At 41.0% G+C, this 144179-nt stretch overlaps 4 protein-coding genes across 5 annotated transcripts; 2 read left to right on the top strand and 2 right to left on the bottom strand.

Moving 5' to 3' along the window:
* Nucleotides 1–14338: 14338 nt before the first annotated feature.
* Nucleotides 14339–31832, bottom strand: dbh.S (dopamine beta-hydroxylase (dopamine beta-monooxygenase) S homeolog). Its single transcript, XM_018232566.2, has 12 exons — nt 31497–31832; nt 30776–30922; nt 30308–30568; nt 26830–27006; nt 26431–26533; nt 24860–25026; nt 22989–23132; nt 22385–22423; nt 21979–22038; nt 21043–21170; nt 20301–20460; nt 14339–14850 (listed from the first exon to the last, which is right to left on the bottom strand). The coding sequence occupies exons 1-12, from the start codon at nt 31830–31832 to the stop codon at nt 14710–14712; spliced, it is 1863 nt and encodes a 620-aa protein (XP_018088055.1). The 3' UTR covers nt 14339–14709.
* Nucleotides 31833–41814: 9982 nt separating this feature from the next.
* On the top strand, nt 41815–69508 carry fam163b.S (family with sequence similarity 163 member B S homeolog). Of its 2 annotated transcripts, none has more exons than XM_018232565.2 (3): nt 41815–42058; nt 67284–67399; nt 68106–69508. In XM_018232565.2, exons 2-3 carry the CDS (start codon nt 67307–67309, stop codon nt 68487–68489), a joined length of 477 nt encoding a protein of 158 aa, XP_018088054.1. In that variant the 5' UTR covers nt 41815–42058; nt 67284–67306; the 3' UTR covers nt 68490–69508. The 2 variants fall into 2 exon arrangements, with proteins under 2 accessions (XP_018088054.1, XP_041430802.1); XM_041574868.1 differs by lacking the exon at nt 41815–42058 and adding an exon at nt 43869–43935.
* Nucleotides 69509–76632: 7124 nt separating this feature from the next.
* Nucleotides 76633–115234, bottom strand: LOC108699897 (ADAMTS-like protein 2). The gene is made up of 20 exons (XM_041574835.1): nt 114279–115234; nt 113103–113191; nt 107730–107852; nt 107262–107404; nt 107044–107119; nt 105509–105611; nt 104409–104554; nt 104175–104298; nt 103752–103832; nt 102707–102882; nt 101751–102078; nt 100840–101221; nt 94015–94118; nt 87982–88108; nt 87012–87225; nt 83277–83432; nt 80612–80782; nt 79473–79649; nt 78828–78972; nt 76633–78570 (listed from the first exon to the last, which is right to left on the bottom strand). The coding sequence occupies exons 3-20, from the start codon at nt 107838–107840 to the stop codon at nt 78452–78454; spliced, it is 2883 nt and encodes a 960-aa protein (XP_041430769.1). The 5' UTR covers nt 107841–107852; nt 113103–113191; nt 114279–115234; the 3' UTR covers nt 76633–78451.
* A 13765-nt stretch (nt 115235–128999) lies between these two features.
* mymk.S (myomaker, myoblast fusion factor S homeolog) lies at nt 129000–135810 on the top strand. Its single transcript, XM_018233826.2, has 5 exons — nt 129000–129227; nt 130667–130781; nt 131976–132124; nt 133040–133156; nt 135243–135810. The coding sequence occupies exons 1-5, from the start codon at nt 129093–129095 to the stop codon at nt 135387–135389; spliced, it is 663 nt and encodes a 220-aa protein (XP_018089315.1). The 5' UTR covers nt 129000–129092; the 3' UTR covers nt 135390–135810.
* The last annotated feature ends 8369 nt before the right edge of the window (nt 135811–144179 follow it).

Genomic DNA, 144179 nt, shown 5'->3' with positions numbered 1-144179 from the left:
TTGACGCCTCTGAGGTGGGAGCTGGGGCAGTCCTTTCTCAAAGGCACCCGACTACCAACAAGTTACATCCCTGTGCTTTCTTCTCCAGGAAGTTTTCACCCGCAGAGGTGAATTATGATATAGGTAACAGGGAATTGTTGGCAGTCAAATGGGCCTTTGAGGAATTGTATGCATCTCCTGGAGGGTGCAAAACATCTGGTGACGGTCTACACTGACCACAAAAATCTATTATATATAGAGTCTGCTAAACGCCTTAATCCTAGGCAGGCTAGGTGGGTTCTATTTTTCACAAGGTTTAATTTTTCTTTGACTTTCAGGCCTGGGACTAAAAACACCAAGGCGGATGCACTCTCTAGGAGTTTCGAATCCATCTCTTCTGACTCTTGTGAGTGTACTCCCATTATTCCCAGAGAAATGATCATAGCAACCCTTGAATCTGACCTTTCTTCTTTGTTGCTCCCTCTTCAGACATCTGCTCCTGCAGATACCCCTTCGGGGAGATGGTTTGTACCACAGGAGTTAAGTGAGCAAGTATTGAGGGAGGTGCATGATCATGGGTGTCCGCAGAAAATTTTCCAGGGTGGGGCAAGGAGGCATCTGTGGGCGGGCCTGTGAGATAGGTGGGTGTGTCACTGCCAGCAGGGGGTGGAGCTATGCCACGGCGATCAGCCGATCGCCGGGTCAATCAAGGGAATCCTGCACAGTTTCCCTAATTTGAAAAACCATCCAGGAAGTTTTGACCCGGGCAACCCTTCAAAATACCGGTTGTCTGACAAGTGGCAACCCTAGTTCACACAAAGATGGCAAAGTGGCAAGTACATGTATAAATACCCCCAGAACTCACAAACAGATGGCATAGGGGCAAGTACATGTATAAATACCCCCAGAACTCACAAACAGATGGCACAGGGGCAAGTACATGTATAAATACCCCCAGAACTCACAAACAGATGGCACAGGGGCAAGTACATGTATAAATACCAGCAGAACTCACAAACAGATGGCACAGGGGCAAGTACATGTATAAATACCCCCAGAACTCACAAACAGATGGCACAGGGGCAAGATCATGTATAAATACCCCCAGAACTCACAAACAGATGGTACAGGGGCAAGTACATGTATAAATACCCTCAGAACTCACAAACAGATGGCACAGGGGCAAGTACATACATAAATACCAGCAGAACACACAAACAGATGGCACAGGGGCAAGTAATTGTATAAATACCCCCAGAACTCACAAGTACAAGGCTGCAGACTGCAATAGATAGGGCTTTCCTTCCTTCGTTTTCTCCCGCGCTGCAATCTGTGCTACTGGCCAATCAGATGCTCCCTGGCTGCTCTCTCTCTCTGTCACAGCTGAAATAATACGATCCGGCAGCACCGTGACAAGGGAGGGGGGAGCGAGCAGCTAGGGAAGGAGCTAAAAGAAAACTCTGCTGCACAGAAGAAAAATCTGCGAGGGATCGCGACAGAAACCACAGTAAGCTGGGGCCAATGCGCAGGGCCGGACTGGGAGTAAAAAGCAGCCCTGGCAAAAAAAATCAAAGCAGCCCACATAGAAATGCATGCTGGTCTTTTATTTACACACGATTATATATATATATATATATATATATATATATATATATATATATATATATATATATATATATATATATATATATATATATATATATATATGACGGCTTAAGTGAATAGCCGAATCGTTGAAATAAGCATCATTTTTGATTTTGCACCTTCATAAAGTCCTGTGAGTGCGGTTTGTTTGCTCTACTATTGATTTATTATAACCAGCGCCTAGGCAGTTGCGCTTGTTTTGTGTGCACCAGAATTTGGACTATATATATATATTTTTTTTTTTTTATATTATATTATGTCATAAACAAATGCAAAAGGAGTACATTTTAGTTTCTGGGCTTGCGCTAAAGGAGAACTAATAATGCATCCTATAAGATACATACAAATGGGCATTTCAATTTATATTTGCTTATCATTTACAGTAGGGGGTACATTATCCCTTATAATACATGAGTGATACTCAGAGTTCCCTGTATAACTCAGCCTGCAGCCTTGTGTCTTTATATAGTCACAGAACAACCCCTCAGTGACTTCTAATATCCTTATCATTTACAGTAGGGGTACATTATCCCTTATAATACATGAGTGATACTCAGAGTTCCCTGTATAACTCAGCCTGCAGCCTTGTGTCTTTATATGGTCACAGAAGAACCACTCAGTGACTTCTAATATCCTTACCATTTACAGTAGGGGGTACATTATCCCTTATAATACATGAGTGATACTCAGAGTTCCCTGTATAACTCAGCCTGCAGCCTTGTGTCTTTATATGGTCACAGAACAACCCCTCAGTGACTTCTAATATCCTTATCATTTACAGTAGGGGGTACATTATCCCTTATAATACATGAGTGATACTGAGAGTTCCCTGTATAACTCAGCCAGCAGCAGTACTAGACATATGCAAGTGAAGTGCGCAGCACAGGGCTGAGGGGCTATTTCGGTGGGGCCCCTTAGACTGAGTTGCCAACTGACATACCACAGGGACTGCAGTCTCTGTTTCTCTCCTGCTAACTGTATACCTCTCTTCCTTGTTCCATTATCCCCCTAGCATTTCATGGATAGTGGCCCACAACTATCTCATACTATCACAGCCCACTTCCGCAAGAATAACAGAAAGTGGAGGGATCCTTTCTGCTTTACTTTTTTCACTCATATAACCCTTCATTTTTCCACCTTCACCATTAAGCTTTACTTTTTTCAGCTTTCCCTCCTCTTCATTGCTTATTCTGCTTCCCCATCTTCACTCCCATTTATTCTTTATTACATCAGCCTAAGCTATTCTTTTTCAATGGTTTTGTGTGCACATTGCAACAACAACAAAAAAGGATAACTGCATCTTACTGTGGCAGGGAGGATTATGTTCAGCTCAGTACAGGAATGGCAACAGTCAGCATAAAAAACGATCCACCTCTCCACAGCCGCAGTAACTACAGGGCAGACGTGGGACCTGCTGGCTGCTGCTGTATTGTAGTGAGCTGCAGAGTGTGCGGGCTGCTAAAACAGGGGACTGAGAGGCCCTGCTGGAGGCCCTGTTGATCCGGCTTCCAGCGTGAAAGGTAGGGACAGCAGCAGCAGAGAATGGAGAGGCATGTAAGGGGCGGAGCCAGAGTGGGAGCTAGGACGGAGGAGCGGTCCTAGAGCCCTCCAGATGCCCTGAAAGGTGCAGTAGCTTATAATTAGTATCGCTCGGCCTCTGAGAATTGCCCGACCCAATACATTGTCAGTCCGGGCCTGGCAGGTGGAAACTTATGTGCACAGTCCCAGGGGGGGGCACTGCCCCCTCTTGCCCCCCTCTGTGGACGCCCATGTGCATGATTCTAAAATGGCAGGGCATCCAGGCATTTCTAAGACGGTGTCCCTGTTATCCCGTCATGTTTGGTGGCCATCATTCAAACTGGATGCTAAAGCCTTCGTTAATTCCTGCCCAGTCTGCCAAAGATCAAAGTCTTCTCGAAATTCTTCCCAGGGTCTGTTAATCCCCTTACCCATTCCAGTAAAACCTTGGTCCCATTTGTAAATGGACTTCATTGTTGATTTACCCCCTTCTCAGGGGAAAACGGTGATCTGGGTGGTGGTGGATAGGTTTAGCAAGATGAGCCATTTTGTTCCCCTTCCACACCTCCCTTCTGCTAAGACTTTGGCTGACCTATTTGTTACCCACATTTTTAAATTTCATGGTTTTCCTGAAAATATTGTTTCTGACAGGGGGGTTCAATTTGTTTTGAAGTTTTGGCCTGCCTTCTGTTCTTTGGTTGGGATTGAGTTATCATTTTCCTCTGCTTATCACCCCCAAACAAATGGTCAAACTGAGAGGGTAAACCAGTCCCTAGAACAGTACCTCAGGTGTTATGTATCTGACAACCAGTCCACGTGGGCGGAACTGTTACCCTGGGCAGAATTTGCATACAATAATGCTACCCATTCTTCCTCTGGGGAGTCCCCTTTCTTTACTGTAAATGGGTTGCATCCCAAAGCTTTTTCTTTTTCTGGGTCTGGTTCCCCTGTACCTTCTGCCAATTCTTCTGTCGAACAATTCTCTAAGGTTTGGTCTCAAGTGCATGAATCTCTGTCAGCAGCTACTGCTGCTCAAAAAAAAGCTGCTGACAGATCACGTAGAGAGGCACCCCAGTATAAAGTGGGGGATCAGGTCTGGTTGTCTACCAAAAATATCAAGTTAAAGGTGCCCTCTCTCAAACTAGGACCCATTGGTTTATTGGTCCATATCCCATTTCCGAAATCATTAACCCATCTTCAGTTCGCCTTCAATTACCTGTTAATTTTAAGATTTCATGTATCCCTCCTGAAACCTGCCTCTGATATTCGTTCTTTGTCTGTAGGTCAGCCTGAGTTTGAGATCCAAGAGTTCCTCGATTCCTGCCTCGTACGAGGTAAGCTACAATACCTTATTAAGTGGAAGGGCTATGGCCCTGAGGAGAACTCTTGGGTCTCATTAGAGGACATCAAGGCTGACAAACTCAGGAAGCAATTCCACCAAAAGTTTCCCGGGAAGCCTGGGGGTCCGGTGGCATCCAAGATTCTGATATCCGCCTGCCTCGACCCAGCCTGTCTGACCATCCTTCTGCCTAATCCTTTTGTACCGTGACCTTCGGCCCAAAAGACTTTGCTAACAGCCGTGCCCCTTCGCCAGCCAGAACATCTCGCCTTGCACCCCTCGTAAAGTCCAGGTGGCACCCAAGTAAGCTGAGGGCTACTCCCGAAGCCCAACGGTGGTCACACTACTGGTGAAGCCGAGCCGAGACCAGGGTGCTTGGCATTTGTTCTGGTATCGGGTGCCGGCCTTGACATGTGTGCTGAGAACTGGAGAACCCAGTAATAGAGAGATACAGCAATTGTGTGGGCCCAGAACTGGAGAACTCAGTAGAAGAGATATAGTTTTGTGTGCTGAGAGCTGGAGAACCCAGTAGTAAAGAGATACTTGTATGTGCCAATAACTGGAGAACCCAGTAGTGGAGATATGCTTGGATGTTCTGAGAACTGGAGAATTCAGTAGGGTGATATTTGCACTGAAATGTTTAAATAGCAGGTACCGCTAGCCTGGACCAGGGTCCAGGGTGATACTTGCGTTGTATTTAGAACTGGAGTTGTGTGTGTTGAGAACTGGAGAACTAGTTTTAGAGAGATACTTGTATGTGCTGAGAACTAGAGAACTCAGTAGTAGAGAGATACTTGTATGTGCCAAGAACTGGAGAACCCAGTAGTAGAGAGATAGTTGTGTGTGCTGAGAACTGGAGAACCCAGTAGTAGAACCCAGCCTGATATTTTGCCTCTTGTGTCTCATACCCCATTCTCCTTTAGGAATGTTACCTCCTGTATTGGCCAGTCCTTGTATGTAACTTGTATGTTTGATGCATACACTCTTCTTTTGTACAGTGCCTCAGACCATGGCAGCTCTCTATATACCTGTTACTATCAGCTTTGGCTTCTCAATGGGATTTATGCTACAGGAAGACATTTATCTCCTCATGTTCCCTTCCTGCTTCATTTTCACCTTTCCCTGACGGGCCAATGTTATATATGCTGTGATATGAAACCCCTAAATTTAAAATCCATGCATGATATCTCATCCCATTGATAAGGCAGGGGATTTATTCACAAACACTTCAAAGTGACAAAAGGTTGACAGGATTTCCTTCATCAGTCTCAGTAAAATCCCAGCGATTAACATCTTGATAAACCACAGACTCGTCTCTCGCCTGGAAGTGATCCAATCATTCACTTGTCTGCGCCGCAGCTTTTCCCAAACAGCTGATTTACAAACACCCCCATCGATTTGCTTCTTTTATTCATGGGAGATCTTTTAATAATGGTTCTTATTTGGAACTGGTTCAGCCTCCGACGTTCATACAAATCTGATCTTTAAAGGGGAAGTCTTACAGAAATGTCCCCATCCTCTTTGTATTTGAGGGTCTCTGCCAGCAGGGATATGGGGGCATGATATTATTATCCTATTAAAATTCAGTTAAGTTTTGGCACAGAAGCAGCCATTGGCTCTTGTTTAGGTAATTGGAGCAGCTGTGGGACCACATAATGAAGAGGAAAAGAGATTGATTTTAATGATCCTTGTCTGGCTGTCAGTTTATGCACTGAAATAAATGGGTAAAATGAAGCAACTCGGACAGTTCTCCTCTTGTAGTTTTTGATAGAGCTACTCCACAACACAAAGCTTTTTAGTGATGTATCTAGTGCCAATTATATAAATATAGAAAGCTGACCTCTCCACATTGCCCTGCCCTTATAAAACTCAGCAGGTCCTCACTTCACTTTATCACTGGCGGCTTATGAGCCACATCCACTTGACCTCATCATCTGCATCAACTGCACGAAGGGCCACAAGATGAACCTCATTATTACAAGAGGTTAACTGTCCTGTCACACCGGTGTCTCAGCCTCTCCAGTTCTGAGACATAAATATTTCAGTGGCACAATCAGAGTGATCTGCCTGGTGCTTCACATGGAATTATTCTGCTTCCTCGCACTTTAGAGGCTACTGCTTGCGACAGTCCGATTTCACGGCAACACAGACAAATACCATTGTATCACTCCATTGGGTTTTTTTTTTTGCTCTGAACATCCAGGGGTATCTGTATGGCTTGGGAATAGAAACACATCAAGCCTGGCACTTCTTGCCCAGACCCACATCTCTAGGAAGACCTATATTGACATGATTTAGGGGGCTGCATGTTGTGATGCAAGTGACTTGGGTGGATGTGTGAGTTGGTGGTGGCTTTGACCACACTGAAATATACCCCTGCTTTTACCCCCCAGTGCTCTTTCTCTAACTGCATCACTGTCCTCAAGTTAAGGTATCATGCACTGTAAGATAAACATGTTTGGGGAGGCCCTAAAACAATGGATCTCTGCCCAATTTGGCCACCCATTTGTTTGGCCAAATGGGGTTGATCCAATTATTGGCCCAGGGACCAACAATGGGCATATACAGCAGGACCTATGGAGACCCAAGGGGCAAGGGCCACATCAACATTCTTATGCTATAAATCCTGGAGGAACCAAATTGGAAACATTTATTGGCCTTTGTATTGCCAGCCTTACTGCTGTTCCCTGGATCCACAGGGGCATTTGTCCCCATGGATCATGAACTAAAAGCTAACCATGGTCCTGACCCAGAGAAACCAGGACTAAGCAAGTGATGCTGTTGTAGAGGATTGGGCCCGGGGAAACTATTTACTAGTGCTGAATAGAGGGGGGTTATTTTTGACCTTTTTAAGGCCAGGCCTCCTCTTTTATCCTCCCTTCATCCTATAGCTGTTTGCCTTTTCTACTGATTTCTGGTTTTTAGGCTTGCTGACCTAGAAACCACACATAACCTAAATGCCAGAATGAAGGACAAGTGTTGGTCATCTTGAACAGAAAGCAGAAGAAGAAAAACTAGTTTGAACATTCTAGTTATTTCCATCCACTCTGTTACTAAAGCTAAAAGAATATATATTTTTTATTTTAACGTCAAAATCCGCTTTCCCGTATACCCCCCCCAACCCAGTATGAGGGGACTGCAGCCCCCGGCAGGTGAATCAGCACCGCGGAATTGGAACTTGAATATTCCAGGTGTCATATTTAGCAGTGGAGAATGTGATGGCAGATAAAGTATAATTGGCCCATCTTGTCTATTTTCTCTTCTCCCTATTTCCGTTTGTGACTATAAATATTTTATTGGGCGGCTGCACTGCGGATCCCGTCTCTCAATTTTAGAGAATGTGCTTCAAAAGGATTAGTCATGGGTAATCTAGAATAGGCTGTCAGGTGGTGCTGTTATTTATATATTTCCATGAGAACCTGGAAACTTTGTGTCTCCCTTCCCTGTATTCTGCTACATGGTGGGTCTATGGAGAGCAGACTACATAGATCCTAGATAGGCAGTCTTCAGTGTTGAAGATCTAATCTGGCACAGCCTTACCAAGCATAAGTGGGAGGAATGCATATTTAGTCAGACTCTCTCTTCCGGTTAATCACATGTATTCCTTATTTTTCAGTATAACCTCTATATGTCTGGCTTGTGTTGAACATAGGTGTCGAGGAGAAGGAGATGGAACTCATATTCTGGTTTAATCACTATATAATGAGTGTTAGCTGCTGATTAGTATTCAAGGCAAGGGCACAGCCATCCAGGATCTGTAGATATTACACAGGGGCATAGCTGCATAGCAGCTGGGACCCGTTGTGGCATTCAGTACATGCGCACATGGAGTGTTTGTGCCAAAAAATGCCCAGAAGGGAAGCCATGACCCGTAACTTCACTACAAGTTGGGTTAAAACATATTAGCCCCAGGCTGCCCCTTTGGGCAGAGCACTTCCGGAGCTGCCTCTAATGCAGGAACCACTTTGCCTTATTTCTGCAATGATTGAGTTTTCCTTCAATTAACTCCATCTCGGCTCGACTTTCAATAGACGTGAGCACCCAGTACACATCTAACTGGACTGTTAACCCCTTGGGCATGTGACTGGTTTTAAAGGGTTAAAGGGTATGTAAACTCCAAAATAAAATTTTGCCTAATGAAAGAATATGTCATTCTAAGCAACTCTGCATTTATTAGATATCCTCACTGGTTTTAAAGTTATTTGTAAATGTAATTACTATTGTAAGCAGTGTGTGTGTGTCTCCATTGCCCTTGTGTGGTTCTCTATGGAAACAATGTTGCTGCCTTTTCCAGTCAGTTCTCAACCCTGGAACATTTGATACAATGTAGTTGATTAACAGACCCATAAGGAATCTCTCTGCTACATTGTTTCAAGAGACTGAGAAAAGTGACGCACATGCACTGCAGCCAATGGCAAAGACGTTTCCACATAACTATAAACCCTGTGAGAATGAGGAATGAATGGATATTGGGAAGTTGTATCAGGAGTCAGAGGCAGAAGTGCAGAGAAAGGGACAGACACAATGACAGTTACACAGAACTATAAACCCAGTGAGAATGAGGAATGAATGGATATTGGGAAGTTGTATCAGGAGTCAGAGGCAGCAGTGCAGAGAAGAGAAAGGTACAGACACAATGACAGTTACACTGAACTATAAACCCAGTGAGAATGAGGAATGAATTGATATTGGGAATTTGTATCAGGAGCCAGAGGCAGCAGTGCAGAGAAGAGAATGAGGAATGAATGGATATTGAGAAGTCGCTTAGAGTGACATTTTCTTTCATTTGGCAAAGTTTTTGTTTTAAGGTTAATATCCCCTTTAAAGGAGAAGGAAAGTTGTTTCTCTCTTGGGGGTGCCAAATTTTATGCACCCCCAAGTGAATGCATTTACTTACCTGAAACCAGACCGCTGCTCCTATCAGCAGAAATAGGAGCTATGTCATGGAACTACCAGAGAGAATGTTACTACTTGGAGTCTCCATATTGTTTTCCCTAAGCACTATAGTACAAGAGCTTAAGGTGAGCACAGCATATTCCTTTTCTTTATATTTAGGGTTAACCAGGTTAAGAGAAGAAAAAGGATCCAATATTAAAAGACAAGTGCAGTTCGACAACCTCAATTGAAATTTCTGTTCTCGCTCTGTTCTTAACCTAAAGGCAACTGACACCAGCAGAATTCTATTTGAAAAAATAATATATATATATATATATATATATATATATATATATATATATATATATTTATTACCAGGCTGCAAAATATTCCTTTATTCCTCCTGCGTTTTGGAGAAGTTAAGGCTTCATCAACCAATGACTGTTAATACTGCTTCATTTTCTATCTATTTGAATGGCTTTTTTTAATATAACTGAATCAGTGAAGGCTAGAACTGTCCACTTAACTGTCATTTTATTTGTATGTGTTATCTGTCATGACTGAAGTGAAGGCTAAGCCTACTAAGATATGAGGAACCTCATAAGAAGTACTTGATACAGGTCCCATCCACTTAATTATCACATGGTATGACTGAATCAGTGAAGGCAAGATGGAGACAGTAGGACAAGATGGAGACAATAGGACAACATGGAGACAGTAGGACAAGATGAAAACAGTACAGAAAGATGTTGATCGTCTGGCAAAATGTAGACTGTAGGACAAGATGGAGACAGTAAGGCAAGATGGAGATAGTAGGGTCAGATGGAGACAGTAGTACAAGATGGAGACAGTAGGACAAGATGGAGACAATAGAGCATGGTGGAGACTTTAGGAATAAATGGAGGCAGTAGGAGCAGATGAGGACAATAGGGCAAGATGGAAGCAGTAGGGCAAGAGGAGACAGTATGACAAGATTGAGACAGTAGAGCAAGATGGAGACAGTAGGACAAGATGGAGATCATAGAGCATGATGGAGACAGTAGCAATAGATGGAGGCAGTAGGAGCAGATGAGGACAATAGGGCAAGATGGAAGCACTAGGGCAAGATAGAGACCGTATGATGAGATTGAGGCAGTAGAGCAAGATGAGACAGTAGGAAAGATGGAGATAGCAGGGCGAGATGGAGATGATAGAGCATGATGGAGACAGTAGGAAAAGATGGAGGCAGTAGGAGAGGGTGAGGACAATAGGGCAAGATGCTAAAGCAGAGCAAGATGGTGACATTGAGACAAGATGGCAATAAAAGTTTGTATAATTGGTTCTAAACCTGTAACCTTCCAGTTGTTGAATTCAATTTCCTTGAAAGGAGCTCTAGTCTATCAAGAGCAGAGGGTCATAGGCTGGACAGTACTATTTTATATCAATAATGGGGACTGGTTTGCCTCTGCCCCTGCCCTTATGCCACTGCTGTGCACTGCCCAGCAAAGTAACTTCTGGCTGCCCTATTAAAGCTTCTCTCCTTAAATCTACAAGAAGAGAAACCATTTGAGCAGATACAGGGAAAATAATGTGTATCTGTCACACTGAATTAGGATGAGCACGGACTGAGGCTTTGCCTGGAAGAACCGCTCTCTTGTCAGATTTAACCATTCCCTTGCCAGGCATATAAACCTCCTTGGTGTAAGACAACAGGGGCTTATGTAGTTAATGAGACAAAGTTTATGCTGGTTTAGTAACCCATAGCAACCAGGAAGATAATTGCTTTCAGTATTATAATTTTATTAGACAAGTTAAAGGGCCGCCATACATTTATTTTTGTCCTGTGTTTGTGTCACTGTGTCTCTGACAGGCTGACCATAAGCTAGCAAGGGGTGAGGCCATATGACCCTAAGGGTGTGGTCTTGAATCAATAGGGGAGTGGGAAAATCGGGCTGATAATTGATTACTTCAAGAAAATTCACAGGCCAATGTAGGGGGAACACATGATGACGCTCAGTTGTTGCTTTGTGGCTACAGGTTTGTCCTGAGTGGAGAGAACAAGCTGGAGAGGATGGGCATCACATATTTAGCACAAGCCCACTTGAAGTCATTGTTTGACCCAAACAACATGGGAGTTAATGGATTTTACTGAAATAGGATCATTAGATGAATAATATAAAATCTCAGAGTGGACTGTGGAATCCAATTTACCCTGCTAACCCCCCCCCCCCAGTAATTCAGATAATTAACCCAGTCTCTAGTTCTGACCCTGTGTAAAACCTATCTACCAAAATGGGTATGGGCCCAACCACTATGTGCTAATGACAGGGAGAAATAATGTAGGGAGGGGAGGTCTAAAACATCGAAGTGAAGAGCATATTTGTAAAGGGCCTTTTTGCCTCCTTATATACAAAAGTCACCCTTCCTATGAGAGTCTCATCTGTACATATTCTTGTGGGGAAACGAAAATAAACATTAAAATGTTTGTGAAGCCTTAAAAGAAGGTGCCTTCTTTCTGTGATCTTGCTATGGTCCTTTTGTGGTCTTGCTATGATGTAGTTATGATCATGCTATGGTCTTGTATTGGTCTTTCTATGGTCTTGCATTGGTCTTTCTATGGTCTTGCCATGATCTCGCTATGGTCTTGCTATGATCCTGCTATGGTCTTTCTATTGTCTTTCTATGGTTTTGCTATGTTATTGCTATGTTCTTGCTATAATCTTGCTATGAGGTTCACATATCAGTGTGTGTATGAAATCTTACAACAGTTACGCAGAGAAGCACAGCTTCTGGGGGAAGAAAACTCCACCAACCTTAATAGCAAAGAAAATAGTGTTTTGACTTTTTTTTACTGTTTTGACTGTTTATCTGGGGAACATGACTGCTGCAGAATATTGGAAGCGAGCGATTGCCTGCATTAAACTACCTCGCTGTGCCCAGCTGCAGAAGGGGAGACTACTGTTTAAGTAATCTGTACCTGAAGGCAGTTGTAAATCTATTATCACAAAGTAACTGCTTAACGTTGGGGGGAATCTTCCTGGGTTGTAGCAACTTCTTAAAGATCCCCTATCCCCACATTCTTCTTGTCTATTACTCCTTTTCTTTTCCCACCCAATGTTTTGTTTCTTGCTCCCACCTGTTACCCCACTCACAAAATTCTGGACAGTGGGGCGAGTCCCACGGTTTGGAAACATCAGTTTGGAACATGGTCAATACAGTTCTAGGAATATCAACTGCCTGGCCAACCCCATAGTTTGGAGAACTCTGCTGTGGGAAGTTGGGGCTGAATATGAATGTTATCTCTGGAATAAAATCTGTGGTTTTGGTGTAAACACTTAATTGTTCTTGTGTACTATAAAACACCCCTTTTCCATTAGCTGTACCTTATATTCTGTGACTTTACTAAGCAAACAATGGCATGTACTGCTGCTAGCACATTTGTTCTCCAGATGGAGTCGGAAGGTGTCCCCCTACCTGTTGCACTTTGTGACCTTTGATTAAAGATTCATTGACCATCAAGTAAAGTCCCCAGGCTATCCAGCTGCCAGCTTTTTAATTTCCATTTATTGTTTGCAGGGACAGACAAAGAGATAGAAAGCCTTGTCTGGCTGACACTGCTCTTCCCCTGAAGGAACTTACATCCAAGTCTACTCATGAGCTCGGACATTGAATATCAGGCTGATATTCTACTGAGCACTTCTGTCTATTATTGCAGTTCAGGACTTTTCTGTTCTATTATATATCTTGTATAGCCCTTGGCATTGTCCTCTGGCCTCTAGGGAGGGCATTATAAAATCACAAAGTAAAAGTACACTGTATGGCCAACTGTATGGGGACACCTGTCTGTCCAACATCTCATCCCAACCCAACCCAAGGGCAATAATATAAAGTTCTTTCTGTAACAATTCCTACTCATCTGGGAAGGTTCTCACTATATGTTGGAAAATTGTCGCTGGGAGTTGCTGATATTGGGGATCAGGCTCACAGTCAGGGTTCCTTAAGGTCAAGGCATTATGCAGCCAGGTTCTTTTAGTAAACACATTACTTTTTCATATTGCTGCTCATGGCCCATGTGTTAGGGTTGGATCTACATCAGGGTATTTAGTGCAATTTATTATACAGTGCTAAAAGTGTCCACTTCCTTTTGGATAATAATAATTCCCATGACACTTAGCTTGAAAGCTTTGATTCAGTCTATGTAGGCACAACATGTTTGTGAAAATAACATACATTGGGGCTTCATTGCGTGGCTGCTAGCTGCTGGAAATTAATCTCTATATTGAATCCCTGCTGTTTAAGTACCCAAAGAAAATTTTCAGCAGCAGCTACACATAGAAGCTGCATCATTCCTGCTTCATCATCTCCACTATTCCCCCTTCAGCTGGTTAGTTAGAGAGTGATTGATCCAGTAATAGTCTCAACGTTACACGGCAACAAACCTGCAAATAGGCTCCTTTGGTGATGCTGATGAACTGGGCTTTAAATCAGTCAATACCTTGGCAGGAAGAAATGATTTAATGTCTGTTGATAAATGCTGGGCTAATTTAACACCAACAGCCCTGAAAGGCTCCTCGGTGCATGGGAGATGTATGGATATATGTGTGTATAGAGATAGCAGGCCATGTCAATTAAATAAGAATGAGCTGCAGACAAATAGGGTATATCTTGAGGGTTTTATTAAGGTAAGGAATTTTTGCATTGCTTTGTTTCGCTCAGGGCAGATAATAGACAAAACTACCCATACAAGGACAATGTTGGCCGGTCAATAAAGGTTTTTACAGGACTCTACATTCACAGTGCTGTCTTGGATTCCAGGAATAAATTTAATTACGGTAATACAAAATAATTAATCCAGCATAGGTACCATCATAGGTAATCCCCTGTACTAAGCACAATTCAGCAGGAACAGCCCCCTAAGTTTGCTCATAGCCTGTACAGAGAGATCCCATAAAACTATGGAAGCATAGATATTCCCCTGTACTAAGCACAATTCAGCAGGAACAGCCCCCTAAGTTTGCTCATAGTCTGTACAGAGAGATACCTTAAAATTATGGGAGCATATGTATTCCCCTGTACTAAGCACAATTCAGCAGCAAAGCCCCCTAAGTTTGCTTATAGCCTGTATGGATAGATACCATACAATTATGGCAGCCCCAGGTTTGGCAGGCTTATGATGGGAGACCAAGCACTGGATTTAGGAAAAGATAATGTTTAAAGGTTCTAAAAGGCTTTTCAATGTAATGACCTGCTCACTGAGTCTTTGATGGTTACAGACATAATGCTGGATTGTGGTGGGTTAATAGGTGAATGGCCAGATTTTGAGATATCCCAGAATGCTTTGTAGCAAGGATCTTCTTTATATTGCAACAGTCGTCTTATAATGATCTGTGCTCCTTAATGCGTAACAGGGTTGGCCCTTTACTTTTGGAGGTTGTGCTGTCCTTGGCCGGGCAGTTTATTTCGGGTGGGAGTAACGCTTCACTGATCTGTGGCAGCGGCTGCTTTTCCCATTCCCCCTATGAAGAAACACAAATAACATTAAGTGATAATTACATTTTTGCCATTGCAACAGTCACCTACATAACTCCAATGGTTTGACTCTGGTTCGGTTGAACCCCTAAGATGTGGAGCATGTCCTATGGAGCTCTCTGTCTGGACTCAAGAATTTTGGTCATTACTAGCCAGTTACTCAATCTTCCTATTTGCTAGTGATGAATAGAGATGGCGCAAACTGTTCGCCGGCGAACTTGTTCGCGCGAACATCGGGTGTTCGCGCTCGCCGGAAGTTCGCGAACGTCGCGCGACGTTCGCCATTTTGGGTTCGCCATCACTCTGCCTGTGTGTGCTGAAGAGATAGTGTAGGGAGAGAGCTGCTGCCTGTTAGTGATTTCAGGGACAGTTGAAAGTTTGCTGGCTAGTAATCGTTTTGATACTGCTCTGTTATTGGAGGGACAGAAGTCTGCAGGGGTTTGAGGGACATTTAAGCTTAGGTAGCTTTGCTGGCTAGTAATCTACCTTCTACTGCAGTGCTCTGTATGTAGCTGCAGTGGGCAGCTGTCCTGCTTCTGATCTCATCTGCTGACTGCTGCAATAACAGTAGTCCTTGTAAGGACTGCTTTTATTTATTTTTTTGTTGTTTTACTACTACTACTACTACTATAAGAGCCCAGTGCTATTAGTCTAGCAGTGTTGGGGAGTGGGACTGGTGTGCTAATCTGCTGCTCCTAGTAGTTCAGCAGCACCAACTTTAATTTTTTTTTTTTAATATTCATTTTTTTTTATTTTACTTTTTTTTATTTTACTACCGCTGTAGTAGTGTATAAGTTGACCTTTTAGGCATTATTTGCCCTGTAGGCATTTTTTGCCCAGTGTGTTATTCAACCAACTGCCATCTAGCTGTGTGACCTTGTTCACATTCTGTCTAAATATCCATAATATTACCGTCTCCAGAAAAAACACCGGAGTGACTTTTTTCAAGCAGCCATAATATATTTTACGTAATCCGTATCCATCGCTGTAGTAGTGTATAAGTTGACCTTTTAGGCATTATTTGCCCTGTAGGCATTTTTTGCCCAGTGTGTTATTCAACCAACTGCCATCTAGCTGTGTGACCTTGTTCACATTCTGTCTAAATATCCATAATATTACCGTCTCCAGAAAAAACACCGGAGTGACTTTTTTCAAGCAGCCATAATATATTTTACGTAATCCGTATCCATCGCTGTAGTAGTGTATAAGTTGACCTTTTAGGCATTATTTGCCCTGTAGGCATTTTTTGCCCAGTGTGTTATTCAACCAACTGCCATCTAGCTGTGTGACCTTGTTCACATTCTGTCTAAATATCCATAATATTACCGTCTCCAGAAAAAACACCGGAGTGACTTTTTTCAAGCAGCCATAATATATTTTACGTAATCCGTATCCATCGCTGTAGTAGTGTATAAGTTGACCTTTTAGGCATTATTTGCCCTGTAGGCATTTTTTGCCCAGTGTGTTATTCAACCAACTGCCATCTAGCTGTGTGACCTTGTTCACATTCTGTCTAAATATCCATAATATTACCGTCTCCAGAAAAAACACCGGAGTGACTTTTTTCAAGCAGCCATAATAAATTTTACGAGATCCGTATCCACCGCTGTAGTAGTGTATACGTTGATCTTGTGGGCAGTATTTGCACAGTGTTTTCTTCAAACCGCCATCTAGCTGTGTGAGCTTGTTCACATTTTGTCTAAATATTGATAATATTATCGTCTCTAGAAAAACCACTTGAGTTACTTTTTTTCAAGCAGCATTCATATATTTTACGTAATCCGTATCCACCGCTGTAGTAGTGTATACGTTGATCTTGTAGGCATTATTTGCACACTGTTTTCTTCAAACTGCCATCTAGCTGTGTGTATTATCGTTTCCAGAAAAACCAACTGAGTTTTTGTTGTTGTTGTTTTTTTAAAAATAATGCCAGGCAAAGGCAGGCCGCCACGCAGAGGCCGTGCTAGGGGCCGTGCTGCTATGCAATCCTGTGGCCCTAGCAAATTGCCCAGTTTTAAAAAGCCAATGACCCTGAACTCCCAAAATGCTGAAGAGGTAGTTGACTGGCTTACACAGCACACCCCATCCTCTACCGTTTCTAACTTTACCACAACATCCTCCTCATCCTCCACTGCTATGGCCACCCCACGTAACACTTCCTCCACCACCGGTGCCCCTTCTTCACTGGAGTCAGAGGAGTTATTTTCCCATGAGTTTCTTGAACTGAGTAATGCGCAACCATTATTGCCAGAAGAAGATGAAGGAGATGAGGACGTTACACCAGATTTAATTCTGGCAGAGAACACGACAGAGATGGACATAATGAGTGATGAGGAGGAGGTCCCCGCTGCTGCTTCCTTCTGTGATGTGTCAGAAGAAATTGATGCATCTGAGGAGAATGATGATGAGGAGATTGATGTTTTGTGGGTGCCTAGTAGAAGAGAGCAAGAGGAGGGTAGTTCAGATGGAGAGACGGAGAGTCAGAGAGGCAGTGGGAGAATAAGACTTAGAAGAAGCAGGGAGGACAGCCCGCAGGGATCAGTAGGGCAACAACATGTATCGGCACCTGTGTTCAGCCGGCCAACGCACCCGCCATTGCCGCCAATGCCGCCAACTTCTACTGTTACCGCCAGATCGCACACTTCCAAAAAGTCAGCAGTGTGGGATTTTTTTAATGTGTGTGCCTCTGACAAAAGCATTGTAATTTGCAATGAGTGCAGTCAGAAACTGAGCCTTGGTAAGCCCAACAGCCACACAGGTACAACTTCTATGCGAAGGCACATGAGCGGCAAGCACAAAGCACTTTGGGAGCAACACCTCAAAGGCAACAGGCAAACTAAAAGCCACACTCCTTCTGGTCCAGCATCTTACTGCTCTACCTCTGCTCTCCTTGACCCGTCTGAACCACCCTCCACTCCGCCTTCCACCTTGACCACCTGTTCCCATTCCCAGTCATCTGCCACCAGCCAAGTTTCTGTGAAGGCCATGTTTGAGCGTAAGAAGCCAATGTCTGACTGTCACCCCCTTGCCCGGCGTCTGACAGCTGGCTTGTCTGCACTCTTAGCCCGCCAGCTTTTACCATACCAGCTGGTGGACTCTGAGGCCTTCCGCAAATTTGTAGCAATTGGGACACCGCAGTGGAAGGTACCCAGCCGCAATTTTTTTTCTAAAAAGGGAATACCACACCTGTACCAACATGTGCAGAGCCAAGTTACCGCATCTCTGTCACTTAGTGTTGGGCCAAAGGTCCATATGACTACTGACGCATGGTCCTCCAAGCATGGTCAGGGCAGGTATGTCACCTACACTGCCCACTGGGTGAACTTGGTAATGGCTGGGAAGCAGGGAATGGGTAGCTCAACAACAACAGTGGAATTGGTGTCACCGCCACGGATTGCACGCGGTTCTGCCACCACCTCTACTCCTCCATCGCTCTCTACCTCGTCTTCTTCCTCTTCTTCTTCTTACTCTGCTGCTGGGTCCTCCTTCTCCTCCTCCACACCTGTGCACCCCCAGCTCCCCCTAGGCTATTCGACGTGCCAGGTACGCCGTTGTCACGGGGATGACGTGCCTGGAAAGCAAAAACCATACCGGATCTGTACTCCTGTCATCTCTGCAGTCACAGGCCGATCGGTGGCTGACCCCACACCAACTGCAGATCGGAAAAGTGGTGTGTGACAATGGAAGCAATCTGTTGGCAGCGTTGAGACTGGGCAATTGTAGGCATTGTTTGCCCAGTTTTTTTGGCCGCAGCCACTGAAGCACAGAGGCCAGAAAAAATATGCCATATAAATGCTGAAAATAGTCATTTTTTGCCATACGTTGACTCAACGTATATGGCAAAAAATTACTATTTTCAGCATTTATATGGCATATTTTTTCTGGCAACTGTGCTTCAGTGGCTGCGACCAAAAAAACTGGGCAAACAATGCCTACAAGGTCAACGTATGGCAAAAAATGACTATTTTCAGCATTTATATGGCATATTTTTTCTGGCAACTGTGCTTCAGTGGCTGCAACCAAAAAAACTGGGCAAACAATGTCTACAAGGTCAACGTATGGCGAAAAATTACTATTTTCAGCATTTATATGGCATATTTTTTCTGGCAACTGTGCTTCAGTGGCTGCGACCAAAAAAACTGGGCAAACAATGCCTACAAGGTCAACGTATGGCAAAAAATGACTATTTTCAGCATTTATATGGCATATTTTTTCTGGCAACTGTGCTTCAGTGGCTGCAACCAAAAAAACTGGGCAAACAATGTCTACAAGGTCAACGTATGGCGAAAAATGACTATTTTCAGCATTTATATGGCATATTTTTTCTGGCAACTGTGCTTCAGTGGCTGCGTCCAAAAAAACTGGGCAAACAATGCCTACAAGGTCAACGTATGGCAGTTGTTTAAAGAGAACAGTAGATTACTAGCCAGCAAAGCTACCTAAGCTAAAATGTCCCTCAAATCCCTGCAGACTTCTGTCCCTCCAATACAGAGCAGTATCAAGCAGATTACTAGCCAGCAAACTTACTATCATCTGTCCCTGAAATCACTAACAGCTCTCCCCCTACACTATCTCTTCCAAGCACACACAGGCAGATTTTTCAGATACATTTTTGCCCTTGATCCCCCTCTGGCATGCCACTGTCCAGGTCGTTGCACCCTTTAAACAACTTTAAAATCATTTTTCTGGCCAGAAATGTCTTTTTTAGATGTTAAAGTTCGCCTTCCCATTGAAGTCTATGGGGTTCGCGAACCGTTCGCGAACCGCTCGCATTTTTGCGCAAGTTCGCGAATATGTTCGCGAACTTTTTTTCCGACGTTCGCTACATCCCTAGTGATGAATTCCGTGTATAGCTAAAAGCAAACATTTAAAAGGGAAGGGATGGCTGATATCACACAAAATATTCCCTCCCGCTTTCTTCATAGAATGTGGGAGATACTTCTGTTTATTCTTGTTTGCTTGCAGCAGGGGGCGGATGGAATATTAGCAGTATTTATCCCAAAAAAAAAACTCATTCCTTCCCAGTGGGAAAACATTTTATGCTCCGAGGAGTGAAAACAAAGCAAGATCTTAGAGAGAGACACAGAGAACAACTACGTGGAATTGCAACACAAATACAAATGAGTGATATTTGGGATAGATTGTTACATTAGAATTTTTCCATCTCTCCTACCTCCCACCATCTAATCCATATCAGAAGGGAGGAAAAGGTAGAGGTGGCAAAAATCTAAAACTGCCACCCCTCCAACTCAGTGTGTAAGCACCATGCTACAGAAACTTCATTGGACAACCCTTTTCCTTCTTCTTCTTCTTGTAGAACTAGATGTACACAGTTCAATATAAAAGGCCTTATTGCTGCCCTGTATTTGTAGCATTATACCTTTGTTGGTACAAAGTTGCACACTGAAGCTTTGGCTGCTCTCTTGTTTATACTCACTGGGAATCGCATGGCAGAGGACCTATTGCAGTGCATGGAGATGGGGGCAGAGCTGTACAAGGACTTGAGGACCCCACTGCTGAATGAATTCCATGGGACCTCATGGAACTGCTCTGTAACAGGTGAGTCGGGACAGGTGCAGACCTCATCGCTGTTGAACCTGCAAGGGGGTGAGCAGCTGTTAGTATGCATGTCAGGCTCCATATACCATAACACTGCAAGACTTCCCTTCCAAGGGCAAAGACCCACCCACCACTAGAGAAAGAAATCAGCACCATAGAGGGCCATTGTGTTGACCAAGTGCTGCTCAGTTCAGCTGTCTGTACTATATATTTAGTTGTAAATATGTACAACATTGTAGTTCAACATTTGTTTATGGTCCTCCTTAAGTAATATTAGGGTCACATATCAAGACAATTATCAGTCAATGGGCTATAGTTCCAACAATATCTAGGGTTGCAAATAGGTGTTCCTCCTTGATCTTCAGGCTTGACTTCCACAAATATCTAGAACAGGAATAAACATTCACGCTAAATGAAACCTAGTTTTCTTTTGGGAACCTCTACCCTACGACATAACCCACTGTACGAACATAGAGTGAAAGTGGACAAATCTGGAATAAGCAGATCATTCTTGGGTCTAAGCAAACCGTTTAATAAGTGGCACTTATAAAAATATGTGTTAAATGTAGTGAGTTTTTGTAAAGTAACTCAACACAAATACCGTTAAGAGCCCTACAAACCTGTTGACCATGTGGAAGTATTTTTGCAGGTATCCAGGATCTACCATGCTCTTGCACAACTCCAGGTCTGTCCGTGGGTAATAGTGCATGTAATTTACACACATTTCATCAGTGATGCTGAAACCGCCCTGCAGTACAAAAAAGGTTAATCCTTCCGCTTGCTCCATAGCATGGTCACAACATTGATGTTTGTTTGGGGAAATGAAGATGTGGGCCAAGCTACGTTTCCTGTCTGGAGTAGAAGAAGGCAATCAAGTCCATGGTTTTCTGTACAACCCTACCAGATGCGTAAGAATCAACTAGAGTGTAACAGGGAATCTACTAGGTTTTTTTTTATTTTTTTTTATTTTTTATGCCTTTGAGAAATAACTGGAGAACTGGGTAGCAAATTGGAAAATGAAAATCACAGTTATACACTTGAGTAAAAATAACATATACTGTATGTGGGTTAAACACCTAATTTTAGGGAGCTGGAGGTCTCTTACATTGAGTAGGATTTGGAGGGGTTTTGTGAATAACATACACTGCAACTCTAGGCAGTGTCACTCTTGCTACTAAAGCAAATAAAGTGTTGTGCATAAAAACAAGATTGACTTGATGGAGGAAGGTCTCATTTTGCTTCTTCTTATGTCCCTGGTAAGACCTCACCTTCAGTATGAAGTGCAGTTTTGGGCCCCAGTCCTTAAGAAGGATATTTCTATTATTTCACATAAAAAGAACAAAGAATCAGTCCCCCCCCCCCTTTAGGCTTAAGGAACTGAACTTTCCACTTAAGAAGTGCAATTGTTTCTTTATGATGAGGACAGTGAGACTGTGAAAGGCCCTGATGGTGATGGCAGATCTTTAAGAGGGGCAAAATTCATGGATGCAAGAACTCTTGCCAACTTAAAAACGCTACTCTGGGTGTATTCTAAAGTTACTTGGTACTTAACTTACCACTGTAACATTTCTTCTGTCTTCAGTGTTGTACAAACAGCTGGTTACCATCACATCCCCCTACATAAAAGAAAAAATAAATGAAGAGACTTGAAACAGTAAATACAGGAATAGTGGAGTCGAGAAAGGAGGGACATTGATTGGTAATAACTAAGAACTGCACCACTTTGCTGCCATCTCTAAAGGCCCATCCCATTTGCTGGTAGAGAAATTACCTTCTCCCATCAACGACACTAACAACCCATATTGTTTATTAGTGTACTACCTCAACCCAAAAAGGGATTCACAAACTCTAAGATTTGACTTGGGAATCATCAACCTTATCGCAAAACAATGTCATTCCACCAATAACAATTTAGGCTATAGTTAAATCATATGGGAGAAGAGTCTGGGTAAATAGACTTACCGGTAGAACATGCACGACTTTCTTCAACATTCGGATCTCCTGCAGATGATAATGCAAAATGAGGCAAGAGAAAACAGAAGGATATTCCTGCATAAACACAAGTCTGCTCCAGGTATTGAAGCTGGCCATGTCGGGATCCTGGAGCTACTGCCAGTTTCCAGGTGCCAGTATCTTCAGGGTTTCTTAATGTCAATATGTTCACTTGAATGTGATTCTGAACAGGAGGCAGGATTGAGCCTCAAGAACCAAATTCAACTGTCGTTAATGAAATTCAAAGGACTGTGGTTGAGGTTATAAATGATAAAAATCATTAGAACCAAGCAACAGCAGGGCACCAATTCTTTAAAGCACCTTAAAACAAACTCACAGGGCACAGCTTGATTACAGGTACAATAAGAAGCCCAACTAGGTCCCTGAAACCCAAATCAAGAAGAAAGTTTATGGTCCCCTTGTCCAAACATTGCTTGCAGTGCTATAAGTACAACTGTCTACAGAGACAGCAACCAACTAGCAGTTATCTTTTAATGACTGAATGCAGTACACGATTGGCTACTATGGGTTACACAGTGCCAGGGCTACGTTTCGAGATGCTGTAAACACTTACCTGAAAGTGTGGGCTATAATGGGCATCGGCATTCACAACCTCAGTTTCTTTGCCCTCTCGAACTAAGACGGTGGAGACTGTTCTTCCAGCCAGATGGGTGTGGAGCTGAGATGCAAAGATTTTGATTCCGTTGGGAGGCAGGGCCTGGCAATAAAAATAGTATTTCAATTTGAGCTCAACAGCCGCCTCTAAACAGAGACGTATGCAATTTTTATTAATAATATAAACCTTTCGTTCTCACATGTCAGGCAAATATCATTTTAATTTGTTGTAATAAAGTTAAAAAAAGAAGGCCGCTCAAACAGCTGACTAATTCTGCATCTTTAATGGGAAATAAGGCATGTTTTCCCCCTGACTTGGTAAATAATGAATGCATTCCTGCTTCATTTACATATTTTCTGCTTGAGAGGAGTTAGTGGGATGCTAGGGACGGGGGAAGGAATAATTCCTATGGCTAACAATTCCCAAGCAGATTGTTGCCTGCCAATGAAAATGGAGCTATTTTCCAGTCCTTCAAAAGTGCTTACCTGAGCTCTTCTACCATTTAATTTCTTTGCATGGTTTTAAAGATGTTTCTGTTTTTTTTGCAGCATTCAGTGAGAAACGTCACAAGGATTATGACCTATTCTCCTGAGATGGTGATATCAATGGGACAACTTAGATTCAAGTGCAATCCTGCCCTCCAAAGTAGATAACATTTACGTCACATCATTTCAGTGTCAAGAGCAACATACCAAAACTAGCTGAGCCAGTTTGACCTTTCTATATCAATATTATTTTCTTGTACACGTTTCTCTTCCCTGCAACATAGCTCTTAACCCCCATTTCCAATTATTTACCCAGTCAGACCTTGCTGAGAGACCCAATCATCACTAAATACTGTGCCTTTCCTCTTCAGGATTAAGTGTTTTCACTTGAGTGTTCTGCATTAGAAAACACATGCCTCTTGTCTATGTTATTAATTGCTACAGGGAGAGCCTTCTGTCTCAATAAAGAACACTCCAAAAACCATCACAGAACAAACAAATTGCTGACGCCCCAGCGCGAGTGCATATTAAAAATTCATCACAACTCTTGTTGCCTTAGAAAAATCTGTGATCATCCGTTAAGTGTCCCCTGACAGCTACAATTTGTAGATCCAAGGGTCTTTGAAGAACAGCGATAGGGTTGCAAATTGGTGGAAGGTTTCACTCCTTGTACAAGTCTTAATTTTGTTTAATTTGAATTCTAATAGATAAAAATGCAGTTACCCTTCAAGGTAGAGTTTCTCCTGAAAAGTTGAGGATCTTCTTTGTTGCTTTTAAAGGGTTACCTTACAAAGGAAATATCTACTTTTTGGCCATGCTGGAACACCCAGCACCTTCCCACCCCCATTGCTTGCTTACAAAATGCACCGGTTACTTGCTCACTCACCATTCACTAACTCACTGCCCTCTGCCCCAGAGGTGAGCCACCAAACCCTTTGAATCCTAGGCATACACCTCTTCTTCCTACCCCTACCCTGCAGGCACCCCTATAGACTTCCTATAGGTAGTCCACCTAGGGGTGAAGACAAAACACTGGCTGATCCATCAGGCAAACCTAAAGTTGGTTGCTAGTTGGTGATGAGATGAGATGCCATCTGTCTCAACTACAGTATACCTTCTCTATTCTGACATGAAGCTGTTGCTCTGCAGAGACCCACTATGTAAAAAGATTTGAGCAGTTATCCCTATGTAGACTTCCTAAAAGTAGCTCTGCTCTCTACTAAAGCCAAAACACTGATTGATCTGCGATTGATCTGCCAGTCCAAACCAGTGTTCTGTTCAGAAGAACTCTGGATAATTTCTCGATGCACTTTAGGGCCCTATATTTCCAGACCGTGTACTCACTGTATATGTGCACTTGTCTGTGCAGTAACCAACCAGGCTGAAGTCCTTCTGTCCCGGTGGGATAGCCATCGCTGGTGAATAGACTAAGCCAACTTCCATGATGCCAGCATCATATTTTCTTAGGGTCGATGTGTAATAAAGTCGAATACCGGACGAGTCCCTGAGACCTTTCAGGTACGCAAACAGGTGAATATTTAGAGAGAAGTCATTAGACTGAAGGGAAGTTGAGTAAAAGACATGATTATTGTAACTAGTGAGATATTTGCTTTCATAACTCTGTTGCATGAATAACTAGGGTAGCTTATTGTGGTCACCCACTCCATCTTGCATTATTTGATAATGTGACATAGTTCCACTGGAACATCTGACATGGTAGAAATATGAATTCAAGTACAATTCATGTGGGTTTCAAGTAGGGACCCTTGAGCTTTATAGTCCAGAGTGTAGAGTAAGGAAGGAATAGTGCACTGTCAACCTGTGCCACCAGATTTCAAGTAACCCCTGAAATAAGCTTTCTGCAATTTTGGAGTCTCAACGGAAAAATCTGCTAATGAGCTTCCACCCAGAGGCAACATTAATTACAAGAAATTGGAATCAGGAAAAAATAGAATTTCTCAGTATTAATAAGGAGGGATGGGGGTGTCAGAGAACATTTGTAACTGTTATCTGGTGGCTCTCATTAATGTCAGGTAGGGACCAGATATGTGTCACAAAGACCTGGGCTAGGGACGTACGTCTTTATTTTGGGGGAAGGTGAAAGATGTCCCTACTGTAGGGATATCCAACTGGAGGCGTGCAGGCTCGATGTGCGCCTCCGAGATAGTTTTTGACCCCCCAAACTGTTCTGGAGCTCTACTGACCTCTGCATCATTATTAAATGAGCTTGATGAGGTGGGATTCGGGGACCACAGGACCTGGGAGGTTGCTCTTCAGTTTGGCAAATAAAACTAATACTTGAGCTAATATTTTTTAGGGAACAAGGGCAAAAACAACGGCAGTGCTAATGATATCACAACAAAATTGCCGTTGATTATTGTATTTTAGTTGGTGTTTGGGTGGCTGCAGGGAACTGCACTCTATGCTGATATGTATATAATATATAGCATTAATGAATTTTCCAGCTTTTGATACTGAAGAAGCTTTTCGCAGCAGGACCCAGGCACTTGATAATATCTCAACTTGGCTATTTATAAATCTCACATACTGCTGTTTTACTGCTGCTCACACGCCGACAGCGCTTTACAGGATAACCATGGTAAAAGTACTGCATCATTACATAATAATGTGTTTCCATTTATTTTTACCCTTGATCGGCCCATGGTATTAACATATTCACATGTTCAGATCAAACAGAAGCATGCTGATTATCTAAATAACTAATTAGAGAATACGGGGAGGAAGCACGACAATGGAAACTGCACTCTTGGCTTTACAGAACCGGAGCACAGGAGAGTGAGGGCATCAAAGGACCATAACAGCACTTGCTGAGCAGCTAAGCAACGCAGCATATTCCAATTATAATATGATTCTTTTCTAAAACACTGTTCAAAAGTCAACTAAAAAAATCATACCTGTTAACTCCAGGGGGTTATGATAATGGACCTCAAGCCGAAGGTATCTAGAAGAATCAGGCCCACCAAAGGCCAAGCCAGTTTCTTCTGGGTAGTAAAAAGCCTGCACAAAAGGATTGTATAGTTTAGCATAATGTGTTTCCTCAAATTACAGAGAAATACGTGTTTGATGTATGTTCCATGTTCCATTATAGTTGAAGAAACTCTTTGATAGATGAGTCATTTTCCTAGACTTTTGGGTAAAAACATTGGCCAAACAAAACAAAACAGAACAATTTGCAACATCAGAAAAAAACCTTTGTTTTAACTTTAACTATAAAATAAAACACCTGTAAGGTCACACTTACCCTGAAATGTCCCCTTATTCCCCATTACAAGACAGTCCCCCTTTATACTCACCTTAGCTCCCATTGCCCAGGCAGCCAAGACATGGCGACAAGAGTTTAAGCTTTGTGGTTTCATCTTGGAGTCACATGGTCCATTATATCTGGGAATGCTGTAGTAGCTGGTGGCACATTGGAAGACCTCAATGTGATGGACAATAGCTTCATGTCCCTGGGTAATCACAGGCTCATACTAGAAAACAACAGTTGCATTAAAACAGCAAATCTAATCTATTTCTCCATTACATTTTGTTCTATTCTTTTTTTTTTGTCTAACACGCATGTAGTTATTTGCCTCCCTCTGATCAAGATCACTTCTGGGCAATTCAACCTTACCAGTTACAACATACTGTAGGTTTGGTGCAAGCTTGCAAATAATGGAAAAAGTAGGTGCAAGTTCTACTGTTACTTATTTAGACGCTCATATCTGCATTATTATAGCATGTGGAACAAGAAGTCCAGGGAGTGTTATACTGCAAGTTCTAGATTAACCAGACCTTCAAGTTGCAGATATCCTAGACAACCACCTGTCTATCTAGCTTGCTACTGTATCTGTCTATGGCACAGTTGGCACAGATTGGGTCTTTTAATGTCCACCAGAAAACCTGACAACCAATGCAACTCTTGTGACAATTACTGTAGATGGAGATAGTTCCAAATGGTATAGAGGTTATCAAGACTTATGGTGGAAAGAGCTAATGGCAGTTTTCTAGACTGAGGCCAACAGAGAGATCCTCTTCTACTCCAGCAGGCAAGTCTGACCTGATTTGCCAAATAGGAAATAATGGAAACCCTTGTTATCTGCTAATTTGATCAATTGTATGTGGTCATTGGTCAACTACTCCATCTACCTGACACCTTTTTCGTGTCTTATCCTTACTGGAAGGTAGTTTATAATGTTGCTACAAAGTGTGCGGCATAAAAAAGAATCCTGTCATTTTCCATTTTGCTGCTAATACAGAGCATGATTATCATCGTAATTAGAATTCAGAGTGGGCTGCAGAGCTGGCAACGAGCGATATAACTGTCACCTCTTTTTGTTAGTTCCTTCCTGTGGCAGAGCCTAATTTTAAGCCCAACATGGGGGGATATTTTTTATTGTGCTGGTAGGTTCCACAGGCTATTCCGAGTGCAAAGATTTCTAGTATCCCATTGTATAACTGTGTTAGAAACCCTTCATTTATCTTGGCTACACAGCATTTAAGTGCTCAGTTATTTTACATGTTATCAATCAGATCAATATATATTTTATATCATGTAATTGTTTGAAAAGCCTCAAAGATTACAATTCATTTAGAGGATGAATACATTAGGAAAAGATTAGCCCAGGAGCCTGACATAGATGCTGTGGAAAAACAAATTATCACAGACAGAAAATCTGTTGAGGTCCTTTTTTTAGCCTCAGGCAAATGGAGAATTCTATTAAAATCATAGACGTGCATAGTCGATTTCTTTTGAGCTTTCCACGGGAAAATTATAAAAGAATTTTCAAATGGATCCTGTTGAAATATGAAATGACTAAGTTTGTTCACAAAGAGGAGAAAATCAGGATTTCAAATAAGGGAAATGTACCTGCTAATAGGAGAGGAGCTCTGTAACTTGACCCCCCTTTGTTCCAGTCTGGTAATTGGCTACAAAGGGGGTTTGGTATATTGCAGGCTTAGGACATTTGGGCTGTAGGTCTGAAACTCTACTATATATATATTTATATATATATATATAGTGGGGTTTCAGACCTACAGCCCAAATGTCCTAGGCCTGCAACATACCAAACCCCCTTTGTAGCCAATTACCAGACTGGAACAAAAGGGGGTCAAGTTACAAAGCTCCTCTCCTATTAGCAGGTACATTTCCCTTATTTGAAATCCAGATTTTCTCCTCTTTGTGAAAGAAATTAGTATGGCTTTCTGCTGCTTTGATTCTATGAGCACCCTCTCTTGAGACCTTGAATCTCCATACTTTAGGATGAGATTATAAAAGCTAAAAGTCTAAGGACAAAAAAGTGATAAATGAATTGGACGCTCTTTTTCACCAATGAAAGATCAAGGCGATGTTGTAGATCTACAAAATTGTAAATGGGGGGGCAACCACTTAAAGGTAGGAAAGTAAATTAGTGATCTAACTGAGATAACTAGAAATAGAGGATGAGTTCCTATAATAAATCTTACTTGATGGGTTATCTTTGTAAGTAGGCTAGTGCCGATATAATGAGAAGCAGTGAATGGATGATATATAGGCAGTGGTTAGAAAAACTAAGAGACCACAAAATTGCTGCTGGAAAGCTTGTAAGAGACCGGTAGCATTTGGAAGTTGTTGGGATTTGAATGAGCATGACAGATGGTATAGGACAGGGCTGTCCAACTGGTGACCCGCATTTGACCTGCGACCCCCCCCCCCGCCTTGTGTGGCCCCCCACCTACCTGCTGTGTTTGCTTACCATGTGTAAGATTTAAATGGTATCACTACAGAGATTAACTGGCTCCTGCATTGTTTAAACCTCAGACTAATCAAACTAATCCCCTGTATTGTTCACACCTGTGATCCCCCTGCATTGTTAACACTTGTGACACCTCTATTGTTCACACCCTAAAGCCCTGTACTGTTCACACCTGAGACCCAGACTGAAACTGCCCACATTGTTCACATGTTCACACTTTATATATAACGCTAATGGGGCACCTGTACTGTGTCACTGTATGTAGTACATCTTAGAGTGGTCCTGATGGCTTTCCCTGTCTCCTGCTCTGTTCTGCCTTCCCTATGTTCCCTGTGTGTGCCCTGCTCTGCCTGCATGTGCCCTGCTCTGCCTGTGTGTGCTCTGCTCTGCCTGCGTGTGCCCTACTCTGCCTGCGTGTGCCATACTCTGCCTGCGTGTGCCCTACCCTGCCTGTGTGCCCTGCTCTGCCTGTGTGTGCCCTGCTCTGCCTGTGTGTGACCTGCTCTGCCTGTGTGTGCCCTACTCTGCCTGTGTGTGCCTTACTCTGCCTGTGTGTGTGTCATACTCTGCCTGTGTGTATGCCCTACTCTGCCTGCATGTGCCCTACTCTGCCTGTGTGTGCCCTACTCTGCCTGCGTGTGTGCCCTGCTCTGCCTGTGTGTGCCCTGCTCTGCCTTTGTGTGCCCTGCTCTGCCTTTTGTGCCCTGCTCTGCCTGTGTGTGCCCTGCCTGTGTGTGCCCTGCTCTGCCTGTGTGTACCCTACTCTGCCTGTGTGTGCCATACTCTGCCTGTGTGTGCCCTGTTCTGCCTGAGTATCATTGGTTACAGTTCAGGAGAAAATGGCATGTTAGTCCAATGCATAAATATCACCAACAAGAGTACATTCTCATTGGCCATGATTAGCAAATTTGTACAGCTCAATGGTTTGGCCAAAAATATCAAAGTGGTGTATTAGTAAAAGTGCATAAGATTATCAAGAAAATCACGCAAAGTCATCATCAACCAGTTGAACACATTCATTGTATGCTCTATCACTATCTATCACTTTTCCTCTTACCATGACAATGTGGTGCTTCGCAAGGTCTTTAGGAAGCTCTGTGATATGGCACCAATAGGTGGTTTCTTTGCCTGGAATCAGAACCTCAGGGGCCCTAACTTCCATGCTGAGGACATCTGATGGGAGTCTGGGAATGGGTAGATCTGGCTTAAGGAGTTGCACTCTCTGAAGTCCCCGTTTTTTAATGGCAAAAACATCAATAGCAGAAAGCGTCGAGAAGGGCCTCTCAAGCAGAGCATAGAGTAAGTGTACAGTCCCATCCTAAAAAAGGAAAGAAGAAATGATTACATGCCTTACACAATTCATAAATGTAGTGTGTGCACTCATTGGGTGATTTTAAAGTACTATAATTACCTCTTTGCCCCATTCCCTTTCTACACTGACTGTTTAACTGCCTCCCGCAATAAATGACCCCAACTAGGTTAAAGAGCATCATGGTGAAGGAAACTGATGACTCATAAGTTCTACCTCGATCAGATAATCCTTTGGATCACATGTGGCAAATGGTCTTTTAAAGAGAACATAGAGACCCTCATGAGCTTGTTCGGCATTCAGCAGTTCATAGTCTTGTTGGGAATCCATGTGGAGTCGCCCCTGTTGGTCACTCCAGGCATCCTTAGGTTCACAATGAAAATATATCACAAAAGGAAGCAGAAAAGATTCACATCTATATTACATTAATAAATATAGTCAAACAAACTGGTTTTCATCTGAATCATCTCACTATTGCCCCACCAGTAGGATAATCGGGTGGGGAGGGGTAATATTTGTTTTTTTATTTTATTGCCTCCCAGTGAATTCACTGAAAATATTCAACCCTATAGAAATGGGGCAATAAATAACATCCAGTAACATAATAACATCCAGTGAAATAGTATATCCAAATGTGTTAGTCCCACTAGAGAAGATACCACCATGGAACATAAATAACAAGCCAAAAGCTTTGCAGCAGGAAAGTGTTTTGCGATTACACTGACAGTATATTTTAGATGGCCATAACTTTTGAACGTTTTAAACCAGATAGAGGTCAATATAAAAAATCCGAAATACTCAGGATTTTACACAAAAGTTAATTAATAAGTGTTTTTTTAAGAGGGGTCCTTGATTAGTTATAAAAGGTAACACAGCCATTAACTTTCCCAGTTTACAGTAAAAGATAAAAGGGCTCAAAGAAAAGGTAATGGCTTACTCCAAAGAAAGAGGCCAGCCCATTGGTCCAGAGCACGGCCATGTCGGCGTCTTCAAAGTCTCCTCTGTCTGACATCCCAAATATCATCCCGAATTTCAGGTCCTTAATCAGGATCTGGAAGTACACCATTTTTTCGGTATAACTAACATTCCAGTAGAGTTGGAGAGAACCTTGGGGATCCAGCGGTACATGGTATGGAAAGTATGACTCCTGTCGGGATGGGCCCTGGAGAGATGCCACAAGGAGAATCATAAATACGGCCAACATTGTGAAATAGACAGGGACAACTTCCCTGATCCTGAGATTGGCGAAAGAACAGAAGCTTCTACGTGCCATTTGCGCACCCAAGCAAAGTGGAAAGGAGGGTGGGCTGTGGTCATTTATACCTCTCGCTATGCGCTTTGTGCAGGCAAGAGTCAAATAATTACATTTTGTTCTCTGCAAACCTAATTTGGATTTGGCCCCTCAGGTTATTTACTTCTCATTGGCTGCTTGACCTAATGGGCTGTAATTGCACATGGGCATTGTCAGTCAGGTTGAGAGGCAAGGTCTTAACTGCATTTGTGCTATCTATTAAATCTAAAGTGCTGGCCCTTACAGCTGCTTCTCAGGAAACAAAGCACAATTCCACCTGGCTGGAACTTTCTAGTCTGCTTGTACAACCTAATGTTGGTTAGACACAAGCAGGAAATATTAGATATATCTGCAGTTACCCTGTGCCAGCATGCAGAATGTTTTTTCTACATAATTACTCTTCTGTTATATATGGCCATAGTAGTGAAATGGAAACTTATTCTGAACAGCAATCCATGAATAGCCAAAATAGCCTTCCACAAGTCTGACAATCTGTTTGAATGTACTACAGGATACAAAGTTATTATGGAAATACTCATTTAGATGTGCTGAGCATCTCAAATCAGAGATTACGGGTAAGGCCAGACGAGGAGATTCGGGGAGATTTTGTCGCCTGGCGACCTATCGCCACGTCTTTTGCGCGACTATCTCCCCGAACTGCTTCAGCGTCTTTTCCCCATAGGCTACAGCGCAAAATCGCCTGCGCTAATGCACACGCGGCGATGCATTTTCAATAGAAAAGACGCTGGGGCAGTTCTGGGAGATAATCGTGCAAAAGATGTGGCGATAAGTTGCCAGGCGACAAAATCTCCCCGAATCTCCTCGTCTGGCCTTACCCTTAAGCTTCACCTCATCTATAAAATACCAATGTTTGATATAATACCCTCCCCTTTATTGCCTAATTTTCCAGTGCCCCTTATCTCTCCTAGCAGTTGATTCTTTTATTGACTTGTTATTTACTCTGGGCTTGTGGAGAAGTTGGGGGTTGGAGAAAGTTACCACAGCTTGCTGGTTCTTCAACTTTATAAAAGATAACCCAAGTTTCAGGGTGTAGTTGTCCACTACCCCTATTTTATTGGAGGGATAATAACCCAGCCTTGGGTTTTTGACTACCCTAGTCCATCTTCCCACTAAATCGCTACATGAAATAAGGTCTCAAGAATGGGCAACCCAGATTATTATCACCCTAATTATGGTGTTAATTGACATCTCCAGGTACAGTATACTTTATCTCTACAGCACTAATATTATATGTACCTTACACCAATAAAAGTCATCTCCACCCACCTAGGATTCCCTCCATCCCACCTTTTTTATAAAGTTGCTGCTTATTGTTATGTACAACATAGGTGCTACTACTTCTTATACAGACATGACTAAGCAGACTGGGAGACATACATGACTATTCAAGGACCACAAAGACCCAAACATCTACTCTAGGTTCAGGGGACCTTTTAGAAGTGACCAAAACACAGAAATAATGTACAAAAGAGTTAACTGTATTATGAAAAGGAGCCGCTCTGCTCAGGTAAGTGTATATAGCCACGGGGCACTGCCATTCATATCCGAGATATTACGTTAGAGTGGAGAGGCTGATTGAATCTTGCCTGTTAATCAGTTTACATTGAATCAGCCCAAACATCACATTACCCCTGAGGGTGTTTTAGGTGCAATGAGGGTAGTAAACACAAATACTAAATAAGCAGGTGTGATCCAGGGTAGAGAAGAACAGAACCATGGGGGGGGGGAGAGATAAAGCCTTAAGTGCAATTGTAGAAATAATAGCTTAAGCTCATTAATGGGTTTTATTGGTTTCCTCCAGGCATAATTATGAGGCATGAAGCAGTGATTGGCAGCTGGGCAAGAGGTAATGCAGAAGCCAGCCAGTTATTCCATGTTTCATAGTTTAAGATTCGCCAATAGCAGGATATTTCTCTTTGAAATCTGATTTTGTCCTGAACTACATATTAAAATGTGATCTTTTGTAGGCATCTTGGCTAAGCGTGTTATTGTAGGATAATAAATGAGCTGCAATTGGCAATGCCAGTCAATGCCAGCTATAAACTATATATCTATACGCTTTGTGCATGATCTGGGGAATGCCCTGGAAATCTAGTAATGAGCTTTAGCCTTAAGGGCAGCATTAATTTCATGAGGGCTGGAAGCTGACAGAAAGGAAGAAATGAGAAGTAGAAGCAAGTGCCAGCCAACATGTCACTGAGAAATATTCACTGTCTCAGGAATGAAAGGGAAAGTATAATTATCTTACTTCTAGCTGATTGTAAAACTTCTGAAGTGTGTAAGTTGCCTTTAGATGGAAAGATAAGCTTCTCTGGCCAACTGGAATGGATATACAAGCTGGACACTAAATTTAATTGACCTATTATTTTAGCCCTCAGCCAATGTTTGGGCAACATAATAGGCCAGTGCGAACACACTGACCACACACCTCCACTGTCTCACTTTTTCCACAGCCAAGTAGATTTTCCAGCCATCTTGGCTATCTTGTCTTGATACCACCACCGTGCCCCATTATACCTGCTAACCCCTATTCTACCCAGCTATAGTTTCTGGTCATGGACTTATCATGGTCATGGACTGGAACTGGAAGCATTAAACAACTAACCTGTCCTCCCTCCTGATATGATAAAGCCAAAATATCATGCTAATACCCCTATGTAAGATAGTGGTGGTAAGCTGCCTTCTCACTGGTGGGTTATCTAGAATGCATAATTAAATTTTTGGCCATGTTCTAATAAAAAGAAAGCTTCCCCTAGCTCCCTCACCTGACTGACGGAACATTGAGCAACAATCTTTAAAAAAAAAAAAAAAGACAATTAACCCTGGCAAGCAAGGGGGCATTCTGCCTTTTAGTCAGGGGATTTTCTCATTTTTATCCCCACTGGAATGCCGTTAGTTCTGTTGCTGCACTGGGTTCTGACATAAATCAGACTCCTGCCATTCCCCATTCTGCTGCTAATACAGAGCATGATTATAATTATCATTCGAATTCAGAAAGGGCTGCACGGAGTTGGCAACTGGCGATTCCTCCCATGCCAGGTTTGTTTTCCTTCGTAAAAACTTAGATTAATGCCCTTTATTATGATTATATCAGGCAGCTGCCTGGCTTTAACTACTGCATGTGTGCTGTGATAACAAAGCAATAAACCCTTCTTCACTACAAAACTGCGGTGTTCTGCCCAAAAACCGGCATTTATGTTTCAAATGTTTATTTTGCAAAATGATTTATCCCATTCCAACCAATTACGGTAATGTCGCAGACTGAGATTGAAAAGATTTAGAAGAAGATTAGAAGATCGAGTTGGCATAGCGTTTTGAAAAAAACCTTGTTTGTTTGCAGATTGTTTTCAACCAATAAATGTATTTCAAATAACTATGAGGTTCCTATCGTTTAACAAAAATTCAGGCAGAAAATCTTTGGAGGTTATTTGTTGCCTCCAGCAATCTGACAGAGGCTTTCAGGATTTGAAAACGGTTTGTGTGAGGCCTACTGACTCTTGAAAGAGCCCAAAATATATACAACACCTGTTTTCAATGGGCTTTAAAAATAAGCTTCCACACTTTCTTCTCCAAGATGGAAACTTGTAAATCCATAGGGACTACAGAAAAAATGTCCAAAGTACAAAAAAGGAAGGTTTCTTAGTCCCAGTTGGCTGTTATAGTTCTGAGGCTTTGACATTACTATGGTTAGCAGTTCAGCCTGTGTCATGAAGTAACGTTTGACATGATTTCCATATTTGTTCGGAAAATGCTATTCATCAAACTCTAAACTCAAACTATATAACTATAAAAGAGTCGGTGAAAGGTTGAGATGAAAGAAAAAATATGGAAGCCAGAACCTTTACTGAATATGGATTGCACAGGCTCCTGAGAAAGACTGAATGAAGTCTGAATGCTGTATTGATTAAGGGGAACAAAGGAACGGTCCAGAAGTGACTAAGGGAATTAATGATGTAATCCAGAATAATTTACTGGATACACGGAACGATGGCTCTGATACTAAATCTTAGTGGGAAAGGCTTCTACAATGAAGGCACTATGAAGTCAATTAACAATGAATGAGAATATTATGAATGAGAATGTGTATACGATTTGGAAAAAAAACAGTAAACAAGGTCACTCCTAATTCTCAGATAGAGTGGTCTTCAGGGTGGACCTTGGGCAAAATCTATTGGTCCTTGTATTTTGGAAAGCCTGCTTTCCAGCACATTTGATTCCAGGGCATCATCCCTAATTCCCACAAAGAGTTTTGTTCAGGGTGGATCTTGGGCAAAAATGCAGTCTATAGGTCAATGGATAATACCAAATCCAATCAAATGAGGGCCTGTTTGGGTGGAGCACAGCAGAAGATCATGTTGGCCTAGAACAACAAATTGTTGGCTTAATGATTCGGACAGCATGACTTACTACACTATATCTGTTCACTGCTCATCTAGTGACTTGTAGATCACTAATGTGGTCATAGAAATCTCAATATAAGCAGTTATAAACTGTTAACATACTTATGGCCTATTTATGGAACCTTCACAACGGGGACCCTCTATCTGCTGGAAAACAGCAACTGCAATCTCAAGTTCTGCACACTGCACACTGCAACGGCTGCATGGTTACAAACTGGGCAAAATGCAACAGGATTGATTTGCTGACATAAATATCTGTTATAAACCTAAGTCATTTTCCACAACTTGCTAATGAGCATATTTACTTAATGACATTATTTACACAGAGCTAATGTGTTTAGGTGTAGTCGCACCTCTCCTTGCATGATCTTTGCAAGTGTTTCACACTTGCCCATAGGTGCAATGACGCTCGGATATTATGTTTGATAACAATCTATTAAATGAGATCATTATTCCTCGCACAAGGCTGTGAGCCAGGAGGATTTCAGGCGGCTGGTTAGTTCGCTTTGAGAAGCCAACAAACGCAGAGGGATTAATTCACTCAAATCCAGCAATTAGCTGAACTATAGCAAGTGGAAAATGAGAATATGGTTTGGCATATGACTGCAAAAGGTTTATCTAATTTAAATGACATCATTTGTACCTGCTGACATCACACTGTCACCCACTTCATTGAGTCAAATTCACTTCTCTGGTGGTTCTGTGCTACGTCTGAAAGATGAAATGTCCCCCTATCTGACCCTGATAATATGACAACTGCAGATATGAATATTATATATGCTGTCTGAATGTTGATCAATAGCTTTATTGTGAAGACAGCCTTCCTCTCTGAGGTTCAACTACATGCTTAAATGAGAAGCTCTCCTAGGATCTGCCTGTATGAATGGCTTCGGTGGCATCATTGGAATTAGATGACTATAAACTTGTCCCAAATGGTTATATATTTTCCAGAGTGTTGCATGATTCTCACGATTGCCTATGTGGGAAAGTGAAGGCAAAGTGACCTGAGCACCTGAAGACCAAGAGATATTCCGGTGGGTCTAGGCTTTAGTGGGCACCAATATTGTAGAATTCCCATCAACCCTTTCTGATTTTCACCATAAGCCTATATAACCTCTATAGCATTTAGCATGGTTTCCATCTTATTTAAGTGACAGCGAACCCTGGATGTCAAGTTCTCCAGTGGGCCCTAGGGCCCAACACTACTAGAAGATGTTAAGGGCACACCCTTATGACTTTAAAGTGAGCAGTAAAGGAGACAGTAAAGCCTTTTAAATAGTAGGCTGTAAAGAAAGTAGTGTTTGGAGGCCCAGTCTCCAGAATGATATTCATGAAACAAACTTTCCAGCAGAGGGCAACTAAGATGGTGTGTGTTCTTAAAAACAAAGAATATCTACATGTCAGGAAGGACTTTGGGATTTTAATATGTACAGTTAATAAGACATAATCTATATTCAATATATAACATGGCACTTAACAGAATTGGGAAGGGTAGGGGATCAAAAAATGTTCATAGGGAATAGGCAGAATTGGGCTTGTCTGCTAGAGTACTGGAGGATCTCCTGGTGGCTTCAGCCAAGGACAGTTTCCATCAGCTCTTTCTTATTTCCAAACTATATAAGACCAATTACATTTAGCACAGTCTACATGAAATGGTTATGAAAGTGCACCCTCAATGTTGGGTTCTCTGGTGGGCTGTAGGAGACCAAGCCCGGCACTGGGCGTAGAAGCTAGTTGTGTTGTTCACTAACCTTTTAATAAGAACGACCCTAATAAAGTGTTCTGGAATGTGACAAAAGCTGGTGAAAGCATTATTTGTAACAAAACCATATTTTCTAACTCCTGTCAGCTACTTAATTAATTCATGACGCCCTTCTGATTTTTGGCTGATCATTCTGTACAACTAAGATGCCCCAGTGGGTTTTTTTAGAGCCAAAATGCACCTGTGTGCATGTGTGTCACAAGGGTTTGGGAATTGTTGCACATATTTGTAGCCACTTGGTTCCAGCAATAAATACAATTATATTACCATCTTTTCAGTCAGTCCTTGCTGCCACTGGAAAAGGCATAGAGTATGTCAGATAATTGACCCCCCCCCACCACTTGACTCCTCTGCCACTCATGGGAAATAAGTATTTGAATAGAAAGCACTTACATATCTCTGTAGTGTTTGGAGATACTTGGCTCCCAGTGAAGTCGATCGTACAAATAATGTCTCTTATATGCCTTGTCATTGCTGAAGTTGTGCTTTATCACCAGGCTTTATTGTTGGTAGATGGTTACAAAAAGGATCTTGGATTCCTTTGAAGTTTATATTCATTCTTTTGGAAAAAGAAAAGCAAGAGATACAGGTTGTTGTTATGGACTGAATAATTATAAGAAGTATAAGTATAGAGTGTATGGTTGTAATTATGGTAGATCCACTGATCTGAGATAAACTACCAGGCCCCAAGGACATACCTGTGAACCTCAATAACCAGCCACTAGAGTGGCTTAACCTGCTGGATTCATAACTGGTAGATTACTGAGAAGAGATAGGTCTCAGAGGTCAGTACTTTGGTCCCAGACATGGGCCAATAGTCATTCTAGAGTTCTTGCCTTCTGTGAAGGACAATTCTGAGGCAGACTGGATAGACTGAACTCATCAGCTAGAGCAAATGGTGAGAACCTGTGCTGCACACCATTTATCCTGCTGCATTTATAAGTACAGACCATTCAGAGTACACAACTCCATAGATATGAAGCTGGTCCTGAATGGTAGACTCACCAAGAACATCATGCATTGGTACCACTGTATAGATGCCATTATGATGGGCAACTCCTTTACCGATATTATCCTGCTACATGCTAAAAAGTCCAGACAGGCAAAAGCTCAAGAGGGAGCGCAAAGGAGTGTATTTTCCATACTTAACTTACTGTTTACTAATCTACTGCAAGGACTCATTTTTGTTGGGTCACACGCAAGTGTCACAAACTGTAATAAAGGAACTCTGAAGACTGCTTAAAAACATCTTACTCTTTCATTAAACAGGTGAACCCTGACAGCGATGGTCTTCACCAACACCAATTTTGGGGCCCTGGAACTTTCTGTGGTGGGGCAAGAAGGTGAAGTTATAAAACAGGCACAGCCAATAACCAGGACAATCATAACAATGGGCTTGGGCATGGAATTGTATACACTGGGACAGCTTGGACATGGGGTGAAGAATTAATGGCCAATTTAATAGTAAAAAAGGTGCCAAGATGGGTTGGTTGTCTGCATTGTGATGGCTACATGAGAACATCAAGATGCACACCTCCTAGAGACTAACCAGGGGTCGTGCATGCAAAAGGAGCCAGTCACCAGGTTTTTGAGAGGTAGGATGTTGCTTTGGTCTCCAAGTGTGAGTTTGGGATCCACATCAATTCTGAGTGACCAATGAAGCTCTAGCATGCTGGGAAATTGCTGGAACAAAAACCAATCGCAACAAAGTGAGGATATGGTCATACAAATAGTGTGAAGGAGGGAAAGGGAGCAAGCCATATTTTTTCTCATTCCTTATAGTGCATTCTCCAGGGAGAGAAACATGAATGTATAAGAAACCCTTCAACACTTCATGGATTTTGATAATTAGGTTCATTAGAGAAAGGAGGATAAAAATAAGTGCTGATGCAGATAGAAACCGGCTGCAGAGCCTCTTGTTGGTGCCTATTGTGAGCTGACGGCTGCTGCCACACTGTAGCACAGCAACATGTCAGTGACCTCCGAACTAAGTGGGAAGATTGCTGGAGGCGCAGAGCCGCTCCGCAGTCATGTGCAGATTGGTACTTGCAGTAAGTTCTCCCGTGGGGGTCTCTTGCTCTGATGCAGGAGATATAGAGGCTGCTGGAGCTAAATACTGAGCAGTTCTAATAACCCCTTGTTCATGTCCCTCTCTCCCTGACCATTTACTGCTATGCCCAGAGCTAAAATGTTTATAATAATATTTTCAAGACTAAAATACTAGTAATGTAAGGCTGGTAAATAGGCTTGATTTTAATCCAGTGGGGCAATATAGAGATTTTACATCATTCCCATCAGTCCCTGCCCCAGTGGATTTTACAATCTATAATCCCTATCATACATACACTATTTGCAGTTGATTGAAACCTGGATGAGACCAAAGTCTATGATCAGGTCCATCCTAGTATCAACTGGGCAGAAAATCTGTTTGCCTGAGGACTGCATTAGGCTTTGCATCTGGTCCCCACTGCATAGGTTCTCCATGGGATCCCTTCTTGGGCCAATAGGAAAAACACTGGCTTATCCCAATGTGGGTCTCTTGTTTCCTGTTCTTGATAAGTGTGTGGACCTTTATATGTTACCAGTTGGTGCCCACAATGTAAGGCTATATCCCTAAAGGAATGGATAGGAAGGGAAGCCTGAAGGCCACTTAGTATGAGCCATGGGTTGGGTGGTTACTGATTGCCTTGGATACCCTTAGCAACCCCGATGTGACTGCTGCAAACATGTCTTCATATATTTGTGACCATGCTACGAGGTTAAGGGGCCCATCGAGATATTGGAGCTCCTCGCCTCATAGGGACCTGAAACTTCTGAAGACCTCTGGCCTACTGTTCTGCTGTCAATCAGCTTGCTCTTTGTTCAAAAATGCTCAATCTATCTATTCATCCAACCAACCATCTATATATTATCACATTTCATTTTCATTCACATAAAGGTGGCCACAGACACAACAACTATGTTATTTACTGAACCAATGAAAATTTTCCAACTGGCCCGTCTATGGTCACCGTAAGACTATGTAGACATATTTAATTTGGTTTCTTAACTCAATCACTCCAACAATCCTGAGGTTCTTAGAGCTATGCTGTGTAGTGGCACATCACAATATGAGGCATGTTATCTATCTATCTATCTATCTATCTATCTATCTATCTATCTATCTAACTATCTATCTATCTATCTATCTATCTATCATTGATCCCTATATCTATCCATCCATCCATCCATCCACCCACCCCTCTATCATCTATCCATCTAAATACCTCTTTGTGTATCCATCCATCTACCTACATATCTATCTATCAATCTATCTATCTATCTATCTATCTATCTATCTATCTATCTATCTATCATCTATCTATATCTATCTCTATATATCATCTAATCTATCTATCTATCTATCTATCTATCTATCTATCTATCTATCTAATCTATCTATCTATTATCATCTATCTATCTATCTATCTATCTATCTATCTATCTATCTATCTATCTATCTATCTATCTATCTATCTATCTATCTATCTATCTATTCTATACAATAGTGAGGCTCCTGTTTGCGCTCAGCACGGGTTAAGAATAAGGAATTGCTGCCCCGGGGCAGGTGTCAGGGCTGCGGGAGATACTGGGGGTGTGACGTCACTAACGCAGGTGCCTCCGACCCAGTCCCTCCGGCAGGGAGAACGCGACCCCCCAACTCCTTTCCTCGCGCGTGCGTGTTGAGCCTAGCGTCTGCGCGTGCCCGCTGCTCGTGCCCAGAGCATCACACCAGCAGAAGGGAGAGCGCATCGGGCGCAGTGTATCCGGCAGCACCAGCTGAGCGCAACCTCTTGTCTCCATCCAGCGCTGCTATTCTCCTTCTTCTCCAAACACACTGTACCCCGATTCCATCAGCAGCCCCTCTGCCCCCCAGCCTTGCACCTTCTCTGCTGGAGCTTGTTAGTTCTGAGCAAGAGGCTTCAGACTCAATGGTGTGTCTCCTGGACCTCACCTGACTGCAGGAGGAGCCCCAATGTTTAAAGGTGAGTCCCAGTGAGTTGGATTTGGGGGGCAGATAATCTTAGGGTTTTTTATGCATTAAGTTTCTTTGTTGACTCTGTCCTGAGCTTTGAGTAGACCACTGGCATATTTCTCCTTTCATTAGCGGGGTCCCCCTCAAACCAAATGCTGCCCACCGTCCCATGAGCACAGGGTGCATCTGAGCCCCTTCCATGGATCCCCCTGTGCATACGTTTCTGGAATATACAGGGTTAAAAGTGAATCTTGACTTTGACCGTTGCGTCTTCTCTTGCCCCTGTATATGAGTTGCATGTGGCTAATGTTGTGTTACTGTGTGTTACTGTGTATTTGCAGGGCTTTGTATTACCATGTCCCATAACTGTTGTGTTGGCAGGGCAGCCCTTCTTATTCTGTACCTTTAACCCACTGCTGCTTTCCCTTTAACCCTCTTTTATGTCAGACTGGATGTTGTTTTCAGGTTTATTCCATGTCTGACTCCGTAGATTCATTTTGGAAAGTCAAAATCCCTTTCTCTGCTTTGTGTTGTCTAGTTACAGCTTGGGGGCTGCACTGGGCTGTTTTGGTCTCCCAGTGAAAAAAGTCAGAGCTCTAAAAGAAATAAAAATCCTGCCTGGCTGCAGACTAATCAGTGCCAGGCAGAAAGGGATAATCTGTTGGCAAAATTAAGGCTGAGCCAGGCCATAGTGACGACTAAAACACTTCCCCTTTAAATCCAGATACTTTTCCCTATGTAAACCTTCCTTTATTTTATGCATGCCGTTGGTTCAGTAGGTTACTGGGCTGTGATACGCCTGTTCCTGCTGCTTCCTCGTTATAAAGAACAAAGGTAGTTCCTATGGCCGGTTAGTCTGATCTGACCTCTATATGGAATTTACTTGGGTTCCCTAAAAAAAAACTAGGCTTCAAGGGGAAGTTAGAATGAAGTTAGCCTTAGTTTTTATGGATTCCGAGTCAGTTCTTCCCCAGGTCTGATACATTGTTTCATAAACAAGCACACAGATGCTGGAAGGACCAACTGCAGGGATGTTTAGATTAGCCCCATCTGCAACATTTTCCACCAGGCTCCTTCAGCATGACCTGGTTTGTATGGGACCAGAGTGTTTGTTGGGATTGTCAACACCCCTGTCCTTTTAATTAGCACCCCACCCCCTGGCCTGGGAGTCCATTAAATCACAACTAGAGGAAGAGGAGGGAGATTAATTTCTACATGTAAAGGTCAGTGCACGTTGCAGTAAAATGCATGGCTGCCTCTTGGGATTATTTACGTTCTTCTCTCCCATGAATTATTCTGCTCAGAGGAATAAGAGAGCGGGTGGGGGGCTCGGGTTACATTTTATTCTGTGACCTGGGAAATGGCATTGAGGTCCTCGTTGGATCAATCTGTTTTTTTTTCTTTGCCTCATCAGAATTCCCGTTCTCTCACTTCAGGGCAATAACCTTCAACCTTGATGTTTTTATTCAGCTGTCGGTGACTCTAAAAACATGAGTTAAACACGTAGCCCCGGCTGATGGCAAGGGCATCTCTCAGTGGGGTCCATAAGGTGATGTTCTGAATCTGATGGTTATTGGACCCTGGTTGTTTGCAATTTTCTCTGCAGGGACTGCTTGGGAAATGGATCCAACATAGCTTTTAATTTTAAGGTGAATGATCGTTTACAAAGAATTGCCCCCTGTAGATCTGCTGCACTGCTGTCCAGGCTCAACAGTCACCCGCCCACGTTCTCTCCCTTTTTATTTACGCTTCTGACTCATCATCCCCACAGCTTTGTGTGTCTGGGCCGGAACCACAGCTCTTCACTCCTATTTTGCATTTCACTTTTCTTTGCTTCTGAAATAATGAGACAATTTCCTTGTAGAAGTGGCCCATGGAGCACTCGAGGTATGAAGGGGAAATCTTTATCCAGGCGCTTTTGAGCATAACTCTTGATGATAATGCCTTAATTAGAAAAGGATGCAGAGCGTGGCTCTATTCTGCACTGGGTCGGTGCTGCTTCCTTGGCATTGTGATTCCATTGTTGTTTATGTCGGAGCAGCTCCTGAAACCAGCTTTCTCTCGCAGTCACTGCCACACTCACTGTACCCCTGTAGTGTCGTACCCCAAGGAGGAAGCTCATTTCCATGAATCAATCAATTCATCTGTCCCGTGGCCTGTATCTTACAGAGGTGAAGTGGGGGCCTTTATAAACTCCAGTGGAAAGATCTCCTTGTATGAACGGAGATGGGCAAGTGGATTGTTGTCCGGCCTCACTAACCACAGAATTTCAGTATGCCTTTGTGGTAGTGTTGGAGTTGTTGGTGAATCCTGGGAACAGTAGCATTGGCGATTTCTGACTTTCGACTTACCCCTTCTGGTGTCTAACCAAGACATTTATAAATTCCTCTATGGGTACGAGATAGGTGGGTGGGTAGTTGTCCTGCATCATGAACAGAGTAGAATAGCATGATGTCCTGAAGGAAGCTGACCTTTCATTATTTAATAATGTATCTTCCTGGCTGCTTATGCCCCTCACTAAATTGCTCTTCCATTGTGCCAGTCCCCATGTTGGCTACCATACATGGGTACCATTCAGGGTAATAGCTTGTCCTACTAAACATTCTGAAACTTGGCTTTGTTTCATCTATAACCTTATCTGTGTCTACCCATCTGCTCCATAATGAACGGCAGTTCTCATTACCTCTACCCATGAATGACTGCAAAGTCTGTATTTAGGCATTGTATACTGTGTCTTTAAGTTAAAGTTGTCCCCTGACCTTGTGATGGGCCATACTGGACTACAGTGGCCAAAAGTATTGGAACCCCTGACTGCCGACATCTCATTTCCAAACCAATGGGGTGATATGAAGTTGCCCCTCTCTTTGTTGCTATAACTGCCCTTCGTTTCTGGAAAGGGATAATGGAACATTGTTGCTGGGAGTTGCTTCCATTCTTGCACAACAGGTTGGACACTAATGTTGGGGATAAGGCTCACAGTTGGGGTTCCAATTAATCCCACACAGGGTCAGTTGAGTTGAGGGCTCTTTGCAGTCAGGTTCTTCTCATCTCAGCAAACCCATTCTGTACGGACCTGTCTCTGTGCATGGGGGCATTATTGTGCTCAAACTGTTCCACAAACTGCTCAAACTGTTCCACAAAGTAGGAGGTATGGAAGTATCAGAAATGTCATTGTAACAGTAGCCTTAAGGTTTCTGGGCCAGAACCATGGAAACAACCTCAGTCCATTAGTCAGGTAGAGTTCTCCTGACATCTGCCCAGCCCAGACTTTCCCATCAGACTGGTAGCCGGTGAGATGCCATTTATCCCTTCAGCCGACACCTGGCAGTGCAAATAGTGATATTAGGTTTGTTTCATTAATCACCCATAAAATACGAAGTTAAATACAAGTAGACCATGAATCGGCGGCTAATCACAACTCCAAGACCAGACATTATACGATAGATAAAATGCTTCCCACGGAGATTGAGTTCAGTAATGCTGGTGGACAGCTGGACCACAAAATCACCTAAAATAAGTATCAGGCTGCCATCATGGCTGTGGGTTTGGGAAAAGGAATGCGCCAGATTCTGTGCCAGAGGCCTGGGGCATTTGATATCTGGAGGGTGCCCTTTCATCGAGTAGGGCAGTTGAAAAGAAGCATGAGAGTAATTAGGCTTAAATCCTGTGTACCCTTTGATTCCGCAGAGCAGAGAGACCAGAGGAAAATAATTACATTGCTTAATAACGAGCAGAATAAGTGACAGTGATATACTGCCGCACTCACAATTATTCCTGACTTTGGAAATAACATTTTTGCTTGGGGTAGAACAGAGGGAGTTACAGGAGGGCGATGCCAGTTTTGTTTGTGGCACAAACATGCAGGCACGTGTGCTTGTGTGCCATCTGGGCATGCATGGGATCAGTGCAAGAGTAATGGTCATTATTAACCAAAAATAAAGAATAAGGTGGGGAAGTACCCCAGCAGCAGATTTCTTTCCCCAACTGGCTGGCAAAGACCTGTACTGTAGCCTAACTGTATCCATCCCACTGCCACCAACATGCCTTTACTTTCTATGGGCCTTTACTTTCTTGATGCCAATAGACCCAGGTTCAGTCTATCACTGTTCAACTGCAGGACCATGGTACATGTCTTTTATGGGCCCCATAGGATAGGAAACTTTGTTCCCCATTGGTTTTCTAGGATCTAGGCTGGAATCATCTCACTGCTTGGAAGAAGCCTGGCATGGCCCTTTATTTATTTACATCTTATCATGTAACTCTTCTTATTCTATGAATGAGATGACTCTTCTTTATAAAGATAAAACCTGCTCTATTCTCTGTGCTACAGCAATCTAATGCTATAGACGGTATCGCAGAAGGCCTATGCCGTCTCCAGTAGATTAGGATCAGGTATCACGAAGCAGAGGGATTTGCTTTTATGCCGTTGTTGCAAGGGAAATGAGTCCGGCCGTTTGCTCTGATTATGCCGTAATATATATGTTTTGAGTCCTTTGTGTAATGGATAATTGCAGCTCTGGTGCAGGGGTCCATAGAGTGATAGATGACTTGGTGGCAGATTGGCGCAATCCATCACTGGCTCAACACGGCTCATGTGTTCTCCACCCACCAAATCCCCCCCATCATTCACTAGAATCAATGCTGTCACAATTAAATGTCCGTAGGAATGCAGGAACAGCAGAGCATTCATGGCTTGATATCTGCATTTCCTATATATCCGATTTGCCCCTTCAGAACCTCTTTTTTTTTTTCTTCATTTAAACGAATTTTGCCTTTAATTTCCCAATGTTCCCTTTAATGTCACATTGTGTGAGGTTTTAGTGCTCAGAGGCAATCAGCAGCAGCACTGAGCACAAACACCAATTCGAAAACCATGATCTGTGACGCGAATAGAACAATGATTGGCAGTGATTACTAACCAGTGAATAATCTACTCAGATAATATTAGCAGACTGCAGATAATATTAGCAAACAAGTCCAAATGCTTCGGTTGAACGAGGCTCCCTGGTATCCCCCTGGGCGGGACTTTGGTGCAGGGAATGTCATGGAGCCGACATTCCCAGTAGCAAACTGTACAGTACCATACCCCTGGCCCAAGCATTTTTTTAAAAAGTCACTGGGATCCCTAACCACCCCCCCCAGTGATTTTATGTTTATTAATAGCCTACATATCAGGGGATCCTGAGCAGGACCACAGGACCAAATTCCCAGAGCAATACGCTTTTCACTTCAGCAGGGCCAGAGCTGGGAATCTCATCTCTTGCTTAAAAGCAAGATGTAAATGTGTTTAATCACCCTGTTTAGATATTCCCCGTGCAGTCAACCTGTAATGCATTCCGAGGGCAGGACAGACATTTCCCTGGGGTTCAAAGAATTTTGCGCTTGTAAAAATATTGTCCGCATAATTGATAAGACAAGAGCTCCTCTGTCTGGGTCACTGCGTTCTCTGTGTCCAGCAGGAAAATCCTCGCACTCAGGGCTCCAACGTCCCAGAGGATCGTTTTAATTTTCCAGATTAATGTGCAGAGTTGGCTGGATACAAGCATGTGTGTACGTTTAACCAAGCCCATTTATTATTGACCTTCCAGAAGCTCACTCCCCCAGAACAAATCAGTACAAACCGTGTCAAGGAGTCTCATCCATGGTGGAGAAGTTACACTGTGATCTACAGAGGGTAATGTCATAGAGGCCTAAGGAGATAAAGTTGCCCAATGATATGGGGATATTATTGGCTTCCGGTCATGATTTATGGAAAAAAGTAGAGAATATCATGTAATTTGCATTCTTTGCCCCATGGAGGCCCCTCTCTCGCCGTACATGGTGCTGACACAGTAGGGCAGGAAGATGGGTGTCTACTCGCCAACCCCTAGCATGTGAATCATTGAATATATACAAGGAGCAAGTGCTTCCTGAAGCACAGGAAGTTGAGAGATTGAAACACTAGAACCCAAGATAGGATTGTCTAGTGTTTGAGCCACAGATCCACTCCTTTCCCATGGACACAGCTGGATTATGGAATATGGAATCTCCATCATAGTAGAGCTCACCAGAAATGTCAAGTTCTCATCTAGAAGACAGCTCGGTAACCCAGGATTCAGATTGTAACTAATTAGGAAGGAGGAGAATGTATTACTGTATTACAAGGGATTTTGGAGATCCACCATAAGCTTTACGGAGACACATTTTTGGGGTACAAACCACTGTCAGGAGCATTCTAATATTCTGCAATAATAGTACTAACTAGGAATAATGCCAGGCGCATTGCTACTAGACTCTCCTTTTTCCTTCCATTTATGTAGAAATCCATTGTGCTGGCTGTGCGGTTAATTAAAGTGTTTTATGTTTTCTATGTGTAAGGTGTGCAGGTCTCCATGGCAGATACCATTTATATATAATATAAGAATGCCATATACAAATGGCAGGGGGGAGAAAAACTCATGATGCTGCTGAACTCAATCTGGTGGGGCTGATGCGACGAGTGAGTTCCAGAATCCTGTAGCATTTTTGTGCCGGAAAAGATCTGCCTTTCAGTCATGGATGTGAGGCCTCCAGTAGATTTATGCACACGTACGCATATTGTCTCTAAGTAACAAAGTAACGGTATCATGGACTAAGAGAGAAGTCCTTGCTGGACGGTCTTTCTGTTTACAGAGCAGTTCTTGCTTTGGAACTGGCTGTGCTGCAGTCCAGGAATAATGGGGTCGGCACGGTATTGATCTCAAACGGTGCTGAAGCTCCATCTAAGAATGTAATCAAAAGATGCGGTGCTGGAGCCGTATATTATCTCCATAAAGTCTACTGTAGGTCCTTTGATTTTTATAGGTCTTCCGATTCTCTCTTTTTTTATGTTCTGCTGCTTGAAAACCTGGTTTATATCCTTAGTGCCTCTGGGGTGATTACTTAGGCAGCATCAATATCCTCTTCCTCACAGTATCATACATACAATATGGAAATATAACCTGCATTTTCTTTATTCATGTATAAATGTCAGGATCCAATCCATTGACAGGGGAAGTTCCCCTTTATATTAAGCTTTGGTATGGTATTGATGGACCTATTGAAAGTAACTTTTCTGCTGGGTTTTACTGTATATTTTATATGCTTTTGAATGATTGCCCCCATCCTATTCTGCTTATCTCCAGCTTGAAGTAAAGGTGGCCATACACAGAGACATCACCAAACAAGCGTATCTCTCCCCGATATGCCCACCTCGAGGGGGGGCGGTATCGGGCTGATCCAGTCGTGGGCCCTAGGGCCCAACGATCGGATCATAATGCAAAGAATACGGGCAGTCGGACCACAATCCGACGGGATTTTTACCCCTGGCCGATCAGCACCTGGCCAGCTTTCAGCCAGATATCAGTCGGGGAAGCCCGTCGGAGGGCCCCATGCACGGGCCAATAAACTGCCGACTTAATCTGTCGGCCCCTGTATGGCCACTAGGACATGGTCGTTGAGGTCATTGACCCCGGCAATCAACTGTCTCATTGTAGTCAAACACAGTGGGAAGCAGTACCAGGTTTTGATTGTGCTCAGTTTCCCTGTCCGAAAGATGTCAAGGAATTGTTTGCTTTTTGCTAAACGTTCCAGTCAAGGTAAATCTGCCGTTTTTTGGAAGGCTTCTGTGGTTCGGGAATGAGAGATGCTGGTTAATCAGGATGATTTGTATCGGTGCAGGGAAGCCTCCAGAGAGTGTTAATAAAAATGTTCTCTTCCAGTCTGCTTGGAAATATATCCCAGACGCAGACGGAACATTTCTCTTGAGCGGTGGCAGAAATCTAATTTTCTGCATGTTGTGAGGTTGCTGAGATGAAATGACTGTTTGCAGCGCGGTTCCTCCGGGTCGAATGTAAATGAGAAGGCGGCGGTAGGGGAGGGGGAATGTTTAACAGTTTTGATTGGAAAGTAAAGAAGTTTAAAAATACAATTAATTTGTTTGGATTTCAGTTCTCGCCATCCCTTACTTTTAAAGTGGTTGGGGCTGCTGGATAAGGGCAGAGACACACGCTGCTATTTCGGGAGATTACTCGCCCATCTGCAAACCGCTTCTTCTTCAGGCGACTAATCTCCCCGAACTGCTTTCCCACTGGCTAGAATGTAAATCGCCAGCAGGATGGCACTCGGAAAGCAGGGAAGTTTTGAGCGACTTCAGAAAGCCGAAGAAATCCGAGTGCCACCCGCCGGCGATTTACATTCTAGCCTGCGGGAAGGCAGTTTTGGGAGATTAGTCATCCGATGAAAAATCAATTTGTCGCTGGGCGACTAATCTCCTGAAATAGCTGCGTGTGTCTCTGCCCTAAAGGATAAATATACCCTGAATTCAAGGGTTCAAATTCAGTTTGGTTAAATAGGTTAAAAACACTTACAATTACAAACTAGTGATACACAGGCTGAAGATTTTTCCACCTGCACTGAACCTAACCTGACCCAAACCAAACACAGCACCAACCCAGCCCGCCAAATTGGGGAATGGAAACTTCCCTGAAATATTGGTTATTTGCTTTCTCTTGCCATGTTAGCTCATTGTGCTCACACGTCTCCCCCCTCCCTTGTGTCGTTTGGCTCATAGAAAATGCATGCACATTTTTGTTACTTTCTACATGTCAGATCTTATATCCTTCTTGATATACAGAGCTGGAGCTTGGGTGACCTGTTTACATCTTATCTTGTTCAGGCTGACATGGAAAGTCGGGTAACAAGGCTCCTCTTCCAAACACTTGTATACAGTTTGCAGAGAAGCCACTGTGCATGGCCGCGTTCTCGTGGGTCATCGCATGTCCAGTGCGAATGTTTCCCTTTCAGTGCTCCTTAAATTATATGCATGGGGCTAAATACAAATCCCATCCACTCCTGCCCTTATGCACTAGGATCAGGCTTCCAGTCTAATCAGATGTGTGATCTCAGTTGGATCATTGGACCTGTGGGGATAAAAACTAGCAGTGAAAAAGTGGAAAATCCCTGTATAGTATCTGATCCAGACCCACAGCATGCCAAGGGCCAGTGCTTCTACTCTATATATCTGTAACCTTGTTATGAGCTAAGGGGCCCAGCCTGAAGGCCAGTTAGGGAGAGATTTGGGGTGAGAGCTTATTTGTGCCATGGGAAACCCGGGAACTATAACAGGGACTGTTACCCTAACGGAGCCTGAAAAATGTTGGTCCACTTATTGGGACTTTGCTTTAGCAGGTAATACTTGAGCACTTGAATAACTTTTAGAGTCCAAGACTATAACTGTATATACTGCAGGTTCAGTATTTCAGAATAGTTTTGTTTGGCTTTGATCAAATGATCAATAAAAACACTGAAGTTGTTTGTGTGGCAGTGGAAGGAAATGTGAAATATGTGAGAAGAGATACAAGACAGCATGAGTTATGTGCAATCCCCCTATTCACTAGGCTCTGTTTAATCAATATGTTGACCTGCTGCTAAGGGGCCTATTAGAAATTGGATGTGATAGTGAAAAATTGCTGGTTTTATTCCCCAGGTACACATACACACCTCTTGCTGACAAGTCTCGGAGCTAATGTAGCCTGGTGTATCACAGATTATATCAATAGGATGCAGTCAGGGGTACGTTGAAAAGGCAAGTTGATGCAGTCAGTGGTAAGTTGATGAGGCAAGTTGAAAACCTCACCTCAGGTGGCAGCGTCGAGCAGGTTACTAGGAGCAGCACAAAAACCCGCTCATGGTACCTTTAAAGGCCAAATTTACAGTTTTTAAACTGGAAATTTAGGTTTTATAGTGTGAGAGAGCACACTCTCTGCTGTAGCGATTGCCCCCCTGGATGAAGTCCTAACATCCTAACCCTATTCATTCCCTATATTCTTTGTATTGGAGCCCATAATGAAGTATCTTCTGGTTTGTTGACTTTATATTTCATGGTAACTAAGCCAACATAAATTAATTTTCATGCCAAAGTCATGTTGTGTCCTTTTATTCTAGAAGCTCAGGTTCTTCTCATGTCCTCCCTAGGCGTACCTCTGTGCTCAGACACCCCTTCTCAATCCAGTGATAATGCTCTAGATCTTATATTTACCAGACTCTGTTCAACCACCAATTTTACTATGCTCACAATTCCACTCTCACTAACTCCCTCCTCACCCCCTGCTATTCCCCAAACACGTACTTACCGTGACTTGCAAGCTGTAGACGTGTCGCATCTCTCTTCTTTCTTTGACTCTCTTCACTCTAAAATCTCGGCCATCTCTTGTCCTAATGTGGCTACCTCTGTCTACTACAGCACACTCACCACTGCCCTTATTGAGCTTGCTTCTGCAAAAACTAAACGTGCTAGACCCAAACTTCTTGAACCATAGCATACTACTCATACAGAAGCTCTCCAAAAACACTCACTTGCACTTGAGCATCGCTGGTGCAAATCCCACTTAAAATCTCACTTTTAGAGATACAAATCTGCCCTGTGCTCCTATAACACCAGCCTTTCCCAAGCCAAACAAACATACTTTACTTCACTCATTAACTCTCTTTCTATAAAACAGACACAAATTTTCTCCACCTTCATCTTCATCTACATCAGAAGGGACATTACACTACTAAACCCCCCTAGACTTCCACCCCCCCCTCCACACTACCCAGTCTCTCTTGTGCTCCTTTGTCTCTGTGACTGATGAGGAAGTCTCAAAACTTTTGGTCTCTTCTCACCTTACTACCTGCCCGCTTGATCCCATTCCTTCAAAACCTCTCTGCAATACCCATCCTTGTCTAATCAAAGCCTTAACTCATCTATTTAATCTCTCGCTCTCAAGGAAAGGAAATCTCTCTTTCTTTGTCAACTAAAACATGCTCTTGTCACCCCCATTCTGAAAAAAACATCTCTTGATCCATCAATCTTGATAACCTCCGACCTGTCAATCTGCTACCTTTGCTATCTGCTATCTATAAACTACTTGAGCACCTAGTCTACAACAGACTAACGTCATTCCTCTCTGACAATAACCTGCGGGACCCCCTGCAATCTGGTTTTAAGAAACAACACTCCACTGAAGCTGCCCTAACCCCACTAACTAATGACCTTTTTACAGCTAAAGCCAAGAACCATTTCTCGCTATAAATACTGCTTGATCTCTCCACTGCATTTGACACTGTGGATCACCCTCTCCTCCTCATCGAGTACCTCCATTTGCTCCATCGTGACACGGCCCTGTCCTGGTTCTCTTCTTACCTCACTAATCGTTCCTTCAGTGTTTCCTACAATGGAGAAGCATCTTCTTCCCTATCTTTTTCTGTTGGGGTTCCTCAAGGCTCTGTCCTGGCCACTTATTATTCTCCCTCTATACTTCCTTCCTCTGCAAACTAATCAAATCAACTACCTCCTCTATGCTGGCAATACTTGTTGGTTCCAGGTAGGAAGCAGTTGATATGAGGAAATTGTGATCACTTGTATACTGGAGAGGTTTGGCATAAGTGGGAAATGTTGAAGAACACTCTTGCCTTCAAAATGAAGATGCTTTGTTTGTAAGTCATTGATGATTAAGTCACTTTCAGCTAGTTGCAGTGTCACCTGATCTGTGCCTAAGACTGCAAGGGGAAGAGTGCCACAGTGTGTGACTGATATGTGCTGTGAAAAAAAAGCCGATGACTGAAGAACCTCTCACAAAGAGCAAATCTCTAAATTTATTCAGCTGAGAGAGCTTTACAATATTTTTAATGAAAATTCTTCTAGTTGAATGCAAGTGATAGTTACTCTGTCGGCAGCTACCGTGTCCATGGCAGGTTTATAATGTTTCGTCAGTTTGAGTCTCATAAACTGTCAAGTTGTATGTGCAGCAAAAGCGAAGGAATGAATAATGGAAACATGTACCCCCCAGTAATATATATAAGGATATGGCAAGTGATCAAAGAGTTCCATGACCATATAAAAGGCACAAATCTGCGGGGTTGATCCTGAAATCCAGATGTGACCTTGACTTACATTAGACCTGTTAAGGGACATGCTTGAGGCACAACAGGGTGCATTTAAGGAGTTATTGGGTCATGACATGAGTGTGGCAAAAAATTATTCAGTTCTAGAAGTTCAGTTTAGTTATGTTGTACAAGAGTCACATGATGACAGATGACATCACTATTGTGTATTAATCTTATTCCGGACAGTCAGGGTTAAGCTCCCCATAGACGCAAAGATTTTTCTTGCCGAACGACCGATTTTAGCGAAGTCCGACCAATCCTTCGAAATTATCGTGCGGTTAGTGGGATTCGAACGATTACACATCTTTTAGGCTGACATCTGTCAGAAAATTGATCGGCCAGGTTTAAAAATCTTTATCGGTCCCAGTGCAATCTATCTATGTCTGCAGGGCCAAGCAGGCAGCTACCCTTCAGTTTTGCTGGAAATATCTTCTGAAATGGTCTTTTTAGTTGATGGACACATTGTATATTTAAACGATTGTTTCGAAATATTTGTAGTCTCACGATAATGATTGGATCTTTTAAAAATCTTTAAATCAATGGCGAGTTTTACACATAGATGCAGAAGATGCTGCCGGCAGGGAGTGTTCCAGTTTGGCTCCATCTCTGGCTTCTCTGCCTCTCAGAGTTTTTGCATAGCAATTAATGTGCAAAGATTCCACTGAGCTGCACAGACACTTTCCCTTTTTGTTCCCCTTCATGCTTAACGTATCTGCTGAAAGAGCAACAGCGGCAAATTCTATCCCTCTCCCCTGCCACAAACAACCTGATCTGTGCTGCTCTTTTCAAATTCCAGCACGGAGCCCTTTGATGCCGAGTATTTAAGGGGGATTATGGCTCATCAGCAGCTAGGATGGCTAATAACTTGTGTCTGTGCAGAGTGAAAAATCCATCCATTTCTTGGTAATTACATTCCCTTTGCTTCTCATTTTAATGTTGTCCTTTGCTGCTGCCCCCCCCCCCGGTGATGTTCTGCATCTCATTTTACAGCTTAGAGCTTAGCGCTCCATACAAATCATGTTGTGAATTGTAGCAGTTAGAAGGGCATAATAGGGCAAGTTATGGACCATGTTTAACCTATTCCCACCGAAAAAGTTTTAAAATGATGTTTTTTAAATAGGGATGCACCGAAACCACTATTTTAGAATTCAGACCATCCCTGAATCCTTTTTGAGAGATGCGCCTGAATACTGAACCTAATCTGAACCCTAATTTGCATATGCAAATTATGAATGAGGGGGAAAAAGAACCAAGCTTTCTTGTTTGTGTTACGAAAAGCCATGTGGGTTTTTTTTGGATTTGGTTCAGCCAGGCACTTGCAAATCCGAATCCTGTTGAATAAGGGCCAATTTTGGCCAAATCCTGGATTTGGTGCATCCCTATTTTATAACCACTCAGCTGCCTCAGAATGTATAAACCACAGCCAAGCCACATCGGTGGCTGCATTTCCACTTTCCACATGTTTAGCAGGGCAGCCAGCAAACAAAAGCTTTTGTATCTCTTCTGCTGTACTAGTTGAATAAGCCCCATCTCCAGGCAGCAATGAAGACTTGGCAAAAGTACAGGGACAACTACCTGCCCAACATCTCATTCCAAAGCCAAGGTGATTAATATTAAGTTGCTGCCTCGACCCATCTGCGAAGGTTCCCACTAGATGTTGGAAAACTGTTGGGCGTTCCAATAGATCCCACAAAGATTAAGTTGGGTTGAGATGAAGGCTCTGTGTAGGCAAGTTCCTACTAGATTTTGGAACATTATTGCTGGAAGTTGCTTCCAAACAGTCACACAAACATTAGTGAGGTTGGGCACTGATGTTGGGGATCAGGCTCAGAGTTGAGGTTACAATTCATCCCACAGGAATTCAATTGGAATGAGGGCTCTGCGCACTCAGGTTCTTCCCATCTTAACAAACCCATTCTGTATGTTATGACAACTTTCTTATCAAATGGAGAAATAGAGGACATTGCCCAATATCCAGAGACACAGATGCAGATCAGGAGCTCTGTGGTGAAGGTGACTGGAGAGTCATACATACCCAATTAAATTAGTTTTCAGGCCTTACTAGTAATTTCATTGCCTGCTGGCAATCATAAGCTGCTACAATATATAGACTGCCTGCAATGCTATAGTAAAGGCTGCAATGTACATGGACAACAGTAGAGCCGTTAGCTTCATTCATGCTTATAGATTTGATTTAGTCTGCATGAGGCAAGAAATTAAAGGTATTATGTGAGTAATTCAATTAGCCCCGGGTTTATAGTCTATAATTCAGTGCCTGGCCAGAATAACAAACATCTGCCATGTGTCAAATGTTGAATGTGCTTGGATCAGTTTGATCACATGTGGAAGCGGTCCCCCAGTTACTGCTGTGTGGCCACAAACTGTTGTTAAAGAGATATCAACACTAGAAATGAAAGCTCTTTTTACATTTATAATAACATTGTCTTTGCAGGCTATTTATAATTTTGCCATAAAAGTCTTTGCCCAATGCTTTCACATTACCCATCTGTTCCTCCATGTTCTCTATGAGGGACATGCCATATTTAGTCATGCAACAGTTATCCATTAGCATTAGAAACTATATATATCTCAGCCAGAGAAATGCCTGCACCGTTGCTGCTGCTGATTCGGTTAAGCTTTAGATTTTCTGTGGCTTTTGAATGGCTTCTGACAATTTAGAATAAGAAAGAACCCCCCATGTTAGCACTACCCACAAGACAATATCTTGTAAACAGGGCACCAAGAGTTGGCAACCTCTATAGAGGTCTAGCTAGGATTGAAATGAGGAGGCACAAGAAAATGTTTGGCCTCTAGGCATCAGAAATGTTTTCAGATACCTAGAGATGTTTTCCAGTATTTAAAATATTCCACCTATAGCTAAGACTTTAGTTTGGATTCCCTGCCTGGTACATTAGATACAGCCAAGTAATGGTTGACTATTCATGTAAGCACTCTTGCACCATAAATGTAAACTTTGTGGTCTTTTTCAAATGTCCATTTTTACCAAAAACCTCACAGCTAAAATTCTCATACTGGGTTTGATGGTGTCTACCATAGGAATATCTGATTCCTAACTGCCCTCTTAACTAACCCTCTACCTTTGTCAGGTGGACAATATAGCAATGTAGCTTCCGACACAGAGGTATTACGAAGTGGAAATGTGAAGAGTGGGTAAGACGCTTTGCCTGTTCCACTAGGTTTGAGTAGACTGTATCATAAGTCAGACTGATTATATTATGATGAAATTATGAGATTGAAAGTTCAGCCTCTTTGGTACCATCCTGCCAAGTTATCAATTAGGGCAAACTGAGAGACCAAGAGCTTTAGGAGTGCAACAGGACAACTGATTGTTGAAAAAAAAAAGGAGTCCAAAGGAGCCAATATATTATATTTGACTTTTTCTCTGCCCCTGCCCTTCAAGGTCTCCTATTGCACAGGGGAAAAAAAGAATAAAAATGAAAAGAAATAATTCAGTATTCAAGCAGTGTATGAAGGAATCAGGAGAATATAATTTTTGTTCAAGGAACAGGAGCAATGAAGCAGTACAGGAACTGAGGCTGATGGCACACAACAGATTAATTACTCAAAATGAAAAAAACAATCAATTAGATTAGCTGTAAACTTTGTGTTTCAGGCCAGGAACAAATCAGGACAAATCAAGGGCACAGACATGTCATTAATCATAGTATATTAAAGTACACCAATACATTTCCAAGTAATTTAGTATGGAAAGCCCGAACTCAAAAGGGTTCATTTTTGTTATGTGCCAACTCAGAGAAGTACTTTCTATATGTTGGGTTGTGTTATCTTGATACCAAAGCTGGAGATGCTGATTGATTCAGTGTGAGGTCATCACGACCCAATTAGAAGGAAAAGTCCGGACCAAGGAGAAAGCACTAGGTGCAACGTCCTATACGTGGTAGCCATAGGGTTAAGAAAGGATTGTAGTCAAGATTCAAGGTTTCAAAGGCAGAGCAGCAATTGATCGTGGTCAGGTAAAAGACAGAAGGTCAAAAGTCCAAGAATCAGTAGATTATAAAAACACCCAGGAATGTCAAGAAATGCAGCCTATTTTAAGGCATTGAACCCGCATCTTGGCGTTTTCTTTATTTTGAATTTTCACTCTATCTATCGGTGCAATTACGTCACTGTGTGGTGACTTCAGTGCGCTGCCATGGGTGCTGCCATCTTGGAAATGAACCACAGTGCTCCGCAACAGAGTGTTTCTGACAGACAGAACCATAAGTAGTGTGAAGGTAGTAATGTGTGACACTGGTTTCTCATCCACCGTCCATTTGACTTCATTGGGTTACATCAAGTCTGAGGGGCCTATTACTCTGCAGCGAATAGCAAATACCAGTGGGTAGGTTAGACATATGTCTGATAAATAGTATGTATCTAGTAGAATTAAAGGAAAACTATCCCCCAAAATGAATACTTAAGCAACAGATAGTTTATATCAAATTGAATGACATATTAAAGAATCTTACCAAACTGGAATATATATTTACATAAATATTGCCCATTTACATCTCTTGCCTTGAACCACCATTTCGTGACTCTATATGTGCTGCCTCAGAGATCACCTGACCAGAAATACTACAACACTAACTGTAACAGGAAGAAGTGAGGAAGCAAAAGGCAGAACTCTGTCTGTTAATTGGCTCATGTGACCTTACATGTGGTTTGTATGTGTACACAGTGAATCTTACAATCTCAGGGGGCGGCCCTTATTTTTTAAAATGGCAATTTTCTATTTATGATTACCCAATGGCACATACTACTAAAAAAGTATATTATTATGATAATGGTTCATTTACATGAAGCAGGGTTTTACACATGAGCTGTTTTACTCAGTATCTTTTAATAGAGACCTACATTGTTTGGGGGGTATAGTTTTCCTTTAAGTCAAAGTCAACTGGACATTTAGGGGCAGATTTATCAAGGGTCGAATTAAAAATGTGAATTTTGAATGTAAAAATTCAAATTTCGCGTTTATTTTAGTGTAATTCAACTAGGGAATAGTCCAAAATCGATTGGCGTTTTTAAAAAAATGTACTGTCCCTTTAAGAATTTGAATTCAACTATTTGTCATCTAAAGCCTGCCTAATTGGTGTTTTAGCCTATGGGGGACGTCCTACAATCAATTAGGAGTCGTTTTGTGGACTTTTGAAAATGTAGAAAAAACTTGAATCGAATTTGCAGGTCTATCCTATCCACCCGAATTTAAAAAAATATACATTTTTCAATACATTTCGATTGCTTGCTTTTTTTTCCGAATTTCAAGTTTATGGGAGTTTGTAGAAAATCTCATAATTCTACTAGATACTGTATATCATGACCTGTATAAATGAAAATGTTCATAGAGAGATATATATAGTAGGCCTCTTGATATCTCATACCTACAGCACATTATGCATGGTTTATACTGGGGGTACAGAGGTTGTGTGGTCAGGTCAATAAAAAGCCTTTTTGAATGGCTACTTCTTTGTGTTATTTTTTTTTGCACACAGTACACGGATTTACCACATACTGGCACCGGCAGTCATTTATTTACCTCCATGAAGGCTTGGCGCATGAGCATCTGCTCTGTCTCCCTGCTTGTTTGCAGCTGCTTTCTTCAGAACCGTGACCCACAGCATTCCTGCTGACTTTGGAAGCATCAATAAACCCACACATGATGAGTCACATCTTGATGCCCTACGGTGGCATTCTTCCCACGTTCCATGCATTGTAAAAACGGTTGTCTCTATGAGATCACTTATCTGAATTTCCATGCAGTGAGGTCGGTCAGCGAGAGAGAGATAAATTGATAATAATTGTCTCGCTTACACACCGGAAAAGTCTGCTTGTTTGGAACTGAACAATCCAGCTGCTATAAAGTAGCAGTTCCTGACGGCGTGTTGGGGCATGTTCTGTCTGTTTAGCTAAATGTAACAGTTAATATTAAAGTTAAAGGCTATTGGAAATTAATTGCTCCGATGCGGTTACAGCCTGCACTCTCACGTATTTGTGAAACCAGGACTGGAATGTGATACACATCTGCAATTATAATAATTATTATTAGAGGCATTAAGGTTTGGGATAGCACTTATTAACTACCTATTTCTTTATTAAAGTGCCCATAGATGCACAGATATTATTACAGGTATGGGACCTGTTATCCGGAAACCCCTTATCCAGAAAGTTCCGAATTACAGAAAGGATGTATCCCATTGACTCCCTTATAATCACATAATCCAAATTTTTAAAAATGATTTCCTTTTATTCTGTAATAATAAAAAAGTATCTTGTAGTGGATCAAAACTAAGATATAATTAATCCTTACTGGAAGCAGAACCAGCCTATTGGGTTTATTTAATGTTTGTATGATTTTCTTGTAGACTTAGGGGTAAATTCACTTAAGGTCGAATATCGAGGGTTAATTAACCCTCGATATTCGACTGTCGAAGTTAAATCCTTCCACTTCGAATATCGAAGTCAAAGGATTTAGTGCTATTCGTTCGATTTTTGTTCGACCAAAAAAACATTGCAAAAAACATTGACTTCGGTAGCTTTTAGGTGGCGAACTAGGGGGTCGAAGTTTTTTCTTAAAGAGACAGTACTTCGACTATCGAATAGTCAAACGATTTTTAGTTTGAATCTTTCGAAGTCGTAGTTGAAGGTCGAAGTAGCCCATTCGATGGTCGAAGTAGCCAAAAAAACCATTCGTAAATTCAAAGTTTTTTTTCCTCTGTTCCTTCACTCGAGCTAAGTAAATGGGCCCCTTAAGGTATGAAGATCCAAATTACGGAAAGACCCATTATCCGGAACCCCCAGGTCCCGAGCATTCTGGATAATAGGTCCCATACCTGTATATGATATTTGTTGCTTGTATGGCAGGAGACAAGCCGACCGGTAGGACTTCGAAAACCGATCATCTCTTGATCGCCCAAGTCAGAAAATGTTGAAAGGTGAAAGAACATCGGCTGGAATTTACTGCTGAATCGTCAGACACGTTTCTGTTCTTTCTACCTGTATATCTGACGATTCTGCTCTAAGGGTCTGTACTGAAATTGATCGATCTTCACCTTCACAGGCCACAGGAAAGATCATAATTGTTGCCTCTATGGCCACTTTTAATTATACCCATCTATTTACATTGTTAGCTGTATGATACTTGGTGCAATCATTGATGTTATTAATTTAGGAATCTCTAAAACAGGCACAATTCCTTGGTGTGAAGACTCTGAGGGCTTGTGTGGTTATATAACGCCTGTAGAGCAGCCATATGGACTTGCATTAGAAACACTCTATAAGTGGGTCAGTGATTTTGTTTTTCTGAAACAGCTACTTGGATGATTAGCAGAGCTGCCTTCCAGGGAATTTCTGAACATGGAGATTCCGGCTCTGTAGATTGGGAAAATCTTAGTGCGTGAATTCTGAATACAGTTACATATTCTTCTTTGTGGAGGGAAATTCACATGTTGAAATATTCTAGCACACCAGTGTATATCTGGGGTTCAGGCTGCCCCCAACTTAGCTCCCAACAAGGTTACAATTATATAGAAACAGTGAGGTAACAGTCACCCTGCTATAATTCCAGGGGTAACCAGGGCACAAAAAGGCACTCACCCCAAATCTCCCCCTAACTGGCCTTCAGGCTGGGCCCCCTTAGCTCATAACAAGGTTACAGATATATAGACACATTGGGGAAACAGTCACCCTGCTATAGTTCCAGGGGTACCCAGGGCACAAATAAGCACTCACCCCAAATCTCCCCAACTGGTCTTCAGGCTGGGTTCCCTTAGCTCATAACAAGGTTACAGATATATAGAAACATTGGGGTAACAGTCACCCTGCTATAGTTCCAGGCGTACACAGGGCACAAATAAGCACTCACCCCAAATCTCCCCAACTGGTCTTCAGGCTGGGTTCCCTTAGCTCATAACAAGGTTACAGATATATAGAAACATTGGGGTAACAGTCACCCTGCTATAGTTCCAGGCGTACACAGGGCACAAATAAGCACTCACAACAAATCTCCCCATAACTGCCCATTATGCTGGCCCCCCTTAGCTCATAAGGGTACAGATATATAGAAACATTGGGGTAACAGTCACCCTGCTATAGTTCCAGGGCACTGGTAAAAAAACATACTCCTATATGCCTAACTGGTTTGAGGCTGGGATCCCTGTTTGAGGGCCTCTAAACTAAAGTCTGAACTTCACATGTTCTCCTGAAATGGAAGTCAAGTCAGGGGCAGGGAGAGGGTTACTTTACAGAATCCCTAAGTGGGGCATTCCACGTACCTTTACTATAGCTGCATTTTAAAGTAGTGCACCCAATGAAGCATTAAAAGACAGAGAGTGGGGGTGCATGTACTGTGCTTTAGGTCACAAGATACATTTGTGAGAAGAGAGAGGGAAGGGTGTGAGACTTAAGCCTCACTTCGAATGTTATAAAGCTCTTAAACTGTTTCAGGTCCTTTGGGATGGATTAAGAATTCAGTCGGACCCATGGCAACACATCTGACATGCACAATGTTCTTCTGTGGATTGTAAGATGCTCTGAATGCAAGACTTTCCTCCTTTTATTTTCTCCTTCTTGCAGCTATACAGTAAGTGTGTCCCCCAGATTCTCTTGTTAAGCACCCTCTTTATCATCAGTGGCATCATGCCAGTACCCAGCTTGGTGCTCGTAGAACCACACAAGGTTCCTTTGCATTCTGTTGTACAGGATGGGTATGCCATTTGGGAGAACATTGGGCATGGGAAACTGTACAGCAGCTCTATACACAGAGAATCTCCTGCTCACTATATTATTTATTGATGGGTTCCGGCAGAAAACAGGAGACATATAGCTCATTATAGCCCCTCTATCAGAGCTACACAGATGGACTTCATTGCCTTCTGTATCTAAAGAAAAACCCCATCTGCATTCTGTTTGTCTCACACAAGAGGGAACCAGTGACTTGCTTTTGGGTATCCTCATCATTATTTGGGTGGCATGTAGGCAGACGAGGGGGTTTGCTCATGCTAATATTCCTGCTTATATTGTACTTTTCTTACTAAAGCTCCAAGCTCTGTTTATTTGTACTGCAGTACCATGTTTACACTAGTTGATATGGCCTATGGCTGCATGGGTGTTGGGATGACAGTTGTGCAGAGCTGGTTGTTGTCACGATCGGCTCCCTAAATCCAGAACAGGTGCTAAGCTCCCTGGTCATGGCTCTGCTTCTGCCTGTAGCAGCCACCTTTGGCCTTGGGAGGAGCCCTCAGCTACTCAGATGCTGCCAGGTCTTAATAAGAGAGGAGCAAAGCAAGAGTTCTGGATAGGCAAAGGGGCACGGTCGTTACAGAAGTTATGGACAGTTCAGGGAATAGACAAAAAACGTAGTCAGGCAGGTTGGGGTCGGTACAGGCAGAGTTCAAGCAGGGTCAGATAGGCAGTGGTCGGTGCAAGCAGAGTTCAAGCAAGGTCAGTCAGGCCCGGGGTCTGTACAGGCAGCGTTCAAGGATAGTCAGGCAGGAAAGGGGTCAATACTGGTAGAATCAAAATAGTCAGGCAGGCAAGGGTCAGAATGAGTAGAGTTCAGAATAGTCAGGCAGCCAAGGGTCAGAATTGGTAGAGTTCAGAATAGTCAGGCAGGCAAGGGTCAAAACAGGAATCAAACAAGACTAGAATCCACCCAGGATACTAAAAAGTTAGACCTAACAACGGGCAATGAGTTTGGATTCAAAGCCCCTTTAAATAGTTTGGAATTTCGTGCCACTTGGCATGATGACGACACTAGCATGGCGAGTAAAAAAGTGTGTGCCGTGCACACCCTAGTGATTACTGGCATTTGGAGGAGGAAGAACCACGTGGCTGGCATCCCCGATGGCCCACTAGACCACCAGGATGAGTGACCGTTAAAGTTGTGGTTTCCCACTCATTTAGGTGGGTGCAATCTGTGACTTCCTCTCTTTAGCACCAAACTTTGGGAATAAGTGGACTATCACAAGCCGTGAATGTCTGGAGAATGGGAAGAAACTATAGTTTGTGTGCCAATTGAATAGAAATCCTGAATATCTACTGGCTTTATAGGTCCCACCTTAAGTGACCAGATAAGAACCTACCTATACAAATAGCTAGCTCTTCATCATGTTCCCTTGCATATGACTGTTAGAACCTTCTCTCCGTTGCACATACTGAATGCAGACAATTGAGAATCTCTCAGCTGTTGGTTTTAGTTTCCCAGCGGTCGATATTTTTTGGCGCACTAAGTTGCACTGTCTGCTGGCACTGTTACCGAAATCAGCAAGTCAGCTGCAAGTAGTAAATAGTGGAATTGCTGAAATATTTATTGTTTTGGCTTGTGAAGCTGTTATTTCCCTAAGTCAGTGGGTGTGATCTGGCCACAGAGTGGATAATCTGAAGCATCTTCACCCCCCCCAAAAAATATGTTATACATTCTGGATGAGAAATCTGGTATCACTAGGGAGCAGTGGAGCGCACAAGTGCAGCCATTATGGCACATCTATTGTCTGTCCGGTTTCCCTGAAGGACAGCTGTCAGGCTGAATCTGTCCATCTGGTGGTATCAGTATCAAGTTATGGTGGAAGGTCCCAGCAGGCTGATGTGACTCTCTCACTTTCCTTACCCAGCAAACAAGAGAGAGACACATCTTACTGGATCCTTTTATTCTAGCGTAGACCAAACAAGTCTGATTTATTATTTCCCCCAGGTGCAAGATCATTAAGGGTCACAGAATTATTTCAGTAGTGGAGGCAACCTTTGGAAAATATGTCTATGTGGTTATTGTCCAATTGCTTTATCCATCTAAATTAAGAAGTAACTAACACACCATTTTTACTTACAGAGTTTGTTGCTAGCTCGTCCTTTTCAGTACTGGGCCCTAGAGTGTCTCCATTTGTCTCCCCATGTCCTACAGGAGAGAAAAATATGATTATTAAGCAAAGGACAAACTGGGACTTTTATTGCTGCCAAGGGCAATGAACATGATTTGACTGCCTGCTATGCTTTAATTACCTACTGGAAAAAAATGGACCATTGTACACTAATTACCAATAAATCAGCACAACAAAGATAATTTGTTAGCGTCATTTCTTCCTTTGCCTCTCTGAGGTTTAATTATCTGCACCCAAGTGAATAAGACCTCATTTACAAAAACTCATAACATTTGAAATTGATCTCTTTATCCCCAGTCGTTCGAAATTGTAAGCTCCTGCCAACTCCTGGGGTGTGATCAGATGAGGCAGAGAAGAGCCAGTTAAGGTGGTTTTCTAGGCTTATAGGATATTACCCAGTCTCTGATCAGGGCAGTTGAGGTGGCTATGTGGCATGTAATAAAGCTGTACGTGTGATCTCTCTTCATTAGGTTTTACTAATCAATATTAATATATAACCTTTTGCCCTCTCTTAGCATCTTCAGGCCTTAATGATCTATAGAAAAGTCCTTCGCTAGAATTTCTTGTACTGATTTATTGTCTCTATTGCTCTGTGGGTGTGTATATAAACAAATACATTCTTATATTGGTCAATCTCTGATGGCATAGAAACAAACCTCTTTTCCACATTCAGAATTTTTCAGTTCTTTAAACTGACCTTGAGTTTTAGTTAGCTTGTACGCTAAAGATTCATGTATCAAAATCCTGTGAGAAATTAAGATTCGGCCAAATCTTGTATTCTTGTGAGCTAGCAAGGGGTCATAAAGAATAAGTCCATAAAGTATACTGAAGTCCATAAAGAATATCGAATCCTCCACCAAAGATTGGAAAGATATCAAACTGAATCTGAAACCTAAGCTTATTCAGATTTTAGAAAGTTTAAAAAATTCCATCATGTTTTAATAAAAAAATATGTTCCGTAATCCATAGCCCTAAAGTCAAGGGTACATAATGCTTTATATATAAACTTTGACCATGTCTTAATGTGGATGCAGAATTTAGAAATCTTGTTGCTGGTATGACCTTGGTTAAAGGGTTACTTTATTAATAGTACTCACCCAACATAATTCTTTGTTCAGGAGTGTCTGGATTTTAGCAGCTTATTGGTGTTTATCCATAGAAATATCTCTTGATATACAACACGTCCAGCGGAAGATCTAGACGTTACTGGACAGCCTTTGTTTGGTCCTATTGGCAGCCGAACTGGTAGAATATTTGAAGCTTTTTGGCAAAAACAATATCAAGAGGAACAACGACCGTTAAGCTCAGTGCAATTCATCACTCATATTTTCATCTTGATTCATAATTCCGATCTGCTCTCCACATGTGCACAATATCGATTAGGTTAAAGCAAATTATATTGGCGTTACAGTATATATATTTTGTATCTTTTATTTATGACCTTTGATTTGTTCTTTGGCCTTATGTAATGTAGTGTAAGTGTTTGAGCTATTACAAGTTTTACAGGTTTCATTATTTTTTTTCTTATTTCTTTCTTTTTGATTAAGTCAATTCTCTAAATATTTGCTAAATTAGTTACATTTCTATATTTGGCCATTACCTACAAATTTCTATAAAAGAGCTTCTCACTTGAGATGGTTTGTGCTATCTCATGTGTTGAAGATTCTTTTTTTTCTGTTTCTTTATAGTGTTCCAGTCCAGCCTACTGACTTTCCTAGCTTTTAAGTGGTGGTGGATCTGGGGAGTTGGCGATGGATATAATGACTGTGCTAAAGAATTACTAAACCCTTCCTCCAGTACTCCTTCATCCATCCCTTCACTCACCATCCATTACTGTCAAAAGTGTCTCCTACTTGTGCAATGGGGTTAACAGGTGTCATTTCATCCTCTCCTGTTAAAATTCCCCTAGCTGGAGCATGCGGAGCTGTAGGGAGAGAGCATTAGAGGGGTCCTGAGTTTGGGGGAAGGAGAATGTTCTCCTTTTAGCAAGGTTGGTTGGGACTAGGGTTGACATACATGTGATAATATGAGATATTTCAAGCACCTAAAGCAATAGATGTATTTGTTTGGTTTTTATGCTCTTGGCAATGGAAACACACTTCCTGAATATGAAGAAAAAACCTCAGCATTGGTTGTTTCACATAAAACACATATAAACTAATTCCAAATGGCTTCTGTCAAGGTGATAACACCTTCTTCACATACATATATCTTCAAAATGTGCCTTTATCCAAGAGCAAGTTGTGTTGCGGCTATAGATTTCCTTTAATGCGTTCCAAATCTGTTGCATTGTAGCTCATTTATTTTTCCCATTGGATCAATAGTTTTAGTGTAACAAAGTAGCTATTAAAAGGCCCATACACCCACAACATCTGCTGCTGGCAAATCTCAATTGATAGTCTTTTCTTTGTGTTTCAGGTGGTTAATGGAGAGGAGGTCGAATGACAGCCGGGACTGTGGTCATCACCGGTGGAATATTAGCAACTGTAATCCTTCTCTGTATTATAGCCGTTCTCTGCTACTGTAGACTCCAGGTATGTGCAGGACTGTAAATTAGTGGATAGTAGGCTGACCCACCATTCTTTCTGTTCAGTCTTCCCTCTGTATTTGATATTACATGCCGATGGATTGTTATTCCTTTTGCCCAAGATATATATAATATTCACAGAGCACCAGGAAGACGCTTCTTCTTTAATAATATCTTAACGCGTTTCATGGCCTCAATTGCCAAGTAGCATGAGGCCATGAAACACGTTAAGCATATGGTGTGAGAATGTACTGCATCTTTTTATGTATATGATAAAAGAGAGATTTTATTAAAGACGAAATGTCTTCCTGGTGCTCCGTAAATATTCTATATATGTTGGTGCAATTCAAGTGATCCGGAGGAGTTGGTCAGGTGATAGCACAGAAAGCAGCTGGTTCTGGAGGAATTTGTTTGGGTGAGCATTCTTCATGTAATCATAATCACTTTTGCCCAAGAATACTCTTTATTATCATTCTGACATCACCAAGGGCAAACATGGAGTATAAATGGTAGAACTTGGACAAAACTATAAATTTTTTGTGGTTAAGCCTTTTAATTAATTCTTTGGATGAACATCATCTTTATTCGGGGGTGGCTAGACTTTTATATTTAAGTCAGAAGCTGCTGAAATCTGTAATGGTAAAACCATTGGAAGGGTTTCATAAATGGTGTGATAAAATGATTGAACTGAATGTTGTGTTTTGCTACCACAGTATTACTGCTGCAAGAAGGAAGATTCAGAAGAAGATGAGGAGGAACCTGACTTTGCTGTCCATTCTCGTTTCCCTCCTATGCACAGCAACCGGAATATAGTTCTTGCAAATGGTCCTTCCATCTACTCTTCCCCTTACAACAAGAAACACCAACGCTGCAGGAGCGTCTGCCAGGGTTGCACCCACCATGATCCACCAGCTTTCCTCCTGCATCCCCCCGAGGAGGTCCACAATGGAGGAGAACGTATTGCTTACAAGACGATCAGCCAGGAGGAAATTGAACTTCCGGTTAATGTGAGCAATTTGCAGCTTCTAAATCCCAACCGCTTATCTGCCATGAGAGAAGCTTTTTCCCGCAGTCGTAGTATAAGCACCGACGTGTGAGGCCATGGACCCACCAACTGGACTGACATGATCCCAGCAGCAACTCTGTGCTTTGAAAAGCTTATTGGTACTTTTGTACCACGACAGAAGCCTATTCCCACAGCAACAGTATAAGAACTAATGTGTGAGGCCATAGAACTGCCAACTGGACTGACATGATCCAAGCAACTCTGTTCTTTGGGCAGCCTAACTGTACCAATTATCTTCTGTTTAAATCCATCCCTTAGGCTTGTGGAAAAACTGAAGGAAAATTACATTCCCAAGCCTTTCTAAATTGAGGTGGATAATTCCTCCATTTGTGCAATGAAGCAAAAAGAACAAATAAGAAAGAAAAACAAAAAAAAAAGCACAGTACGATTCCTATAGCAAAAAGCTTTTCAACCAGTGCTTGTACTCCCCCACTCCGTTCATAGTTCTCTGAGCTTTTACATGAAGTCAAATGTGTTTTAAACTGATGAATGTATTTATACAAAAAGTACAGACAAATGTTACAAAATATAATCACAAATATTTGGCAAAAAAAGAAAGAATTGCATTGAGGGTGGGATGTAAGATATTAAGGAACCTTTCATCTGAAATGGGACAATTTGGGAGTTTTTCTAAAGCTATATAAATATCAGAATGCTAGGGGTTTTCCCTATTGTGCAATTTTGTATCTGTAACCACAGGGGGGTGCTCTAATAATGAGTCGGTATTGTTTTGAATGTTGAATTCAATGTTTTTTTTCCCCTTTGGAGAAGTTCTTCAATTGAATTTTTAATACAAGAGTAACAGATTTTGTGTGTGAATGTAGAAGAGAATCACCAGGTTGGGGGTATAAAGGGCAATGGATTTTATGCAGTGGAGGAAGTAAATGAGTTATTTGACATGAAAGAGGTAAGGAAAGTTGGCTCAAAAAAGGGAGATAGGTAGATTTTATAAACAGTTAATGGTTTTTAGAAGTGGTTGAGGCCTAACACAATATATAACGTCAGTTTAACGTATGCTGTAAAATGACATAATAAAAGATTGTGTTAATAGTTGCTTATATTGTTGGATATTCCCACATATTATTTAATGCGATTGGTATTTGTCTTTTCAGTTTGTAGTAACCTGTAGCCCACTCCCATGGTGCATCATAATCTTTGGGCATGGACAAACATTTATGTTTCAGTGACATTGAAAAAGCTCTGGTGGGTTAGTTGCTGTATCTATTGTTCTTCCAATATTCTTATTCTCGAGCACCAAGGACTCCTGTTGGACAATAATATCCACTGAAATGTCTGCCAGGTAGTCGTGTCTCTCTCAGGGATCATGATCAGACAAGGGAATGACTGCTGACACATTATACAGAAGATGATGTTAGAGTCATAAACAAGTACAAGCCATTTACCATGACCAGCTTCTCTTGAATTGAGAGAAAGAAGAGAAAGTGACCCCAGGGGCTCCCCAAAAACTGATCCTCCTAATGTTAGATCTCAGACTAGCACCTATAGGTTTGGCAAATGTAGTGTTGGGTGAAATTTTTTGCCAGCATCCTAAACTAAAAAGACGCCCGTAGACAAAACAGTTATTGCACTTCAAAAAACAAATTTTGCTGCAATTCAAAAAAATTTGTCACCCATTGACAATTGATTTTGCAGATTTCTCGCTGTTTCACGAATTTTTCGACGAAATGGGTCAAATTTGCCCATCACTATAGCCGATTTGTAATTTCAAAATTACGGACAGATCCAACATAAAATCTTCCTAAAGAAATTTGTGTAATGGCATTTTCCCAAATGTCACATTCAGGATGACATATTATTTCCTTTTTTGTCTTTTTGTAACAGTAATTCTTGAAAAGTATTTTTTGCCTACTCTGAGAAACCATAAAAATATGTAGGAAACTTGTAGGGGGCCTATTTACTAACACTCAAATGTCATATTTTTTTCATGAATCTCTGAAAAAAAAAAAAATTCCCTACTTCTATAAAACTGCAAAATTTTATTTAAAATGTATTAAAATTGTTATTTAAAATTATTTTTTAAAATTTTATTTTATTTTAAAGATTTATTAATTGTAAAAACCATCCAAAAACTCGAATACAAGTATTTGCCATTTAAAAGTTGTTCAGGTCCTATAGAAGTCAATGGGAGCTTCTCTGTTCCCATTGGACCATTTTTAATTGATTTGAAGTTTTTTCATTAATAATTGTCTGAAAAAATCCACGTTTCTGTATTAGTATTCAGATCGTTCAGTGTTCAATTTTTTTATTTGTGGATTTAATATTCAGATATAATATTCATTTAATACATTTCATGACATTCGTGGTTTTAGAGAAAAGTCACGTTCACAATAACCACTGAATCCACTAAAATGAAACTGTCCCTGTGTTTTCAAGTATTGTCTCAAAACCTTGATTCAGAATGTCACTGAAAATGTTTTGTTGCCAGTAGAAATTTTCTTGTAATGCATGGGAGCGAAAATATGTTCCCCCCACCATAGGAAAATAAATTAAATAATAGTAAATTATTTTGAAATAATTTTTGAATCATCTCATATAAGAGGCAATCTGGCCCTTTGGGTCTCTTAAGAAAAAGTAAAGTAACAAATTAATTTTCAATGCTTTTTTTTCTCTTTTAAATATCATTCAAATAATGGAGTTGAACTTCAACCAGTTTATTTAAAGCCTTGAGACAATGAAGCAAATAAATCAGATAACGATGAGATATTTCGTGGAGCAGTTCAGTTTGCGTATGAAGAGCTGAAGAGTTTTGTGTAATTTGACATGGCATTTTGGCCTAGATTTTATTTGCAGACTTGTGAAGTACTTCAAAATGACCTCCAGACAATGCAGAGAGATTTATTGTTATCATTCCATTGTGGGCTATTGTGTGAGTTTTGTAATAACTATAAATTATTCTCTGTAATGTCGAGCAGAGTCAGCTTGAGAGGCCTCCTCATACAATGGAACACAGTGGGGCTCATTTATTAACGCAGCGCAGCGCTAAAAAGAGCGCAGTGGCCTGACATTTGCCCAGCGCATGCGAGTATTTAATAATGTAGCGCACGATACCTTAACAGTGCGATTTGTGCGCTAATGTAGACACAGACAGGTGCGACGTGTGAAACTGCGTATCAGCTGTCGCAGTGCTTATAATAAATTGTGCGCACAGGAAGATACCGCAAAGGTAAGGATTAGTTGTGCTCATGTATGAATGCGCTGCTTTAATTAGTTGCGTCACATATTGCGCATATTGCGTTCACTTAGACGCATCTGCATTTGTTTCTGTGCTAATATTTGTTTGGTTGCAAAGGTGTTTAGCCTACCTGATACCCTTAAAGGAACCTTGGTCAATATAAACATGTTGTGTGGAAGGCATAGTTAATATGCACTTTACAGGGGTTGTTCATCTTTGAGTAAACTTTGAGTTAACAAACATCCCCACCAACAGCAGCATTATTGTATTTGCCAGAACCCAGTTTAGCAGTGTGGCTCTGCACATATATATAAAATTCTCTTTTAAGCAACATGAAACGCAAAAATGTGAATATACTAGCGCAGCTGGGCAGGAATGCGCATTTTGAAGAGCGTTACTATTACGCCACGAAGAGGCAGTCGTAAAAATTGTGGTGCTGTTGCCCGGGTGTAGTTTTACACATATACAGACGCAAATCTGCGACGGCCGCAGTGCAAGCGCATTGTAGCCACGCCCACAGCCACGCCCCTAACAACCACGGCATCGTTTGCGACATAAATGCCCAATCTTTTGCGCAATGCGCATAAACAAAACCATCGCAAAAGCTCTGTGTTATGCGCAATATCACGCAAATATATTAGCGATCACGCTCGTGATGGCGCAGACAATCTTTTGCGTCCACTTATGCGCTGCTTTAATAAATGAGCCCCAATGACAACTTCCTTGAAATTCTCCGAAATATGACACGCAGATTAAAAGATTTTCACGTTATTATATAAAAACCTCATTTTCAAAATGTCGGAAAGCATAGTAATTGGAATCTATATCTAGATCAGAATGACAAGTTCCGTGGTGCATATGGAGTTGGTCACTGACCAATAAAATGATGATTTATGTATTTAATTAGTGAAGCTTTAGTAAAAATAGGTCATATAGCAGTCACATTACTTTCTTATCATAGTCCATTTTGGTCAGAAAAGTAATTTAGCCGTGAATTAGCCTTTTCAACTCTGGTACACAGCCACCCCAGACCCATTAAAGGGAAACTGTCGTGACTACCATCACACAACCAGAATGTAGGGGGTTATTTATTATAGTCCAATGCCAAAACTCAAAAATGTCTAGTTTTTTTTTTACTATAAAATCCAAATTTTGAAAATCAAATTTTGTATGATTTTTTCAAGTTTTTTTCCCCACACTGGAATTATTCAGGAAAATGTATTGGGAAATAATCTGTGCAGATTTGGTTGGATTATATTTCAGAAAATAATGAGATAAATTCAGATTTTGATAAATAACCCCCATAGTGTATGTTAAACCATTTCATTTTCAAAAGTATTTTTTTTGTTATTGAGATGTCAATGGCTTTTTACTTTGCTTCATAAACCAAAACCATTTTCCTGCTGAAACAACCCAGCCATGCTGTTTGTCAGTAGCGCATTGACAACATGCTGAAATCAGCTAATAAGAGCAGACAAAATCTGTCAGTGACTCACATGGTAGGTTGAACATCTAAACAACTGTACCACTGTAGTCCTAAAGACCATAGAAGGGAAGTACTGTACCTGCAATTGGACAGCCAATATTTTTTTCTAAGAAAATACATTTTTTTTTTTTTTTGTTTAGCTTGAGTTAGTTTGGTCCGGTTTCTTTTTCCCATGACTGAAAGAAATCCATATATTTAATATGCATACGCAATATACTAATCCAGACCCTTTGTGCATATCACCCTGCTGCCCAGCTCTTTTTCATTGTGCCTACATTAACTCCATGTGGCTAAGAAGCCGCACCTTAATGACATTTTTTCTGTGGGTATTTGCTATATATTTTGTAACAGGGGCCTTGTTTATATGAATATTACCTTTGTATAACATGTGCATGATTCAGATGCAAGATATTAACGTTTGTGCGTCTGATTCTCCCCTGTACTAACAGGGATTTGTTTTGCCAGTGCATAACTAAACAGAGGATCATCGAAGGTGGTTGCTTAGGCACTGTATGCCTGGAGAAAACAAAAAGGGCTATGGCATGTAGGCCGTTGTGATTGGCATAGGGCAATAATCAAAATGCCTGCTTGGAGTCACACCTTCCTGATTATGTTAGCGGGTAACACCACCTTTGGCTGATAGCACACTGAGTGGACCCTTCACCGGTGGATAATCATTCGTGACTGCCTGATAACTGTCCCACCCGTGGCTTGTCCTTGCACACACACACAGATTTCGTTCAGATTTTCCGTCTGAGATCCTGCCAGTTTGCTCATGGACAGTCAGTTGCCATTAAAGTAAATGGAAGGTGCTGAGTATATTATAAGGCGGTCGTGAGAATTGCTCTGCCAAGGGAAAAACATTGGCTTGGGTTCCATTCCATCTTAAGAGACTGGGTGGTTAAATATATTCAGGTAAATAGATACCCTGTGTCAATGAGGAGAAGAGGTAAGGGCTACAATAGATTTCATATTGTTGGTTACGTAGATGATAATCATAATGTGGAAATTAGGCAAATTGTTATATAGAATCACATAGGGCTAGAGCAGTGATCCCCAACCCGTGGATCGTGAGTAACATGTTGCTCACCAACCCCTTGGATGTTGCTTCCAGTGGCCTCAAAGCAGGTGCTTATTTTTGAATTCCTGGCTTGGAGCCAAGTTCTGGTTGTATAAAAAAACAGGTGTACTGCCAAACAGAACCTCCTGTAGGCTGCAGGTGCAAATGGCCAATCACAGCCCTTTGACATCTCCAGGAACTTTTTTCATGCTTGTGTTCCTCCCCAACACTTTTTACATTTGAATTAGGCTTACGCGTAATAAGGTTGGGGACCCCTGCGCTAGAGGGTTGAGGCAATGATATGTCGACCTGGTACATGCGGCTGCTAAGCTAATGAAAAACCTGCACCAGAGACATGAATGTTAAGGGTTATATGAAAGAAATCGCATGCCAAAGGTTTTTTTTTATTATCTTATATATTATGGAGCAAACAGAACTGTAACTTTGCACGGCCCATTTCTGGGCTAAAGATAAAGAGGCAGCACGTTTCTTCTCTGGTGTTTATTCCTCCTGTTTTCATGATACAAACTGAATTTCTATATCACGCAGAAGCGAAGCGTTGCAAGCAGTAGGTGAACTTGGTGTGCGTTGATATAGAAACTGTATGATGATAGAAAGATGGGGGGCTGTATATCGCCTCTATCGTATGTAGCATCAACATGGTTCTGAGTGAGAACATGAAATTATCATTTTAGAGGCAGTTTTAAATGCTTGTGGCTCCTATTTTTTTTCCTTGGGTTGACTTTGTAGTTATAGCAGTCTATGGGAAAAGTTTGCTACTAACTTGGGCAGGAAGCTACAGCGCCAGTGCAAAAGGTAAAAAAACCTTACATAGATCTACAAAATATTTTATATAAATATATATATATGTGTATATAGTAATATATAAGGATTTTAGATGCTACCAAAGAGTTCCTAAATTATATAATGACACAACTCCTTGGTGACTTCTAGAAGCCCATTTATCAAAGGTAGAATTTCATGTTCATGTGAGTTTTTTTAACTCTAATATACTCACAACTCGACTGGGAGATTATTTAAGAAACAATTTTTTATTGCTAATATTCGATCGAATGGTTGCGACCCGAAAATTCGAATCATATTTGATTTGTTTTCTCCCGAAAAAAAACCTTAACATCTCCAAATAGCGGACTTTTGCCATCAACTTATACATGAACATCGTTAGGTTTTAGGTGGTGAATATTAGAATTGGGACTGCTTCCATGGTCGATTTCTAATAAATCTTACATTTGAACAAGGGAATTAAAATTCGAATGAGTGAATTTTTAAACTCGAAAATTCTAATTTGAATTGACTATTCGACCCTTGATAAATCTGCCCCCTAATGTCTTCATATTTTACATCCAGGGCTACTTTATTTTATATTATACAAAGCCGATATCACTAAACATCACTAATAATATATATATTACAGGTTAATCATGGCTTCATATATATATATATATATATATATATATATATATATATGATGCATAGCATGATAGGAGGAAAAATCTCTTATATAACACGCTTAGCAATAAGACGTTATTGTAGACATGGAATCAGAAAAGGGCAACGTCTGGTTTATTTTGCTTGTGTAGTAGCTTTGCTGGGAAAGGGTTCCTCTATCTACAGATGCACCAAATAACAATACAAACCCCCATTTTTTTGGTGTCATCATGACTGGCAATCAGAATCAGAAAATGCAAGGCCCCAAACAATTTGCTTAGAATAATAAACATTCTGACGGGATTATGAGGTGCATGCACCTTTGGAATTGCTTGTATGGCTTCCAGGATACCTGGCAACTGCTGCTGAGCTGTTGGATGGAGATCAGAGGCATTGGTTAAATTCATTGAGCAAGTTAAGGGTATTCTATATTTTAATTTTGCATTGTTGTTGCAAGTCTCACTTTACTCTACAATCGTTTTAGCAATCTAGTAGTTAATGAATTGTTTGCATCTTATCCTTGTTGAAACTGTACCTATAGCTGAGCTCACGTCAGGGGGTGCAGCCCAGCTGCAGTTGTTTGCTCAGGGACTTGGCTCTGTTGGGGGGGAAGGGGTTCTGCTTTTTTGACGTTTTGAATTCGTGAAAATCTTTAAAAAAAATTAAAAAAAACACAGGAAGTGACCTTCCTGGCTTTCGGCATCTACTCGTACAAGTGGTTGCGTTTGCTTTCAATATTTTATTTTTGTCTTTGAAATTCACTATAATGAATAAAATGCACACTTGTTAATCTGTTTTAAAGATTTCTGGACTCACCGAAGGAAAAATAAATGAATATATATATATATAAAATAAAGTTCTATTTGGAAATCTTGTAAAAGTGGCTTTCTTGGTGGGGTTGGGGTCTGAGGCAATATAAAAGGAGCTGACAAAGGAAACGCAATGCGATTGAACCACGTTTAGGATAAAGGCAATAAAACCAAGAATGATATATAAATAGTAATATTTTATTACAATGGTCATAAACATTAAACTGAAAATGGCTGGTTATTAGAGAAGAGTTCAAGTGATTTGAGGAAAAAGTGCCCGTTGAGATACATTGTGCTGAAAATGCTATAAAATATTTCATAGCTTTTCTGTATAAAAGCTTTGTTATATTAAATTTCTTTGGCGTTGCTTAGATTAAGTGTAGTTGCAAGTCCTCCTTGGCATAATGGGCTTTCATCACCATGGCCCCTCTAGACTGACCAGCATCTCTCTGGTTGCAAGAACCTGTCCAGCTAGAGATTATGGGAGTTTTATTCCATAAAAGCAATAATGAAAGGAACATTAAGCTCCTTAACTATCAAAGAGTAATGACCTGTTAGTGACATCACCCTGTACAAAGGATATACCTCTCTCATAGTAGTATACACCTTGATCATAGAGATTAGAATTCAAAGTTTTTGTGATATACTTCTTTCCAGAGATGGAAGGAGTTGGGTGTAGAATAAAATTACAAAGGATAACTTAAATATCAAAAATACACGATTAAAAAACAAAAAAAGCAGCAGCATTTTGTTTATTTTCTAAAGGCGGAAAGCGGAAATATAAACTCTCCCAATGAAGTTCAAGTCCCTTGATTTGGAGACCAGCCTTCTGTTGTTGAGCTACGCTGCCGTTGGCTACTGGGAGCTGCAGTTCTACAACACAAAGACAGACCAAGGGTGGGAAGTCCACATATACAGTATGGACTGTTTGCAGGAAATGTAAAAAAGGCTGCAAAGGATCTCTGCAGATTTCATTGTCTTCTTATTAAAGGTTTGGTTCAGGCCTGATGTTTACAGACTGGCCAACACTAATACCAGTAAGGCCTCATGCTGGTCCAGTTCCTTTCAGTCGGAGGGAAATTGGTTCAAACCAGGACGGTTGTATAAGGCCTGAAGGGTGGTGTAGCAGCAAGGGGTAACTACATGAATATGTTGGGGGCCCTAAAATGTATTTGCTATGGGGCCCAGTAACATCTAGTTATGCCACTGCATAGCAGGCTAAAATCAGAAGGATATTGCTCATGTTCGCTGTGCATGTTGTGTCTGATATAATAGCATGTTAATAACGCTAAACTGAAATGACTGCACTCAACTTAGCCTTACTCTTGTTTAGATAGCACCAATGGGGAGAGCTGTCTAGCTTCAGTACACATTGCAGCATATAGTGAGCTGAAATCTTTATGGTACTTGAATCACCCGCTAACCCAATATTAACGCATGTCCTGACTAACTGCACATGTTTAAAGAGGTAGCATCAAGTTAAATGCGGTATCCAGAATCCTGCCCAATGATGGCCAGTTCTGAGGCTCAGCCTCACTCCAGCAGATGGATCCAAGTCAAACATGCAAACTAGGGGGTCTTTAGGGTCCAATAACTAAACCAGTAATATACAGTATTTTCTAAACAGTATTGTCAGGGTGCAGACACAAGCCCCTAATCTGTGGGAAGACTAACATATTGAATAAACAGTCACAATACTAAGACTGAATTTTCTGGAATATATTAACTATAATGCAGAATAAATATTTTAAGGTCAGTTTCTATAATTGGGGGGAGTTCTTTTTAACTAAGACCGTACATTTGCAAACGTTACGCTAAAAACTTGCGGAAATGGAGGCAATATCCAGATCTTTTGCAAATTGATCGAAAGTAATGATGCCATCATGGTAACTATTTTCCCCCTCCATTTATCCCCACATTTAGCTTGATGCATTCCTAGGGCTTGTTGCCCTAGTTATATAGAAGTTACCCCCTTTTAAATGGCTGTGCTACCCCACTAGGAAGGACTAGAGCGGCAAGATCGGCAGCAGGCTTTGCTGTAATACCAGTGGCTGCACAGATTCACTTTGATTGCCAGAGCGCAGTTAGTCCCAACCTGGTCTTGACAGCTGTCATCTGTGTGAAAGAGAAGAGGCCTTTATTAGTAAGTGGACCCCCTGTAGAACACTGAAATTATCTGAAGGACAAACTGTCATCTAACCCCTCTTAAATAATGTTTTACAAGATACGTATTTAGATTATTCTGCATTTGTCTTCTCTGAGGTTTGCTCTTGGAACTGAACCATGTGCATGCTATAGATAGAGGGGCTGCACCCTCATCAATGTTTCTAGCAGTTTCTTAAGCGCATTATTGAGACTATAAGTAAACATACCTGGTGGATCTGTGGGACACGGCTGCAAGTCACAGGTTTGTTTCCCCACTGGCTTCACAAGAGGATCACAGCCTCGCACAATGTCTGTCCCCTGGTAGCACTTGACATCTCGCATCCTAACCCCCACGCCGCAAGTCTTGCTACACTGTGAGAATAGGGCAGGTGTTATTTAAATGGCAGCGTGGAGGCTGCTTTGCATGGGTGCACTGACGCAATGAGGACATTTATATTCAGTGATAGGGCTACTGCACATTTGGTTTGGTGCAGCTGTGACATTTTAAGGCCCAGTCTGGGCAATACTTTTTTTTTAGGGTTTTAGTTCTCCTTTAATTACACAAAAAAATCTACGAGAAAATAGAGCCTCTTATTTTGTGTTTTTAGCTTTTAGTCATCAGCAGCCAATCACAAAGACAAAAAAAAGAGTTGCAGCAAGCAGCTTATCCCAACACAAGTCAAGCACTGTTTAGATGTTGGCAGCTAAAGGCTCCCAGTTGGTGCTCTGCGCAAGCTCTGCAGATGCTGCTGTTGTGCCTGGCAGGTTTAGCCCAAATCTAAGCATCTGTCAGCAGCCATAAAGTAACGTGCCTACTTAATCCCTAGCTCTGAGCTAGAATCATGTAATACAAATGTTGTGATGCCGCCTACCTCTGACCAAGGGGTGGTGTACCACTTGAAACATGGCCTCTCAAAGCAGGTGCTTTCTTCAGCAGGTTTCTTAGTAGGATCACAGTCACTGGGGCTGCGGGTTTTCACTTTGCCATTAGCCACTTCTAGGCAGAGGACAATACGTTGTTTTGCTCCCCGACCGCAAGTTGTATTGCACTGGTGGGTGGTGGAGAAGAGAATTATATGGCTTGAGTAAACATCTGTATAGCACAGGTATTAAAGGGATACTAAGCTGGTACAGATATGCTGCCAGTAGTAGTAGGACTCACTGACAGAGAATGGAAACAGAAAAAGGACCAGGGCAAAATTATGCCCTTAAGACTGAAGCGGATTCATTTTTATGAAGAAAGGGTTGTCACTTATGAGTCTTCGATACTAGGAGAAACTCACAAACCATCTGCTAACATTTCAGCAGAATGTAGGGAGAAAAGTCCAGACAAAGGGTAAGTGCCGAAAACCTTCTTGCAAAGAAAAGGTTAGAGATATGATGGGAAAATCAGGAAAGGGATTGTTTTGGTTCTACACTTGATCCAGTTGACTGTCAACTGAGTGAAAACGAAATCATCAGCCAGTATCTTACCAGGAGAGGGCAATATGACTCCTGGAACTATACTACAGTTTTCTATAAAGGAGAGTAAGGGTCTGAGATCTAGAACTGTGTACAAGCTGACAGCATCTTAGTGCACCAGTCAGTGAAGGCACCCAGTGTGAAAGTGAGAAACTCTGTCTTAGGAGTGGGTCATCACATCCAGAGCTGGAGCTACATCATGATAAATGTGCTTGATTATATCTACCTGCCATTAGAAGTGGAAGATAACACTGCATCTGGCACTAGCTACAGTGAGTTGATGTCAGTATGCACCAGTTCATCTATTGGGCACAGGGTAGGGATTATGTAGAGGTTTTTTGGAGCATTTGAGATGTATAGGAAAGCATTGTTACAATTTAATCTGTGGCAGAGTTTAATACAGATGGTTTTGATTTCCTCTATATCAATGGAGAAGACCAACACTACGTTTGGCTGTATTGGACACATCCTTCTTTTCCCAATAAAAAGAACAGTTGGAAATAACATTTCCTATATGTAGAATGATGTATCCAGGGATGCTGTTTCTTACCCTTTCCCAGTCCTGGCTCACCCACTGAGAAGGGCAGTTTTTATCCCCACAGGGGTGAATGGCTAACGGCTTTGTGTCCGGATTGCACTGGGATTCTGGTACAACTCTCCCATCGCTTGTCTTGCAATACACATGTCTGATCATCTTTCCTTGTCCGCAACTTCCGCTGCACTGCAATGACATGGAAGAGAGGGCTTAGACATTAAGCAACTTTGCCTGCACTAGGTTTTCCCCCTAACATTGATCTAAGAATCTCAACTGAGGCAAATCTGAATCAGGCTGTGACTAATCACAATGACATGGCCGTTCCTTCCAACCCTCCATTCCAAGCTCTGTGGTCTAACCAACAGTATGACACAAGCAAGTGTCCGTTCCAAATCTATTTTCTACCTCTATTGGTGCTCATCAATTACCACTAAAAATAGGCAGTCGTCATGGAAACTGTTGCCTGGCAATTCCCTGTTAGTTCCCCTAGAACAGCTTTAGTAGTTTGCGCTTGAACATAATTGGATTATTTGTAGATTGTGAAATCTTTTAATGGGCCGACATCATTTTACCAGAAGGAATAGATTCTCCAGAGGGAGCACACAGCGTCTGCAAATAAAATATTTCCAACAGCAGAAAAGCAGGGGGAAAAAACTCCTAGTTGCTGAATTTGTTGTATTTGTTAAATTTATATAATCTACTCGGTATTCAGAAAACAGTGGGTAAATTAAAATTTGATGGAAGCAGTTTATTTCTCATGAAATTATTAATTTCCCTATAAATCAACTTCCGTGATTTCAAACACTGAACATTTGCCATTCGGTTATCCAGTTTCTCTTCCCAATTCAACCTATTATCATTCCTGAATTTGATCCCCCAGGTTTCAACCTGCAAAAGGACCACGGGTAAACCTTTCAGCTTAAGGCTGGTTTTATCATCCAAACTGAAAGAGCCTCCAACTTAACATAGCTGACAAAAGAACTAGAGGCCTCTAAATAACTTCTGATGGAGGCAGCTATCCCATCATGCACATACAGCAACAACTGCGAGACTGTAACGCATACAGACACCCTCTACTTAAAAAAAAAAATGGGTATAGAGCAAACACATACAAAATAGTTTTCAGGGGACAGCCTTATCTTACACATGCAGATTAAAGCTGCCGATATTGGTCCTTTAGACTAAAAGTGGCCATACACAGGCATACTTTTATCGTTCTGCAATGAATGATCGTATCGTTAACCGATTATTTTACCATACAATATGCCATCCACGTAGAATGATTATATGAACAAATATAATCGTATTGTTTGCTTCGTGTACAGACTAACGTTGTTCAACAAATGAGGAGTGGTGCTAGTATTGTGTCACTGTCTGTAGTATATAATCAGTTTCTCCTTCCCTGCTTCATGCAGACATATGGATTTATGTCTTGCTATGACATAATAAACTTCTTTCACATATGAGGAGATAGGGTGATATTCCTGCACCAATTTATTTCTTCACATAGTTCATATAGTTACAAATGAAGCTTTCAGCAAAGAATGTTTGGTCCTTCCGTATATGTTCGTTGTTCTGTATATGTTTGTTGACTTGTGCTACAATCCTGAAATGCGCAAAGAGGGATTTTACTCCCTAACAACCCCTATCGACTAACAATTTTAAACTCATCTGATCAATTTTGCGAACGATAATGTTGAGACGATCGTTTGTCCGACGATCGTTCGTACACCATCAACCATCCGATAGGTTATCGATATTATCGGAAAGTTCTGGAATCGGTCATTTGTAAGTAACAAATCTGCCCGTGTATGGTCACCTTAATTTGGCAGTTTATCTGCCCGTGTGTGGGAGCTTCCGTCAGGTCTCCCCAATCAATATCTACCAAAAAACCTCCCTGATATCGATCAGGGAGGTCTGATTTTTCCTGCGATCGAGGTCTGCATCGGCTAGTTGATGTGGTCCTACGACCCGTCGCTGCCCATTCTCTTTGTTGTAATCCGATCATTCGGTTTAACGGATCATTCAGATTAGCCCAATATCACCCTGCCGTTAGTGGGCAGATCGGGTTATGATCTGCTTGTTTGGCGGCCTCGCTAAACGAGCGGATCTTATAGTGTATCGCCAAGCGAGCAGACCCTATAGTGTATGGCCACCTTTACCCCCATTCTAAATAACTGCTTTGTCACCATTTAATCAGTGGGAAGCTCTTTGCCCCATCATACAAGATCTTCAACCAACTAACAAATTGGCCCTTGACTGGCTGCCCTCAATCATGTATGTTTTGTAAAGATTTACTATTGCCTAGGGCAGGGATCCCCAACCTTTTGACCCCATGAGCAACATTCAGAAGTAAAAGCAGTTGGGGAGCAACACTAGCATGAAAAATGTTCCTGGGGTGCCAAATAAGGGCTGTGATTGGCCATTTACTAGCCCCTATGAGGATTGTAAGCCTACATTGAGACTCTGTTTGGCAGTGCACCTGGTTTTTATACAACCAAAACTTGCCTCCAAGCCTGGAATTCAAAAATAAACAACTGCTTTGAGGACACTGAGAGCAACATCCAAGGGGTTGGAGAGCAACATGTTGCTCACGAGCTACTGGTTGGGGATCACTGGCCTAGGGTATCCTCAAAAAGACATAAGTGGTACTTTACACCTAGCACTAATCAGTACTCACAGGTCCCCAGTCAGACACAGTCCACTGGCGATCACACGGGGGGCCGGTGCAGTTCTTTTCTGATGGGAGTTTGTTATTTATGTCGCATAACTTCTCGTCTTCGGAGCAGCGAACGTCTCTTGTAACTATGCTCCGTTCCCCACATTTCGCTGTGCACTGTCAAGAGAGAAAGGGGATACATTAGATTAGACTGTCAAGAGAGAAAGGGGATACATTAGATTAGGAATGAAACTCTACTGCCAGTATCAAATGGAAATAAAAAGTGCTGCTCAAGAATAGCAACTGAGACCAGGAATGCTTGTTTTGCTCCTGAGTATAAAGGAATTACTGCTGCTTGTGTATTTTTTTGTAGACTATACCAATTTAATACTCACGAATCATTTAATTTATCAAGATGGAATAATTAGGTCAAATGTTGCCCCCCAATGTGGGCAGTTAGTTTCCCAGCACTAAGGAGACCACTATATAGTGAATGAGATGCAGTGTTGTATTAGAGCCACCATGCACCTCCAGTCTGCAATGCCTACTTGTTTCATCTATGCACAGCTTGTATCCAGGGCAGAAGAGCGCTGATCAAGTGTCCACTGCCAAGACATCTGGTTTAAGGTGTGATTGAATGTTATTTATTTATTTATTTTCCTGCTGTATGTCTATAAAATGTCCTTTAATGTGTCAGACAAACACATTTTATAGTTGTGCTCATAAAAGAATTATGTGGAAAAGAAAGCCTGCATAAAGGCACAAATGGCTGTTGTTCCAAGAGAGCTGATACGGCTTTGTGGGCCAGGGCCTGGCTACTGCTATGGTTGCCACCTTTTCCAGAAAAAAATTACCTATATATTTATCTTTTTTCCCTATTAATAACATTGGGATCAACCATTATTTTTACCGGCTAGGCCGGCAACCCTAGCTACTGCTCATCTCACTTTATTGCTTTCTAAAGGTTGCCATACCTTTTCCATTCGTACGACCATTGGTCATATGAAATATCTTTCTTCACTCTACTAACGTTATGAGCTGAATCATCACATATGCAGGTAAAAACCAAGAAAAAATCTTTAGCTCTATCTGATGATTTAGCATTATGATTGAAATTTTTCAATCCTGCCCGATCGACTGAAATCCCAGGCCTTGTTTCCCACCACGCATTTTCTATTGTAGTAGAGTTATTTTGCCAGAAGTCTAGCAATTATGGTGCAGGCCTAGCTTCCATGTGGTTGTAACACCCCCACCCTATACATGGTGTTCCCATGACTTAAAAATAGGTGTTGATTGGGCACTCTCTCTCTCTCTTAAAAGCTGCAAGTGGGGGGGGGGGAGAATTAAGCCTGTAGAACAAATGCTGTGGTCTAGGTAATCTCCCTCTCTAAAAAGCTAATGGTGGGGTAGGACTAATCCCTCTGAGCGAAACCAATGCCTAGGTCAGGAGACACTTATCCCAAGAAATACTACCATGCAGGGAGGTGCAGCCTTTGAAAACGAAATAGTTAGGGACCACTATATGGGGTTTACCTTGACGTGGTATGGTGGCTTACCAGTTTTATGATCATGACTTTGTAACTAAAAACCCCTGTTTTTTTTAAATACATGCACTTGCATAGATACTAGATTACTTATGAGACAGGGGACCAGGGAATGTGCATTTTTCATTGTCATTAGCACATTGTATTTAAATATATTTTTATTTAGCCTTGGAGTGCTCCCACAACCCCCCCTTTTTTGCATAGTGCTAAACTGAGACATGTAGTAAAATAAGTGTAACACAGCTATGATGATTTTGGACAGTAGATTCTACCAGCTGATTTAACTCAATTCCTTTTACAGTCAGTCTAGTAGCGACCCTTCAACCTTGACTAAATCTTTTTGGTCATGTGGAGTCCTTGGATCAGGGATAGACCGCCTGCCCAGCTCAGGGTGCCACTGAGAGACAAGCATGTGACCGGTGCTTTATTCTAATACTTCTGTGCTTTTCAGATCGTTCTGAATGGGGCTGTTTAATACTCTGCCAACTGGCGCTGAGAAACAGACAGAGAAGCAAATCAGATTAGTTCAGTTGGCAATTGTGCCCACACTGCCCAGTAGCAGGAAGAATGGATAAAAGGCCTCTCTCCCACAGAGAGGAGCAGCTGTACCTTAAGCAAATCAAACAGGAGAAATACCTTGGAAAAAATGCTTTGTCCACAGAGCCAAATCATCATCATTAGGCAAAAATAGCTGCTATTAAAGGGTATACAGTAACTAGAGTTTTGATCTCTTTTCCAAGCAGAAACTGAAAAGACCACGTAGGTAGAACACATTGTGAAATGAATAACATGAGGAGTGGAGAAAAGCAATTGCAGTAAACTAATAGCTCTGCTCTTCCTGTGACTCAGTAATTCGGTAAGTGACCTGCCGGGGATTTTCAGCCAGCGCCGGCTCTTTCAGGTGGTTTATGTTGCAGGTAATAGGAGACTGGCCATTTAAGGGACAACTTCAACAAATGCAAATGTACATGTAGCCTTAATGCCAGATTATTCTGTGACCATATAAAGACAAAAGGATGAGTTATACAGGGAACTTTTAGTATCACTCATGTATTATAAGGGATAATGTGCCCCCTACTGTAAATGATAAGGATATTAGAAGTCACTGAAGGTTTGTCCTGTGACCATATGCTTCTTTACAACAGCATTAATATAATGCTGTAATATTACAATTAATACTAGGCACAAGGCTGCAGGCTGAGTTATACGGGGAACTCTGAGTATCACTCATGTATTATAAGGGATAATGTACCCCCTACTGTAAATGATAAGGATATTAGAAGTCACTGAGGGGTTCTGTGACCATATAAAGGCACAAGGCTGCAGGCTGAGTTATACAGGGAACTCTGAGTATCACTCATGTATTATAAGGGATAATGTACCCCCTACTGTAAATGATAAGGATATTAGAAGTCACTGAGGGGTTCTGTGACCATATAAAGGCACAAGGCTGCAGGCTGAGTTATACAGGGAACTCTGAGTATCACTCATGTATTATAAGGGATAATGTACCCCCTACTGTAAATTATATGGATATTAGAAGTCACTGAGGGGTTCTGTGACCATATAAAGGCACAAGGCTACAGGCTGAGTTATACAGGGAACTCTGAGTGTCACTCATGTATTATAAGGGATAATGTATCTCTACTGTAAATGATAAGGATATTAGAAGTCACTGAGGGGTTCTGTGACCATATAAAGGCACAAGGCTACAGGCTGAGTTATACAGGGAACTCTGAGTGTCACTCATGTATTATAAGGGATAATGTATCTCTACTGTAAATGATAAGGATATTAGAAGTCACTGAAGGGTCCTATGACCATATAAAGGCACAAAACTGAAGGCATTGTTAAATATAAGGATATTAGCGTTCTATGACCATATAAGGTAAAAGGCCTTATGGCGGTAACTTCTAAAATCCTAACATTTTACAACAGGGCACACATTATTTTTTATAATATGCACGTTTTTGTGAGTCATGTGAAAAATTACATTGATAATATAGCTTATGACGTTGCTAAGCACCATTTATAATGATACATTTTATGAGGTATTACTGTCTCTTTTGTATGATAAACAGACAAAGTATAGTAGCACATGTGGCTGATGAGGAACAGCATGTATTTTAATTGGAAAAGTAGAGTGTTAGTATGAGCCAGAGGGCAAGAGGATTTCTACATTACACATATTGTGTGGCACCAGGTTGGTTACCTCAGACCATTCTGACATTTCCCACTGGGGCCCACAAGCGGGGTTCCTGCATATCTTCTTCTCGTCTGGCCTAGTGATATCAGCAGCCTCACATAAGTCATTGTATATGGAACTGTCGAAACCCGGAGAGATCATTTTCCAGCATCTGACAATGCGAAACTGGTAACCCTCCCCGCAGGTTCTTGAACACTCGCTCCAGCTGCTTGTCTCCCACCTACAACAATCCAGACCAGCACCAGTTAGAAACATGTGGAAGGGAATTTCTGAGGTTATTATTATTATTATTAACATGTATTTATATGGAGCCAACATTTTTCCAGGTTGTTAAATTCATTGTTGTATATCTAGTATGGGTTCTGTTACTACTGTGTAGTAAATCAGCGCTGATCAGAGCAGGACAGAGACCCGCAGCCCCATTATCTCTATATTAAGCTGGCCAGAGATGCAAAGATCCGATCGTACGAATCCTCGATTCGTATGATTTTTGGACCATGTGTGGAGAGTCCCGTCATTTTTCGTCCCACGGAGATCGGTTGATCGGCCAGGTTAAAAGATTTCTGTCGGCTGCCGATAATTTCTCTGCATGTATTGCCGATTGGACGATTTTCAGTCACCAGCTTTGTCGGACATAACTTTGATCTGTTCTTTTAATTTGATCTGAATGGGTAGTGGCAGGTCGGGAGATGGGGAAGTCCGATCATTCGAGGATTTGAACAATCGGATCTATGCATCTATGGCCAGCATAGTTGCCTTTCAACAGGAAAGCAGTAATATTGGAGGTACAAAGCTGAACTAGCCGTGCAAAAAAAATCAGCATTTCCATTTCAGGATACTCTGACAAGCATGAAATGACTCAGTATATTCCCACAAGAAGTCTTAAAAATGCAAAACATGATATTTTTGGCCACTTTTGGCTGGAAGTTGTGCAATGGACGGCAGCATGCATGAGAATGTTTACTGGCCAGCCTACCTTGGCTGGCATTCCCGTCCTGCACAGAACTCGTGCACTGGCTCAGGACGGGTCACAGAGTCACAGTGGGAATCGTCCACTTCCACACCATCGTATCGCACACACATGGCGTAGCTTGACATGACTCCTGTTGGAAGGGGCAATGAAGAGGGTTAAATGCACCGGCACATTTGAACTGTTCTTCTTTGGTCGGGAATACATAGGAGGCAAAAGAGGACGTATCACTCTGATAAAAGAACCCATTCCCCATGTAAGTACAACAGAAGCCATGTAAATAGATGTATATATATGTGTGTTTATGTAAAAGTCATATGTGCTGAATGGTTTTACCCTTTATGCCAGCTAATTGGGTTTCTGCAGAACAATAGATGGCACAGAGAGGAAGGTATGGGGACAGATAGTGGAAGATGCCCTACGTCACTGCAAGAGAATAGGGATGATAATCACTAGTAGGTAGGAAAGCAGTCAGACTATGAAGGTGGATGTGTCCTTTCAGTCATTCATCTTGGAGAGTAGAAAAGAAGATGCAGAGCAGCTGCCATGCATGACAATGTTGTGTCTTGGTCCTGGTAAAGCACTATATTGTGTATAACATTGGCTGATTTATTACTGACGGGATATATTTGGGACAGGGCAATGATATCCATTTCTGGAGCCCCTTGCTTTGTAACTGCATAGATATACATATCTTATACTCAGGGCTGAATAAGTAAACAAAAAGTCAAATAAGGAAATGACCCGATGGAATTATGGCAAAGCTCAATGCCAATGGATGGAAATGATTTGTTTTGCCTTTCATACAAGTCATCAGGGCACGTTACCATCAGTGCCTATTTTTTTGGGGTACAGGTATGGTACCTGTTATCCAGAATGCTCTGGACCTGGGGTTTTCCTGATAACCAATCTTTCCATAATTTGGATCTTCATACCTTAATTCTACTGGAAAATCCTGTAAAAATGAAATAAACCCAATAGGCTGGTTTTGCTTCCAATAAGGATTAATTATATCTTAGTTGGGATCAAGTACAAAGTACTGTTTTATTATTACAGAGAAAAATTAAATCATTTTTAAAAATGTGGAATATTTGGATAAAATGGAGTCTACGGGAGATGGCCATTCTGTAATTCAGAGCTTTCTGGATAACAGGTTTCCGGATAACGGATCCCGTACCTGTATTGTGAATGTGTTGTTGAGGGCAGACAGGCAGTAGGTGTTGCCTAAATGACTTTTATGCATCGCATAGCCTGGTAATCCTAGAGGACCAAGTGTGTGTGCGGAAAGGAAACTAATATGGAACAGAGGATGCAGCACCTTCCCCACTGGAATGACTTAAGATCATTCAGTTGTTAGAAAAGCCTGAATGATTCTTAAAGATTAGGCGGTGGGAACTTTAGAACCAGAACATTTTGAGCCTGTTATGGAACACACAAGTGTTACCGTGGTTGATGTTACCATTAGACAAAGCAGCGGTTTCCATAATACTTTGCCATTGTTTTTTTTTTTTAAAATGTAAATGTTTGTTCTAGTGGAGAGCTCCTTGCCAAGTTACAGTTCCACATCTGTGAGCTGCTGCTTAGCAGGAAAAGGGTTAAACCGAGCTGTGAATTTGCAGTAAGAAGCAGCCTTTTAGGTTTACAGAAGGCCCTTGTCTGAACGCACAGTCTGTGCCCTTCTATTGAATTTGCCAGAGTAAATATTATTTAGCCCATCTTGCCACTTGTCACGGATGCCAAGAGGCTGTGTGCGGGTCAGATAGCTTATTTATACATCGTCTGCCAGTCGTAATGAGCAGGAGGATCCTGGGGAGTCCGGAGGAATAGGGGCCGCCAAGCAGGACAGGTGAACACGGCTGGGCTTTGTATGCGGAGGAGTAGCACAAGCTTCAATGAAAATGCACAATATTAAGCTGACAGATACCCTGAATGTATAAGTGTTTCACTCCCTATTCCCAAACAGCATTCAGTTTGTACTTAGCACCCTTTGTACTTGCTTCCTCTGTAGTTACGCCCCTGGATGTAGCTCTGTCTGCCCAGGTTAGATATGTACTCAGAAGAAATACTCAAGTGGCACTCCAAAGTTGAAAGCAAAGTGTCTTATTTATGCCAAAAAAACAGACAACGTTTCAGGCATAACCAGCCCTTTGTCAAGGTTTTTTGGCACAAATAAATCAACTTCGGATTTCGCTTGAATATTTCTTCTGAGTACATATCTAACCTGGGCAGACAGGGCTACAGTCAGGGGCGTACAGTAACTACAGAGGAAGCAGATACTGCGGCTGCAAGAGGGCCCAGGAGGTATAGGGGCCCCATAACGCCCTAATTAATGAGCAATTTCAACATACAGTATATTGCTAAAAATGGACAACCTCTGGATATGTTGGGGACCCTAAAATTAATCTGCTGTGGGGCCTATGTCTGCATCATTCAGTGGGGCAGATTTACTAAAGGGCGAAGTGACTAACATTAGCGAAAATTCGCAAGTGTGACGTCATTTCGTTACTTCACCGATTTTCTAACGGGCGCAGGCCTAACTTCACTAGCGAAGGCGATACACTCCAGCGGTAATTTGCTCCCTTATGCCTGGAGAAGTTGCGCTCTGGCGAAGGGATGTAACTACTCAAATTCATTAAGATGCGGATTTTACTGAACGTTACCTCTTGCACTAGACTTTCCTTCCTCAGACCAGGCGAAGTGCAATAGAGTAGATAGGAGTTCCTCAAAAAATAGTTGAAAATATGTCCCTAAAAAACGCTGGCGACTTTTCATTTTTCTGCAAAAGATCGGAAATTTTTTCTGGGCTACCCGGCTTCCCCCCTACATTTCCTAACATATGGCACATAAACTATACGCTGGGCTCATGTGTAGGGCAATATAACAACTCTATTTTATTGTATTAAGGTTTCCCTGGCTTGTGTAGTGGAATGTATTGGCTGCAACATATATGTCCATTGTATTTTAACTTCCCGCCGTATGCAAATTAGTCAATGCTAGCTCTATTTCGCCAGTGTTCGGTGCCCTGGACGCAACTTCAGATTTTAGTGAATTATCATTGTCCTGGCGAATTTACACCTGGCGAAGTGTTGCGATGTGAGGAAAGCGGACACTAGCGCAAATTTGGCGCCTAGGGAATCTCCCCCAGTGTGTGCTTAAGGCAAAGGTAACAGCTAGTTGCGCCACTGGCTACAGCTGGCACCCAACACTACAAAAATCATTATGTGTTAGTGCAGCACTACTCTGTTTGTGATTATATTCTTAGCACGCTTTGTATTTACCAGTAACAAGGGTTTCTATAAAGCCTTCTGCATGGCATCATGAATACAAGTTCAAGAAAACCTTACATTTATCTGAGGATGTGCTTCTTTAAAAAAATTAAAGGATGCATAACCAATCCAGACTATGGGGCAAATTCACCTGCGAAGGCTTTGCCACATTTCACTCCAATTCGTCAGGCACTAATTGGCTACCACTACACTTATTTCAATGAAATGGGAAGTTTCTTCTCGGCAGCCGAACACTGGTGAAGTTTCACTAGCGTAAATTTATCAGTGCGAGCATTTTCTAGCGAAGGTCAATTTGAAAAGGGCAGGTACATATAGGTCATATATAGATCATACAGTATATATGTCTTTATTAGAGATGTTGGTGCAAATGCTTGAAGTGGCCACTTATTAAAAATGTTCAAGGAAGCAAAATAAAGACAAAAGAGATTTATTACTGCCCTAGTTATGAAAACAAATGTGGTATGCCCCTCAAATGGTTTAAAAAAAAATGTTAAAACAAAAATTTTTAATAGTCACAACTTTGAAATACTATCCCGCTTTAAAATATGAAAAAAATGCCAGCATTTTTAGAACTTTTATGACTTTCCGGCATACAGGATATGATGACATAAGAGTGAGGAAGATGTAGCTTCATCTTATCAGTTTGCCAGGTCTAACTGGCGAAGGAAACTCTGGCAAAAGAGGTATCATAATGGAAAATTCACACTACAGTGAATTTGTGGAGTAACGATCGTTCACCTGAGCGAAAATGTGCCTGGCGAAAGTGGAACTTTGTTAGCGATGTACACTTTCGCTTGCAAATTGTTCTCTACGCCTGTTAGTAAATTGGCGATGTCCCTGGGGATTGAATTTCTGACAATTTTTCGCTAGCGACGGCCACTTCGCCTTTTACTATGTGTTTCTCCCATAGTTTATGTCCAACACCCCAACATTGCAACACTGCGTATTTCTCTTGATACAAGAATTAATCGGTGCATAAACATGGTGCCCACCAAAGGCCCTTGCAATTTGTGATCTACTGAGACCCAGCCTAATTGTGTTTCTTGAGGAAGGAGAGATGCAAACACTTCATTCCAATCATTCCAGCAAATCACTGCTTTGTATCCCACGTAACCTCCTTCCATGGAAGTGCATAGCAGATCTTTACAAACCTTACAGATTGCTGTAAAACTTTTCTTCCCTTTAATTTGCATGGGGTTATGACACTTTCAACTGCTCAAAACAAAGGTTCTGTGTGCTGCTGAAATATTTGATATATAGTCATCAAACCCCCCCCCCGACAAATGGATCAGTGAGCAGTCGGTCTACCAGCCTTTATAACTAATTCCTTTCATTTTCTTTATTGATTTTGCTGTTCATCGTTGAACACTTTCCAATTCGCTAATGTATATTTAAAAACAAAAAATGGACAGCAAAAACTGTATTTAGGTTTGAAGGTGAAATCTTTGGGAGGTACAATTATACTTGATGAATGTGAATCATGTTTATATTTCACTCTCTTCCAGAAACACAGGCTGACCCTGAAAACTGCTGTATATTAAATATACTAGGGATAGAACACATTCAGGTTCTGCTTTGGAACTTTGTGGCCTGATTTATATTTAGCCAACAAAATCCAAACCTTTTCTTGTACTTTAGTAGACCAGACACTGTGTGATAAATGTGAGTTTAAGGGGGTGTTATAGAAGTCTTCATATCTTTGAAATTATGCTGGTCATACTTGGGAAAATCTGCTCGTTTGATGACTGCATATTGCCCAAGGTGCTGCCCATTTGGGCTGATCTGACTGTTTGATGCCCAGTTCATTGACTCTAACTTCATTTGCTTTTACCATCCCAGTGAATGTCTAAAATGGCCCCAGTCAGATAATGATTGTTTTGGACCCAAATAGCAATTTGGTCAGATATTAACAGCAAATGTCAGCAGCTTTATCACCATTGTCCTGTTTCTCTAACCAATGGCAGTAGCCTTAATTTTACTGGAAGAACTCTATGGGGCAGAAATCCCATCCATAGGGACATCTCAATTTACTAACAGGTGTAGAGGACAATTTGCTAGCTCATGTCTAGGGCATTAGAGGATCTCTTTTGTCTTTATTTTGCTTCCTTGGACATTTGCAATAATAAGTGGACACTTCAAGCATTTGCACCATCTCTAATACAGACGTACATAGGTACATACGTACCCACCCTATTCAAACTGACCTAAGCGTAAGAGTACTAATGAAGTTTTGTTAGGCAGAAACGAGCATTAGTGAAAGTTTGCTATGGAAGGCTTGCTCTGATGAATTAACGCTAGCAAAACTTCACCAGCATTCGGCTGCGGAGACGCAACTTCGCATTTTATTGAAGTGGCGTGAAGTGTGGCGAAGCCTTCACATTCTAAAATTCTCCTTTTAGTGAATTTGCCCCTATGTTCCGTAAGGGCATTGATCCCCAACCAGTGGTTCCTGAGCAACACCATGGATGTTGCTTCCAGTGGCCTGAAAGCAGGTGCTTATTTTTTAATTCCAAATTCCAGGCTCGGAGAAAAGTTTTGGTTGCATAAAACCAGATGTACTGTAGGCTGCCAGTCCACATAGTGGCTACTAATAGCCAATTGCAGCCCATATTTGGCACCCCAGGGATTTTTTTCATGCTTATGTTGCTCTCCAAATTTTTTTTTTAAATTGAATGTGGCTCATGGATAAAAAAGGTTGGGGACCCCTGTGTAAGCGTAATGTCACTCCAAAAGCCCCCGCCCCAGAACATACCTGTGGTACATGTGGCGCTGCATGGCTCATGAGAGGACAGTTTCCAGCGGTACATATCAGCGGCACTCATCCCCTGCACTTTTCGCAGTAATTTCAATCTATTTCTACAGACAAAAAAAAAAGAGAGATAATGCCAGTGGAAGGTTATGCCAATATTGCACTTATCTGCTTCCTGCTTAGATATGGGTATTGCTTGTTCATAAATTTACATACACACGAATATAAATATCAACTGATTCACAGAGTGGTGTTCTTGATGGACTTGTATTAAAGGCTACTTTTGGCTGTTTTGGATTTTAAAACATACCTGTTCTGATCCCCAAGTAGAATCCCCAGCCCGGTTAGAAGCAGAGCTTCCACTGTCTAGAAATAGAGAGAATGGGATAAAAATACCCAATGTAGAAACAGTTCAGAATATAACAAAAGAGTTTTGTTGAGTGTGTTATTTACTTGTCAAGGACTCAATCACACAGGCTTCAGAGCATCTCTAGACTCCCGGCATACACTTGAGAGTTCACCCGTGACCGAGGTGGCACTACCCAAAGCAGCCACCCCCCGTGACTCCAAAGTGATGATTAGAAGTAGAGATGGTCTTTAAATGGACAGTGTCTCTTTCCACACCAGGCTCTATAGGCTTTATAATATATATAAATGGTCGTTAAGTGTTTTTTAGTAAACAAAGGGGGTGGGTAATGTTTAGAGACACATATCCCACATTCTGATTGGGGGGAGAAGCAGGTGTACAACAATAAATGCATGCAGAGGTCAAATACAGGTGTACACTGGTTGAGCCAGAGATGAGGGTGTAAACTGCAACTCTATGATATTCCTTTACTGACCAAAGAAGCATTATTTCTGTGCTCACAAGTAATTTGTGCTTTGCAACTACTGTCTTACAAGCAATTGTGTTCTACCAGACTGTCCTAAGACAACCGCTGTCGACACTTTCAACTACGGAAGCACTTCATCATGATCCCAAAGTGATCCCAAATTCTTGCTTAAAAATAAAGAAGGGTGTACAATGGTACCCAATTTTAATTAAACAGAACCATCACAGTCAACATCTATTGGTTATTGTCAGGTTCAGCTGGGCCAGTGGGACACCTGGAAAAAACCCAGTGGGCCCGTGGCTCTTGTGGGCTCCATCGACCAAGATCCGCACCCTGCGCTGCTTCTTCCTGCTGCGGCCTCCCTTCTTTGGTTCCAGTCACAGAAAAAACTGCAGTCCTGGTGGGCCCTGGCCCCCCCAGTCCGAGCCTGGTTATTGTGGTCAGTTAGTTAATGTGTCTCTTAGATGGCTGTGGTCAGTGACCCCCCCCCCCCAAGAAAGAGGATTGCAAGAGGCAGAGTAGGAACCGTAATAATTTGAAAAAAGCATACAAAATAAATAATGAAGATCAACTCAAATGGTGCTTAGAGGTGCTCCTTGTAGCTGGCTACAAATTGTTCGTCTGTAACAGCAGGACCTACAGGTCAGGCAGGGTCTGGTTGGCAGGTCTTCAGCAGACTGCCAGCCCAACTGTACCCAAGATCCTCCCCAACCGTAATGCCAATAACCCCTACCCAACCCTCTCTGATATGCCACAACCAACTCAATCATGGCTACCACTTTTATTTATGGACAAGCACCCACTCTGGTGACATCGGAGATGGCGGGAGCAGGTATGTGGCAGTGGTAACAGTATGGTCATCTCAGATATGACACAAACTCCATTTGCTTTTTGGTAAACCCTAGTAATTCATGGGTGTGTGAACTCAGGGGCACTGCGCCATTGAGGCAAGTTGAAAAACCCCACTGGCTACCAGGGGAGGCAGAAAGCCACTCCAGGTAACTTTAAGAATTACATTTTCTGGTTATCAAAGCATCATGGATTATCATGGACCCCTTGGAAATGAAGGCAAATGAGTATTATTTTCTGATATTCACTCCTAAAATTGAATGTTAATGTCTAGTTCCCAGACTGTTCTTTCTTCAGTAAAATAGAGATAACACATAGATGGTTTATTTAGAATGCACACCTTGAACTTCAATCATTGGCGCTGATGGGTAAATGCAACAACCACCCTCAGCTAAACTACTCAAATTTGTGTCTAATGCAGCAGAGCTGTCCTTATTTCTAAGCAGCAGAAGCTCACTTGTAACCTGGCTAGTTAGTACTGTTTCAGCATGAATGTTAGATGCATTAATATATTTAATGTTCGGTTTAAACAAGGCTCAGTATGATCAGGAGTTGGACAGGAGTCCAGTGGTGAAATCATTCCCTCGCTTTAGCAACATGTCAGGCCGCTACTAAAATTAAGAAGAAATAAAAAGTGAATTCCCACATTATCCCACTGTCCCGATGGGCTTTGCAGAAAAGGAAAAAGGCTCATCATATAGTTACCTTTCAGTAATGTAAAACTATTAAACAGGGCCAAGCAGCGCAAATGCCATTATGCAGCTCTAATTCTGTCAGGACAAAGTCATTTCCGTGGACTGGGATCCTAGGAAACCATTATAGTTGTTAAACATAGTCACAGTGGACTCTAACAAAACTCTCAAGTGGAAATAAATAAATGATACCTTTAATGGCAGACAGAAGAGGAGCACACTGCAAGCATTAGGTTAAAGGGTAAGTAACAGATACAGGTGCTCATTATTTGGTGTAACAGCCTGTTCCCTCGTCCTTGTTCTTCGGGATTACATTCAAATGTAAAAGGAGTTGGGGAGGTGCTCATTATTTGGTGTAACAGCCTGTTCCCTGTTCCCTCGTCCTTGTTTTTCGGGATTACATTCAAATGTAAAAGGAGTTGGGGAGCAACACAAGCATGCGTAACAATCCCAACGGTGCCAAATAAGGCATGCGATTGACCATTTGGAAGCCCATTTATGGACTACCAGCCTGTTTGGCAGTACACCTGGCTTTTATGCACAAAAACTTGCTTCCAAGCATAGAATTCAAAAATAAGCACCTGCCACTGGGAGCACCATCCAAGGGGTTGGGGTGTAACATGTTGCTCGGGAGCCACTAGTGGGGATCACTGGTCTAACCCAACATAATAAGTTACACTGTTCTGCCTCCCCTGTGCTCCAAATTCCAAATATCATGATTATACAATTGTGTGGCCCTCATAAGATCATAATGAAGGCCAAGGGAGGGTCATGAAGGTCACGAGAGGACCGCATTAAAGCACCAATGACTAGATTTTCTAACTTGCTAATACACAAGCTACTGGAAATAGCTGACCTGTGTGAATTGGAATAATAATCTTCTGGCAGAGGCTAAGGGAGGCTGCAAACGGGACATTCCGTGGCTCACAATACATCTGTGCTACTGTGTGGGTGATACGCCGTCACTTCTTTTCCTTACCACTGGTATTAATGTTAATTATCAATGGAAGAGACACAAATCACCTCCTATTTCAGAAGTTGCCCTGCAAAGAAATTTCAGCCTCCTTCGAGCCTAATATGTCTTCCCACCGTTAATTTACTTTACTGCTAGTAGGCTACAACATGTGACACTGCCCTTACTGTGCAACTAGGGAACGAAAAAGCAAGACACCAATGTACAGTTATGATTTACTTACCCTTATAAAGGAAAACATATGAAGGATTTACCCATTTTGGTTGATGAACTGGGGATTTAGCCCAATTTAGATGTATATTCTAAAACCAGTTTGTTTCAGAGCCTGAGCGACACAGATCACTGCTTCATGTTTACACGTGGAATCGTTTTTAATTCCAGCAAGGTATAAATCTCTAAATACAATTAATAATGAGGTAAAAACTGCGCTTAGTCCAAATGTGACAGAGGAGATGAGCTGCACCAATATTCAGTTAATGTGGATAAGTGGATCCATAAATCTCTAAATGTACGCTCACTGTACCCCCAGGCAGTTTTGTGTTTATGTGCGCACAGTGCAGGTGAATTGCTTATAAAGGAGCTCTCCGTCAGTTGGCTGCTTCGGCTTTTCCTCCATCTATCATAATGGGCCTACTGAAGAAAGCATCCACATTACGCATAAACCACAATGTTTAAATTTTCAGCTGCAGAAATCACAGCATATTTGTTTTAATTCCATCACAGCAAAATAAGAGGGTGGAAGAAGGAACTATTTGTATCAAGCATCTACACTCAGCTCATAATTATCTTTGCCTGTCTGGATTTGGGTGGGCGTCCATCTTTGTTTTTAAAAAGCTGCTCCAACTTTTCAAAGCAAAACCTATTCTCACAGTTTGGCCCGATCAAGCAGAGCTTTAATAGGGTTGTCAAAGCCAGATTTAAAAAAAAAAAAATAACAGTCTTGGCAAGCCTGCATGGCCTAGATTCGGCTGTTGTTCTGGCTGCCTGTGCTCAAGATCGGACTTAACAGTAAGTACACCTGGGTTTAGTGCAGCAACATATTAACACGCAAACTGCTTCCCTAAATTAGTCAATGCCCTACCCTGGGGAAGCTGCTAAGGAATGTATCATAGGTATGCACCGAATCCAGGATTGGGTTCGGGATTCGGCCAGGATTCGGCCTTTTTCAGCAGGTTTCGGATTTGGCCGAATCCTTCTGCCTGGCCAAACCGAATCCTAATTTGCATAAGCAAATTAGGGGTGGGAGGAAATCACGTGACTTTTTATCATAAAACAGGGAAATAAAAAAGTTTCCCCTTTCCACCCTTAACTTGCATATGCAAATTAGGATTCGGATTTGGTTTGGTATTCGGCCGAATCTCTCACAAACGATTTGGGAGTTCAGCTGAATCCAAAATAGTGGATTCGGTGCATCCCTAGTATCGACCCTAAGTTCAATGGTCTACATACTCATAAAGGAGAAGGAAAGCTACTGAAGCAGTTTATTGCCAATAGATTAGCCACAATAGTTCATTCTATACCATACCAGAGTAAACAGCTCTAGAAGCTCTCTGTTTGGGATATCAGCTGCCATATTAGCTTTGTATGATATCACTTCCTGCCTCTCTCCCTGCTCACTCATGGCTCTGGGTTCAGATTATAGCAGTGAGGGGAGGAAGAGAGAGGAACAGCAATGCACTCACATAACTATATCAGAAGGAGACTGGGGTCTATAGATAACAAGAAAGAGAGTGCAAGTCGGCATGGTGCGGAGGGTGGGCAGAGAGCGGGTGGAGTCAGGGTGGAGAATGGGCGGAGTTCGGGAGGGAAGTGGGTGGAGGCAAGAAGTAGGCAGGAGGATAGAGATTCAGAGTGCCCTGGGCCCCTCTGAAAATGTTTTTGCAGGGGGGCCCGACACACTCTAGTTACACCACTGTTGCAATGTTTTCAGATTTGATGCCCGAATACCACAACTTTTTCGAAAACCCAGAGCAAATCAGAATATCTTTGGGACTTCTGCCATCGACTTCTACATGAACCTGGCAGGTCTGAGTTGTAGTACTTTTTTATTCTGACTTTTAACACCATGATGGTTTGATAAATCACGAAAAATTCAAGGTTTTTTTTCCTACAAAAAATGGCAATTCTCTCCTTTAAAAGTTCAACCAGAAATAATCGGACTTTGATAAATAACCCCCTTAGTAACCCTCTAATAGGAATGTACCACTGTATATCAAGTTGTGAGTGTCGTCTGATGCCTGTATAGACTGGCATTTGGGTGGGTTTAACTGCAGCTCTCCATCATTTGTAAGGTGCTACACTTCCATTAGCAGCCTACGTGTGATGCCGTGTTTATGTTCTTTTATACAGCAGCTAGCTGTGTACTAGTTTCAATGCTTCTGAAATATTCAGAAAGTGAATATTGTTTGCAAATTGCAAACCCCTAAGGACAGAGCGCTCGCTTTTCTGCCTGTCTGCTCCAATATTTGTTATTAGTTACTTCAAATCTTCCAAGAAAGACATCATGGCCGAGACAGATTAAAAATTTTCAGGCAACTCCACCCAGCTTATTTTTTGCCCTGTGGTTAGAATGAGGACAGTTTTCAAAATAACAGACCTGCTGCTTCGCTGGTTTTGGAGAGTGCCATTATCCAAAAGGAAACTGCTGTAATATAAAAGATGCATTATGTAACTTTAGTCCCCACCCCAAAAAACATTTTTTTCAGTTAGAAGTTACAGTTTTCTCTTTGTTGGTGAATTTGCTCATGATCGGTTCTTCCTGGTGCATTTATGTCTAAAACCACTGGCACTAATCTATAGGGCTGCTTAACCTCTACTAATGGACAGCAGCCCTATAAAGACTTTGTTATGTCCTATCTCTTCTCCTTCACTTGCCAGTATGGTGCTGGCTCACTGGGTCCCCTCTTCCCTAGTCATCTCATATGTTAGGGTCAAGCCCTAGCCCAAGGTTGCCTTGTGCCAACACTTAAGCAAAGTAAGGTATTTCCTCTTTATCTTGATACCTAGCAAATCATAAGATTTGCCAAAATTAAAATGTACTTTCTCAATACCTGGGAAACCGAGACAAACCTTCTTAAATCTGTGAATACCTATTTGCTCTCCATTAACAAACATACGTGTGCTCCAACTTCAAGCACCAGAATCCTTCCACTTCACAAATAACTGTACACACAGACCTATACAGCAGGGACCTAGAGACATAAGGAGAGCATGTTGCCAGGTTCTCCATGTTTTCTACCAGCCGAAGAAGGTTCTGCTGCAAAACAAGTCCAACTTTTACCTTCTGGCCACCAGAAGTAGTTATATTCAAGGGGATTTAGAACATAACCTTAGACTGTCACACCTTAAAATATTATGCACAAATTGCTTGTGGAACAAAGAATGTATAAAATAAAAACTGTCAGTTTGGGATTATCATAGTTGAGGCTAAAGAACAATCGCACCACCTACTCATTGTTTAAATGCAGAATCCGACTCTTACCTCACTTTCTGTGTCTTGTTTGTTGACATGCTGCCAGTTGAAATATTGGAGTTGCTCAGTGGAGTCTCGACAGAAGTGTTGCTTGTCCTGTCAATGCTCAGCTCCAAGAAAGTAACGTTAAGATCCAATGGGGTTGTGTCGTCATTGTCATCATAGTCAATATATAACGTTTCTAAATTAGGTTCTACTGAGTTTAGGGGGTCCCCCTGCGAAAAGAGGAAGCCTCTTGTCATGTTGGGAAAGTTTTCTCTGGAGTCTGATGCTTTGCTAACCAGTGGGTTCATAATGACATTTGCAGACAGAATTTCCTTGGAGTTGAAATTGTAAGTGGAATCTTGATCTCCCGACTCTGCCAATTGAGTTGTCCTATTTGTGTTAGGATCTGATGAGAGAAAAAATACATTAAACACCATTCTATAAGATGTACAGTCTTACTGGCTGATTCACAGTATCAACTGGCCATTGCATGATGCATTTTGGTACATAGCTGAGCTCTACAGTATATTCCTGTAAATGTGTCTAAAAACTAGCACCAGTGTCAGATGCAGAGAGATGAGTGTTTTTTATTTTTTTGCATAGGACACAGGTACAAGCATCACTCAGCTGTACAATAATTGGTACTTAAATGTATTGCCTTGATCAGCCAGGCCCCAAAATGCCCATCTGTGAATTAAGGGAAGTAATATAATACTTGTCACACAGTTGGTGTCAACCAAATTGTGATGTTCTTCATAAATACTCAATTATGCTTGCATTGTCTCTGACAATAGTTCTTTAGCCTTGTGCTCTCTAATACTTACCCAGTATCAGTCTCACATTTCACCACATCCAGTCCCAACCTTGAGAGAAATGTTTGTTAAGACCTGAGCTAAAGAGTATATTTACTATCCCTTCTTTACTTGGTGTCATACCTTTTGTTGTTTTGCCTTTGCCCTTTTTTTTGCAGTCCATGATTTCACCTCCCTCATACACTTCATTGGTCTCTTGCCCCTTTATGGGACTTTGTTGCCCTGTTGATCCATGCCTAGGAAAACCCAGAACGCTGCTTCTCAATCTTCCCTTGGGTCCTGTGCTGTAGAAACTGCTGTTCTGAGCGGCTCCATCTTCCAACTCTTTGCTTTCCTCACTGACAGAGTCTGAGAATGTGTAGTAGACTGGCTGAGAAATTCTAGCATGCGGCTTCTGCTGTAGGGTATATTGGAAAGTAATCGATGGGCTTTTTCCATTCTGATTCCACACCTGAAAAATAAAACAGACGATCAATTTAATACCCGTGTTTATATAATGGTCTTTTTATTTAAATAAACAGGGAGCTTGAATAAATTTAATGCCATATTATTGTGGTTCTTTGTGGTTTTAGTCAAGTGGTAGAAATTCAGAAGAATTCTGCATGTCTGTATTTTTACTGGAACCAAAGTGAGTATGTTGTACTTTGGATTTAACTAGAAGGACACCCCTTTAAGCTTGACTGACACATCTAGTTATTTACTGCAGAACCTTAACAAAATAGTCAGTTTGGCAGAAACCTCTAGATATGGGCAAGCCTTGATTTTGGTCACATGCAACTGAACAGGTCAATCCTTCTCTTGTGCTGCAGTCTAGTTCTCTTCTTAGACTAATGGTGGTGGTGCAACAAATTACTGATTTGTTACTGAGCTGCTCAGTTTTGAACCTCCTTCAGGACTAGAAGTTCAGTCTACTACAAACCACCGTAACTCTGTATGAAGATATATTTAAATCTTCAACATAAACAGTACTCTGTGGTTTCACATCCTCTTGAGCCCTCTGTCGATGGAGTTCATGTTTGAAAACCACAATATTAATAACTTATACCCAAGCAGGACAGGTTGCTGATTCTGATTTTTACCATGATGTTGAGACCTTGGTTTGTTGGCCCTTGAGCAACTATATATTCAATCCCTGTCTCATACACATCCATCGGTCGCCGGTACTTGAACACTGTGCCTGCAATGATGAAGTTTTTTGGGCTATCAACTTTGTAGTTTCCGTTGAAGAAGAAATTTCCCGATTCGTCAGCAACAGCTTTAAAATAAGAAAGGAACAAAAAGAAATACAAATAAAATACTTACCCATTAAATTTCTTTTCTGCTACAAAGAGAAAATACTGGTATGTTTATATCGCAGATAATAGATCATAAATGTTTTACTATATATTCTCTGTGTTTAAGCTTATCCAAAACATCTTAATTGCATGATGTAATTGGGAAAATAAGAAAACGAGTGTATTAGAGGAAAAACAGATCAAGCTCCAATGCAAAAGACAATGTGGATACATGTATCTATGTGTATGGACAGTATAAGGCTGCGCTATCTTGTGTAGAAAAAAGTCAATAAAGACATGCATGGTTTGCATTCTTGATAATTAGACTAGCTCAGGTTTTTTTTATATAAAGTGCTCCCAACAGGCTTAAGCTTTCCAACACCTTATGCCCTACACAGACTGATGGGTTTAATTTTGCAAAGGAACTTGAAACTGTAGCTACAATGATTCCATTATTAAGGTGGAGCCCTATGCTGTCCAGTATAAGACAAGAGGCCAAAGTAGTTGTTGACGTCTCTTACTGAAGAGGCTTTCTTCTACTCTTTTCCCAGACAGAATTTGACTGCCTAATTCAAGGATAACAATCTATCTCATACTAAATCAGAATCAATGTATTGGGAATATCTGTCTAATATTTTTAAAAGTATATATATATATATATATATATACTTTTAAACTCCATCATAAGATACTTTCAGACTTTTGCTCTGATCTGAATAATTGATTATTATGACCTTCTGTTTCAATATCAAAATCATTTCTTTCTCCTTTCAGAGGATCTTTTGTGATGTGTGACGCACAGAACTTTGTCATCACAGATAAAGTTTATTTTCTTACCATAAGTACCTACCCAAGACATCTGCAGATTTCTTGCGCTCCACAATTTGAATATCTCTTGCACCAATTGGAATGTGGGTTACTAAGGAGTAACCTAAGAGACATCACAGGGAATAAGAAAATGGTATCAGAAGGCAGGGAATACATTTTTTAAAAAATGATTTATTATTCTGGGGATTTTGCGGAAATCAATACACTTTTGTCATGTAACTTGAGGGTGAATGGTAGATATCCAAACCATTAGGAGAACCTGTTAAGCCTCGATGTCAGCAATAAAAACGAAAAGGTAATTATCTCTGCGCAAGTTTTAGTTTCCAAGACTCAGTTGTGAAGCACTTAAAGGGAATGATATTAAAGTGTATCTTTAGCTCTGTTTGAGAAGTGGATTAAGCTAAGGGACAGAAGCAATGCACACTGATAACCTTGAGCCAGTTACCAAGATGGGAAGCTCCTTTTCTATAATTCCCAGTGACGTGAGTGCAGCTGCTCCCGTCTCCCTGGCAAACCCCACATTTATCCAGGGTGTGGGTGGAGAACAGGACTCCATCACATCCAATTGGCTGGGGAGAGAAAGGAATGGAGAGCACAATATGGAGAGAAGAGCAGATATTGCATCTGTGAGATTTACAACAATTATTGGCAAATGTCGTACTGTAAAATCTCAACAAACCTCACATTTTCCAGACACACAAACCCCTCGGTATTCGCTGTACTTGCAAGATGTCCCATCCCTTGCCTGAACCATCAGTTGCCTCTGCCCATCAGTTGTGGTGCACTGGAGATCACAAGGTTTGCTTGAGATGTGCACATAGTCATCTAAAAGTTGAAATATTCTAATTAGGCCAATCAAATTAGATATATTAAAATATGCTGTTTCCAGTGAAATATGTTTGCTCCTTCTTAAATGTAGGCTTAGAATTATGGATAAATGTGTTAAATTACTTCTTTCAAGATGGGCTGGAGCATGTTAAAGGGATACTGTCATGGGAAAAAAACATTTTTTCAAAATGAATCAGTTAATAGTGCTGCTCCAGCAGAATTCTGCACTGAAATCCATTTCTCAAAAGAGCAAACAGATTTTTTTATATTCAATTTCAATATTCAATTGTATATTAAATTTTGAAATCTGACATGGGGCTAGACATTTTGTCAATTTCCCAGCTGCCCCATGTCATGCTTTCTGGCAGGCTGCTGTTTTTCCTTCTCAATGTAACTGAATGTGTCTCAGTGAGACATGGGTTTTTACTATTGAGTGTTGTTCTTAGATCTACCAGGCAGTTGTTATCTTGTGTTAGGGAGCTGTTATCTGGTTACCTTCCCATTGTTCTTTTATTTGGCTGCTGGGGGGGGAAGGGAGGGGGTGATAATCACTCCAACTTGCAGTACAGCAGTAAAGAGTGATTGAAGTTTATCAGAGCACAAGTCACATGACATGGGGCAGCTGGGAAATTGACAAAATGTCTAGCCCCATGTCAGATTACAAAATTGAATATAAAAAAATCTGTTTGCTCTTTTGAGAAATGGATTTCAGTGCAGAATTCTGCTGGAGCAGCACTATTAACTGATTAATTTCGAAAAAAATATTTTTTCCCATGACAGTATCCCTTTAAGTATCAGAAAATGGTTTGGATTTTGAAAAGTAGACATTAACAGCTTTGTCAAAAAATTATAGACAAAAAACCATAGACGCATTAAAAAAACAGCACCTTTTAGCCAAAAGCTCCATTCATTCTGCTCTCCTTCTCTCTTCGCATACACAATTATACTCACCAGGATACAGTGGTTTCCACTGATAGGTTTTTCCGTTGTACACATGGGAATTAAACGACGTACATTGCTCCTCTCGGAAACTTCTTCCATTGGTTGGGCACTCCTAAAGTTGAAATGTTTATACCATAAGTACTCTGGGAGTCAGAAGAGGCCAACCCAGTTGTTACAAAATGGATTATGCTTTTAAAAGCCATTTATGAAATATTCAAGGAGATGACAGTTAGATCTTTTAACAAGCAGTATTTACATTAGAATAAAGTAAGAGGCAAATTTACTAAAGCTCGAAACGGCTAACGCTAGCGCAAATTCATCAGCGTGACGTCATTTCATTACTTTGCCGATTTACTAACGGGCGATGGCGTAAATTCGCTAGCGAAGTGGACCTACTATAGCACTACTTCGCACCCTTACGCCAGACGAAGTTGCGCTATGGCGAAGGGACGTAACTACGCTAATTCACTAACTTGCACATTTTACTGAACATTACCTCTTGCGCCAGACTTGCCTTCTCCACCTCAGACCAGGCGAAGTGCAATAGAGTAGATAGGGATTGCTTCAAAAAAAGTTGAAATTTTTTCTAAGGTCCCAAAAAACACTGGCGTCTTTTCCTTTTTTAAGGCTGAAAAAGATCGTAAATTTTTTTTGGGGGTACCCTCCTTCCCCCCTAACATATGGCACCTAAACTATACAGTGGGTACATGTATAGGGCAAAATAACAACTCTATTTAATTTTATGAAGCTTTGACTTTCCCAGGCTTGTGTAGTGTAATGTATTTGCTGCTACATATACGATCATTGTACTTTAACTTGGCGCCGTATGCAAATTAGGCAAATTAACGCTAGCGCAACTTTGCTACCTTTTGCCTCCCTGACCGCAACTTCGGATTTTAGTGAATTAGCGGTGCCCTGACGAAGTGGGCAAAGCCTGCGCTACCGCAACTCTGCAGGTTAGTGAATTCGCCCCTAAGCCTCGAGTGAAAATGGTTTTAAATCAGTGTTTTTCAAACTCCGCTGCATGCTTTTCTTTGTGGGCATATTGCTATTAATGGTAAGGGGCCGATTTACCAAGGGTCGAATATCGAGGGTTAATTAACCCTCGATATTCGACTGGGAATTAAAATCCTTCGACTTCGAATATCGAAGTCGAAGGATTTTGCGCAAAAACTGCGATCGAAGGAATAATCGTTCGATCAAAAAAACTTAGGAAAGCCTATGGGGACCTTCCCCATAGGCAAACATTAAGTTCGGTAGCTTTTAGATGGCGAACTAGGGGGTCGAAGTTTTTTCTTAAAGAGACAGTACTTCGACTATCGAATGGTCGAATAGTCAAACGATTTTTAGTTCAGATCCTTCGATTTGAAGTCGTAGTCGAAGGTCGAAGTAGCCCATTCGTGGTCGAAGTAGCCCAAAAAACACTTTGAAATTCAAAGTTTTTTTACTTCGAATCCTTCACTCGAAGTTAGTGAATCGGCCCCTAAATCTTTTTTTCCTAAATGATATTTGCTCTTTGGGTATAGCATCATATACACCCTTACCTGAACTTTGCAAAGTTGGTATCTTTTAGATGTTCCGGTACAGGTTTTGTTTGCAAGATTACTCAGTGATTTCCTCCTAAAAATAATGAACGGGGTTATCTCGTATAGCATTATTTTCTGTTGTCAACCAATTAAGAAAGCAGCTACCTTCTGCTTATTTAAAGAGTTCAGATATTGAGGTATTAACTTCTACCAACAAGGTGGCAGACATATTGTACCTCTGTCTTAGGCAGTGTCTTTCCTGTGATTTCACTCCCCCGCCACAGGTCCGTGTACAAGCAGTCCATTTGGTCCACTCTCCCCACCAGTATGTGGTTATATCTGCCCCCTCTTCCAGGCTATTGGAAGTCTGAGAGTTATCCTTAACATTATTTAAGAAAAGACATAATAAAGGGATATTAAAAGCTATATCTTTAACCATAACATTAAGTTCCAAACTAATTGCAACAATTTATATTATAAGGACTAGCTAGAACATGAAGCCACCACTCCCTGGGCTTCTGTCACACTACAATTTTGTGCCAGTCAGTCAAGGAGAGAAAAGAAAATAATCCAATTTTCCCTTTACTTGAAGAAGATGACAACATACATACACAACCTATTTTTGAGGACTAGATCTATGTAGAACATACAACAATTAATTATATGAATATATGCCTGGTAGGGCATTTAGTCATTGGCCTCACCTGTGTTACAGTAAAAGCAATGTTTCCAATCAAAATAAAAATTATCCATGCAGGACCCAGGCTTTTTTTGACAAAAAGGAGTGATTTCCAGTTCCGCTTAGTAATTCTCATGACTGGAAGAGTCTAAAGGGAAAAAAACAGAAGGAAAATCATTAAAGTTGAAGTGTCTATGGGTGTTGGAGTTGTACTTATTTAAAGACAAAAAGTAACCCGAATATGTAAATCTCCCTTTTTAACAGAAGTAAAAGGCATGCAGCTGGTTGGGCTTTGAAAGAGGGAAGTGATTTTCCGAAGTTTTGTTTTCATTTGTTGCTGACATGATATTGCAGCTGTATTGTGGCGTTATTAAAACAGATTTGGGATGCCAGAATAAACAGGTATCCGTCTCTTGAAACACTAGGAGATTTCTAGGAGTCGTTCATCGAAAGATAGACAAAAATAACTTTTACACGTGATTGTTCTGTAGATTATATGTCAAGTCTCTGTTATATTGGCAGAATGCATTAATAACAAATAAAAATGAGCAATTAATCCCTTCTCCTAAGTCAATCAAACAGCGGCAATTACATTTGGCCATAACTTTTTCCACTAATGGGCACCAAAGTATATCTATGCCACTGACATATTCATAAAAATAGACCAGAACTCTTAGCATGATGTAAAATGGGGCCACTAAACCCTATGGACCCCAGAGAAGGAGTGGAATAATAACTTAACTCAGTTCAGGTGAAAACCTCGAGGTCATTCATTCATCACCACCCACGGCCATGGGAAATTAAACTTAAAATCATGTTGTACAGTACAGGCCAGTTTAACACAGACTCCATTCAGCAAGAAGGTGGTGTCTTGGGACTGACACTTCCGAACTCCGCCATTCAAAACAAATACACAACACACGAGTCCGTGAGAATCTCAGCATGGATCACACACAGTATTATTATACAATGCATTCAGCATTCAAAAGGCCATTGTTTCATGTTTTCATGTCAAGGTCTTCAATCCTCGACTGTCATTGTGCTAAATTGAAACAGATATGTGCTACGCGCCTATGTGCCCTAAGTCCACCCAAGCCATGAAAATGATCTGTGATTAGCATTGTTAAAGAAAGGGTACATTTTTGAAAAAATTGTTGTCAATTGTTTTTACGTTAAATAACCTGGCTCCTCTTATTCCTGCCATTCTAATTAAATAGGTTGCTATGATTGTAAGAAAAAAAAAAGAATGAAAAAAACACTAATTCATTGACGAACTGCAGCCCAGAGCTTCTTGGCTGGCTTCTCTGTGGACAGGTGTCTCAGTATCTTCCTACACTTGGTTTTCATTAGGTCTTCCAGACACATCTGGGGCCCAGCCAAGAAACACTGCTTAGTGTGCCGATGTCTGACATGATCTTTTTTCATTTTTTTTTTCCTCCAAAAAAAAGCAGAAAGCAATGATAGAAAAGTCCCAGTTTAATGGAGTTGGCTAAAATCCCCTGACTGCTGAAAGAATGATATAGATATGAGTTATTAGCCAGGGCAGGAAGCCACAGAAAAGCAATGAAATAATTCTATATTCATGCATTGGTATTTCATGTTAGAATCAGAAGCTTATAGACGCAAATGGGCTTGCTAAGTGATGGGGTGGGGGCGTTAAAACCTCTGCTATTTAACAGCATAAATGTAGCCAAACTGTGGGTTTTTCTAGACTCCTTGAATTGGCATCAGGCAGAAGGCAGAGACAAAATGTGTAACCTGGGGTACATGTTCATCTGCCATTGCTAATGTTCGTTGATGCCCTTTTGAGGCAGGCGAGGTAGTAGAGGAATCTAGGTGGTGATTGTCAGAATTGGTATCCAGTCAGGGTAGGTGGCCATCATCATAATTTGTGGACAGTCAAGGTCATCATTAGGTAGGACTGAAGAGCCAATAGCAAAAAGGGCTTTAGCAGTGTTTGCAGTTCACATAAAGTAGCATTGGCGCAAGGTAAATGGAAAAGGAAGGCTGAAATAAGGGATTCGACCACTGCTCTTCTACACCTGCCTTCTCTCTTGTGTCAGCAGCAGTGCCCTTTATCTACTCCCTGGCTGCTCTAGGAGCTTAATGGGATTAAGAGTTTAATCAGTATACTCTGTATATGACCACTTTCTATGGGCTCATGTGTAGTGATGGACGAATCTGTGTGAAGCAGCGAAAAATTTGCGAAACGCATTGAAGTTAATGGGCATAAAAATAAATAAATAAATCCACTCCCTGGGCTGCTCTAGGAGCTTAATGGGCATGGCGTCTTTTAGATTGTACAGAAGAGTGCCAATCAGTATACTCTGTACATGATCACTCTCCATGGGCTCATGTGTAGTGATGGGTGAATCTGTGCGAAAAATGTATGAAATGCGTTGAAGTTAATGGGTGTAGAAATAAATTTGATGCCCTGCAATTTTGACACTAGCAACAAATTTTAGGCGCATGATCATTCGGTCTAAATGCATTAAAGTCAAAGGCCGTCCCAACAATTTTGACATGTGACAAATTTTTTTGATGCGCCGATTTTTCGCCAGCAAATTGTCGCTGCAGTTTTGCAAATTAATTTGCTTGTGGCGAAACTTGGAAATTCCCCATATTTAGCCATAACTACTCATGTGTCGTTTGGCACTAAAGAACGTCAGCTTAGCTGAATCTGCTAATGTTCTTCACAGTCTGACAAGTCTGAACCAGACCTAGTTCCAGTTCTTTTCCTGCTTCACCTTGTCACACACCTACTGTTAGTTTTGGTGTTTGTGGAACTATTGATCCTGTCACCATAGCATCTTGCCTGGGGGCTATTCACTTTAACTCCTGTTCTTTCTACAGAAACAACAAAAAAAAGAAAAAATGGACGGATCCCTCCAACCCTCTGAATTCTACCGTTGAATTGTGGTACCACTCACTCTTCTGCCGATGCACCTTCCCCCGATTGCCCTGGTGGACAATTACAAAGCCGTCTTTGTCTTGCTGCCCAGCCTTGACGTTTCCTGATGACCTACCTGTAACTACACGACATGACTGTGTTGAATCAATCTGTCCCTCCCATTAAATCTTGTCTTGCTGCTACTTGCAACACCACTAACATTTGCTCAATGCAACAAAATCCAATCCTACACACAGCAAAATAAAATATATTGACATAAAGTCGATACTATCTGGTTTTGAGATTTTATAAACAGTAGAATAATAAATTGGCTTGGGGGGAAGATGCATGTCAGTTATTGTTCAGTTTTACTTTGACACTTTGTCTGAATAGGGATTTGGCTGAATCCAAGTGCCAGGCCAAACTGAATTCAATTAAAATCATGTTTTTTTTCTGCACGCTCCGAACATAGATTCTTTTCTTCCTTCCTCACATTTGCATTTGCAAATTAGGATCCAGATTCCATTTGGGATTTATCCGAATCCTACATAAATGTTTTGGTATTCGGACAAATCCTGAAAAAGTGGGTTCAATGCATCCCTAAAATCAGAAGTGCTGGGACCAAACAATGAATTGGGTGATTCTAGAGTTTGTATATTTAAAATCTCAAGTCCCATAATGATCCACTGGCCTGAGATACCACCACAACTATTTGTATTATCTTCTTGATCATGGTGTAGGCGAGGGCCACACCGGGGCCAAAACCAGATAGCTGAAATACGCTGGCTGATTTCAGCTCTTATAAAGGCAGCAATCTCCTCTCTCTTCTGCATTCAGAAGTGTTAAATCAGAAGTGATGCAAACAGATTGGGCAGATTTCAGTGAAGAACTGCATTTTGAGCTAAAATCCGTTGAAATGTGTTTGCACTGCTTCCAATTAAACACTTCTGAATGCGGAAGAGAGAGGAGGCTACAGTCCCCATGTGGCCCTAGCCTTATTGGTAGCCTATGGCACAAGATGCAATACACAGTTCCATGTACCTTGAAGTTATCACAACTTGCAGAATGTTATATATCTGGGGTATTCTTTTTATCATGGGGACCCCCAAAATGTTTTTGATAAATAAATCTATAGCTAAATAAAGCTATAGATTTACACATGTGAGCACTTAAACACTCATACCTTTTCTAGTGGCACCAGGCAAATAGCTTCTTTAGGAGGCTGTTTATAATGTAGTAAAACTCTGACCTAAATTGACTGATGCTTCCTCTACCCCCTACAGGAGTCATGAGCCGTACATCATTAAACTGAATGCATGGAATTTCCCCTTCAAACTGCACAGGCAAAAAACAAGAAATTAATCATAATTTTACATTTCTAGTACATTCATATCAGTGCCTGTGGTCTGAAGAAGCTAGCAAGTCATTCCATGTTTGAAAGATTCTTATGAAAACGTCTGGCGGTACCAGAGCTGTTTGAAAGAGTCCAATACTTGGGTTACGCAGTCATTTTCTGTTAGATATCTAGAGAAAGTTTGAAAGCTACATTTTTACAAAAGAAAAATCTGTTCCTTGTAGTAGTATCCTGAGCTTTAGAGGTGGGATGAAGGCATCTAGGACAGTGTATGGCATTTAGTAAATTACAAGACCATGCAGTGACTAGTTGAGAAACTCCCACAATCCTTGTTGTGCAACAAATTAAGATAATTAAGATAAATGACTATACATTTTAGTTTGTGGAACATCACTGATATGGGGTTGTTTTGTTTTGGTAATTGATTCTACAATGTGGTGTGTTGGTGCTCAAATCAACACAATTTTTATACACCGGCCAGTTTCTTAACAGACAATTTGAACTTTCAGATACAACTTGTTTGCTGTTAGTTTGAAAACATGTATATTTATATATATTTTTTTTTTGTATTTTTGTTCAGTCGCAGATTGGCATGACCTGAATGACAGTTTTCGCATGTGACAGCTTGAGTTGCTATTTGCTATTGGCCCAGTAATGGGAGTGAAGAAGAAACCAGGAAAGGGAGACAAACAAAGAAAAAGGTAAGACCCATAATGAGATAGAAAGATTGATTTGTGTGCCATACGGTTCCTTCATTATGTGTGTTTCTTTATCATAACCAGCAATGAGCTAATGAACTTCCAACATCCTACATCTTTATTCTATGGGACAGGACAACTGGTCTTGGTTCTCACCACATGGGCTGAAGCAGGATAATAAGTGAAATGTAGAAAATCAGAAGCCAAACTGTGTGGCTAAGGGCTGTATGAGTTGGACAGAGCAATGGCATCAAAAAATAGAATAGAACAAATCTGCACAAGTGCTTTTCATAAACCCCTGAAAAATCGTATTGATGCTGGACAGGACAGATTTAAAGATGACATGGAATTGAAAAGGGAAAACATAAGGTATACTTAACTTAATGTCAAGTACACTACAGATCAATATTTTTCATAACTTTTTGCATGGAAGGAAGAAAGGAAGAAATCCACTACCTTCTGTGCTTGATGCTTGAATGCCAAGACAGACGTCTAATGTAACCCAACGCTTGCCCAATATTCTCGGAACTGCTGATTTTTTTTGCCTACAAACAGAAAGTCAATAATATTACAGTCTCGAATCAGCCACTACAATCTGCACATTTATATCCTAATAATGTCCCCAGGTTTACTCACACAATAAACACTGAGCATAAAATAAATCATGTAATCCCCATTATGGTTTGCGACTGTATGGTGAATATATATATATATACAATCATGGCTCCCTGCCACAGTGGAGCTTACAATCTTATGGCCTTCCATACTATCAAACCCACACATGCATATAAGGTTTGGTTTTATCAAGAGCCAGTTAACCAGTATTGTTTTAGACTTTTAGAAGAAACAGGTGCACCCAAAGAATATTCGTACAAACAAGGGAGACAAACTCTGACATTGTGCCCTGAGCAGAATCAATTCCAAAAACATTATTGTAAAGTAGCAATGATAAGCCTTGCGTTACCTGAACATTTAGGTTTGAGGGCCAGTGGATAATCATGTTTCAGACATTGGAAACAATCATATCTATTCTCGTGTGAATCTAATAATAATACCAATGCTCAGAGACCCACACTAGACATGCTTAAATTACATTAAGGCTGCTGCTGTACAGTCCATCATGAAATGAATTAGTTAATATGCATGTGCTGACCAACCTGGGTGCTAATGCTATTTTCCAGGGGATACAGTACATGTAGGGGAAACTAAAATGAGGGGCCCAATTAAAACATTGCCCCTATTGTATGAATAAAAAAGAATAGAATAAACTATTAGTAGTCATGAAATTATTGGTACATGGGCATGGTAAGTGCTCATGGGAAATAATCCCTCAATCCCCCTTGAAATTTTAATGATGTGCCCAATTCAGGAGATAAGTATGTCTGACCACCCAGAATAGTTTGCTGTGTTAATGCAGTTATGATTTTAACATCATTAATTATAACAGCCATGCAATTTATATAGCATTTCTAATGTCAGTGATCACACCCTGCATAGAAAGCTGTAAACTACATATAAGGATATTTACTGTACTATCTGCCACCCAATGGTCATTGAGGATGATGGGAAATGTAACTGATTAACAGGTGAACTGTCCCCATCCCACCTGGCACAGAAAAATTAGCCTCTTACCTGATGGGGTCTTGATATTCCCAGTGTGACTCTGATGGTTCAGAGGCCAGAGCAGGTCACCGGTCAGAAGAGGCACAAAGGCTGACAGTTAGTCTTACCAATTATCTTAGTGATAGAGTGACGAGTTTCAGGGAAATACTCCTGTCACATACTCTGAACCACTAGGAGTCTGAATAGTAGGGCCAAAGGCAGACTTCCACTCAAATAAATACAAGCTTGGAGTTACCTGAGACTGACAAGGGCTGACTGACACACACACAGGGCATGCTGAATGACAGGTTAAAGTCTAAATAGATGGCAGCCCCACTCCTGACTTGCTCCCTTGTACCTTTTTATATCTATGTGTCTGTCAGTCCCTGGCAGTGTGTCTACCTGCCCTGAGTGCCTGCCTTTTCTCCTAGCACAGGAGCTGCCTTCCCCATTCACTGGTCTCCTCCGCTCACTCCAACAGGTTTTATAGCTGTTGTCAGACAGACTGTCAGGAATTCACACTTAGAGCCACAGTTCAAGCTCACTCTCCTGTCTTCTCTCCTCCTTCCCTTATGCACTCATTTACTTTGTATTATGAACCCCCTCCCTTTTCCCTGTTCTGCTCCGCACCCTCCTCCCACAACCCCTTTACCTCCTCTATTGAAACCCACCCTCCCTCAGCCCCTCTATTTTTTCCACATTTCCTCCTGTACCCACCATCCCAGTCTGTATTCCCTGCTCTGTCCCTAAAGTACATCTCTCTCTCTCCCCAAAGCTCTGGCTTTATCTTTTTGTTTAAATCTAGGTTACTGTCTGCAGTGACGTCACAATAAACAAAGCATTAACTACTTCCCTCACTTGCAGACTGCAGGAGCAGGGAGCCCTTCATCTCAGGAAAAATGACTTGCAAACACAATCATATAGTGGAAGACTGAATAAAGGTCAGAACAAGTTAAGATAAGGTCACAGCTTGCAATGTATCAGAACAAAAAAAATGTATCAAATCACATAACAATACAAAGTAATTACGTAGTGGCGGCTCACAACCTCACAGTGTAAACCCAAGACCTGTGTGGTACATCGGCTAAAGGTGGCCATAGACGCACTGATATCATATGAAATTTATTTTCGTACAATAGTCAGTGCGTGTAAGGTGGGAGACGAGGTGACCTATATTGGCAGAAGGTTTGGATATTGGTCACCTAGCCGATCGGCCCAGGCGGAAAATTTTGATCGGGCGCCTTTGAAGGCACCTGAATATCAGCCATTGTTAATGCTAATTTGTCAGATACAGGTAGAATTCTATTGTTTCTAACTGTATATCTGACAATTCAACTCTGCGCATGTGTATTGAAACAAACAATCTTTTTTGGAAACATCTATTCCATGGGCACCTTAAGAGCATGGGTGGCTGAGATTATTTTATATGGAAGGGAAATCCAAAACATGACAGCTTTAGAGATGCATGGCGGCTGAAACTGTTTGAAAACTTAGTTACATCAAATGACTCCCTAGTGCAATTAACAGGTAGATAATAACAAGCAATAGCGTCGATTGCAAGTGATTATTCCTGAGAGGTGGTAATGTCATTACAAACTGCAGGGAATCTTTAATCCGTTGCACAAGCATTATCTACATAATAAGGGGCAAATTTACCAACATTAGAAATTTTCGTAACCTTTAAAAGGACTTGTATTCCTGGCAGGTACATTTGTACAAAGTGATTGTTGTTATTTAGTAACAAGTTTGTGGTCTCATGTAAACTCCTGTATATCATCGTCCGTCTTTTCAAACTCGCTACGTTTTTAACTTAAATCATCGTCGATTCATTCTCATTTCGTTTTATTTTTCATTTATTCCTTTTTGAGTTTGAACTTGATTGCACATAAATGTGTTTCAATTTAAACAAATTATTTTGTGAATGTCATTTTTTTCTCCTCAATCGATTGCATTAAGTGATGCAAAAGACGATAAAATTAGGGATACACTGAATCCACTATTTTGATTATTTCATGAAAGATTCCACCAAATACCAAATAGTATCCAAATCCTAATTTGCATATGCAAAAAAAGGGACAGGGAAAGGACGTGATTTCCCTTCCCGCATCTAATTTACATATGCAAATTAGGATTTGGTTTGGCCAGGCACAAAGATTCTGGCGAATCAGAATCCTGCTGAAAACGGAAAACGGAATCCTGAAACAAATTGAAACCATTGCTTTACAAATTCAACTGTTCAATAGCTTAAATGTTGATAATACACCGTCACCAGGTTATGCTTGTAGTTTTTACATCATTTCGATCTTGAATATCCACAAAACTATAAATAAATATACATTTTCATTTCTTTGGGGGGTTTTTGGCACCAATCTCGAATTTAAATACATTTAAATACATCTGCCCCATAGACTAGACATGTTGACATAAGGACACAATGGTAAAGGAAATTTTATAATTGTATTAAAATAGCAAAAAACAAGGGGGAAGATTTATCTAAATTTTATTCAAGAATGAGATGCTCAACTTTTAACAAAAAAACCACAGTTCTCACTCGACTTGAAATTTACCTATTTTTTTCAAGAATTATTGAGGATTGACTTTTCTGATATTTTTGGGTACCGTCACAGTATCATTTCAACAGAAAAACATTGCGCCTGAAACCTGCAAGATCCATTCAAACCACTATGTGTTTCAGTTGTACAGTCAGTGTACCAATTGTCACTTTTTTTTCATGACATCAACAGAAAACTTGCACAAACCTGTAAATAAAAGATTCTTCAGTCTTTTCAAGAAGGTGACATATTTCCAGAGGAGAATTCGGCAAGAAAAACCATGTTTAATTCATGTATTAGTCCATTTAGTTCTTTTCATACATTTTCAAACAATTTGGCATTTTGTGAGGTCTTTCAATCTTAAAACATGGAATTGGTATCATCTATCTCCCCTATATCAGCTGTAGGAAAAATGCAACACGATTTAAAGGATTGCTTCCATACTACATACTTCTTTAGAAATTCGTATGATCTAGGTATAGAAGGGACATCTTGATTTGATCTTAGCTTGTAAATAAAAGCACACTGTCTATAGACAACACATACACAGAGGGAGGCTTCTGAGTCATACAAGTAATGTCTTATGCAGCTAGAAACTGGCTGTGGTTTTATACTTGGTTTATTATACATGGTATAAATATTATCAATAAGCAAAGCCTATTTTTGTCATTAAAGCACTGCTTGTGCATGGCCTGTTCTGAAATTTATTCCCAGGAAATATTTAAAATGGGCACCGGAAACTTCCTCCACACCCCACGCAGCCTGTGCCAAAGTCGTCCACTACGCTCCCTGTAAGAATCCAGCACATTTGTGCCATGAAAAAGGTATAATCCCTCAAATCATCTGTCAAGCTGAGAGAAGACCGTTTCTTACATTACAGTATTTAAAAATTTCTATCAAGAGGGATTTGTCACTTTTTAGCTACCAGAGCTTATGGCTGTTGGGAAAATTGTATCCAGATGTTCACAGAATTGCTTCTTGAAAACACAAGGCATGCCAAAATAGAACATATTCTCTCTCTTTTCTACCTGATATTTACTGTGTTTAAGTAGAAAAATCAGTAAACCAGTGTCAGATGTTCTAAACTGTTCAACCTTTCTATCAAGGTTCTTAGATTTCTTGATAACTGACGTGTCATAAGGTAAAAGACTGAAGTTGACCACACGCAACACAGACAGACTGCTCTCATTTGATTTAAAGGCGAACAAGTGACATTAAGGTGTGGTCCCATATGCCTTTTTATCCAGTGGATTCCTCACCCCTCCTTCCAATGCGGGTTTTTGTCTGTCTTATATTTTTTTGATTTAGGTGATGTTCAAATTTTAATCCTCAAAATCAAAATTCAATGGAAAGAACAGTTCTATTCTGTGAGCAAGGGGCAGGTTTTAGTTCAGTGATTGGACATGAAGGAGAGTCAGTGCTGCATGAGTCCTCTAAGCGTGGAAGAAGAACATTTTGGTTCTATATGGATATTGAGGAGACATCAGTTGTTTGAGGTTAGAAGGGATTCATTTTAGTTCTGTAACTGTATAGTGGTCCAGGGTCCAGGGTGGTGTGGTTCCTGAGAAGCAGTTCTGTTAGGGTGGAGAGAGGCAGATTTCAATTCAACGTGCATTGTGAGGAGGCACCAGTCCTATGAGAGTGGGAAAAGGTAAGTTATGAAGGGTTATAGTGAAAAGCTATATTCTGTACTGAACCCAAGAAGCCATTCCATGAAGCTAGGCAAGAGTGGATGAGGGTGGAAACTTGTAGGTTTCCGTTCTTGAAGGGTAGAAGGCAGTTAGTTCTATATGAACTGTGTGATAGATTTTAGGTCTCCAGATGGGTCAGTATCAAATTGGTTTGAGTTCTGCAAGGTCAGGCATTTGTTTTGTAAGGCTAGCAAAGGGTGAAATATAAATAATGGAGCATTGCACAAAGAGAGTTTACTCAGAAGTGATCGGTCTAGGTCTGAAGTTCTATGGTTGCACTGTGGGTCCTGCAAGCTTTATAGTTTAAAGTTTAAATATAGTTTAAATTTAAGACTGGAGCTAAAACTTGGAAGACGATAGCCACAGTGTGAAACTGAAAGTCTGCTGAGGCCATCCTAATCCTTTGTCTGGAATTGCTAATAGACAGTATTAATCGTTAATGGGACTCATGTCAGTGAACTGGCTGCACAACGATATCATCTCAGTTTGGAAATAAAACCAGCCATTCCTTGAGATTTAAAAACACCTGTCTCCCTTTTCTTTCACTTGAAATAAATCCTGTCGACAGCCAAAAAGCACAATATGGTAATGTTGTCTTTTCTAGGTGTAAGAAATAGAACCCACCCAAAAAGATGTTTTCATAATCTGACATCTTAATCATTGTAACTGCTTCTGCTTCCCTCAGGAAAATGTGAATATGAAATCAAACCACAATATCTGACATACACAGCAGTTTAAGACATTGAGTTTCTGACTTATGTTAGAGTATTTGTCCCTATACCTGGTCAAGTAGAACAGATTCTGTATAATTATGCAGCAGGACTCAAGTTCACGCCACAAAAGTGGTCAGTTTTGCTCTTCACAATAACAATAGATAATGGAGATGTAAGAAACATACACATGTTGGGATTCATATTTCAACAACAAATAATTTTTAGGCTAAGTTGGACATCTATGACTCCATACAATATAATATATAGTGCTCAGTGTATGTAATAAAACTTCTTAATGGAAAAACTTGTTACGTTTGCTCCAAAAGTTTATACCACCTTCAAGCAGGTCTTAAAGATTCGCAATGCAGTAAAAGTCTAGAATGAAGAATATTACATTGCAACATGCAATTTTTTTTTCCGTAAATTTGTTCTCTTTCCCCCTAAATCTCTAAAGATGTACAGCTCATTTCTACTTCATGTAGACTAACGACCACATATTTTTTGCTGATGAGCATCATCGGTCAAATACGTTTCACTGAGTAGCCAACTCGTAGAGGCCCATTTATCAAAGGTTGAATCAATGTGAATCTGTTTTAATTTGAATATACTCACAATTCGACTAGGAGGTTATTTAAGAAAAAATGTCTAATATTCCATCTAATGGCTCAGACCCGAAAATTCGAATCGTAGTAGATTCGTACGAATATTCTAATTCTAATTTAATAATCGACCCTTGATAAATCTGCCCCTTAATCAATCACCATAAATTATAAGCGTTCATGAAGAAAATCCTCTCAGGGCCAGATGGTCTTTAAATCAGGAATACACAAAGTTCATAAATTTTGGATTCCTACCAATACCAAATCCTCCACAAAAGATTTGGCTGAATTCCAACCCCTAATTTGCACAATTTAAAATTGAAGAAAAATCCATATGTTGCATTATCTGTGCAGAAAATGTTGTCACATTTGGTTGATGACAGATTTCAAGTCAAAAGATTTTTAGGGTTCATTTATCTTTTAATATCGCTCACTTTAAAGTTTGTTAAATCTGAATCCTGCACAAAAGTGCTAAAATTCCGCAACATCCCAAACCGAATCCTGGATTTGGTGCATCCCTAGTTTTGTTTGAAGATGACCAAATAAGGTGAGGTGCTGCCATGAAACCAGTGTTTGCCTGCAACGTATACACATAAATCACGTCACGTGGACGTCAGCTACTACCTGTCCTGACACTTGTGTGGTCAAATTCCAAAATCCTTTAACAGGATTTAGGATTTAGTATTTGCTGTGATGGAATTCAAGCTACAATGGGGACAAAATCAAATCTTCAAAACTTCATGTAAAATCCCTGATATATTATTATTATTATTATTATTATTATTATAGGAATATTTTCTCAACGAAACAAAAAAATATTCATATTGAAGATTACCAAATGAGGAACAATGTAGGAAGTCTGTCAGCAGGATGCAGCTGTGTATTCCTTGTGGATTTTAACGATGTTTTTCTTACGAATAAGAATCTTTTTATGACCATTTTGCACAACCACTTCCAGTTACTCTTTGTCTTAATAAAGAAATGTCAGAATGAAGCTTGTGTTATTGAAGGCATTATTGGGCAGCGGAAATGCTCCACTTGTTTTTTGTCCACAGAGTCTGCATATACTGATATTGTTGATATGCGAACCAATGAGTACAGTTAGTCAGGTGTGCCTACAATGTTAAATATACAAAAGGAAGTTATGTAGGCTACAAACTACAGGACCATATTTATGAAAATATTGCTCATCATCATAAACAACAATGTGCACAAAAAGGAGAGTAATGGTCACTATACTTGCAGCAAGCTGATCATCTACTCAACCATGACCATAAATCTTTCTTTGGGGGCCCCCAAATGAATGACAGCCAGGAGTGAGACTGCATTTGTCCATTTGGTGACTAGAGGTTGGTCCATCAGACTAAAGCAATATGGCCATCTATATTGGTTGGCATCACCAGGCCTGCTCTGGGTTGCAGTTTGCTGATCAGGGTTATTGAAGGATTTTGGCTAGACATACAGCATGAACAGCTATGAATTTATGTTAATATATATATAATTATAATATAATAATTGTAATAATATGCTTCTTGTCAATGAACTCTCCAGCAGCCACACTGTTCATTCTCAAGAAGAGATGTAGCGATAGATTATTTTTGACACTGTTCAGAGATGGATTCAATGTTATTGAACACGAATTGTTGACAATTTGTTGCAACAACGACAGACTAAACAATGAATGGGTCTGGCACAATGGATTGATACCAAGATTAAGAGATGCTGTCGTCATCGACATGAACTATGAACTGATACAGGATTTTCGTGTCTGGATTGGCCATTGGCCTACACACGCGGCACATTCCTCTGCATATGGGAAACATCCACATTCCATTCACCTCTCTTGTATGAACTGCTGCTGCTTTAAACGGGAGAAGAGCCAGCAGACAAAGACGCAAGCCGAGCAGAAGTCCAAACACCTCCTGGGAGAGTTGACACCTGCGAATTTGTGGAGCGAGTTCCACAGAATAAGATTAGGAGGCAGACATGCTTGCAATGAACTGAATAACAAACATTAATTTCGAGGTTATATGGTCATGAGAGATTAGGGGCCTTCTCTGCTTCTCTACACTACAGACGTTAAACACATTAATGAACTTTGCAGAGGGAATCAAAGGGTAACTCTTTCAAAGTCACTTGTGTGGTTTGTGAACCTTGACTTCCTTGCAGTGGTGTAACTACAGAGGAAGCAGACCGTGCGGCTGCAGGTGGGCCCAGGAGGTACAGGGGGCCCCATGAGGCCCTAATTAATGTCAACATATATTGCTAAAACAGGACAACCACTGAAAATGTTGGGGGCCCTAAAATTTATATGCTGTAGGGCCCAGTAACATCTAGTTTTGCCACTGCTTCCTTGATATACCCTTGAGCAACCAAGCAGAACAAGTGATAAGCAAAATTTTCCCCAGGTATAGATTTACACTACTGCCAAATATTTTCACAAAACTTCTGCAAGACACCCATAGGCCCCAGTGGTATACCGTAAGATGTGTAGGCCCGGTTACATCTGCGCTACTGCATGTGATAAATCTCCAGATTTGCATCGATCCTTTGGGAAATTGTCTCCCTTTGCATTTTTCCCATGATTAAACCGGATAGGCGGTCCTAATGTTATCATATGGTAAGTAATTTTCGAAAGATTTTCCACCCGCCAGTACCCTTAGCTTAAAATATATTTGATCAATAAAATGTATCAGGCCCTACATGCAGTACTTGCTTAACAGTGGTGTAACAACATTCCATTGGGCCCCCCAGAATTTTTTTTTGGAGATGCCCAGCACACTCCACCCCCCCGACCTGCGTTTGTTATTCACCGGCAGGGCAGGAACTAGCGCTAGGCAGAGTAGGCGCAATCATGGGGGGTGCACTTTTAAGGCGATTTTTTTTCTTTTTTTAACCCTGGTATGCTTGGTCTTTAATAGTTTTTCAATTTTATAAACCACCTGTTCCAACCTTGCCCGTGATCCATACTGTGGGCAGAAGCACTTCCCACCTACCTCTTGGCAGCTGCTGGCACACTACATATTCGTGGCTGATATCTTGGCTGCTGCTTACACAGATAAGCAGATGATTAGGGGCAATATGATGGATTTTTGGCTCCAGCTGGCATAAGCACATATCGGGGGGGAATATTGTGGATTTTTGGCTGCTTCTGGCACAGATACATATTTGGGGGAAATATTGTGAATTTTTTGGCTGCTGCTGGCTCAGGTACATGGGATAATATGGTGGCTGCTGGCACAGGTACAAAGAATTTTGGGCAATATGACGGATTTTTGGCTGCTGCTGGCACAAGTACAGATCGGGGGCTTGGGGCAATCTGAGGGATTGACTGCGGTTGGCACAGGTACAAATGGGGGCAATATGAATGGTAAGGTGGGGGGCACTGATTGAAGCCCTTGCCTAGGGTGCCAAAATACCTTGGACTAGCCCTGCTCCCCGGCAGCTCCATTAGAACGGCATGGAGGAGATTTCCACGTAGCTTTAGAGGAAACAGACCCGGTGGTCCAGGCCCCCTGCAACTGTGGGGTCTGCTTCCTCTATAGCAGGAGTGCCCATACTTTACTAATGCGAGGTCTACTTTTGGTGGTGTTATCCCATTATGATCTACATCCATAAAAGCATTGTTGGCATTCTGTTCCATGGAAATATTACTTACATATTGATTTATGAGAAAGTGTGTATTGCTGCAGTATATTCAACAAACAATTATTTATTATGTAATCTTAACATAATAAATATCTGAATGAAAAGCATGAAATAGGAGGTTGATTTAGACAAGATGCTTGTTGGCAGACTCTTAAGATCTACTGATCACCAGCTAAGGGTCTACTGGTAGATCCCGATCTATCTTTAAGGCACACCTGCTTTATAGTTACACTACTGCAGGTCTGCATGGATTGGTTATTCCAAATGAGCAGATTTTTCTGTGTAGGGTCGTGCATATCTGAGGGTTAACTGGAACGAGTCTTTCCATGGTTCCCCACATAATGATCATAAGCGAATAAAAGTGCATTCAGATGTAGGCTAATGGTATGTCTGCTTGAATTCTGCGGTTAGCACTTCTGCCTTGCAGAACGGGGGTCTCAAGTTCAATTCCTGATTAAATAAATCACAGCATGTATGGCCTTAGATCGTAAGCTCCTCTGGGGCAGGGGCTGGTGTGAATGATGAACAATGCATAACATGTTGACGCAATATAAATGAAGGCAGGGAGAGAGGGGAAAGTTATATATTCTGGCTGGTACAGGGGGCTGCACTGTCAAGTGCTACTTCTCAGAAGGTAATGGGTCAAAGATTTTCTACTCAAAGAACATTGCATCACAGACCATATTTAACCACTTAAGAACAGGAATATGGTTTCCGTGCTCTGCACCTCTCCTTAATACTGAGTGAGCCTATATCTAAGAAATGTCTGGACAGCTGTTGCAGCCACAGCATTCTAAGTCCCCATGTGTCCCGGTTCAGCTGTTCAATGTCTTCTGTGGGTCTGAGAAAGAACAGAAGGTGGAGCCCTGTCACCCAGCTGCTCAGGACAGGGGGAAGCAAAGGGAAAGATCATTTGCCTTCATACATTAGTCATTGGGGCAATATACAGTAGGTAGATATATAGTGAATAAAGTACCCCTTATTGTAAAATATAAGGATATTACAAGTCACAGAAGAGTTCCATGACCATATAAAAGCACGAGCTGAGCATAACTGATGACATCACTCGTCCCCGTTTATAAGGATATAATTTACAGGATATTCATGGCTTTTGTGTATTTTATATATATATATATATATATATATATATATATATATATATATAATATATATATATATATATATATATATATATGTATATATATATATATATATATATATGTATATAGCAAATTATGGTGCCTACACAAATAAAACTTTTACCCAAGCACTGAGCTAGTAATTACAAATTGACAAATATAGGCAATAAGGGTCATTTATTTTCTGCAATTTCTGATGCACATTTTTACCCACAATGCAGGGTTTTTCCTGCAATTCCAATGTCCAAATGTGTGTGCTGCAATTGCATCTGATGCATCATATCGAATGCAATTTTGCTTGCTTCTTGACGCAGATCATGAGCAAGTTGCATTTAGCATTTCCAGGGTAATGGTGGTTTACTTGGTGCAAGTCTGGGGTGCCTGTTGATGCAACTTCCCGTGGGTACCTTGGAGCTATCACCAAGTTGTCCCCAGGAACTTGTCATCCTTGACCTTGTCAGGCCATCTTCCAAGGCCGGAACTAGGTGTAGGCAAAAGAGGCACATGCCTAAGGCACAACCCTGGCAGGGCACCAGGCACATACCTACTCTGGGCCTAAACCCTAGTCCTGGCACATGTTCCCGATGGTGTTAGGCTTCCCTGTAATACAAGTGTGCTCATGCGTGCTCCTGTCCACATTCGTGCTCACACTCATTCGCACAGACGTAAGCATTCATGGCAGGGAGTTGGGGTGACTTTGCCTAGGGTGACTGGCTGGCTTGTCCCAGTACTGCCATCTTCTGAGTGTCAGTGGCACTGCTCCTGCTCAGTGTGCTCTGGGTTGCTGTTGTGAAGGTATATATAAGGGTTGTGCAGAAAATAAGGCTGACAACATTCTGATGCAGAATACACTGGTCTCTGACTTGCTATGTAATTGATTGAATCAGCCTGGTATTATGGCATACATTATATATATATATATACTTATATGTACTTCTTTGTGAAGCTTTAGTTCTCCTTTAAAGAGGTAATTTGCATACTGATGAACTTTTATATAACTGTTCATCTTTCAGGCTGTCAATGGCATTCTACCAGGTTTTTAGGGTAAGAGACCTGCAACCGCATCACAGTTTATATTTCAAGGTCAGCACTGCCTTTAATATATACTGGCAGCTTGTATACGGATTGCTTTTCTTTCTTTTTTTTTGTTGCTCTTTAAACGCATGTTTCAGATCAATCTCCCTTTAGGCTCCTATTCTAGATGAAATCTCTGGTAGCCAGGGGCAATAAAACACGTGTGTGATGATACATCATGTATTAATGATAGAATGGCGAAAGGAGAGACACGATGAAGCCACAGTATTGTATAAGCCGCTGCAGCTAAAGGCGATCAATTCAAAAGCTCAACTTCTCATACGTTCATATGGAATTATTTCTATATACTGTCTATGAAGGCCTTCATTCATATAGGTGAGCCAGGACATTTCCTGCACTGTAGAAGCATCTTGGAGTATTTATTTAGGTTTATACCATCACACTGAGGCCCTTCTACTTGTATGATTATAGGCCCTTGGAAGTTTGGAAGAGAAGACTCCCCTTGAGAATTCTATAGCTTGTCAAATAGCTCTTCTATTTGACTAGTTATAGAATTCTCTGGCGAGTCTTCTTTTCCCCCAAACCTCATTTTTATTTCATGCACAGTGGCATTCCCATAGGAGAACATAAATATCTGTGACAACTCAATTACAGGCACTTTCCTCAAGAGCAAAAGACACAAGATTCTTGCTCTATGCTGAAAGCCTCTGGAAATGCCATAAAACAGATTGGGCTTCTGGCCCGGCAGAAGAAATTACAATGTGAAACGACTGTCCCTCGGGGAAAGCTCGAAGCAGAAAGATTGTCCTCGTTGCTGCCCATGAAGCAGAAAATGGCATATGGTGCCTGAGACGGATAGTGATCCTTATAATGTGTAAGAGAAATGTCCTAAATACACAAAACATGTTCCCAAGGCAACAGGCATGTACAAACAAATGTTTTGTTTTATTTAAAATAATTTTCTGCTACTAAGTAATTTCCCAAGGAAACAGGCATGTACAAACAAATGTTTTGTTTTATTTAAAATAATTTTCTGCTACTAAGTAATTCCCAGGTGGTGGTACATCGATAGAGTAAAAAGAAAAGCAGACCCAGAATTCAGGGAGTATAGAGATACCTTTAACAGATGCTGGCTGTACACACATTATATTTATTTACAGCAAGTTCTAATAGATTGGATTTACCTTCCTCTGGGCCATGAGGCACAAGCTCAAAGCTCATCTCTCCAGGAGAGTAAATTTTTTTTCATTTTTGCTTTATAATATAATCACGCTCTCAACCACATATAACATCAGAATGTCTGTTTCTCTTGCTAACAGGAGTGTAGGCGGCCAGGACACTGCGTAAATATCAACAAATAGATTTATCGTTTAATATGATACAAATTCCCAGGCAATTTTATTGTGCGGGCTAAAAATACAGCATAAAACAACACCAATTCAAAGCAAATACAGAAATGTTATTACTACAACCACTGATCTGCACACCCTATTAAGACATATAATGACACACACAAGAGTTGCAGAAATAAAAACTCTTAACTGAGAGCAGCTGAAGAAACTTCAACAATCACACCATACTTATCTTATTGAGTCACAACAGTCATTGCTTAGTAATAGTGAATAAAATGCCACATGGTACAGCTGAACATTTCAAGAGTCTATCTTGCAAATTACTTGGGAGATACCATCAAAAATAATGCAGCAATACATTAAGTTATTGTTATGGTTTGGCTAGCCGAGGATTAGTAGATTATAACAGTGATTTATTAGCAGGCTCTCATGCAGCCATTACATAACAGTAACTTTGACTTTTAAGCTGTCCGGGAAGTATTCACAATATGTCTGAGCACAGTGACATCTACAGGCCACTTGTATAAACACCACAGTTATGTTCCATTAAAGTGCCTGTTCCGAGGGTGGCACCAGTCTGACTCCCTGTACCTATATATTTAAACTGGGTGATCCACTTTGTCCGGTCCTATTTATTGAGCAGAACTTGTCCACCTTCACTGTACCTCTAAATCAATAATTGATCTAATTTCTCAGAGTGTAACCATTTAGGGGAGCCAGTCCATCCTCACTTTGCCTTCAGTTAGCCCACCTTTTCTAACCCTATAGAATCAGGAGACTAAATCCACCTGGTTTGTGCTTATTTGCAAAAGAACCTACTTGAAACATACTGGTTTTATTCCAATAATAAACCACTGACTGCACACTGCAGTACTGGTGTTGGAGGCAGGTTATATATATATGACTAGTCTAGGAGCCATCTTACTTACCTTGGCTAAGAGTGACTTCAGCGTGGTCTTGGGCCTCAACACAACAGTACCATCGTCTGTTCTTATAACATACAGAGTGTTATATACAGTAATAGAGGCCTGCAATATTGCAGTTTCCTCCTGAAGAGATATATGATTCGGATTCGGATTTATATATATGAATCATCTTTGGATTTTTTTTTATCCAAAATTACAGTACTGATATCATAGTATGATTTAATCATGGCCCACCTGATGATAAGATGACAATCCATCCTTGGTTTGGGACCAACAGATAAAGGATTTTTGTTGAAGCATTAGTCTGCGTTGAGCGGTTAAGGGGGAACTGTCTCCTTAGCTCTACCTTGAGGCATAAATCAATAGTGGCAGTGAGTGTCACAGCTACAAGAGTTTACTGGGATTCATCAAATCATTATGCTCATTGCACCTGGTACCCTTCTAGTAAATAATAAGCACTCAAAGGAGAACTTAAGTAATTGACAGCAGCCCAAATAATGTGCTGTGAATCAAGAAAAAAGGATAAGGAAGAGGGAAAAGAGGAGCCACTGGGGCATCTTCAAGGCACATATCTTCCCTGCCTAAGGGCGATGGTTGCCTTGCGCTGGTACAGATCATGGAAACACAATTTAGTTCTCCTCAAACTGTCTTGGGATACCTTCATGGCATGTGTGTTTAATGTACAAAGTTATAAGCAATACTTTTATTATCCTGGGTTTTAAGGTCTGAAAATCCAACAGTAAAAGGACAACAACAAAAAAAACCCCAAAAGGCTATCTATAACCACAGAGGTTATTGTTATCCAACAACTGCCCAATAAAAACACTTCATTTATACAATTCTTCACTCACACACTCATTTGATTTCCTCTCCAGTCCAGCCAAAAATCATATAATGCTGTCATATCAACAGTTGGTTTAAGATATGTCTGTACAATAGAGTGCAAATCCCAGTGACACAGGAGGACCAGATGCAGAGGCCAACCATTTAAATAGACCGAATCAGCTGTTATGCCAAGCTGCACCCTTCTCTGCCACCTGTTGCCTCATTACATAGCACAGATCCCTGTGTTGGCCATTTAACTTAGCCCAGCTGTGCTTCACAGTGAACAAACTGCAGTCGGAACACTCAGCAGCAACAGCAACAGCAGCTAAACCTCCCTCATTAAAGGTTCTTCTTGTCTTTCCAAATGGGTTCTATAGTGGCCAAGCTATTGCTACCAACAATCAGCAGCCTGGCATTTCTGCCAACCATCAGCATAGCTGCCAAGAGGAAGTTTCACATGGAAGCTATGGTCTATTTTTTCACAATGTTCTTCATTGCAGTAAGTAAATGATGTATATTACTTTCCTTTTTGAAGTTGACATACTTAACCTGGAAGTTGTTATCAGTCTTTTGGCCCCAGTCAGTGCTGTCTAACATCCATTGGTTGGGTTTATTTATAAGTATAGTAAGTCACTATTTGATTACCAGATGATTGGAAGGATGCCTCATATGTCACACCGTGTAGAGCAAGAAATATAAGGTCCAACTGGCCTGTAAGGTCCCCGATCAAGCCTTCTGGCCAGCACCATGCTTCAACAACACTTTCATCAGCTAAACAGATTTCCCAGCTTTAAATTTTGATATAAACAGAATCAACAGAATCAGAATTTGAGAAGATCGTATCTGCAGTTGATTCAATTCGGCCAAAACTCAGATGGATGGATGAGCTTGGTGAGAATTTGCAGTTATCTGCCTGCTTGTAGCCAACTCAAGCATCATCTGCAATAAGGGGCCTTTTTATGAACACTTGGATTTCCTTTTTTTCACAAATTCATATTTTTTAAACTTCTCTAAAACTTTAAAAATTCTAAATTTGTTAAATGTTAAAACACAGTGAACCCCAACCAGTGGCTCATGAGCAACATGTTGCTCTCCAACCCCTTGGATGTTTCTCCCAGTGGCCTCGAAGCAGGTGGTTATTTTTGAATTCTTTCAAATCAAGGTTTAGCTGCATAAAAACCATTTGCACTGCCAGAGTGGGTAAAAAAAAAGTTGGGGACCCGTGGTCTAACACAAAACTTCTCCAAATAAAAGCAGTTGAGGTCCCATAGATTTCAAGGGAGATGGACTTTTAGGGGTTTTCAGATTTTTTTTTCCATTTGTCGTCCAAATAACTCAACATTTTTAGAGGTTTTAGAGAAATTCATTTTTTTTGGACCATTCAGCACTTTTTTCAGTTTATCATTTCTGTATTAGAAGCTTTTAATAACTTTCATGACATTCATGGTTTTAGAGGAATAGAGTTTAATGGTGGTTTCAAAAAGCTCCAATGGCGCTAAACTTTGAGCTTCAATAAATGGGCCTCTAAGTGTACAAAAGACAAATCAGATGCATGTTTGGTTCTGTTGTTTATTGTAAAAAAAATATATAGATTATATGTATCCAAATTTTTTTTTTTGTAAATAAATCTACCAAACGTTACATGGCAGTACATGGCAATGTTAGCAATCTTATCTCCAATCAGTCTGGCACCACTGACAAGAGTTAAGGCCAAATGAGGAGAAAACAGCTGTGCAGGGTCTGTTTCTTTAATCTGATATACAGTATGTTATGTAAGCGTGCCTCTGTGGCTTGTCAGCTGTGGGTTACTCTTCACAGTGCCGGCCATGTCATCATTCCCCCCTCGACCCCTTCAGGGAATTCCTAAAGTACACAAATGTCCCACCACTCTTTCATTGCTGGACAGGTTTTCCACAAACCCACTTTCTTTCATTACAGATCTTTCACGCTTGTGAAGGGCCTGGCTTGTCTTTCCTGTGCTTTATGAGATATGATATCCTGGAGTACTTCAATATTTATGGCACAGTCCTCTCCATGTGGGTGTCTTTAATAGGTGAGTGGCAATCAAAGGTTCTAAGAAGAAGTCATGTGTCTGGATTGAAAGCCCTGGTTTTATTTGGTGCACAATACTATATATATATATATATATATATATATATATATATATATATATATATATATATATATATATATATATATATATATATATATATATATATATATGAAGATAGAAGGACTCACACACCATTTTCAGTGAATAAAACAGTGTTATTTTATTCTTTGATGCATTTCCAATGTTCCGGCCCCAATTAGGGCCTTTATCAAGGATAAAAAAAATTGCTGACATCAGCGAAACGTCAGTTTTTTCCTCTATGAAACAATAAAATGTTTAATGATTTTTAAGTCCGGTGAGTGCGAGACTTTCTCCCAGCTTACATTTTTGCTCTGTTTTTGCACCCAGGCATTGACGTTTTTTTTTTTTCACGTGAGTGCTGGTATCCCTTCAGCATATATATATATATATATATATATATATATATATATATATATATATATATACAGATCAAAGTCCTAACGCACACCGTTCAATGTGTAGATATGAGTACACATTGAACGGGTATGAATTACCCGGGTGCTACCTTCAATGGCTGCATTATCCACATTGCAAAGAAGAAGAAGATGCACTCCGGGATTTTGCAAAAAACTAAAACTCCATGTTTATTGGTTTACATTAAAAGAACCGGCCAACATTTCGGTTTAACTCTAAGACCTTTATCAAGACCATGTTCACATGTGTGTGTGTGGGGGGGGGTCTGAGAGCATTTTTAAAGTTTATTTTTTCCTATATTTAAGAAAGGGTTTTAACAGGCACAACAAGTCCCCATAAGGAGAAGAGGGATTTGGGGGATGGATAAATATATATACTCTATATGAAGGACAAGAGAATCTGATCCATGTTCCTGATACAATATACAATAACTTACATTTTAAGTACAAATAGCAGAAGAGGGGAAAGTAACGACAGTAGGCTGAAGGATTGTACTGGGAAGATTATTATTCGAATTACATGAAATTGATATCTGCTGTATATGCGTCAGGCTAGTGTAAAATGTGCAGATTGCTTTGGGTTTTAGAAAGCAAAGAATTATAGTAAAGGTATGTGAAAGTAGTCACTGAGCAGTTACACCGAAATGTAGGTACTACTGTACTCTTGAGTGGCAATAACAAGGATTTACTTTCCCCGCAGCACTGGCTGATTTTGATGAACCCAAAAGGTCCACCCTGGTGATGTTTGGAGTTCTCACCATTGCAGTAAGGATCTACCAGGATCGCTGGGGCTATGGGGTCTACTCTGGCCCCATTGGGACTGCTGTGCTTATGATCACAATCAAATGGGTAGGCTAAACCAAAAAATAACATTTAGAAACAAATACATTTTTTAACATAGGCTGTTGTCTTCTTGATGTGCTGCTGTGAGGGTATCCAAAAAGTTTGTCCTGACGGGACTGGGCAGAAAGCTATGAACATTGCTCTGGCTATCCATTCATTAAACCTGGACCCCATATAGTGCAAAGGATTTGATCTAGCAGGAGGCAAGGGGGGCACAACTGCATGACAGCTCTGTAAATTAAAGGAGAACTAAACCCTAAAAATTAATATGGCTACAAATGCCATATTTTGTATACTGATCTTATTGTACCAGCCTAACCTTTCAGCTTGTCAATAGCAGCAATGATCCAAGACTTCACACTTGTCACAGGGGGTCACCATCTTGGAAAGTGTCTGTGACATTCACATGTTTGGTGGGCTCTGAGCAGCTGTTGAGAAGCTCAGCTTAGGGGTTGTCGCAAATTACCAAGCAGAAAATGAGGTTGATCTGTGATATAAGATGATGCTACAGGGCTGATTATTAAATTCTGCTGCCATGTAGTAATTATCTGTATTAATTACTAATCAGCCTTATATTGTGGCATTTATATTCTATGTGTACTGTATATTGTGAGTGGGTCCCTAAGCTCAGTAAGTGACAACAGCACAGAGCATGTGCATTGAATCAGCAGAAAAGAAGATGGGTAGCTACTGGGGCATCTTTGGAGACACAGATCTTTACTGCTAAAGGGCTGTGGTTGCCTTGGGCTGGTATAGAAGCACAAAACATAATGTACAACATTTCTAGCTACTTCTTTAGTTAAGCTTTAGTTCTCCTTTAAAACCCCTTTTTTTTTATAAATAAGCCCCACTAAGAGGAAACTACTATAAAATACAGAATTGTAAAGATACCTAATGACTTTGCCTTCTTCTGCTTTTCAGCTCACCAAAATGAAAGAGACAAAGAAACTATATCCAGATAAAAGCGTATATACTCAGCAGATTGGACCAGGATTCTGTTTTGGGGCACTGGCTTTGATGCTACGATTCTTTTTTGAGGTATTTTCTTTCAAAATATATTTTAACCCAGTTGGAGGTTCAGCCCTGATGCACTGCAGCTGGGAAATGAACTCCAACAACCAAAGTGCTGCAGGTTGGCTGGCACTGATATAAAATGTAGGCAGTCGCCATCTTGTCATTCTGACGTTGTCCTGCGCTACTGATTCCATCTTGCGTTGCTATGTTAGATGTGCCCCCATGCTTCCTACCTAAAACTGCCGTTGAATGCAGTCTTTATTCAAGGTAACAGTTCTGTATTCGTTTAAACCAGTCACTGTGTCGCTGGCATTGCAATCATCACACACTAGGGGGCTGCCCAGGCCGTCAGCATTACATCCTAATGGTCGTGCCCAATTTTGACATCACTGGTATTAAACGGCAGAATGGGCCAATTGAAACAACACAGTCTGTGTGTGTTATACTCATCCAGGCGGTTCTGTGCAATTAAGAACCTGTAGGGTATTTCTGCAGGAAGATTTGACATCCATGTGACAAATAACATCTGGAAATTAAAGGTTCGTACCTAAATGGGCAAAATTATTAGGTCTGTGAATGTCAAACATTGACTCAAATAATGCCTGTACTCTATGTTTTGGCTAACATTACGCCTTGAGGAACTGGGAGGGAGTGATTACTTCCCATTGCTGTCTAGCCCATTTGAGGCATCCTGCAGAGGATGAGACAAGCCCGGTGAGTTCTCTGGGCATAATGGAACCACGACAACAACCGCGCCATTCAAAAATGATGCTTTTGGTCCGACTGGATGCTGCTTCCTTTATTAGAAAAGTCAGGAAATGAGACATGAGGTCATTTTCTTTCCCCTTGTTTGTGCAATCGTGTGCTATTTTCCATGCCGAATTTTCTGGGACATTATACAAATACGTAGAATAATGCAGCAGACACGTTAAATCATAAACGCCCCAAAATGATATTTTAGACTTTGCGGACAACGCTTGAGTATTCTGGAATCGACTTTTTTTTTCCAAATTGAGCGAGTGGGTATTTTGAGGCAATGAGAAGCAACTGGGATATTCTAGAACAATAAATGCCATTACGGTTTTACTGCATGTGCTAAGCTATTGCAGCCTTCTGTGAGTAAGTATCACAATAAATCGAGATTCAGAGACAGTTTGGCATAAGGATCATTATCATTATTTTTATAGCAGCTGTAGTTGAATTAATTACAGAGCGCTGAGGTTTTGGGAAGCCTGGTAATTGTTGTAAGATGAAATATTCTAGTGGTGACTTACTAAACTGTTTCTCAAAACACCTCGGGGCATGTTTAGCAAACCACAAAATGTCTATATGCTGGAAAATGTGCCTAAACGTATGCAACCGCTGGTCGGGCACATTGATTAATCCATAAATGCCTCTATTTTAGATTATTTGTTCTGGGTAAGACAAAAAAAACCATAGCTCTCTGGTAAAGGTTTGTGTTGACTATAAAATGTTGTCCATGTTCATGATTAAGGGGCCGATTCACAAAGAGTCGAATATCGAGGGTTAATTAACCCTAGATATTCGACTGGGAATTAAAATCCTTCGACTTCGAATATCGAAGTCGAAGGATTTTAGCGCAAATAGTGCGATTCGAAGGATTTTAATCCAACGATCGAAGGAATATCCTTCGATCAAAAAAACTTATGAACATTGAGTTTGGTAGCTTTTAGATGGCGAACTAGGGGGTCGAAGTTTTTTCTTAAAGAGACAGTACTTCGACTATCGAATGGTCGAACGATTTTTACTTCGAATAGTTTGATTCAAAGTCGTAGTCGTAGTGGAAGGTCGTAGTAGCCCATTCGATGGTCGAAGTAGCCCAAAAAACACTTCGAAATTCGAAGTTTTTTTACTTCGAATCCTTCACTCGAAGTTAGTGAATCGGCCCCTAAGAGTCTATTTTGCACTCCTAGGTTACTACATTGCCCCACAAATACACATCCAAATTTCCAAAGGGCATATAAACCCAAAATTAAAACTTTGGCTCACAAAGAATATACGTAACTGTCCAATTTACATTTTCAAAAGCCAAAAAGCTGAAAGGTGAGAAACTGTATCACTACATATAAACTACTTTTATTTTTCTTAGGAATGGGATTACACATATGTACACAGCTTTTACCATTGCGCTTTGTCAATGTCCTTCGTGCTGCTGCTTCCCAAAGTCAACAAGAAAGCAGGTAATGGGGGTGACCCTGCCAAAATGAACTGTTCCACATTCTGCTGCTGTATATAAATGGAAAGAACTTGATCGATATGGATGTGAATAAACGTGATACTTAAAAGAAATAGGAACACTGGCATTTATGCTCAAACTAAGCCTGATTTGTCCCTAATCAACATGCACTTCCAACAGACAAGATTTTCAGGTCCATTTCAGCAAAAAACAAAAGGTACTGTATGTCACAGGGGTTTTTATTCACAAGGTGGATAACCCAGAATATAGGCAAAAGATTCATGTTGACCTTACCTAGAGGCTTATCTCATGATGTACCTAAATTCCAGTCTCTCTGTTTTCTTGAAAATGTTAATTTCAACCAAGAAGTTTCTACTTTCTCCTGATAATGTTATTAGTAAGAGCTTTCTTCGTTCGTTCATGTTAAATGCTGGCAAAGCACAGAAACTACTATATAAATAAAAAAGGAATGATTTTGAAAGGTTACAGAATTTAATGTGTACCAAACTTTTAGCAGATCATATAGGCATGAAATAATATATACAGAGAATGGGCAACAAGTCATACAAAGAACTAAATCCCAAGCTTTCTAGAAAGATTCAAGCAGGCCACAGATGTGCAGATTTTATCCTATGTCCAACGAATGATTGTGCGTTTCAATCTCCCGACCTATAACTAACTATTCAGAATGAATAAAGTAGTAAAAACAACAAATCAGACGATGTCCTGGCCATTAACTTACAGACAGCAACCGTACAAAAGTCATGTCCGACAAATAGTAGTGACAGTCGCCCAGTGATATCGTCAGATAGGCAATACAATGAGGAGATATTATCGGTAGCCAACCGAAATTTTCCTGTCCAATCGAATAAACGACCCATTGTCATAGTATGAAAAATGTCTAGACACTCCACACACAATCCAAAAATGGTACGAACCTTCATTTTGTGCACTTGATCTTTGTATCTATGGCCAGGCTAACGGCCTCTGCCTAGGTTTTGTACATATGTTGAGAAAAGTGGATGCACTTTTTTTTTTTTAGTTCCATTGATGGATATCAGGTGGAAACATGAAAGTATGCATTTTTGCTCTGATTTCCTCTCAGTGTAAGACACAGGTTGAGGAAAGCAGATGGTTTGCTGTTTGTGGCCAAGCGTTATCAAGTGTAAAAATAGAGTTCTGCTCTGTATTCACTTGTATAGGATTTTAAGGGACAAATTTATCAAAGCTTGAAAATAAAATTTTATTTAGTTTTTGATAAATATGACACGATAGAGCCTACGCAGAGAGCTGAGAAATTTTCCTCTGGCCAACTGGAACCAAATCCAAAGATTTTCCTCTGTTCCAGCATCACAGGGTAGACAAAGTGAAAAATTTTCGCCTTTCAGGAGTGATGATATTTTAGAACTTTTAGAGGGTTATTTATCAAAGTCCAACATTTTCTGCTACAAACTCCAATCAAATCTGCTCTGGTTTTTACACTTATTTATTAATACAATTTCCCCAAATTTTGCTTTGCGGGAAAAAAATCAGATTTTTATGATTTTTTTATTTTTTTCACTCAAAAACCCGATTTCTTATGCTTTTTGCCTGAAAACTTCGGGGTATTGCACAAAACCAAGTGCACATCAAAAAATCATTGGGACTTCTCCTATTGACATATATACAACCTCAACAGGTCTGAGATGACGGATTTTCTGATTCTGACTTTTCCATCCTTGGGTTTTAATAAATTCCAAAAAAAATATTTTTTTAAAAGTCAGATTTTATTAAAAAAAAAAAATCAAACTTTTTTGGGATTTTTGCATTCGTTGTTTAGAAAATAACCCCCTAAGATTACTGGCACATGAGGTTGTGCAAAATCACCTCTTATACGGGTGTCACAGTGCCCAAAACAGTTGAGTAACTACCATACAACAAAACTAGAGTCCTGCAGCGGGTCGGGTACCCGCGGGTGACCCGCAAAAACCTGCGGTACCCTGCGGGTTCCAGATAGAAGTTCCAGGTGTGGGTATAGACGTGGGTCTGCGGTTCTGTGAGGTCGCAGGTTGGGCCGTGGGTCTTCTCCATAGCTATATTTACTCCTTTTTTCTGGCCACGTCTACTTCCGATGACGTCACTTCAGGTTTACAATGACAGCAATTCCTGTTTTACTCTTTTTTTTTCTGATCACAACTACTTCCGATGATGTCACTTCCGGGTTACAATGACAGCACTTCCTGATTCTTGATGGTCAACAGGTCGCGGGTCCGGGTTGCGGATAAGGTACTTGCAGGTTGGGTAGCGGGTCCAAGCGGGTAAGAATGCGGGTTGCGGGTTCGGGTTGCGGATTGCAGGTTGCGGGTACGGGTTGGGTACAGGTCCCAAAAAATGGACCTGCGCAGGACTCTAAACAGAACAAATGGCCAGAACATACTTTTTCATTTGCTCCATCCAAATTTGTGTTTAATAATGCAATTCTTATGGTCAGTTTACACCAATACCATTTGTCTGTAATGAAAACATAGTTTTGCCCATTGTGCAGTTGTCAGAACACCCTGGGTGCCATTACCAATGCCTTGTCTGCTATTCAGATTAAGGAGCACATTTACTAAGCTCGGGTGAAAGATTCGAAGTAAAAAAACGTCGAATTTCGAAGTATTTTTTTTGGGTACTTTGACCATCGAATAGGCTACTACGACCTTCGACTTTGATTTGAACATTTCGAACTAAAAATCGTTCGACTATTCGACCATTCGATAGTCAAAGTACTGTCTCTTTAAAAAAAAAACTTTGACTACATACTTTGGTAGTTTAAACCTACCGAGGTACAATGTTAGCCTATGGCGACCTTCTCCATTACTTTTCTAAGGTTTTTTGCATCAGAGGAAAATCCTTTGATCGATCGATTAAAATCCTTCGATCGTAGGATTTGCGGTAAATCCTTCGAATTCGATATTTAAATTCGTAGGATTTAACTTCGAGAGTTGAATTTGAGGGTTTATTAACCCTCGATATTCGACCCTTAGTAAATGTGCCCCTTAGTATCTATAAAAATTCTTATATTAGTTAATATGTACAGAGGATTCCAATCGATACTGAGATCATTCATTAAGTCAAATTCAATGAAATGTGATGCCACAATTTTCCTTTCACTTCCTATATAAATGCATACATTTTACAATGTTGTACTTAAATGACAGTAGGAGCAATGCAACTCTGCATGCCAGATCACAGCACCCCTGTTTCCATCCAGCTTTACTTCTGTATATTTTGATTACTGTTTATTTTTGACCCTCAGGCACTGAACTCCTAAGCTAAAGATGCATGGTTTCATTTCAAACACAGTGAACGCTGATTCAGTTTTGAATAATCTGATGCTTTGCTTAGATGTGAATGTTTATTAACACTTTTTGTATAATTTTATTTCTATATTTTGTATTATGCGATTTTAATAAAGGAGCAAAAGTTTAATATACTGTTTTGGAATTCAATTGCCGTTTTTGTAATAAGCTTGGGTTAAAAAAAATCAATTGCAAAACCTGGCAAGCCTTTTATTTTTGGCAAATACCTTGATTTTTTGAAAAACCCAACCCGAACCTCAAGGGTTCATAAAGCTTCTCCAAAGTTTTGGGCCTAATACACTTAACATGAAAAGGAGGAGCAAATACACAATGGTAGATTTAGCACAAGTTACTTTTTACAGTGTTTCTTGTCGAGGAAAATATAGATATGTCTAAGATGTGACCAGCGTCAGACTGGGGGGATCTGGGGCTGCCACATCAGTGAACCCCACCACTCCCCCACAGGCCATCAGCCCAGCCGCAAAAACCTTCAAGCCACCTGCCCCAGCATATCCCCCCTGTCCTTCTTTACCCCCCCCTTGCCCCTGCAACCAGCAAGTACCTGCTTGCGCGCCATTTTGATCAGTCGGGGGGAATAAGAAAAGGAGTGCAGGAGACCTGGACCTTTTAGGGCTGGGCCCATCGGGTTTTTGCCATGTGTCCGTGGCCCAGTCCAACCCTGGATGTTTCACCAGTCTGTGTGCTGAGGCAGTATTTGAATGTTTCAGCCTACTGTGTCCTTTCCCTGGTCAAAATTCCCAATTCTAAAGTGAGACTAATCCCTCATTCTCATTATCACTTCATGCATCAAACTGCTCCTGAGCTCAAGAAGTGGCTCTACTGCAATTTTTAGACATATCTTGATTGGAAAAATAGATTCCATGTAGGTAAACAAGTAAACATATTGTAGTTTCTAACAAATCCCCTTACAATTAGTAGTGCCTTTCAAGTTTGCCTGTGTTTTAGTCGTCGGTATCCAAAATGAAAAAAATTGTCGGAAAGGAACTTCAAAGGAAAGAAAATCAACAGATTTTAACTACATTCCCGCTCAAAAAATGACCTACAAAATATTAAATCTATGGTGGGACTGCTTTGCAAGCTTCAAGGCACAGCCAACTGATTACATTTAAGGCATCCGTCCCTGTAGTTGGCTCCAAACCTGTGGGCAGAGAAACTGGGTACATTTTTTGCTTCTTTGCTTGTACATGCACAAAGTGTTCCCAGCAGAACTGTAAAATACTGCAACACTGGCATGCGGTGAATGTAGTTGGAAAGGGCCTGCTGATAAAGGTGAGGGTTGGATTGACACACAACAGCAGGCTTCTTTTATGGGGAGTCGGTTTTGTTTCTTACAGACCTAAAGAAAATTTGCATTCACGTCAGGGCTGTGAGAAACTGCCATAACATTAAGCTGGAAATCTATATAACAACATTATTTTGTGATAGTCTTTAAAATGAATCGGATAAAGAGCGCAAATTAAAACATTATAAAATATTTCCCAGTGAGTTGGCCAAGTCATACTTTATCTTTTATGTCATCAATATTTAAGTTGTCACTGTACACAAAACGGATTAAAAAAACAGCATTTACAGAACGTGCCATTGTGTGTAACAGACTTTTTAATAGGAATGAAAAGTGCTTGTTAAGCTTGGCTGGGAATCCTGGCTCATGTCTGACAAACACAATGCAGTTTGCAGACCAAGAAAAAAAAAAGAGTCTCAGCTGCCACTTTCCCTTCTTCAATGTCAGAGACTGACTGCTCAACCAAGTTTGGAAGTTTTAACCTTGAAAGCAGCAAGAAAGTTGCAGGTAAAACTAAGTCCCTGTGTAAAATGTATAATGAAGCAATAGAATTCTTAATGAATCAGGAAAATTGAGCATAGGACTGGCCAGATATGGGATGACTTTGACTTAGTTGGCCAGCTTAAATATATTGCAATATATGGACAAACAGTCCCTGTTTTGTTTAAAGGGTAAGGCATTTTTTAGTAGCATAAGGCTCAAAATGTCACAGTCTCTTAAATATATTGTTTATGGGTTGATTGCAGAGAACTTCTTGTATTTGTCTGCTCCCCATGTTATCATGCTTACTACACCTGGAACTGAAAAATAAAATCACTCAATCTCCTGGAAACACCAAGCGGAGTATACCTTTAACAACCTAGTTTGTTTTCATGGTAACTTGCCAGTGGCGTAACTACCATAGAGCAGATCCTGCAACCCTGGGAGTCTTGGACAGCAGGGTCTGTTGCAGCCACTCTGTTGTGCCATATTAAAGGGGTTAAATTATTTAGCTTTTTATTTCAGCAGATCTTCAATTTGCATTTTAGGCAATCTGAACAAAAAGGCTAATAACTATAAAACTATAAAAAAATGAATAATGAAAACCAATTGAAAAGTTGCTTAGAACTGGTCATTTTATAACATAATAAAAGTTACCTTAAAGGTGAACCACCACCTTAAGATTGCCACCAGCTGCAAACTATCAAGTGGGTAGCCACTTGCTAGTTTGGGGCCTGGTCTACATGTTACACCACTGTAACTATCATTAACTTCTTACACCGGTCAAGGCAAACTGGGCTATAAAATGAGTTTTTGTCTGGTTTAAAGAAGTAACTGACAGACTGTCCGTTACATAGAGGGGACAATTCCCTCATTAACTCTAATTCACTGAATAGGTAGCAATGATTAAAGGAACAGCAACACCAAAAACTAAAAGTAATTACAGGCATAGGATCTATTATCCGGAAAACCGTTATCCAGAAAGCTCAAGACTGCATTTTATCCAAATAATAAAACAGTCGCTTGTACTCGATCCCAACTAATATATAATTAATCCACATTGGAAGCAAAACCAGCCTGTTGGGTTTATTTAATGTGTACTTGATTTTCTAGTAGACTAAAGGTATGAAGATCCAAATTAAAGAAATATACATTATCTGGAAACCCCCAGGTCCCGAGAATTTCGGATAACAGGTCCCATACCTATATATGTATTGTCGCTCTGCACCTCAGAAAAACTTCTATAGTTTATATAAACAAGCTGCTGTGTAGCCATGGGGGCAGCCATTCAAGCACAGGATACACAGTAGATAACAGATAAGTACTACTGTAGTCAATGTCGGACTGGCCCACCAGGATACCAGGGAAATTCCGGGTGGGCCCAGGTGTCAGTGGGCCTCTTGCTTTTAACCATTTAGCCTATTTCATGGTTATTCTATTTCATTATGGGAAAAAAGAGGATTAATATTGGAAGAATAGAGTATAGTAAGTAGATATAAAAGACTAGTAGAATAAAGAGGTTAAGTGAGGAGAAGAGGAATAATAGTTTGGAAAGTGGGCCCAAGGTCTAAGGTTTTCTGGTGGGCCCCTGGCAACCCAGTCCGACCCTGACTATAGTTTATATAAACAAGCTGCTGTGTAGCTATGGGGGCAGCCATTCTAGCACAGGATACACTTTAGATAACAGTTAAGTACTACTATAGTTTATATAAACAAGCTGCTGTGTAGCCATGGGGGCAGCCATTCAAGTACAGGATATACAGTAGATAACAGATACGTACTACTATAGTTTATATAAACAAGGCACAGGATACATAGAAGATAACATATAAAACACAACTGTTTCTACAGGGCTTATCTATTATTCAACCTGTGCCTTTTCTCATTTTTTCCAGCTTGAATGGCTGCCTCCATGGCTACACAGCTTCTTGTTTACCGTATATAAATTATAGTACAGGTATGGGATCCGTTATCCGTAACCCATTATCCAGAAAGTTACGAATTATGGAAAGGTCATAGGTCCCATAGACTCTTTTTTATCCAACTAATCCAAATTTTTTAAAAGTTTAAAAAGTTCCTTTTTCTCTGTAATAATAAAAAAGTATCTTGTACTTGATCCCAACTTAGATATAATTAATCCTTGTTGAAAGTAGAACCAACCGATCAGGTTTATTAAATGTTTACATGTTTTCTCGTAGACTTAAGGTATGAAGATCCAAATTACAAAAAGATCTGTTATCCGGAAAGCCCCAGGTCCTGAGCATTCTTGATAAAAGGTCCCATACCTGTAGTCTATCTGAAGCAAACACACAGCTTTTACCAGTGCATGATAACAGTATATTGTATGGTAATTACTTTAAAACACTTTCATATTTGTGGTGTTACTGTTCGTTAAAGGATTTTTTTGGACCATAAGCATCAGTGTGCAACTGGCCTCAGACCCAGAATTACCGAAATAGGTTCAGACTAGTCTAGTTAACAAAGATTGCACATGTGCTGAAGGGGAAGCGCAGAAAGGTGACAACATCTGTCCGTTTTTGGGGGTTTTTTTAGGGCAGGGGAATTACTAATACCCTGCCCTAAAAAACAAGAGAGACCGCCAGGAAGCTGGAGATTGGGTAACACGTGCACAGCTCCCGCACCTGCCATTCCTTCACGATGTTAGTGAATTTATTAGTCTATTGAGAAGTAATAAAAACTAAATTACTGGCAGCTCTGCCTGAAGCCACGTATGCCACAGTATTATGGACTCCCCACTCCCGCCATGCTCAGCTCTATGTTAAACATCTAAGGAAATGCTTTTCTAATAAAGGTTACCTTTTAGCAGGTGGACAACTTGGCTGCTGAACGGGAGAGGGATTTTCTGTATTGTAGAACCCAGGCTCTGTTCCATACGTGTCTGAGACACATAGCTGCTTATTGCCACTGCTGGGAAAAAGGAAAAAAATAAGGTAAATAGCAATAGCCCCCATTGCATTTTTGGCAACACCGAACTCAATAAAGTCCTACATATACAGCACTGGTGCTATTCTGGTAGAATTTGCAGTTGGTCTTGAAATGTTAAAATAGTTGCATGAAACACTGACTCCGGCAACCAAAACGCAACTCAATTCGGGAGTTTTTATTGGTATCAATTATCTTTCTTGTAGTCTTCCAGCCAGTCATTCAAACTTTAGCCTGGTTTTAAAGGCAAGCTGATCCCTAACAACCATATATCAGTTGCAATTTCTTCTTCTCTGCTTTGTGCTTTCCTAATAGTCTGACCTACAGATTAAACATTTTTAGCTGCTTGTCTGCCTGGCACCAACATAAACAAAATTCTGCCTGTCTGGTAATGAAAATTATGGGATGCAACATAGGGTATTCCTTTAAGATTTACTGCATATTGATGCCCCCATCTCGAAATTGACAGAGTTTGATAGTTGCACTGCTTTGTGTGTATGTACATGTGTATGTACAACTATAGTGGGATACATGTGTTTATTTATATGCACATATCTGTATGTCTTTATGGGCTGGGATTGTGATGATGTCTCCTTGTGCATTTGTACTTTTGTACAGATTTTTCAGTGTACAAATTGGGCTATTTTTTTTAAAATGGCTTTTGGCTACTTTGTGTCTAGGTTTTTGATAGGCTTTGGCTGGTTTTGAAATTTAAACCCGCCAACCCTGGGGCCTGCATTTTGCCGCGAGTCTTCTGAGTGGCTGCAGCCTCACACTTTGGGGACTCCTGCCTACCCAAAT

The sequence above is a fragment of the Xenopus laevis genome, chromosome 8S (assembly GCF_017654675.1).
Source record: "Xenopus laevis strain J_2021 chromosome 8S, Xenopus_laevis_v10.1, whole genome shotgun sequence".
Lineage (NCBI taxonomy): Eukaryota > Metazoa > Chordata > Amphibia > Anura > Pipidae > Xenopus > Xenopus laevis.
The sequence above is the reverse complement of the archived record's forward strand: the minus strand, read 5'-3'. Positions and strand labels throughout refer to the sequence as shown.

Coding starts and splice junctions, on each gene's coding strand:
- dbh.S (XM_018232566.2), bottom strand. CDS start 31,832: ATGGCACGTAGAAGCTTCTGTTCTTTCGCCAATCTCAGGATCAGGGAA. Junction 22,424..22,988: donor ATTATAGCCCACACTTTCAG/GTAAGTGTTTAC, acceptor TATCATCTGCAG/GAGATCCGAATGTTGAAGAA. Junction 14,851..20,300: donor CCTCTGCCATGCGATTCCCA/GTGAGTATAAAC, acceptor GTTTCTTCATAG/GGGGAATGGGAAAAGCAGCC.
- fam163b.S (XM_018232565.2), top strand. CDS start 67,307: ATGACAGCCGGGACTGTGGTCATCACCGGTGGAATATTAGCAACTGTA. Junction 67,400..68,105: donor TCTGCTACTGTAGACTCCAG/GTATGTGCAGGA, acceptor TTGCTACCACAG/TATTACTGCTGCAAGAAGGA.
- LOC108699897 (XM_041574835.1), bottom strand. CDS start 107,840: ATGAGAATTACTAAGCGGAACTGGAAATCACTCCTTTTTGTCAAAAAA. Junction 107,120..107,261: donor AGACACTGCCTAAGACAGAG/GTACAATATGTC, acceptor CATTATTTTTAG/GAGGAAATCACTGAGTAATC. Junction 103,833..104,174: donor AAAAGGAGCTTCCCATCTTG/GTAACTGGCTCA, acceptor GATGTCTCTTAG/GTTACTCCTTAGTAACCCAC.
- mymk.S (XM_018233826.2), top strand. CDS start 129,093: ATGGGTTCTATAGTGGCCAAGCTATTGCTACCAACAATCAGCAGCCTG. Junction 130,782..131,975: donor CATGTGGGTGTCTTTAATAG/GTGAGTGGCAAT, acceptor CTTTCCCCGCAG/CACTGGCTGATTTTGATGAA. Junction 133,157..135,242: donor TGCTACGATTCTTTTTTGAG/GTATTTTCTTTC, acceptor TATTTTTCTTAG/GAATGGGATTACACATATGT.